Source organism: Crassostrea angulata, chromosome 10 (genome assembly GCF_025612915.1).
Source record: "Crassostrea angulata isolate pt1a10 chromosome 10, ASM2561291v2, whole genome shotgun sequence".
Taxonomy (NCBI): domain Eukaryota; kingdom Metazoa; phylum Mollusca; class Bivalvia; order Ostreida; family Ostreidae; genus Magallana; species Magallana angulata.
In genome coordinates this window covers 34,657,136-34,801,314 of record NC_069120.1, presented here as the reverse complement: position 1 = coordinate 34,801,314, position 144,179 = coordinate 34,657,136, and the positions used below count along the sequence as shown (strand labels likewise).

Below are 144,179 nucleotides of genomic sequence, written 5' to 3'. Positions count from 1 at the left end.
AGACTTTTTTGTGTGAAGTTTGCCGATTGTAACGTAGATTACTTAACAAAACAGAAAAACAATCTGTATGAATGTTACTGCATTTTAATTGACATAAAACGTTACATCACGTCTATTTGTCCATGTGTATACGAGGGTCAATCAAAAAATACGAAGACAATGTGGCTGTCTATCATATATTTTTCATAAAAGTCATACTTAATAGATTAATCTGTGCACCAACACTTATGTTATTGATATGCGAAGTTTTAGTCCATTTGATGAAACGGTATTTTTGTTATTCCTTTTTAAAAACAACATGTTTTGTCACCACGGCGCACGGTAACGTTCAAAACATGCCGTCAAGATTAAACACGTACAGTTTATTGATATACGCTATCTTTATATCAAGCTTGGTCTCTTGTGCCTTTCTTCTTACAATTTAAAATGGCACCGAACCACTTAACATCTTATTTGCACACATTTGTTTAAGAATCATAAGTTAGTTCTTCAAAGTTTTCATTTTTTAACCGTGTATCTCTTAGTTTACAGTAAGGATAACCCTGAACGTCGGTTGACGTTACTTATTTTTTGACCAAATATTTACAGATATTCTACTCTCTTTCGGACTGTTTTATATTCAAAATACAATTACCACCACCCCCACAAAATTTATTACAGTTAAACACAAGTTTCCAAATAATTGTTGACTAATTTTGTACACCATTAAGCATTTTCACAGCTTGTATCGGCTTTTTTCCTGAGTGAAATCCATTTTGTTTGTACTTCTCGTTGCGCCGTGACGTCCGGCGACGTCGATGTTTTTAGTCATTTCTAAGGAGGACTATCTTTAGTTACTAATATCTGTTCGACAAAACAATATATCCCGTCATTATTTGGAACATAGAATACCATGACTATACTTAATTTGAGGTTTCAGTATTACTTGGTTTTAAGCCCAATTTATAGAGATATTACTTTCAACATTATATGGTTTATTGTTGACGTAACACAAATTTTGACCGTGCGCCGTGGCCTCATTTTTGCAGGATTACATTCTTAATACTTCTTAGAAATAAAGAAATTTATTAACTTTTTTTCTTGCAAATTGTTTGAAAGTATTCCTAAATTATGTATACCAAATTAAGTAATGATATGACGTTAAGTAACATAACTATGACAAACGTCTTCGTATTTTTTGATTGACCCTCGTATATATTTCGTGACTGGTGTTTTTCTTAGTTGCATGTAAAAGTTTGAGACGTTTTTATTTTCGAAATGGAATGTGTAATGTACGTTATGAAATTCATTTGTCAAAACAAGAATGAAAAATTAACATTTTAAACAAAATAAATATGTTTATCTCAATACTTGATTGAAATATTCCGCTGTTATAGTAATTTGATAAAAAAATATTGTATTTTTTTACTTGTAATCTACGTTATCTTTAATGTAATCTACGTGGTAAAGATCATGTTTGCCGTTTTTATTTTAACACAAGCGTCTGTAGCCTGACGTTTTATGGGTGTTATTTAAAAGGGTTTGAATGAATATTTCATTGCTTTATTTTTCAATTTGGCTGCCATTTGAAATTTTGTTACAATTTTGAAGTTGAACAAAAAAGCAATTTTCATTATTAAAATATAACCTTGTACTTTGAGTCGTTTTTGTGTTTTTTCAGAATCACTTAAAACAAAAAAAAAATGTAAATTTTTTGGAAGAGAGCAATTAAGTTTTTCATATAAACAGGTAAAGCTTCATTTAAATAGATTCTAAAAAGGTTTGTTGTGGATATTATGTGAATGGAATTGTGACAACGTTAATTACACGTAGTTTTAAGGAGTGTTACTTGCATGGTCGTAACTTTTACGTGTGTTATCCCCGAGTGGTAAAAATTCTCTAACATAAAGACAAAATACCAGGGTACAAAATAAAACCAAAATCATGACAATAAATAGATAATATTATTTTTTCAACTTTCTATCTGAAAAAGTCCGTTTATTCTGAGAATAGGTGTTTAGATCAATACGAAATGTCGTAAATAGAACAAGAAATGAAAAGTCTACTCGTAAACTTCAACATTAAAGTAAAATACACTCGTTATTTTAATATTCATCTATTCTATCAAAAAAATATTTATGTGTTATACATATGCATCATTTTTAAATTAAGGATGTGAATTGCACAGAACAAAATTGCAGTCTTTCTTATGTCCCCTGAGTCACTCAGATGAACTATCATTGCAACTGGTGGTTCCGTCGTCGTGCGTCGTCCGCTAACTATTGTACATTTTTCTTGAAAACTACTAGGCCAATCAATTGTTACCATTTTTTGTGTAAAGCATTTCTAGGGTAAGAGCAATTTACATTTTATTGAATTATGGCCTTACAACCCCCGTGGCCTCATGTGCAGGGTCAAATATGCAACGAAAAACCCAATTTTCTACTCCCACATGTGGGGAAAACTAAATGCATAGTTAAGATGTCCATGATGTCCTCTGCCAAAATTTTGAAATTTATGGAGTTGGGTCATTATGGTCAGATAGTGAAAATGTATCAAATCTTAGAAAATATTCTCTTTTTCTCCCGTACGATTGAGAGTGCTTATGGCAATTAATGCAAATCTTGAGATTTTTACAAAATTCAATAAAACTCATCTGAAAGTTGTTAAATCTGAAATTTTATGGCTATAAATTAGTTCTACGTTGAGTTTTTTTTTTAGCTCACCTGAGCTGAAAGCTCAAGTGAGCTATTCTGATCACATTTTGTCCGTCGTGCGTCTGTCCTTCCGTCCGCCGTCTGTCTGTCCATCTGTAAACTTTTCACATTTTGAACTTCTTCTCTAAAACCACTAAACCAAATTCAACCAAATTTGGCTCAAAGCATTCTTATGGAAAGTTGAATATAAATTGCAGAAAGGAAAGAAAAATTTTAATTGAAAGCGGAGAAAACCTCAAAATAAAAAAAAAATAAAAAAGGGGTGCATTTTAAAAAATCTTCTTCTCAAGAATACTGAGGCAAATTCAACGTAATTTAGCATGAATAATCCTTATGGAGAGGAAAATATAAATTGCAAAAATTATGGGCCAATTCTGTTTCAAATCTGAGTTATTACGAAAATAATAAGAAAGAAAAGGCGTGTTTCAAGCAATTTATACATGTAGCATCCATGAGTCTTGGTAAAATACGTAGGCATGACCGGGCCAGGGCAAAACAAAAGATTGACAGTTATTAATCTGCCAATCTCATTAAAATTTCAAGATATTCACTGATCAGTATATTTGTATTCGCTGTAAATATTGCTGCAAAATAATGCGTAATTGGAATTGACGATTGCCGATCTGCCCCGGCTTTTATTTTGCCCCGGCCCGGGCCGGGTTTGCTTACCCATTTTACCAAGACTCGTATTCCATAATTCTTAAACGAGGTTCTTTGTTTAAAGCAGCCATGACACTATATGATAAACGGGTCGATCCGACAATGATGAATTTGTTTGTTGTGCAACAGTTCGTGTACGAAGGGAATCTTTGAAACATGCAAAATACATTGGTGCCGATTTTGTGAAGTAAATTGAGGATAAATATTTCAATGCGTTGACAGTTTCACATATGACGGTGGTGTTAGCTTGTTGTGATTTTCGTTTCGTTTTCATTTATGCTTTGCGTTAACCTGGGAACTGTCGCGTGTATTTCCTGATTTTTACGAATCAAAGCAAGCAGAGACTTCGGTAAATCAAACAGTTTACTGTTTACCTGCGCAAATTAAGCAACATCTGATGTATTAAGAAAGAACTAAAATGCAATTCATTTAGACTATCGGTATTTCGGTATTATATAAATAGTGCCTGTTTGGGAGGGTAACAGTTGAAATTGACACCCCGAGAAAACCATTGTCAACCTCCGCTTTGCGTTGGTTGACAATGGTTTTCTCTGGGTGTCAATTTCAACTGTTATCCTCACAAACAGGCACTATTTATTTTGTTATACTGAATGTCTTAATTTTTAAGAAAATTTTACTGCTTTTATATAGGAATAACGTGAATTCTACAGCGAACCGTACGCGCATAATTTTCGCGCATGTAACAATTTTAATGTTACCCGTTGCTAAGTGCGTTGCTTACGCTGAGGGTAATAGAAAGGATTATGAACTGCGTCTTAACCAATCAGATTTCAGTATTTAATTTAAAAGTATAACTACATCTTTTGCGTAATGGTAGAATAATGCAATATGTTTTGTTGAGATGTTCGGTATTTTCTCGAGTTTATTCAGTTGAAATAGAGTGTAATATCGCTGACGGAAATATGTAGGTATATACATGTATATGATTCATTTTGAAAAATAAATTATGTTCTTTATTTGTTTCTTGTGTTTAATTGTTTACAATTTCTATTTACTTACCATATTTGAGTGTTAAGCTTCGAATTATGAGCAAGATACAGAGATTTGCTCACAATTCTATGTTTGTAGGCCATTAATTTTTTTTCCATTTTAAATGCCGAATAGGAAATACCAAGTTAAACATCTTAAGCTGAATGTAATTAACTCATGTGAACAAAATATGACTCAAACCTAGCAAAATTTTGAGCTCATCTTGCTTATAATTCTACGATTGACGCTGAAATTTTGGTTGATCATTAGAAATTCTATATGAATAAGAGTATGTTAAATACTTGTACACAAAAAATTAAAGAATGATATGCTGTATATAACTACTCTCTGGGGCCCCCTCTTTATACAATGAATAATGTGAAATGTGAGTAAATAAAAACGACATCGTTAAAACAGTTTTCATAGTTCTAACACATTTCTGTTGTGGGGATAAAAGAATTATCGCTATTCCTAAGAAAATATTACAGCGGAAAATTATCCTGGTTTGTAGCCATTTGTTATTTTTGAATAAAAATGAAAATAATGGATGGGCCATAGTAAATTAGAGTGATGTGCCTGTCAATACGATAACATTGATTTTTATAGCTCTTTAACATGTCACGTGACAACATTTTTCATTTCAGTGTATTCATCAATCAAGTGTGAGTAAAGTTATAAAAGTCACGAGTTTACGCGAGGTAAACAACAGTCATTTAATTATAATGGAGAAGACAAATTAAATTGTTGAATATTTTTAATTTGAGAAATTGAGCGCATTGAGGTGCAATTTTCTTCTTCACATATATACATGTAGGATTTTTTTGATAAAATACAATAACTAGTAAGTAGTTGAGGAAGAAAATATACCTATATGCTCTCATATATTTTGATCGCTTTATTAAGTGGGGGAGGGGGGTAGAACGAAAATACAGGGAATTAGAAGTTATGTAACAATGTACCCCTACCTAATATTTAGTTTTATATCTTGCGTAGGATTTTCTTATTCTGTGTAAAAACAGTATTTCATGAAGGTACAATGTCAAAGATTACGTGTATGCAAAAATAAGTGTAAAATTCGAATACTGTACAATATTTATTTTTTTGTTATTCTACCGAGGGCCGTATGGCACAATATCTTTTGAACGCCCATTGTTGCTCAGGTGAGCGATGTGGCCCCATGGGTCTCTAGTTCTCCGTTATAAAAGAAAGTATATCAACAGGGAAAAAATGTAACTTCGTGTAATGCACATACAACGTCAAAACAACTTTAAAGTTAAAGTGACTTTGAATCCTAATAATGGAAACTTCAACACTCTGTAATTTGTTTGGGTATTGTTGTCTTTATAGGTCGGTATATAGTTATAAGGACAAGTGATATTAACTTATTATTGACAGCTTAATTGCGAGGTCAATATCACTTTCTAGTCTTTATAGCCACAAACTGATTGTACAATGATGTCCATATGTTGTATTAACTATATAGTTACCCGATTAGACAGTCATAATTAAAACAAGTAGTTAAAGTAGTATATCAGCTAAACTCAGACAACCTGACTTCCAAAGCTCTTTGTATCATCCAACTTGAAGGAAGACGGTCAAGGTCGGTTGACAATAAAGACTCATTGTCCAGAGACAGAATATGTCACGTGATTTTCATACAGCCAACGAGAATAACAAAAATAATTGTTTTTATTTAAGTTAATTACGCACTATTTTGTCTTAAAAGTACATGTATGTACAGTAAAGTGTCCTTGCAACTCATTCAATGCTTTAACAATAGCTGACTCATACAGTACTGTATACATAAATAAATATGATATAAAATTAATAATAATGAGGACGGATCTAATTTGTTTATTTTTTCAGATTTTTTACATGAATTTCTACTGATATAATTATTATTTTAAGATTTAAAAAATCGTTTGTTTAGGGGGTCAACTTAAAACTGTATCAATTTTTAACATTTTTGTAAACTACTACTGTAGGAATTTTTTGTTCATATATGGAAGTTTTTGCTAAAAGGCATCAAATGATCAAAATAAAATCCTTTTACATCTTTGTTTGTTCCTGTTTTTCGTGCCTCATTTCTCATATTTTTCAGATAATGCCTATTTTCTTATTTGACAAAGGCGGAAATGATAATCTTCATAGTTTACTTATAAGACATATTTAAGAAAAAACAATATTTATAACATAACATATTAAGGGTCATAAATATAAAATACGTGGTTACTACCTTGAAATACATGTATGATAAGCTATATTTAAGTGGGGGTAAAATCATGACAAGACGACCCGAGCCCAAATATAGCTTTAAACTTCAAGACATTTGTTTATTATACAATATAATATTAATTTTACGCTCAAAACGTGCTATTTTCGACGAATTTTGCTGAATATCTGCAGTTGAAACCATAACGCCATGGCGTTTACCAAGCAAAAGATGAAGTCACAATGCAAATGCTGGGCGAAAGTGTACGTACTCAAAATGTACTTGGCCTCATTAACAAAAACATAAAACTATTTTCACGTACAAATGTAAATAGGTAAGAAATGGTCCTCGAGTATTTTCAAATGGCACTAGAAAAAGAACAAAATCTCATTGATTATTATAATATTATAACTTGAACGAAAAAGGTGATATAAGGAGGCAAACATTTTAAAAACTGTGTCGAATTTGAAATAAATAATAAAATATACTGATCTAGTACCAGTGTCGGTAAGGTCTTGGTTACTGGTGTATTGTTCGTTGTTATCATGAAACATTGTGGTAGGTTTTGAGTGATCATACGTAATGATGATATTTTTGTTATAACATTTTCGTTTGGATCGTTGGCTAAATGCCTTAAATAGAAATCTGAGAATGGATTCTTATTTCTTGGAATTAAAGTACAATATAATACATTTACAATATTATATTTTCACAATGAAATCGTTGTTTGTATAATTGTCGTCATTCTTTTCCGGTTCGTCTTAATTGATATAATTATGTTAAATCTATACTACATTAAAATAATAGACTAGAATTTTGGCCTTTAATACCAACCATTCATTCTCAGCAGTTATCTCTCTTTGCCCATTCATTCTTATGCGTAGTTAGGAATCTACCCCACCACACCAGCTCCAAACCAGAAGACATAGAGAACCAAACTTAGCATCAAAATATGTATTTCTGCCTACTGAACTACCATACCAAATTTAAACTTGATTGGGCAACCATAAAAAAAGTTATTAGAAAAAAACAGGAAATTTGTGGACGGAAGAGTGACAGACGGACGGACAGAAGGACGGATGGACAGAGTGATTACTATAGGGCACCCGCAAATCCTTGCGGGGCCCTAATTAAGGAAAATTCCTTTAAAAATTAGGGAAATTATCTGGATTTTTTGGATTTTACAAACTTGCACATGCTCATTACATTCACGCTAAATCACGGGAGACTTTTAAGTTTATGTTTCCACAATATCATATATGGATAAACTCAGAAACGATAATACAAATACATGTAAATTTTCATTGAAAATTTGCTATCATAATATATTCTGTTCCGACATCAAAGAAAATACGAGAGATAAATCTAACTCAGTGCATTAAATATGAAAAATCCCGAAAGTTCCGAATGTCAAAATGGTGTGTAAATGAAGCGAGTCAAAGTGTTGAATTCATCATTCATATGAATTAAAGTTTTAGATGAAAGGTGTTTACAGCCTAAATCAAAGTATTGAAGCACTGTCAGGAGTTGATTTTATCGATTATTATTTATTCTAAAATCAACGATTATCATGTTATTTTGCATGGCAAGTACTGTAGACGTATTTTTTTCCACGGGGTCATAATTCCGCGGAATCACAATATCAATTTAATCCGCGGGTAAAGATTTACGCAGATTCTTTGAATGGAAAAAAAATCATTTGAATAATCATTATTAAATTTAGTTCTAAGCGATTTTCATTACCTAGAATTTGTCCAACTTTGGACTTAAATTGTAAGAACTGTTCACAGTGAACAGTAATTATCGGTTGTGCACTGGTCGGTAGTCATTAGTTAGCCGTCAAGATGTTACGACGCTTTATTCTTTCTTAACTGTCAATTTATGGTTTCACATGTCGTTTAAATTATGAGTTGATCAGTTTTATCAATAAAAAATTAGAGACAAAGGGATCTAGAAATTACAGTAAAACACGGGTCTTAGCGTGTAGTTAATTGGGTCATTGAAAGACAGAGCCGCTTGGGGCTATTTGTCGTCTGACACGTACCGTTATCTCAAGCTGGGAGAAGTTAAAATTTTATGCAAGTAAATTTACAGAAAATTCGAATCTTTAGGATATTAAATTATTTATTATGTGAATTCTCAAAACAAATTTGTTTGACAGTTTGCATAGATAAAAACCATATACATTGGGTACACGTATATGCAATTGTTACATAATGTAGTAATTTCCGATTATCCTTATTCATGTAATTCATTCCTAAATGCACTTTAAAGCTGAACACCGCTCGTAAATAGGCACCGTCACACAGATACCTGGTATATAAACCCTTCGATTTCGTTACACCCGATTGCACACCTGAACCTCGTGGCCGACATGTAGTATTCCTTTCGTGGTCTTTAGATTTTATGCATTTTTTTCTTATCTTATGTTCATTTTCTGTTCGTAAATAATGCATTGACCAATTTATTTGATGTTAGTATTCTCCTGGCTTCAAAAAGTGCGTAAAATTTGATAATTTCATCGCGACCGGGTAACACGGCGAGGCAAAATGTACGTCCACACAGGTGAGACCTCTACAGCGAAGTACTTTGAACTGTTTAGAGGTCTGTCCCTTATATAAGGGTTGTAGGGACAGCAGTGATTAAAGAGAAATATGGCGGACAGTGCCTATTTACGAGCGGTGTTCAGCTTTAAGTACACTGGGAAAAAATTCCGCGGAAAATTTGTGCCCGCGTTCATAGCGTAAATTAATACCACGCAGACAAAAGTACGTCTACAGTATTTGAATTACGCACATTTTTTTATAATATGAATTCCCCTACAGGAATTTCGTGAAAACCCAATATCAATCATGTGTAATATTCAAAGAATTATTCCATCAAACTACGTATCAGTAAATGAAATAGTTATGAGAAATTGTATAGATCCAAGCAAAATTGAACTCTTGTCTCGTTCAACCTGACTCTCAGCTGTATCCGTTCATCTCCGACAAGCAAGAGGGACTCTCCGCTTGTCGAAGATTCACGGAGACAGCCGAGCGTCTGGTTGGACTATATTGAACTCTGGCGTAGGAATACATCAAATGTACGACTTCAAAACATATCTAAATTGTTAGTACCATTTAAAATCTTACTATTTACAACGTATCTCTAAATGAGTTTCCTTAAAAAACAATGTTTATGAACTCATTACATCGAATTTATTGATTAGAACTAAACGTTGTCAGCGGTGTTGATTTGGGCTTAGGTCCAAACACTGTTTCACTTTCGATTTGCCTGAGTACATTGTAACTGCATAGGAGAGTTGATTAAAATCAACTCCCAAAAATGGTTTGTTCTGAACAATTTGACTGTCAATTTAAATGCAGCTTCATTAATTTTCTCCAAAATCGTCCCGAGACAGTTTACATTTTGGATGAAGTAAAAATCCAGTTATAGACCTAAATTGAATGTGTTAAACATTAGGATATGTTTATATATGTTCAAAATGAATAAGATAAAAAAAAAATCAGCTTGAAAAAGATATTTACAGGTATACTGAGCCTAATTAGTAAATCAAAACAGGGCACGCGTCTTGTTTACATGACAAAGTAAAGTGAGCTTTGTATCTTGCTTATAACTCAACGACTGACTCTCTAATTTCCTTTGATCATTAGAAATGCATTCTCAAAGCATTGTAAATAATAAAAACAAAAATATAGAATTTGACCAAATTCGTGACCACGCCTTTAAAATTCAAGTTATGACGACAAGATGAACATGTGTTATCCAGCAAACTGAATGATAACTGAAATGTCAGACAGTGTTAGAGGCGACTAAATAGCACAGCTTTGTTTGATTGTAAGCACAAATTGCCTGTCAACATCTATATAAAATATCAATTTTATTTATAAAATATAGCAGTGCGTGAAAATTAATCAAAATAAACGACAAAGAATGAAGGGTGATGATTTCAACGGAAGGAGTCGTTAAAATATTCATCTCAAAATCTTCGATCCGTGTTTTGATTAACCAATCAAAACCAATTTTAATTTACGTTTTCTTTAAATAATAAATTTCATAATGCACCGGCAAATCATTCCATGCAAATCAAAATGATGCAGGGAATTGCGATGATTTTTCCTGGTTTTTTTTTGTGTGAATGTTTTATACTATAAATATTTATAATGTATCATTCCGTGAAAAACTAGTTAGAATTGGCACAGGAGATTGCAGTTAGGAAGTCTCTGAATTTGAAGTAAAACACAAAATATTTTTCTTTATAAAATATTCATTTTATAATGTAACATTCTGTTTAAATCAATCAAAATAGATTCAGGGAAAAGCGATGAAAGAATTCTCTAAACTTTTAAGTAAAACGAAAAAAAATGTTTTCTTTATAAAATATTCATTTCAAATGTCCCAGTTCTTGTAAATCATCAAATAAACTGATGCAATGAATTTTAATTAAAAAACAATTTTTTCCCTGTATAATGAAAAACTGCAGGCTTCATAAATATAAAAAAGCTTTCCAGAAGTTGACAATTTTACATGTTTTCTATAGGGATTTGTGATTCCTTACATATTTATATCGAAAGCTTGATATAAAAGCAATTTAAAAAGAGTGTTGGCTGCTGCGTTTTTAAGGAAACTAGACACGGTTTGAGACCAAAAGTTTTTTTTTTAATTTTTATGCCTAAAAATGAGTTACTTGTGCAATTTACATGATTGTTAAAAATGTAAATGTCAAACGTGAAGTTGCAAGCGAAATACAGAGGTAAACTTAAGTCTTATATTTGTTTACAAAAATTTTAAAAAAATAATAATAAAAGACTTCCAATATTTCAAATCAAATTAATCAAGGAAAAGAAGACGACAAACGTCTTCATTTTTTCATAAATAATATTATCAACAAAAGAAAACAGCATTTGATTGAAACTTATACCAATAAAAAACAGGTGAACAATAACAAAACACAGCTTTGTTTACAAAACAAAGAATTCTAATATCTGTGTCTTACTTGTAACTCTATATTTGACTTTCAAATTTGACGCAGCACTCAAATACCAATAGTAACCATACTAGTAATTAAAAAAAAGATAATTTTGAAAATATTGACTTTATATCGTGTCTAAGTCACTATGTACAGCATCGACTTAAAACTTCGAACAAAGTCAAATTCAAGTTAATACGTACAAAATACAACTGGCAACTAATGAAAAAGTGTTTGCTAAGGTAGGTAAAATCTTGAAATCTACGAAAATTTAATTTGCCCAAACAAAATTATAGTGCAGTTACTGTGTAATTACGTATAATGATACTTTTTAGTCAATATATATTTTGGTGTGGTTCAAAACTTTAGGAACCTGCACTTTTTGGATTTTCTGACTACTGAACCTTTCTTTAATTTATAACAATAACAAAAAACTTCAATCTAATGAACAATTCAAACCTTCGGTTTTCTGGACCATCATGATGATAAACCTTCTGACTATAGTTACGTATTTTGGACCGTGCTCACTTCAATGACCATTAGTACGCAAACATATTGAAGCTCAGATTTATTACACTTTGTATACAATCTACCAAAATAAAAAGGTGATTGTTCTTCACTTTAGATGATAGCAAATTCTAAATATTATATAAATAGTGCCTGTTTGGGAGGGTAACAGTTGAAATTGACACCCCAAGGAAACCATTGTCAACCGACGCAAAGCGGAGGATGACAATGGTTTTCGAGGGGTGTCAATTTCAACTGTTATCCTCCCAAACAGGCACTATTTATTTTATTATACTGAATGTCTTAATTTTATAGATTTTTTTTTACTGCTTTTACATAGAAATGACGTGAATTCCACGGCGAACCGTACGCGCATAATTTACGTGCATGTAACAATTCGTTGTGTTACCCGTTCCTAAGTGTTTTGCTAACGCTGAGGGTAATAAAACGGATTATCAACTGCGTCTAAACCAATCAAATTTCAGTATTTAACATGAAAGTTTAATAATGTATTTTAACACATACGGCGTTTTTATCAATATTTAGGTTGTTTCCCAGATTCTCTTTTATTTTCACAAAGGGGAGTGAAGACTGTGTTCTTTTGAGCTCGTTCAACCAGATATTTTTTTTCATATTTCTTGTGTTTGTTTAGTTATCCATCAAATACTTATTGTAAAGTGTGAGTGTGAAACATACCTAACAGTGTAAGTTTATACATTGTATATTATTGAAAACCATAACATCAACAGTCCTTGCTTAGAATGAAAAAATTGTTAGGTCCCAAATTTTCCTTTCTTGAAATCAAGATCAAGCAATAACAAATAATCTGAATAATTTAGCACTTACTGCTCATGAATATCGATATGATGTTCAAGAGAGAAACACGTACACACGTATATATCAAAATTTATGATTAAAAATTTCCACAACATAGCTGATACTTGAACTATGATATTTTGACGAATCTAAAAAACAAATGTAAGAAAAATTAATATGAATGTGTCAAAATATCTCAGAGAGTTACATGTAATCCAAAATATAGAAAATAAACATGTTGAGAGTTAATAAATATCAGATAAAAATACTACACGTTATGAAATAAGATGCGCTTTATGCTTTCCACTTTCAGCAGGACGTTATGAAATAATGTCTTACGTTTGTGACGTTATTTCTCTGTTTTGTCAATTAGGTCATAAGACAATTTTCTCATAGGCGCCGTCATATGAAAAACTAAATGCATTGTTGTGATGTCCATAAAGCCCCTATCAAATATTGTGAAATTCTTGAACGTGGATCAGGGGTTCAGGTCCTAGGGCGGGGTCATTATAGCCATATGGTGGGCCATTATAGCTAAATGGTGGGTCATTATAGCCATATGGTGAACATGTATTTAATCTTAGTAAATCTTCTTCATTCTCATATATACATGTTTTTGAGAAAAACTATATATCCATAGGTTTTCTGCTGAAATTGTGAAATTTATGGCCCGTTTTAGGGGTTCAGGCCCTATCGTGGGGTCAGTATGGCCACATAGTGAAAGTGTACATGTATTAAATCTTAGAAAATATTCTTTGTCACTTCCATAGTAGTGGGAAATAAACTGAATGCATGGTTGTGATATTCATGAAGTCCTCCGCCTAAATTGTGAAATTCATGACCCTTGGGACAGGAATTTTGGGACCTAGGTACGGCCAATATGGATTTAAAAGTATTTTCTTCTGTACAATCACAGTCGTTAGAGAAAATTCAATAACACTGGTATTACATACATGTTCATAATGTTTTTTTCTTATTTTCTAATTTTTTTTTGGGGGGGGGGGGATTGGCCATACAGTGAACATGTATTTTCTTAGGGTAACCGTTTGTTTGTTGTCCATTTATAATTTAAACTTAATTTAAAAACTACATGGTACATTGTTGTTTGACAATATTAAATTAAATATGTTAAATCTACTATAATTTTCCTTGTATTGTATGCTTGTATAAATAAGCTGTATGCATAATTATTGTGTTCATTTTAAACGAAACTGTAAATATTGTAAAAGACTGACCATTAAAGGCCTGCAGGTGTCTTTTTACTAAAAGTTTACAATGTTTGGCCCCTGGAGCTAGGTTATAAGCTTCTTACTCTTGCTCCCTTTTTCCTTTCAATGAATTCATGTTTGCAATCATCAAATAGTAAAAGTGTTGGGGGGGGGGGGGGGTAACAGTCAGAAGAGGCTCAGATTAGAGTTAAGCGTAATTTGCAAACGTGGGACTCTCTGGCAGGTCTTTTGAAGGGCTATGATTATATAGGCCTGTAGGACAACTGTTTCTAGTTGAGGTTAATCAAAACGGTAATCTAAAAATTACTTAACAGTTATAATAAATATTGATTAAAACTAATTGAAATATTCTAAATATTTATATGATTTGTGTGAACTTTGTTAGAATAATTAAACATTGTAGGGGTTTCTTTTAATACTTCAAAGGAGACTCATCACCATCTTTATAAAATAATGCAAACGGTGCACGAAAAGATTTTTGTTTCTTCCTTAAAAGTTTGGTTGATTGTAAATGACATTGCAAATATTTTAAAATCTTGAATATTTGAGAGGAAAATAATGTAGAAACACTGAAGCATTTGATCTTTTTCTGTTTTCTGCATGTAAATATTAGCACAAAACTTTGTTTTATGTGCCTTATAATTCGTCAACGATTACGAAAATATTCGTCTATATCTGGTTACTTTTTGGCCCTTTTGCAAATTACATTAATTATCAATTACAATAATTCCTTACATGTTCCGCGCTTACGGATAGTTTAAAACTTTCTTGAAATTGGGACACTTTTCGTTGATTTTGCGTCGTGACCCATGATTTATGTACATATCACATAGCAACAGTTCAATTTTCAAATAGAAACAACTAACAGCGTATTTTACAGATAACAGTTGTTTAGGCGCTATATCGTCAAAATGTGTCTTTACGTATAAATCAATCGAAATAAATAAAGTCCGATGATGAATGCAGATGATGACAAAAAAATAATTCAAATAAGCTATGTTTTCTGCACACTTCCATTTTGCGATCTTGAATAAATAAATTATAGAGGTTGACTTGAGACATTTTTTTCATTTGTTTTGTGATTCCTTTTATAATCACAAAAGCTGAAAAGATCTCGAAAGTAGAGATGATTGCTGCAAATTTGATTAACAGAAACTTAATTTACAATTTGAACAAAGAACAATTTCACTCATTTTATACGTTATAAATACCACTGGCAGCTAATGAACACGTTTTTGCTGAGGAAAGCAATATGCAATTCAATATCAACAAAATGTACTTAATAACTGGTACTATGAATTACATGTAGCACAACATTTCAGTATTTCAACCATGCACAGTTAATAAATGTATTTTCGAAAGAAAAATCTCAAAAATATCCCATGTCGCGAGGGGTAACATAATATTCAATTGGCGCATTTTTAAATCCTCAATAAGGATTTTGGTAGCAAACTAATAAACGAGGAGAATTGCAAATTAATTCTTACCGACGATGCACATAAACAAAACCACGTTGATGAGCATGTTTTCCTGCTTTCTAAAAACGACTCCAAACACTTTTGATGGATGTCATGAATGAGAGACAGGAAAAAATAAGCGATCGAATTAAATATCAATTGCTTCTATGACATCACAGGTAATGGCGCAAATCGATTGCAGTTGTGTTCAAGATATTTCGAATTCAAATTCTGGGTATCTCATTCGGTCTTAATATTTTTATAATCATTTTTCCTGTAGCAAAATTTGGACACTCTTTAAAGTTTATCTCATTTTTTTAGTTTTAAAAGCAGTGGTTCACTAACGAAGCATAGTCACGATATTGGTAAAACAAATTTTTTCGATTTTAAAGATTACAATGCTTAAGTAAGGCATTTTTAATTGGCAACCAAAATTTGAGAATGTCATTCGTCGAGTTAAGTGACAAGCTTACAATTCTTTGCTATGTAAACAGACCATTCGTTTACATTTTGAATGTAGATGTAGAAATTCCAGTTTTAGACCTAAAATGAATACTGAGTATGTTAAACGTTAGGACACAGTTTATTTATGCTTAAATGAATAAAAAGATAGACAAATCAGCTTAAAAAAAGAATTTTAACTTGTATATTAAACCTATGTAAATAAACACAGGACACAGGCCTTGTTTACATGACAAAGAATTGTGAGCACTGTATCTTGCTTATACATGTAACTATTCAACGGACTCTCAAATTTCATTTGATCATTATAAATACATTCCTAGAGCATTATTAATTTTAAAAACAGAAAAATAGAATTTAACCAAATCGTGACCATGCCCCGTTAAATGCGAAGTGAAGACAGCCTTATGTTCGAGATAGTGTTGCTTTTGTTTAAAAATTGCGTGTACATGTAACTAAGAATTAAAAAATAAGGGCACCGCAAAGCGGAGCATCCCCTCGCGACATGACTCGTTGTAGGGGGAAATGCATTATTTAGGAAAATACAGGTACATTTTTTAGATCAAAATTTATCAGATCAAAAAAAAATATGACAGAAGAATTTCTAAAAACCACGTTGAATTCATAATTTCTATTTTATCTTAATCCCCAAGCTTTGTGGTGTGTAAATTAAAGGAGGAGGGGTACATGTACGGGGTTGCACAGTTTTCCTATTCCTAGCAGAAACTCAAAACATGTACACATATGCTTTAAAGTTAAATAATATATATTCATTAAGTGATGACATTCATTTTTATATGATTGCGCCCATGAGAAAAGGGTGCTTATGACATTTTTGACAAAACAGAGAAATAACGTCACAAACATGACTTACGTCATAAGGTCATCTGAAAAGCGTAAAATATATAACGTGTCATTTTCATCCCGTAAAGTTTTTATACATTTTCCTAAATTTAATTTTCACATTATTTTAAATAATCTCTTATTATACTCTATTTGCACACAAATTTGATTAACTACATGTATTTCTGTTTTTCTCGATATTAGCTTATTGCTCCAAATTGGCTATGATTTGATGAAGTTTTACAGAAATATTTTGCTAATAATTTTATATGTGTCTGCTTCACCTTTTTTTTTTCAAGCGCATTGATATTAACATATTTTCATCACAAATACAATAATAATCTTATCTTAAAGAAAGGGAATCATTATTCAGACCACATACTGTTGATTCCTTATTTTACGCGAGTACTTAATTCCGCGATTCAGCAGTTTTCCATCAAATTGCGAGAACATTAAATCGCGAATGCCGAATTTTTATCGTAGTTTAATGTAGGTTACATTTGTCCAAAAATAAAAGCGATATTTTAAAATTCGCGAGATGCTTTTCGCGATTTTACGCGGATATTAATTCCTCTCGTTTAAATACATGTAGGAATCTACGCTAATAGTACGTGGATTAAGAAAGCAAAAAAAAAAAATGAACCTAACAAATACATGTACTTGAATCGTCTTAATTCAGGAAGTACCGTTGCCGGTATTGTTTTAACTTTCAACTTATTTTCCTAAATCCTTTTCTGATAAATTACTAAAAATGCAGTTACTAGAAACATTTCTGGTTAAACAAGCTGAAAGAACATAATAAAAATCTATTTAAAGATAAGACAGATCAAAGTCTGCAGTTCTGCACACATCTCACCGATTCGGTAAATACTTGTATTGTTTAATTTCTCATAAGTTTAGATAACAAGTGCTTGTGTTTCCTCACACACTCTTAATATTAAGTGAAACGCTGTACAAAATGAATCTGATATGCCCTTAAAAAAGACAATTCCTTGTTTTTATTCTTAACGAGGCCGAGTCTAATTATTTCTACCCTATATATTTTGATGAAATATTTTGCATGAAGTTTTACTGTTATATCAATTGTTTTCAGATAAAAAAAAATATATTAGCGACCCCGATTTCCTATGTAGTTTTGAATGTTATCGAATTTTAAGAAGGCACTATGGGAATTTGTTGAAAATACGCTAAATGCTCACTCTTTCCGCATATCAGTATTTTTTAATCGCTGCCCATTATTAGATTTAATGTTTAGAACTGGATCGTGAGGGTTTCAGCTCTGTCAGTAACTACAGAGCTATGATTCACACCTGGGTTTTTTTTATGAATTGGGGGACAAAACTGGGTGTGTATAGTAAGCCCAAATCAAATAAATGCTTTCTCTGGTGATTTATGCACGATATGAAGGTGGCAACATTGTAAAAAAAATAAATAAATAAATAAATATAATCAACATAACATGCCCTAGCGGTTTATGTAATTTTTTCTGCGATGATCGCTACCGTCATAACCCGCATCAATCATCAATGAAAGTATTTTGTTGTTTCTATTTACATCCTCCTTTTAACAGATTAATGAATTGATCGTAAATATTAGGTAAAATTAATTAAAACATTATTAAAAATGTACATCAATACGTTAAATAAACGGAGAGGGTAAATCATTTTAAATGAGAGTTTGAGTCTGACATCTTCGTGATTAGTTCGTGCAGTCCAGATTTTTCCTAGCTAAGTCGATTAATGTTTTGACCAATTGATAAACGGAGCGTGTATATTTTAGTCCTGTCAGTTGCAACAGAGCTATGAATTCCAATTAATTTTCTTTAGAAATACTTGGTTGATGTGATTATAATCAAAGAAGTTAACCCAATGTACAACTTAATAAAAACACCATTTCATGTTCCTATCGGCTGTGTTTTTGTTAAAAAGAACGTTTTAAATACAAGTTTTCTTCTATTGTTATGTTAATATCTAAGTTTTGTTTTTAATTCTGTCCTTATGATGTCGATTGTGTTTTTAATACTGTTGTATGTGTTTTAAAGGTGTTAAAGAGTCAAAATCTTTAGTGGTCCGATTCAATGTAATGAACACGAGTGAATTTAAATATGCATAAATTCACTATCTGGATGTTGGTTCCTGAGAATGGTTCAGAAATGATGTAATCATACTCTTATACTTTTTTAAAAAATTAAAACTTCCTATTTCAAGTTATATATTTAAACAAAGAGCCAGAACAAAAATGGTCATGGAATAGTACCAAATAGATACTAGAACTTTTTTTGTCTTCAACAAAAAGTAAGGGCTTTTCGACATCCCCTTTCCCTTTTTTGATTGTAAATGTCAGGTAAAATCGTATCTATTTTTTATTTAAAAATTCTTCACCGCCTTGGTATAATCAGTTGCCTATTAGAAATATAACCTTATAAATAATGCAATGTCAAAAAAGATAACTTCAGCACTTTAAAAGTAAATATACTTTTAATTTCTAAAAGAATGTTTCCAAAAAATCATTAAAAAGTAAGCATTCCTTTCTCAAATAGAAAACGTGGTATGCCTAGAGTATTATTGTTCTACGTTCATTGAGCAAAGCGAGATAACTCTTTCTAAATCACTTTTTCAACTTTTAAAAAAGTTGCAATATTCACACCCTTATCACTCCTATAAGAAGTCAAAAAATGGCCCTACGGACCATAATTTTTAAATTGGACTCTACTCAAAACCTAAAACCGAAAAGATTTTAAAAATCTGATGAAAAATAAAAAAGATACAGCTAAAGGGTTGTTTTAGCTTTGACCCCTGTAGATCCCTTATCTTTCAAAATTTTTATCTCAAAATATTTTCAAGTCTGCAAATTAGGTCCCTCATTATAAATATTAAATATGGAAATATTTACTTGAAAACTGTTTGAGAAAAAGTGGCACGCATGAATTCGGTTTGACATTAAAACACCCATAGATGTTTTTTTATCAACTTATAAAACCGGAAGTTCTCAATGGTATCAAACGAAACTTTAAATATATGATTTTTATGACAGTTTTAACATTTTCCATTCCTCATTTTAAAAATTTGGTGGTTATTTCAATTTTCAGTTTTTTCATCCCCCCTTTTTTCATAGTTTGAAGTCTAATATCTCAAAAACAGCAAGAGATACAAAAAAGTTGTCGCTTACGATTTTGTATATCATACTATGAAGTATCTAAATCCAAAATTTCTTAGTTAATAATCAAAAAATAAAAAAGATACAAAGGTCCTTTTAATATTTTGTTTTTTGCATGTGTAAACCGGAAGTATATAGACTGGAAGTCTAAAAAGGGACATACGGGAGAACTAAGCAATTGCTAAAAGAATCAAACATTTAATTTTGATTTTTCTATTCCGTTTTCAAAAAATCCATGACGAAACTTTGTCGAGAAGAATAATAATAACTAGACCTATTTTTGTCTCCAACAAAAAGGAAGGGCTTTTCGACAGCCCTTAAAACCCTTTATTTAAATTTATCATATTTTCTCTCAGAATCTGTATAATCAAAATTAGGAAAATATCATGAGCATATACCCACACGTAAACATTTAAGAAATTAAATGCCCAAAGAAAGACAACTTCAGAATTTTTTATCCAACTGTATCGTTTGTTTCGTGAAATAAAAGTTCTAAAAATTCATATATCAGAAAGTACTCATTTAAGATTCAAGAGTTTTGGTATGCCAAAAGCTCTAATTCTAACCATTCATTGAGCAAAGCGAAATAACTCTTGAATTTTAATTTTTTTGAAATGTGATAAATTTATCATATTCAGGCCCTTAAAACCCATATAAAGAGTCAAAAAGTGGCCCTTTGAACCATAATTTTAAATTGAACTCTTTATTCTAAATTAATAACTGAAAAGAGTTTGAAAATTGGATAAGTAATAAAAAAGTTATAGCTAAAGGGCTGTTTTTAATACTGACCCCTTCAGGTCCCTTATTTTTCGGAATTTTTTTCCTCAGACCTTTTCCGGTCGGCGCATTTAGTCCCTCATTACAAGTACAAAATATAAAAATATTTGCTTGAAAACTCTTTGAGAAAACGTTACATGCGTGAATTCAATTTAACATAGAAACTCCCATAGACAATTTTCATCGGCTCAGAAAACCGGAAGTACTCAATACTATTCAATGAAACTTGGAATATATCTTAATTACATCTATTTGAACAATATATATCCGTCTTAGAACATTCCTAAGCTTTACTGAGTTTTTATTTTTTCATCCCCCCTTTTCTCAAGTTTGAGGCCTAAAATCTCAAAACTGATAAGAGATAGAAACTCGCCGCCGCTTTACTTTTTAAACAACTCGACATGGTTGATCTAACTCTAAAATTACAACGAATTTCCTTTAAAAATAAAAACAATATATTGATTCATTTAATTTCTACTATTTTGCTTGTGTAAACCGGAAGTACCGGAACCGGAAATCCAAAACCTTACATACTGGTGACATTTAAAAATGCTATAAGACTATTGTATACTTATTTCTGAAATCCTTTCCGTTTTCAAAAAATCGCTGACGGAAAATCTGTCGAGAAAAAGAATAATAATAACTAGAACTTTTTTTTGTCTGCAACAAAAAGTAAGGGCTTTTCGACAGCCCCATTATCCCCTTTTAATTAAATGTTAAAAAAAATATTCTCTAGTTTATTTCCAAGTGTTCTAAACGCCTTGGTATCCCAAGTTGCTTAGATAGCAACTTATGAGTAGTGCAATGTGAAAAGAAAGATAACTCCAGAACTTTACAGGTAGCTACACTTTAAATTTCCAGAAAAATATTTTCAAAAAATCATATTGAAGTAAGTATTCATTCCCTGGACACTAAATTTAGTATGCCTACAGTATTAATGCTCCTTATTCTTACAACCAAGCGAGACAACTCTTTCTAAAAAAAAATTTGAAATTTGAACAAGTTCTGATCTTTAGGTCCTTCAAACCCCTATAAGGAGTCAAAAAGTGGCCCCTCGGACCATAATTTTAAAATTGTACTCTTTATTCTTAACAATAAACTGAAAAGATTTTTAAAATCGGATGAAAGGTAAAAAAGTTACAGCTAAAAGGCTGTTTTGCACGTTGGCCCCTGCAGATCCCTAATTTTTTCGAGTTGTCTACCCAAAACTTTTTCAGGTCTGCGGATTGTGTGTGTCATTATAAAGATGAAATATTGTAGCAATTACTTGAAAGCCTTTTGAGAAAACGAACGACGCGTGATTTTAGTTTAACATTGAAACTCCCATAGACAATTTTTCATAGGCTCATAAAACCGGAAGTACTCAATATATTTTATTGAAACTTGAAATGTATCTTGAATACTTCTATCTAAACAATGTCTAGGCGTCTTATAAAATTTCTAAGGTTTTTTGAATTTTTTTTCTTTTTCATCCCCCCTTATCTCAAGTTTGAGCCCTAATATCTCAAAAACAGTAAGAGATAGAGAAATCGCTACGCTTATGATTTTGTACATCAAGACAAGATGCATCTAATTCTTAAATTTGAATGCTCTAACTATAAAAACAATAAAGATATTGTGCTTCAATGAAATTTTAGTATTTTCCTTGTCAAAACCGGAAGTGCCGGAACCGGAAGTCCAAAACCTTACATACGCGTGCCATTTAAAATTGCTATAAGTGTATTGCATTGTTGTTTTAATATGTCTTTCCGTTTTCAAAAAATCGCTGACGAAACTTTGTCGAGAATAATAAAAAATAATAAAACAGAACAAAAACAATAGGTCTTTTCGACCGAAAGTCGAAAAGCCCTAACTAGAACTTTTTTTGTCTTCAACAAAAAGTAAGGGCTTTTCGACAGCCCCATCATCCCTTTTCACTGAAATGTTCAAAAAAAATTATCCTCTAATTTATTTCCAAAAGTTCTAAACGCCTTGGTATCCCCAGTTGCTTAGATAGGAACTTACGAGTAGTGCAATGTGAAAAGATAGATAACTCCAGAATTTTACAGGTAGCTACACTTCTAATTTCCAAAGGAATATTTTCAAAAAATCATATCGAAGGAAGTATGCATTCCACGGACACAAAACTTGGTATGCCAATAGTATTTATGCTCTACATTCTTACAGCAAAGCGAGATAACTCTTACTTAAAAACATTTTGAAATTTAAACAGATGATGATCTTTGGGCCTTCCTTACCCCTATAAGGAGTCAAAAAGTGGCCCCTTGGACCATAATTTTAAGATTATACTCTTCATTTTGAACAATAAACTGAAAAGGTTTTTAAAATCGGAAAAGAAATAAAAAAGTTACAGCTAAAGGGCTGTTTTGTACGTTGGCCCTTGCAGATCCCTAATTTTTTTGAATTGTGTACCCAAAAACTTTTCCGGTCTGCGCATTGTGCGTATCATTATAAATCTGAAATATTGAAATGTTAACTTGTAAACTTTTTGAGAAAACGAACGACGCGTGATTTTAGTTTAACATTGAAACTCCAATAGACAATTTTTCAAAGGCTCTTAAAACCGGAAGTACTGAATATATTTTATTCAAACTTGGTATATATCTTGAATACTTCTATTTAAACAATGTCTCGGCATCTTATAAAATTTCTAAGGTTTTTTCAAAAAAAATTCTGTTTCATCCCCCATTATCTCAAGTTTGAGCCCTAATATCTCAAAAACGGTAAGAGATACAGAAATGGCTACGGTTATGATTTTGTACATCATGACAAGATACATCTAATTCTTAAACTTGAATGCTCTAACTATAAATATAATAAAGATATTGTGCATCAATGAATTTTTAGTACTTTCCTTGTCAAAACCGGAAGTGCCGGAACCGGAAGTCCAAAACCTTACATACGCGTGTCACTCAGAGATGCTTTAAGACTATTGTATAATTGTTTCAAAATTCTTTCCCGTTTTCAAAATATCGCTGACGGAAATTCTGTCGAGCATAAGAATAATAATAAGAAACAGAAGAATAACAATAGGTCTTTTCGACCGAAAGTCGAAAAGCCCTAATAACTAGTAGACTAATTGTTCTCGAACAATTAGAGGTCTTTCCACCTCAGTGTGTTTTATGTTTGAAATAAGATTGCTTCAACAGAATAAAGTATTTTTTCTTAGTTACTTCATAAAAAATTGTCAAACGATTAAGTTTGCAATTTGTTATTGCTTGACCTTGACCTTTGACCTTTATGTCATTTTGATCTGACAAGGAAGACGCTTCAATACCAAGTCGTCCGCTGTATCTATGATTATTAATTCAAAGGTTATTTGTGTTTTTTTTATTGAATGTTCGAAACGTTCCGGGGCAATAACTGCTGGAAAGGTACTTTCGACCCTTTCGGTATGAATAGACTGAAGATATATCTTAGTGTACTGAATACATTAGTAAAAGTTTTAAGTCTCTATCTCTAATGGTTAATGAGGAGTAGCGTTAACAAGCTTTTCGTAAATAGGGGCAGTAACTCTATAATTGTAACATGGTAAGGGTCAAAGGGTTATATTTTGAAATTTCATATGATATCTTACTACATCCTTGAAAAAGTTTTTTTCTACCACCCTAAACAAAAGAGATCTTAAAACTCATAAATTTATAGATTTCCCAATGACCTTGGCCTTTGACTTTATGTTATTTTGTTCGGCCAAGGGCGACGCTTCCATCCCAAGTGGTCCGAAGTCTCTATGTCAAATAATAAAAAAAGTTGGAAGTGATTCTATAGATATGTAAATACTTTCAGGGGCAAAAATTACTAGAAAGGGGCCTCAGATCCTTTTGGTATGAATAGGTTGAAGAACCCTCAAAGTGTTCTGAAGACATTGGTAAAAGTTCCAAGTTTCTATCTCTTATGGTTTCAGAGGAGTAGCGATAACAAGCTTTTCGTACAATAAGGGCAATAACTCTGTTATTATTGAAAAATAAGGAGCCAAGGGGTTATATTTCAAAATGTCTTAAGATGTCCTATTACATCCATAAAAAAAATTTTCTCTACCACCCTAAACAAAAGAGTTCTAAAAACTCATTAATTAACGGATTTGTAAATGACCTTGACCTTTGACCTTTATGTTTTTTGGTCGGCCAAGGTAGACGCTTCCATCCCAAGTGGTCCGAAGTCTCTATGATAAATAATTAAAAAGTTGAAAGTGATTTTATGGAAATTCAAATACTTTCAGGGGCAATAACTGATAGAACGGGGTCTCGGATCTTTTCGGTATTCGTAGATTGAAGAACCCTCTAAGTGTACTGAAGACATTGGTAAAAGTTTCAGGTCTCTGTCTCTTATGGTTTCAGAGGAGTAGCGATAACAAGCTTTTCGTAAACAAGGGCAATAACTTTGTAAGTTCTGGGGGTTATCAGGAACAGGGTCATTTGGTACCATAACTTTAAATGGTCAATTACATGAAGAAAATTTTTTTTCAATATGTCTTATAATAAAAAAGCTGTCCCTTGGAAAATAGAAAAGAAAAATAATAAGAATAATAAAAAACATAAAGAAAACAAAAGGTCTTTCACCTGAAAGGTGGAAAGACCTAATACTAATAATAAAACATCAGAATAACAATAGGTCTTTTCGACCGAAAGTCGAAAAGCCCTAACTAGAACTTTTTTTGTCTTCAACAAAAAGTAAGGGCTTTTCGACAGCCCCAGTTTCCCTTTTTTATTTAAAGTGTCAAAAAAAAAATATCTCTAATCTATTTCCAAATTGGTATAACCAGTTGCTTAGATAGGAATTTATTAGAACTGCAGTGTGAAAAGAAAGATAACTCCAGAATTTAACAAGTAGCTACACCTGTAATTTTCAGAATATTTTCAAAAAATCATTCCAAAGTAAATATTCATTCCTTGGACGCAAAACTTGGTATGCTAAGAGTATTTGTGCTATACATTTTTAGAGCAAAGCGAGATAACTCTTCCGAGAAATTAATTTGAAATTTAAACAAGTTGTGATCTTTAGGCCCTTCAAACCCTTATAAGGAGTCAAAAAGTGGCCCCTCGGACCATAAATTTTAAATTGTTCTCTTTATTCTGAACTATTAACCGAAAAGATTTTGAAAATTGGATGAATAGTAAAAAAGATACAGCTAAAGGGCTGTTTTGAATACTGACCCCTACATATCCCTTATTTTTCAGAAGTTCTTTTCCAGGACCTTTTCCGGTCTGCGCATTAGGTCCTTCATTGCATATATCAAATATGAAAATATTTGCTTGATAACTGTTTGAGAAAACGTTACACGCGTGAATTCAAGTTAACATAGAAACTCCCATAGACAATTTTCATCGGCTCATAAAACCGGAAGAACTCAATACTATTCAATGAAACTTTGAGTATATGTTAATTACTTCTATCATAATAATACTCAGGCGTCAAAAAGTTGTTTAAAGGTCATTTGAATTTTTTTGTTTTTTTATCCCCCCCATTTCTAAAGTTTAGGACTTAATATCTCAAAAACGGTAAGAGATAGAAAGTTGTCTACGCTTACAATTTTGTACAACTATTTATGATAAAGGTAATTCTAAAATTTGAATGCTCTACATTAAAAAATAAACAAAGAATTGAGTTTCAAACAATTTTTGCAAATTTCCTTGTAAAAACCGAAAGTACCGGTACCACAACTTCAAAACCTTACATTTCATAGTCTGATACATTTGCTGAAAGACCAATGTATACTTGTATCAATATTCCTACCAGTTTTCAAAAAATCGCTGACAGAAATTTGTCTTAAAATAATAATAATAAACTAGACACGATCTCGTTGCGAGCAACGAGGAGGTCTTCCGTTCGATTTTTAGAATGAAATATGACATCATCGACTTTGATTTTCGACAGCAAACATGTTATGGAAAAAGAGTAGAGTACTAATGCTTTATTGTATTGTTTTTGTATAAGTTCTCTTGCTTGTTTAACCTAATCTGGCTTTAATAACCTTTCACAAAATGGCTCTCATTATAGGGCTATAGATTTTAGAGCTCTTTGATCCCCTAATTTAAGGGGCAAGTCCTTTTTTCTTGGATTCAAATGAAAGGACATTTAATTCTGAACACATTTTGTCAGCAAGTGTTTAGAAAATTTTTGGCCCCTAAAAACCCTTAATTACGTAACACATGATAAAATCATTACATTGCTTGAATATATAACTATAAGATAAACACATTTGCTTCTATAATATTTCACAAAATATTTCTCAGTAAAGGGCTACAGATTAAAGACTTTAGAGCCCTTTGGTCCCCTTTTATTAGGGGCCAGCCCCTTTTTCTTGATATGGAATGAAATGTCATTAAATTCTAAACAAATTTTGTTCAACACATGTTTAGTAATTCGTTACCGTTTTGGAGATAGATGAGAAAGAAGGTTTTAGGGGCCGGTCCCTTATCTCCTTTTAGGGGCCGTTCAACGAAATTTTGACGGTTGCAATTTGTCGAGAACATCATTTTGAACAACTTTTCTTTTATACTGCATTACAAAATATTTTTCCTTTCTGAGATAAGGGTGATCAAAATTTTTGTCTTTTGGCCCCTAACAACCCTTAATTAGGTAACACATGATAAAATCATTACATTGCTTGAATACAGAATTATAAGATAAACACATTTGCCTCTATAATCTATCACAAAATATATCTCAGTAAAGGGCTACAGATTAAAGACTTTAGAGCCCTTTGGTCCCCTAATTTGAGGGGCCAGCCCCTTTTTCTTGATTTCAAATAAAAGGTCATTTAATTCTACACAAATTTTGTTCAACAAGTATTTAGAATTTCGTTACCGTTTTGGAGATATATGAGAAAGAAGGTTTTAGGGGCCGGTCCCTTATCTTCTTTTAGGGGCCGTTCAACGAAATTTTGACGGTTGCAATTTGTTGAGAACATCATTTTGAACAACTTTTCTTTTATACTGCATTACAAAATATTTTTCCTTTCTGAGATAAGGGTGATCAAAATTTTTGTCTTTTGGCCCCTAACAACCCTTAATTAGGTAACACATGATAAAATCATTACATTGCTTGAATACAGAATTATAAGATAAACACATTTGCCTCTATAATCTATCACAAAATATATCTCAGTAAAGGGCTACAGATTAAAGACTTTAGAGCCATTTGGTCCCCTAATTTGAGGGGCCAGCCCCTTTTTCTTGATTTCAAATAAAAGGTCATTTAATTCTACACAAATTTTGTTCAACAAGTGTTTAGAATTTCGTTACCGTTTTGGAGATATATGAGAAAGAAGGTTTTAGGGGCCGGTCCCTTATCTTCTTTTAGGGGCCGTTCAACGAAATTTTGACGGTTGCAATTTGTTGAGAACATCATTTTGAACAACTTTTCTTTTATACTGCATTACAAAATATTTTTCCTTTCTGAGATATGGGTGATCAAATTTTTTGACTTTTGGCCCCTAAAAACCCTTAATTAGGTAACACATGATTAAATCATTATATTGCTTGAATACAGAACTATAAAATAAACACATTTGCTTCTATAATATTTCACAAAATATCTCTCAGTAAAGGGCTACAGATTAAAGACTTTAGAGCCCTTTGGTCCCCTAATTTGAGGGGCCAGCCCCTATTTCTTGATTTCAAATAAAAGGTCATTTTATTCTACACAAATTTTGTTCAACAAGTGTTTAGAAATTCGATACCGTTTTGGAGATATATGAGAAAGAAGGTTTTAGGGGCCGGTCCCTTTTCTCCTTTTAGGGGCCGTTTAACGATATTTTGACTGTTGCATGTTGTAAAGTACATCATTTTGAACAACTTTTCTTATGTACTGCATTACAAAATATTTTTCCTTTGTGAGATATGGGTGATCGAAATTTTGGACTTTTGGCCCCTAAAAACCCTTAATTACGTAACACATCATAAAATCATTACATTGCTTGAATACATAACTGTGAGATAAACATATTTGCTTCTATAATCTATTACAAAATATCCCTTGGTGAAGAGCTATGGGTAAAAGACTTTAGAGCCTTCTAGGTCCCTAATTTTAGGGGCCAGCCCCTTTTTCCTGATATCAGCCGAAAGGTCTTGTAAATATGAGCCTTTTTTACATTACATGTTTTATTAAAATATTTTCCAGAAAAAAAATAAAGAGAGAAAAGCACAAAAATTTACGACGTTTTTTTAATGTCAATTTTCGAGCCCTAGCGAACTTTGGCGCCAGAAGTGCTAAACTTACAAAACAACAACCATGCAAAACTTCAATCTTTCCTTTACCAACCGTAGAAATTTGAGCTTAATATCTCTTATACTTTAGGAGAACGACAGAAGACAAAATACCCATATAAAAATTAGAAAAATCTCAATATCTCAAAAACGGATGTGACGTCATCAACACAAAAAAAATTTGATCAGGTTCAGACCAATATCTATCGTATCTGAAACTTTCATTGAGATCGGCCGAGCCGTTTCTGAGAAATCGCGTGCACAAAAATAGGAAGAAAAAAAATAATAATAATTAGACACGATCTCGTTGCGAGCAACGAGGAGGTCTTCCGTTCGATTTTTTGGATGAAATATGACATCATCGACTTTGATTTTCGACAGCAAACATGTTATGGAAAAGGAGTGAAGTTCTAATGCTTAATTGTATTGTTTTTGTATAAGTTCTCTTGCTTTTTTAACCTAATCTAGCTTTAGTAACCTTTCACAAAATGGCTCTCATTTTAGGGCTATAGATAAAATATTTTAGAGCTCTTTGAACCCCTAATTTAAGGGGCAAGTCCCTTTTTCTTGGATTCAAATGAAAGAACATTTAATTCTGAACACATTTTGTCAGCAAGTGTTTAGAAAATTTGTGGCCCCTAAAAACCCTTAATTACGTAACACATGATAAAATCATTACATTGCTTGAATATATAATTATAAGATAAACACATTTTCTTCTATAACGTTTCACAAAATATTTTTCAGTAAAGGGCTGAAGATTAAAGACTTTAGAGCCCTTTGGTCCCCTTTTATTAGGGGCCAGCCCCTTTTTCTTGATATGGAATGAAAGGTCATTAAATTCTAAACAAATTTCGTTCAACACATGTTTAGTAATTCGTTACCGTTTTGGAGATAGATGAGAAAGAAGGTTTTAGGGGCCGGTCCCTTATCTCCTTTTAGGGGCCGTTCAACGAAATTTTGACGGTTGCAATTTGTTGAGAACATCATTTTGAACAACTTTTCTTTTTAATACTGCATTACAAAATATTTTTCCTTTCTGAGATAAGGGTAATCAAATTTTTTGACTTTTGGTCCCTAAAAACCCTTAATTACGTAACACATGATAAAATCATTACATTGCCTGAATACAGAACTATAAGATAAACACATTTGCTTCTATAATATTTCACAAAATATCTCTCAGTAAAAGGCTACAGATTAAAGATTTTAGAGCCCTTTGGTCCCCTAATTTGAGGGGCCAGCCCCTTTTCCTTGATATCAAATAAAAGGTCTTCTAATTCTACACAAATTTTGTTCAACAAGTGTTTAGAAATTCGATACCGTTTTGGAGATATATGAGAAAGAAGGTTTTAGGGGCCGGTCCCTTATCTCCTTTTAGGGGCCGTTTAACGAAATTTTGACGGTTGCATTTTGTTGAGAACATCATTTTGAACAACTTTTCTTTGATACCGCATTACAAAATATTTTTCCTTTCTGAAGTATAGTTGATCGAAATTTTGGACTTTTGGCCCCTAAGAACCCTTAATTACGTAACACATGATAAAATCATTACATTGCTTGAATACACAACTATAAGATTAACACATTTGTTTCTATAATATTTCACAAAATATCTCTCAGTAAAGGGCTACAGATTAAAGATTTTAGAGCCCTTTGGTCCCCTAATTTGAGGGGCCAGCCCCTTTTCCTTGATATCAAATAAAAGGTCTTCTAATTCTACACAAATTTTGTTCAACAAGTGTTTAGAAATTCGATACCGTTTTGGAGATATATGAGAAAGAAGGTTTTAGGGGCCGGTCCCTTATCTCCTTTTAGGGGCCGTTTAACGAAATTTTGACTGTTGCATTTTGTTGAGAACATCATTTTGAACAACTTTTCTTTGATACCTCATTACAAAATATTTTTCCTTTCTGAGGTATAGTTGATCGAAATTTTGGACTTTTGGCCCCTAAAAACCCTTAATTACGTAACACATCATAAAATCATTACATTGCTTGAATACATAACTGTGAGATAAACATATTTGCTTCTATAATCTATTACAAAATATCCCTTGGTGAAGAGCTATGGGTAAAAGACTTTAGAGCCTTCTAGGTCCCTAATTTTAGGGGCCAGCCCCTTTTCCCTGATATCAGCCGAAAGGTCTTGTAAATATGAGCCTTTTTTACATTACATGTTTTATTAAAATATTTTCCAGAAAAAAAATAAAGAGAGAAAAGCACAAAAATTTACGACGTTTTTTTAATGTCAATTTTCGAGCCCTAGCGAACTTTGGCGCCAGAAGTGCTAAACTTACAAAACAACAACCATGCAAAACTTCAATCTTTCCTTTACCAACCGTAGAAATTTGAGCTTAATATCTCTTATACTTTAGGAGAACGACAGAAGACAAAATACCCATATAAAAATTAGAAAAATCTCAATATCTCAAAAACGGATGTGACGTCATCAACACAAAAAAAATTTGATCAGGTTCAGACCAATATCTATCGTATCTGAAACTTTCATTGAGATCGGCCGAGCCGTTTCTGAGAAATCGCGTGCACAAAAATAGGAAGAAAAAAAATAATAATAACTAGATACGATCTCGTTACGAGTAACGAGTAGGTCTTCCGTTCAATTTTTTAAACGATTCGATTAAAATATCAATGAAATTTCAAAATTCTCCCTCAACCACTTCCTTTTAGATAATGTATACGATTGTCAATATCCTTTAAAATGCTTAACAAAGAGTTTTGCTTTTTAACATACAGCACATTAAAGATTTAAGATTTTAGTCTCCTAAAATCTCTAAATACGTCATCAGTGGGTTTGGAAATGAGTTTTACAAACTGATATTGCTGTGATCAACAACTTTGTTTTTATAATGCATTACAAAATCTTGATCATTTTTAACGTATGAGTAATAGAGTTTAGGAGTCTATTGGCCCCTAATTTTAGGGGCCAGCCCCTTTTTCTTGATTTTATACGAAAGGTCTCATGAATACTAACATTTTTGGTTCTTACATCCATCTAAAATTGATGTTTACTTTTGAGATACAAATGATTGAATATTTTAGGGGCCAGCCCTCTAGATCCTTAATGGGGACAGAAATTCGTATTTTGATAAGTAGAATCAATTTAAATCATTTAATCAAACATTTTCTCTTCTTTGATGTCTAACAAAATATGTATACTTCTCTAGTTATTTTTCGTCAAAGTTTTAGTACTTTGGCCCCTAAAAATCCCTAATTACGTAATAAATGGCCGTGGCAAGGATTTTTTCGAATAGATATTGGTACGATCAACAATTTTGCTTCTATAATGCATTACAAAATCTTTATCGTTTTTAAGTTATATGTAATAGAGTTAACGAGTGCCTTGGCCCCTAAAAAAAGGGGCCAGCCCCTTTTTATTGATTTTTTTGAAAAGGTCTTAAGAATACAAACATTTTTTGTTCTTACACCCATGTAAAATTGTTGATCATTTTTGAGATACAAATGATTGAATATTTTAGGGGCCAGCCCTCTAGATCCTTAATGGGGACAGAAATTCGTGTTTTGATCAGTGGAATTAATTTAAATCATTTATTCAACCATTTTCTCTTCTATGATGTCTAACAAAATATTTATACTTCTCTAGTTATTTTTCGTCAAAGTTAAAGTACTTTGGCCCCTAAAATTCCCTAATTACGTAATAAATGGGCGTGGCAATAATTTTTTCTTATAGATATTGGTACGATCAACAACTTTGCTTCTATAATGGATTACAAAATCTTTACCGTTTTTAAGTTATATGTAATAGAGTTTACGAGTGCCTTGGCCCCTAAAAAAAGGGGCCAGCCCCTTTTTCTTGATTTCGTTGGAAAGAACTTATGATTATCTACCACTTTTGTTATATATATCTTAACAAAATATCAACTGATAAAAAGATACAGATCAAAACGTTTGAAATTTTTGAATGAAAATTCGTACTCAATTTTCGTGCCCAGGCGAGCTCCAAGAAATGGCGCCACTGGCGTAAAACAAAATAATAGTGCACAACTTCAGACTATAGACTACCTATCCTGAAAATTTCATAGTCATATCTCTGATAGTTTCTGAGATCAGCTCTGCACAAAATAGGTCGTAAAAAACTACAAACTGGTCGATAAATCGGTACCGGAAGTGACGACAACAAAAATTTCAAAAACTTATAAAATTCAGATGATGACTCATCATCTGTGAAAAAATGTTTAAAATCGGTCGAATAGTTTTCGAGAAATCGCGTGCACAAAATTTGGAAGAAAAAAAAAAATAATAATAACTAGATACGATCTCGTTACGAGTAACGAGTAGGTCTTCCTTGCGATTTCTGTTTTAAATCACACCATGAATAATCGATACAATTTCAGAAATACCCCCCCCCCCCCCCACACACACACACACTTTCAGATAATGTATACAAATCCCTAATTACCTAATAAATGGGTGCGGCAATGAGTTTTCCAGATAGATATTGCTACGATCAACAACTTTGCTTGTATAATGCATTACGAAATCTTAATCGTTTTTATGTTATTTGTAACAGACTTTACGAGTTTCTTGCCCCCCCCCCCCCCCACCCAAAAAGGGGCCAGCCCCTTTTTCTTGATTTCTTGGAAAAGGTCTTAAGAATACTAACATTTTTTGTTCTTAAACCCATCTAAAATTGTTGATCTTTTTTGAGATACAAATGATTGAATATTTTAGGGGCCAGCCCTCTAGATCCTTAATGGGGACAAAAATTCGTCTTTTGATGTGTGGAATCTATTTAAATCATAAATTCAAACATTTTCTCTTCTATGATGTCTAACAAAATATGTCTACTTCTCTAGTTATATTGCGTCAAAGTTTAAGTTCTTTGGCCCCTAAAAATCCCTAATTACGTAATAAATGGGCGTGGCAATATTTTTCTCTAATAGATATTGGTACGATCAACAACTTTGCTTCTATAAAGCATTACAAAATCTTTATCGTTTTTAAGTTATTTGTAATAGAGTTTAAGAGTGCCCTGGCCCCTAATTTAAGGGGCCATCCCCTTTTTCTTGATTTCTTGGAAAAGGTCTTAAGAATACTAACATTTTTTGTTCTTACATCTATCTAAAATTGTTGATCATTTTTGAGATACAAATCTTTGAATATTTTAGGGGCCAGCCCTCTAGATCCTTAATGGGGACAAAAATTTGTCTTTTGATAAGTGGAATCAATTTAAATCATAAATTCAAACATTTTCTCTTCTATGATGTCTATCAAAATATTTCTACTTCTCTAGTTATATTTCGTCAAAGTTTAAGTACTCTGACCCCTAAAAATCCCTAATTACGTAATAAATGGGCGTGGCAAAAATTTTTTCTAATAGATATTGGTACGATCAACAACTTTGCTTCTATAATGCTTTACAAAATCTTTATCGTTTTTAAGTTATTTGTAATAGAGTTTAAGAGTGCCCTGGCCCCTAATTTAAGGGGCCAGCCCCTTTTTCTTGATTTCTTTGAAAAGGTCTTAAAAATACTAACATTTTTTGTTCTTACATCTATTTAAAATTGTTGATCATTTTTGAGATACAAATCTTTGAATATTTTAGAGGCCAGCCCTCTAGATCCTTAATGGGGACAGAAATTCGTCTTTTGATAAGTGGAATCAATTTAAATCATTTATTCAAACATTTTCTCTTCAATGATGTCTAACAAAATATGTCTCCTTTTCTAGATATATTGCGTCAAAGTTTAAGTACTTTGGCCCCTAAAAATCCCTCATTACGTAATAAAGGGGCGTGGTAATAATTTTTTCTAATAGATATTGGTACGATCAACAACTTTGCTTCTATAATGCATTACAAAATCTTTATCGTTTTTAAGTTATTTGTAATAGAGTTTACGAGTGTTTTGGCCCCTAATTTAAGGGGCCAGCCCCTTTTTCTTGATTTTGTTGGAAAGAAATTTTAATTCTCTACCACTTTTGTTATATATGTTTTAACAAAATATCAACTGATAAAAAGATATATATCAAAACGTGTGAAAATTTTGAATGAAAATTCGTACCCAATTTTCGAGCCCAGGCGAGCTACAAGAAATGGCGCAACAAGCATTAAACAACTACATGCTGCACAACTCCGAACTCTCGTCTACCTATCCTGAAAATTTGATATTCACATCTCTTATGGTTTCCGAGTTTATAGCTGCACAAAATGGGTCGTCAAAAATTACAAAATGGCCGACAATTCGGTACCGGAAGTGACTACGAAAAAATTAAGAAAAATGTATGAAGTTTAGATCACGCCCTAACATCTGTGAAAAAATGGTTGAGATCGGTCGAATAGATTCCGAGAAATCGCGTGCACAAAATTTGGAAAATAATAATAATAATAATAAGAAACAGTACGAAAACAATAAGGTCTTCCGTTGGAAACGGAAGACCTTAATAAGAAACAGTACGAAAACTATAAGGTCTTCCGTTGGAAACGGAAGACCTTAATTAGACACGATCTCGTTGCGAGCAACGAGGAGGTCTTCCGTTCGATTTTTTGGATGAAATATGACATCATCGACTTTGATTTTCGACAGCAAACATGTTATGGAAAAGGAGTGAAGTTCTAATGCTTAATTGTATTGTTTTTGTATAAGTTCTCTTGCTTTTTTAACCTAATCTAGCTTTAGTAACCTTTCACAAAATGGCTCTCATTTTAGGGCTATAGATAAAATATTTTAGAGCTCTTTGAACCCCTAATTTAAGGGGCAAGTCCCTTTTTCTTGGATTCAAATGAAAGAACATTTAATTCTGAACACATTTTGTCAGCAAGTGTTTAGAAAATTTGTGGCCCCTAAAAACCCTTAATTACGTAACACATGATAAAATCATTACATTGCTTGAATATATAATTATAAGATAAACACATTTTCTTCTATAACGTTTCACAAAATATTTTTCAGTAAAGGGCTGAAGATTAAAGACTTTAGAGCCCTTTGGTCCCCTTTTATTAGGGGCCAGCCCCTTTTTCTTGATATGGAATGAAAGGTCATTAAATTCTAAACAAATTTCGTTCAACACATGTTTAGTAATTCGTTACCGTTTTGGAGATAGATGAGAAAGAAGGTTTTAGGGGCCGGTCCCTTATCTCCTTTTAGGGGCCGTTCAACGAAATTTTGACGGTTGCAATTTGTTGAGAACATCATTTTGAACAACTTTTCTTTTTAATACTGCATTACAAAATATTTTTCCTTTCTGAGATAAGGGTAATCAAATTTTTTGACTTTTGGTCCCTAAAAACCCTTAATTACGTAACACATGATAAAATCATTACATTGCCTGAATACAGAACTATAAGATAAACACATTTGTTTCTATAATATTTCACAAAATATCTCTCAGTAAAGGGCTACAGATTAAAGACTTTAGAGCCCTTTGGTCCCCTAATTTGAGGGGCCAGCCCCTTTTTCTTGATATCAAATAAAAGGTCATTTAATTCTACACAAATTTTGTTTAACAAGTGTTTAGAAATTCGTTACCGTTTTGGAGATATATGAGAAAGAAGGTTTTAGGGGCCGGTCCCTTATCTTCTTTTAGGGGCCGTTCAACGAAATTTTGACGGTTGCAATTTGTTGAGAACGTCATTTTGAACAACTTTTCTTTGATACCGCATTACAAAATATTTTTCCTTTCTGAGATATGGGTGATCAAATTTTTTGACTTTTGGCCCCTAAAAACCCTTAATTACGTAATACATGATAAAATCATTACATTGCTTGAATACAGAACTATAAGATAAACACATTTGCTTCTATAATATTTCACAAAATATCTCTCAGTAAAAGGCTACAGATTAAAGATTTTAGAGCCCTTTGGTCCCCTAATTTGAGGGGCCAGCCCCTTTTCCTTGATATCAAATAAAAGGTCTTTTAATTCTACACAAATTTTGTTCAACAAGTGTTTAGAAATTCGATACCGTTTTGGAGATATATGAGAAAGAAGGTTTTAGGGGCCGGTCCCTTATCTCCTTTTAGGGGCCGTTTAACGAAATTTTGACGGTTGCATTTTGTTGAGAACATCATTTTGAACAACTTTTCTTTGATACCGCATTACAAAATATTTTTCCTTTCTGAAGTATAGTTGATCGAAATTTTGGACTTTTGGCCCCTAAGAACCCTTAATTACGTAACACATGATAAAATCATTACATTGCTTGAATACACAACTATAAGATAAACACATTTGTTTCTATAATATTTCACAAAATATCTCTCAGTAAAGGGCTACAGATTAAAGACTTTAGAGCCCTTTGGTCCCCTTATTTGAGGGGCCAGCCCCTTTTTCTTGATTTCAAATAAAAGGTCATTTAATTCTACACAAATTTTGTTCAACAAGTGTTTAGAATTTCGTTACCGTTTTGGAGATATATGAGAAAGAAGGTTTTAGGGGCCGGTCCTTTATCTTCTTTTAGGGGCCGTTCAACGAAATTTTGACGGTTGCAATTTGTTGAGAACGTCATTTTGAACAACTTTTCTTTGATACCGCATTACAAAATATTTTTCCTTTCTGAGATATGGGTGATCAAATTTTTTTACTTTTGGCCCCTAAAATCCCTTAATTACGTAATACATTATAAAATCATTACATTGCTTGAATACATAACTATAAGATAAACACATTTGCTTCTATAATATTTCACAAAATATCTCTCAGTAAAGGGCTACAGATTAAAGACTTTAGAGCCCTTTGGTCCCCTAATTTGAGGGGCCAGCCCCTTTTCCTTGATATCAAATAAAAGGTCTTCTAATTCTACACAAATTTTGTTTAACAAGTGTTTTGAAATTCGATACCGTTTTGGAGATATATGAGAAAGAAGGTTTTAGGGGCCGGTCCCTTATCTCCTTTTAGGGGCCGTTTAACGAAATTTTGACTGTTGCATTTTGTTGAGAACATCATTTTGAACAACTTTTCTTTGATACCTCATTACAAAATATTTTTCCTTTCTGAGGTATAGTTGATCGAAATTTTGGACTTTTGGCCCCTAAAAACCCTTAATTACGTAACACATGATAAAATCATTACATTGCTTGAATACATAACTGTGAGATAAACACATTTGCTTCTATAATCTATTACAAAATATCCCTTGGTGAAGAGCTATAGGTAAAAGACTTTAGAGCCTTCTAAGTCCCTAATTTGAGGGGCCAGCCCCTTTTTTCTGATATCAGCTGAAAGGTCTTGTAAATATAAGCCTTTTTTACATTACATGTCTTAATAAAATATTTTCCAGAAAAAAGATAAAGAGAGAAAAGTGCAAAAATTTACGACGCTTTTTTAATGTCAATTTTCGAGCCCTAGCGAGCTTTGGCGCCAGTAGTGCTAAACAAAACAACAATCATGCAAAACTTCAATCTTTCCTTTACCAACCGTAGAAATTTGAGCTTAATATCTCTTATACTTTAGGAGAACGACAGAAGACAAAATACCCATATAAAAATTAGAAAAATCTCAATATCTTAAAAACGGATGTGACGTCATCAAAAGAAAAAAAAATTAATCAGGTTCAGACCAATATCTATCATATCTGAAAATCTGATTGAGATCGGACGAGCCGTTTCTGAGAAATCGCGTGCACAAAAATAGGAAGAAAAAAAAATAATAACTAGACACGATCTCGTTGCGAGCAACGAGGAGGTCTTCCGTCCGATTTTTAGAATACGGAATGACCTTGCTCTTGATCTTCGTCAACGAAACGTATCTGGAAATGGAAGCGGGGTCTAAGAGTAATGGGTGAAAGAATATCTACCCCTTTTGTGTACCTTTTTTGAGGGATTAGCTCCTTTTCATTCATTTTAGTTAAAAGGTATTTTTGTATACTGCTAATAAGTATTTAGAAATTGGTTATCGTTTTTGAGATATATGTGAAAAATCATTTTGATATTTGGTCCTAAACTCATTTTAAGGTCTAGATAACAAACAATTTATGGTTGTACATTGTAAAGCACATTATTTTGAGTATCTTTTGTTAAATACTGCTTTTCGGAATTGTCCTCCATTTTGAGATATAGAGGATCAGAGTTTTGGACTTCTGGCCCCTTAAAATCCCTAATTACGTAACGAAGGAGTAAATGATTGCCATGTATAGGTAAATAACGTTAGAATAAACATAATTGCCTCTATAACGGATCAAAAATATTTCACAGTAAATATTTATCATTAAAAGTCTTTAGAGCCCCCTCAGCCCCTAATTTGAAGGGCCAGCCCCCCTTTTTTATGATGTCATAAGAATGTGTTTGTCAATTTCAACACATTTTGTTCAACAAGTGTTTGAAATTCTGTACCGTTCTGGAGATACCTGGAGAGGGTCGTTTTAGGGGCCGACCCTGTAACTCCTTTCAGGGACCGCATACCAAAGAAATTATTGTTGCAGATTGATAAGCTTAATTTTTTAGCATCTTATGTTCAATATTGCTTATCAAAATGTTTCTCCATTTAGAGATATAGAGGATCAAAGTTTTGGACTTCTGGCTCCTTAAAATCCATAATTACGTAATATAGAAGTAAATAATTGTCATGTATAGGTGAATAACGTTAGAATAAACATAATTGTTCCTATAACGTATCACAAAATATTTTACAGTAAAAAGTTATCATCAAAAGACTTTAGAGCCCCCTCAGCCCCTAATTTGAAGGGCCAGCCCCTTTTTCTTTATCTCAAATGAAAGCTATTGTCAATTTAAACACATTTTGTTCAACAAGTGTTTAGAAATTATGTACCGTTCTGGAGATACCTGGAGAGGGTCGTTTTAGGGGCCGACCCTGTAACTCCTTTCAGGGACCGCATACCAAAGAAATTATTGTTGCAGATTGATAAGCTTAATATTTTGAGCATGTTTTGTTCAATATTGCTTATCAAAATGTTTCTCCATTTAGAGATATTGAGCATCAAAGTTTTGGACTTCTGGCCCCTTAAAATCCCTAATTATGTAATATAGAAGTAAATAATTGTCATGTATAGGTGAATAACGTTAGAATAAACATAATTGTTCCTATGACGTATCACAAAATATTTTACAGTAAAACGTTATCATCAAAAGACTTTATAGCCTTATCGGCCCCTAATTTGAAGGGCCAGCCCCTTTTTCTTGATCTTTAATGAAAGTTCGTGTCAATTCAAACACATTTTGTTCAACAAGTGTTTAGAAATTCTGTACCGTTCTGGAGATATCTTGAGAGGGTCGTTTTAGGGGCCGACCCTGTAACTCCTTTCAGGGACCGCATACCAAAGAAATTATGGTTGCAGATTGATAAGCCCAATATTTTAAGCATGTTTTGTTCAATATTGCTTATCAAAATGTTTCTCCATTTAGAGATATTGAGCATCAAAGTTTTGGACTTCTGGCCCCTCAAAATCCCTAATTACGTAATATAGGAGTAAATGATTGCCATGTATGGGTGAATAACGTAAGAATAAACATAATTGCTTCTATAACGTATCACAAAATATTTCACATTAAAAAGTTATCATCAAAAGACTTTATAGCCTTATCGGCCCCTAATTTGAAGGGCCAGCCCCTTTTTCTTGATCTCAAATGAAAGCTCTTGTAAAAATAAATTTTAATTGCTTTACATGTCTTAGCAAAATATTTTCGAGAAAAGAGATAATTAAAGAAAACCAAGAAAAATCACTACATTTTTTATATCTCAATTTTCGGGTCCAGGCGAGCTTCGGTGCCTTTTGCGCCAAACATAAATGGCTCACTTTAGACAAAACTACAATCATTCGTCTACAATTCCTGAAAATTTGAATTTGATATCTGTTATCGTTTAGGAGGAGTTCGACGGACAAGCTGACCCTCTAAAAATCGCTAAAACGTCAATATCTCTGAATCGAAAATGACGTCATCAAAATAAAAAATTTCCAATAAGGTTCAGATCAATATCTATCAGATCTGAAAGTTTCATGAAAATCGGCCGAGCCATTTCCGAGAACTCGCGTGCACAAAATTTGTAAGAAAAAAAAAAAAAATAATAATAGGGAAGAAGAAACCGAAGAAAAACAATAAGGTCTTCCGTTGGAAACGGAAGACCTTAAAAAAGACAAAAACAATAGGTCTTTTCGACCGAAAGTCGAAAAGCCCTAATAAAACAGAACGAAAACAATAGGTCTTTTCGACCGAAAGTCGAAAAGCCCTAAAAAGGAAAGATAGATTTCCATTACCTAGGCCTCTTAATAATACATTGATATGATTTCTAAATATACGTTACAAACAAAAACTACACGATAAACAAAATTGTACATTATGTTCATGCATGGTTTTTTAAATACAAGATTCTTTAAGTCGCACGCAGTATGCTTAAAAGAGTGAGAAACTGTTATCGTGCCAGTACCTACGGTGTCGCAAGAGTTCGGAATATTTTGCCAAACATGAGTAGTTAGTGAAAATGTATTACTAAAAATGTTTGACATCATAATTACAGCCTATATATAAAATTATATATATATTGACTCGCTATTTTCTGCTTTAATACTGATAAATCATGATCGAAAAAAACTGTTTATTATAATATTATAAACGTTGAACCCACCTCATGATTTTTATCGGAACTTATTTGTTTAATTCGATTAGTATTAATTAATCAATACTTTGTGATCGTCAAGACCAATCTCGATACTCGTTCATTTTCTTGTGACCATTACTGAAGAACTTTAGAATATCAGACGGTTTCACGATCCCGTCGGAACCAGAGGTTTTTTTTCACATTTATGTTAGTCGATGGAGCGGATTCATTAAATTATTTACGACTTTGATGAAGTGTGTAAAATTTACAAATGATTCTGGAATATGTACATGTAGGATACATAAAGACTAATTATACAGCTTGAATACAGCACACTGACGGTGTATTTATATGCATGTATAAGCTTTGGATTATGGGTAATGGACGATTGAGAGTTATCTTAAACCGATGGTGAAATATACATTCAGAACACGGAATCAATCTCTGCATACTGCATGTTTTCTCTATGATACTAAACCTACATATTTACTGTGGAATAGTCACACACAGATGATAAGTGTCTGGATGTTATTTTTCAGGTGTGGGCACGCCCGAAATAAGCAAAGGCGGGCGGGGGGGGGGGGGCTTAACAATTAGAGAAAACAATCACAGTAGTTCGAAAAAAAATGTGTCTAGAAGCGACCGAAAAGTAAAAATATCCCACATACACTTGACTAAAAAAAATACCTTTTTAAATTATGTGAAATTTATCAATATTGGAGGGGTGAATATCATCTGATACAGGGAAGGGGCGCTGTTTTCCATAAATTCTGCATAAAGTCGAATGGAAAAAATCTTTTGAACAGAAAGAGTGGTGTAAAGGGCATGTTCCCAGCAGTGGTAGAATTAACTACTTTTTTCTTATTGTGTTCATCTGTGAGTATACAGGTCAAAGTCTAGTTACCGATGAAAACTTCAAAAGAATAGTTCAGTGTTGCTACTATAATTGCATCAATAAGTTGAACAATGGATCATGATTAAACAAAATTGTATAATACGTTACTTCGGATATTGTTTTCAAAGTTCATTACTAAAATATGACATATTTAATAATGTCACGAAAATCGCATTTTTTATGTTGTTTAAGAAAAAAAGCTACTAATATATTTTAGCTATTGATTGTTTATATGGAGAATACAGTGTTTATATCAATGAAATATGTTCACATAGAATACGCCACTAACTAGTTTCTCGTTGATATCCAAAAATAATCTGAAACTATTCAACCGCCATTTTTTTTTGGAATAATCACTTTTCATTGGCAGACAACTGCGCTGACAGTAGAAATATTTATGATTTAAAAAAAAAAACAATAACAACAAACCTTTGTTTCTGAAATAAATGAATAGCATAGATGCAAGCATACAACTATATGCAGCAATGTGAAAAGATACTGATAACAAAGTGCTGTATTTTACGTTAACTTTATTAAACGACGAATTCACAGTAATGATTGTTTACGTTGCGTACATGTATGTGAAACACGACGTCATGATTTTCCTATTGAAAAAGCATCACTGTAAATGGGCAAAAAACTCTACTTAGAATTAGGGTATAGCCATAAAATTTTAGATTCGACAACTTTAAGATGTGTTTAATTCAATTATGTAAAAATCTCAAAATGTGCAAAAAATGTCATAAGCACCCTTTTCTCATGGGCGCAATCATATAAGCATACATAAACGATCCGTTTCTGCGGGATAGTTTTTTTTTAAATTTAGAATATATTATTAATATTATGCTTATTTTTATGAATTAAAAATAAAGGACTGTGTGCGGTTTTATGCATTTTTTGCCCCCAAAATCAAAGTTTTAGAAAGAGCTTTAAAAATAAGGTGAAAGATAGTTATAATTATATTGGGAATAAAGGTGTAAAGGGTTATCACCACAGTGACGTCATAATGTAGAAATGACGTCATGAAGATTGCATTTTTTTTTTGATGAATTGATGTTTTGTAGCAAAATATGGGTGTTTTCCGATGATTTTCGACTGGGAAACATCGAGCGCAGACTTGCTCAAGTACCATTTTTTAGCAAAATGTGTATAACTATCTGAAGAAAAAAAATATGTTAAAATCGCACTTGAGGAGACCTGCGCTCTATACTTCCGAATGCAAAATATAGAGCAAGAATGAGAATATTTTAATTTGTTTGCAAATTTGTAGGAAATAGGTCATTTAGGTGACGTCATAAATAAATAGTGAAAGAGCAATGATGACTAAAATCAAGATTAAAGTTAAAGGCATCCTCCATACAATGATTTGTGAAGATTTTATTTTTATACGATACTATTTAAAAATTGGTTAAAATCGGGGGCAGATATTTGACCATACTTCACATAGTCCTTTGCATGTAGAAATATGTTTTATTCCTTTAAAAAATATTACATATTTTTTGTTTTTACTCGTAAATGTAAAGTTGGTCTTAGACTGTCGTGTTCGGCGCGATTTTACCGAGACTATAATCTATTCGGAAAATTTCCGAGTTTTTCATTGTATCGGGATCGGTTTGTAGGGCATTCTAAATACCTGAAATACAAAAGAACTGAATGAAATAAAATTTTAATTAAATGATATATTTGAATGTCAAATAAGTTTGAAATACATTATCTCCAAGAGAATAATGATGAGTTGAACTTTGTATTAGAATAATGTACAAATCAATGTGTTCTCCATTACTTCATACTATGGCAATGGTCATACATTTACCGTTAGAAATGTTTACAGTAACGAACTCGATTCTTAATAATAATAGTAAAACGTGTTGCTGAAGAATATATTAAAATTTAACATAAAGATTATTAGTACAACCAACTCGTTATTATCTTCATTGTGGTGGTTTTTTTTTATATAAACAGCTAATGATGATATCGATTCATACAACAATTATATTTGTTTGCGGCCTTTTTGACGCTTGCGTCAATATTTTTTCTTATTATTGATATGAAACAATCTTCGCGTGATAAATGTGCGGTATTTGTCAAAGTATCCTCCGAATTTTGGACTAGTTTTATTGTAAGTAATACGGGAAAACTTGTCCGAAAATCGACTGCTTGTTTCGATGTCAATCAGATGACTTTAATTTCTTGCTCGCTTCAACTTTTACTTAAGGGCAATCTTCTAGCCCTCCAATACTATATATAATAATATTCTTATGGTTCAATTTTTGTATAGACACATTTTCAATACTCCAATGTCGATTCAAAGATTGGAAATCCAAAATATAAGTAGTGACCACAGACTGAAAATTAAAATTGATAAAAAAGTATGTTTCATTGTCTTTCTATTAGGAAGTAGTATATGAAAGACGCAGAGGAAAAAATTACACTTTTGTAGCGTCTGGTTGACGTATTTCCGAGAAAAAAAATTTATATTCCAATTTTTTTAATGTTTGAGTTTGTTATCGGGTTTGGTGTGTATTGAATAAACGAAGGAAAGTATGTAGTCAGTAATAATTTCGTGCATTACTTGGACCATTCCGGTTTTTTGTTTCTAAGAAACAAATAAGTTCTGTAAAATTGTGTTGTAAATTTAATCGACAGGGTTTTTTGTATTATTACAATCGGGTTCGTTATCGGGTTGGTCTGTTGAATTGAGATATAGAAGACGGTAAGAAATTCTGCATTACAGTGCATTGTTTTCACAAATTTCTACAAACCTGTAGGGGACGTGCATTGCTTATGCAATACTCTCAGAATGCTTGTTGACATGGTGAAAATGGCGGGCGGGACACCGCCAAACGAGTACCCTTGTTGTACGGATAACTCCTTCTTTAGTTTTCAAGATAGGACGTCATTTGCAAATCAATTGTACATATATCAGAGCTATGTATTTTACTCGATTTTTTTAATTTTTGATAAACGCAGTAAGGTAACACTTTTGGCAGCCGCTTGGCCGTCCACCCGCTATTTTTATCATGTTATTAACCATATTTTCCCTTTGGAAAACCCGGTAAACTAGGTCTGGTAAAATATGTATTTAGTTTTTCTGTCAATTGTTTTTCGTGATAAACAATTGAATTGTCCTTAAAAGATAACGGATGGCATGATTTTTTCACTCCATCTGTCTGATCAACTACGTTGACGTTGTCATACTGTATGTCTTTCAGTTCCAATCGGTTAATATGCCATAATTTAATCTCAGCAGAACAGAACTCTTTTGTTTAATCACACATCGACCGATGTTCTTCCGTCTGCTATTTCTTCAGACTTCTCTAAAACTAAAGGACTGATTTCAACCTAATTTTCAGAAATCTATATTTTATAGAATTTTGGTTTAGAAGCCGATTATAATGTCGTTGTTGCAGAATAATATTCTTAGGAACCATAGCTCTAGAAATGTCGACAAATATAAAAGCTTCCTATTATAGTGTAGAGTGATTTCCTAAAATAGTATTTCAAGATCTTTTTTAAACACCTGTATAATTTTGATCGGTTGAATTAGGGTTGACAAATGGAAAGTATTTATTTAATAATTTTAGCTTTTTAGTACCCATCTTAATATGAAATAACTATATTCTTACCAACGCTTTACAAGATTAGCATGTAGACCGAGAGTGATCAAACCTACCCATCTCTCGTCATATTTTAAAAACAACACGATTTATCCCTTTATAAGTTTTTTCGCACTTTTTTTTCTTTAAGGAACCTCGACTCCCTGTGACTTCTACGTTTTATGACAGTACATGGCGATTTGAACGCATTGTTAAATAGTTTATATCGCCAAACTTTGTTGTCAATCTCTGTGGCGCAATGGGTGTAGCTTCAATCTACCGATCTGCAGGTCCCGAGATCGAATACCGCAGGGACTTTTATTTTCAGAGGTAAACAGAGGTTAAATTTAAAAAAAACTGACCCCCCCCCCCCAATTGAATTTTTTTTGTCATTTTCAGGTCTAACACATACTAGAAATCCATAACTTTAAGTAATTTAGAAGTTGTGGTTTCTGTGTAGAACTTAACCTAGGTGTGTGGAGGACACCTTAAACCAAATTAAAATACTCAATCTCATGTGTTTTTCTTACGTCATGTGAACATTTAACTGAAGTTAACGAATCAAATTATATACCCCACAGCGCAAGAATTAAAAAAGAAAAATAAACCTGAAATTCAATAACTTCTAACTTAGACCACTTTTAATGATAAAAGCATTAAAAAACCAAATAAAATACAATCAATACAATACAAATCAAATCGAATCAATATTTTAAGAAGATCACCAACAATTCTGTATGTCTTCGTTTCTTTTGTCTCCCTTCTTGAATTTGGTTTTGCGTTTTAAATGGACAAGTGTAGGAATGTTTGTCGCCATTTATTTTTATCGCTTTTTTTCGTGTATCAGTTAGTGACCATCCGTGTATCCTGCGTACTCTGTAATCATCCATGTATCCTGTCAACACTGTAAACATTCGTTTATCATGCTTAAACTGTAATCATTCTTGTATCCTGCCTACACTGTAATCATTCGTTTATCATGCTGAAACTGTAATCATCAGTTTATCCGGTGTACTTTGTAATCATCCTCGTATCCTGCGTACATGTACAGTGTGATCAGTGTTTGTCCTGTATGGTTGTTCTTGAATCAAAATTGTGCGTAACAATTGTCAACAATAACGGCGAAGCCACTATATAAACGCATCAAACTCAAGTTTCATTCGAAAAAAAATATTCGCATTTCGTGGTATTTTGTTTAAAAATCCTTTGCAGTATGAATTTCTCCATTTAAAGGGATATTCAGTATACACACATGATGCGATCAACATCGCGTCCCAAACAAGGATTAATCCGATCAGAATGTCGTTTTACCTTTATTTCTTGCTTGCATGATTTTAAAACTTTTTAACAAAACTCAAACGTGCTCGTAGTTTCTGATTATGAAGCTCTACAAAAGCATTAGATCAATTCTCTAAACCATAACAAAAAAGTTAAACGTATAGAAAACAAATACATGTATGGGACAAACAAATGGAAGTTTCCAGTTGCACGTACATGGGCTGAAAATAATACACAGTTCTGTTCATAAAATTAGAAATAAATTTGAAAACTTTTACTTTAGTAAACAATGTCCAACGTTAACTTTTTTTAAATGCGCATGTTAGTTAACTATTAAATGATAATTAGTGAAAAGGGGAACTACAGATCAAACATTCATTTAATTTTTTTTTTCAAAAGTAAGTTATAACTTATTTTTTCATGATCAGCTTTCAGTCTGCACTTTGTGTCATTGAGAGTTATCCCGCTTTTACTGACATTAAAGCAATTCTTCAATTAATATAAATAAAAACACCGACCTCTTTACACTGCATACGTTGTACGGCGATGACAATTTATAATATATGTTACATTATAATTTAAAGTAATTGTCATTTCATTTAAATACAATAACTAAAATAGATATATTTCATAACAAACGTTAATCTTCTATACTCATTTGAATGTTTGTCCAATGGTGCGGTGTAACATATATTCTTTTGATGTTTCTTGCAAACAGTGGCGATATATTCGTTATTACATGTGATATTTGTGACATTACCATATTGGTCAACTCGAAAAAGATGAACCTTCATCCAATATACGGTAAAAAAACCAAAACAAAAAACACAACCCCCACATAATTACATGTATCGAAATGCTTTTCTAAATGCTAAAAATTAGCAGCCCTCCTGTCATTTATAAATATATACATTAGATTGGCATAACATCCGTTTAAACTTACAAAAACCAGATTATAAAATACATACCAAATACAAGAGTGTCATTTTTAACATGTACTCGTACGATTTCTTTTTAGCAAGCAGCCATTATCATATAAAGTAAATAATCTTCGCGACAATGGTAACACGATTGTGCGGTTAAAAACGATGAGGCTTTAAAATTTACGACCGTGTGTTCACATAAAGAATTGTGTTTGTGACTATGTATATTTTTTGTAACCTGCATCTACTGAATACATTCTGCATCATAGTCGAAAAAAATTCAATATATAAATTCGTAGGCTCAGTTGTTAATATAATGTCGCGTTTTTTTTATATCAAACATGCATCAACTGACGCATAATCAATGATATACATACTACACACATTGCAAAAGCGATATGGGAAAATTTGAGATACCATCTGACAATTCAAACGGCATGTGATGGTATTTTTTTAAATGTAACAGCAGCTAAATATTCATTTATAGTCTGTCCCAAGATATTTTTGCCGCATATTTCCTAAAATTATTCGATATTTATAAATACCTCTTGGTTCAGACGAGGTTCATTCAATAGTATGAAAAAATCCCAAGATTTCCCTTTTGAAACGCCCCCTCTAGCTTGTCGGGTATCAATACACGGCTAAAAATACAAAGCTCTACGGGGTTTTCCATTGCCAAGGAGATGAAGACGCCCGGATGATAACGTTGAAAAATTGCGCGAGGTGTCCCGAGGACTTCCGAATGGAGAAAAGATGTCAACATTCCTCATTATAAATCTCCGTAGGAAATCTGTTTTCGTTCCCGTGAATTTTAACGAGGGAAAAATGATAATGTGTGAATGAAGTTATCTTTGGAATTTTCCCTTTCATCGATTTTAATTGCACTTCTGTCACAGGTATGTGTATTTTTATTAAAAATCGTTCAAATGTGCGGCAAAAATATATATGGACAGACTATAACGCATTTCTTCAAATATTCTAAGCTTTCATCTCACAAACTCGTTCCAAAGCATAACGAATCAACGTAAAGATATCGGGAAGAAGGATCAGAGCCAAAAACGCCGATATAAGACCAAACCCAAGTACCATTCCTATGGCACGTGACGACATTCGCTCATCGTTTGCGCTTGTTTTGCTACGATGATGTTTTGACGTAGAGTTCATCGGTACAGTTAAGTTCTTTTTAATTGCGTTAATTCTTTTCTGAATTTCTTCTGTCTCGTTGACCAACAGATATTCATTAGGTGTAGAAGTCGTAGAACATATCTCACTGTAGACACATGTACCTGAAAACGTTAAAATATAAAAGAATATATAAGTCATTTGACATCTAATTTGCATATTTTGAATAGTTTAACCCCTACAATTGTACAATTTACCATAGCCAAGGCCGAAATTCAAACTTTCTGGAAAAAAGCCTTGGATTCATTTCAGCGATAACCGATTTCTAAAAATATATTTACGATTATAAACTAGACGTATTCCATTTAAGAAATCGTAAAATAACAGAATATAATCGATTTCGTATACCGGTATGTGAATCAACCCCTTCCAAGGTTTATAACATGAAGAAAGGTATGCCACATCGGCTTGTTGAGTCCCGTTTTGCGGGTGCACTGTAATAAACAGTCTGTCCGTCCGAGATTACTTGTTTGGAACATTTTCTTTCCCTTTTGCCCAATCTTGTTCAAAGATGTGGAGTGACATTGAACCAAGTTTATACGCCAAAGATTTAAGTCATAGCAGAATATTATGTGAAAAATCATTGTTCGAATCATACACGTATATTCTCTCTACTTTGTTCAATCTGGTTCGTACTTCTTTGTTCAGTGAGTGTGCAGACACCTTGAACAAACTTAAGTTTCTTGGTCAAGAGTCAAGTTATATCAGACCTCGTTAATATCCTTGCTTGGAATATGTATATTTTCTCCCTGTGCTTTTGGGAAGAGTATGCAATTTGTATGTCAATGGTTAGGGTTTATTTGAAATCCAGTTTTGAACCTAAATTTCTCTCCATTTAAAATAATTTTGCTTTTACTTTAACATACTACTGCTTGAAGGCAAGGAGTAAATAGATACTTTGAATCAAGTTTCAATGTGGAAAGGTTAGGGTCTTAACTGACTGTAAAATGCTTTTCCATAATCTGTTTTTTGGTCTTCTTTCCTAGTATCCACCTTACACCCAAATGTTATATGTTTATGATCTGTGCTATGGTCTAGAACTACATGTACATGTGCATTCAAAAGTCCGATGTTAACACTGTCGTGTATCCGCGCCTGTTGTGACGCTTTTGGATAAAGTGAAAATGGCGGCTCCGTTTATTTCTTGATAAGTTTTTGTGTTATTTAAGGCTTACATTGTTTACTTTTACATTAAAAAGATCGTCAAATCTATTTAAAAGCATATTAAATCTTCAAAGTTTACGAAGTTTTTGTTAAAATTATGTAAATAGGCAGTTTATATCGATTAATTTTGAACAACGGAACAGGTTTGGATGACCTTGTTTTTCAAAATAGGAACGGTTTGGATACGCATCTGATACGGTTTGGATGTGGTTAATATGTTGTTATCCCTAAAAAGAACAGAGGAGAGTGTCAGGCTCGGTACTTTTATTTATTAGCAGGCACACATATTATTCAGAATGCTCTGGATTTCATAATTCCGGGAAGTAGAGTTATCTCCCATAAAACATTAAAAAAAATATAATGGGGTACCTGCAAACGGCCTTACAGTACTACAATGTGAGTGCAAACAGTTCTTTTAGTTATCCCCTCGCAAAGGGGATATAGCATCGCTACTGTGCGATATACATGCCCTAACTGCAAATCATGCTTTCAATATTATGGAGATCGTCATGTGATAGACATATGAAGTCACATTGTTTAAAAAATAAACATACACAATTATAAATATTATTTCAGAATAAGTAAAAATACACATCATATAGTCGCTTGCCATAAAAGTAGTAGATAGTTGTCTATTAAGGTGTTTATATGATGTATTGCTTTTTAGGTTAAAAGTAAAAAACTTTTTTTACATTGTTTTATATAGTTTTATTGTGTTCCTCAAGTTTTAACACATATTTTCTTTATAATTTAAAATCAAAGAAAGTATTCTTTTGAGGTGTCAGTAAAAAAATTGATATAACTATATATACATTTTCAGGGTTTTTTTTCATGTGATAACACAAACGTATCAATTTTGTATACTATATTCAGTCCAATAAATTCAAATGACGTGTAATTGAGGTGCAAGTGGGGTTTGCTTATTTAATCGTACAATTGCTGTGAATTAGATTAATATAAGTAATATGGAATCATTCTTTGGATACTGTGAGTTGATAATTTCACTTCGGGCTTTATTAGATTTGACCACGCCCCGACCAAAATTATCAATTATATACTAAATATACCATTTTATCAGAAGAAAAAAAAACATGCTTGTCTACGGAAATGAACTTAGTCATCCAGTTTTAGTCCCCTTCGAACATGTGGAAGTATTTTATTTTCATGACGTTTGTGAAACTGTCGGACAGGAAAGAAAATTTCACCGTCTGTATATTAGGTTCTTTTGATCTTTTGCATGCTGTGTAATTGAATAGTCAACTATCTTTTAAAAATATGTATCTTCGGTTGCACACCGATTAAAATGCAAACTGCTCCATTTATGTCTAAAATATAAAAAAAATGCTGTATCTTTAAATTATTCAAACCGTACCATTTGCACAATTTATATTTTAGCATCCAAACCGGAATACTTTAATTATCCAAACTGTACTATAGTCTGTCCCAAGATATCTATCAGCACATTTGGACGATTTAAAAAAAAATACACATACCTGTGAAAGAAGTGCAATTGAAATAGTTGAAAGGGATAATTCCCAAGATAATTTCATTGACACATATTCAACTGTCACTCAGAAAAATTCACAGGAACGAAAACAGATTCCTTACAAAGATTTATCATGGGGAATGTTTACATATTTTTTCATTCGGAATACACTCGGAATACATCGCGCAATTTTTCAACGTTATCATCCGGGCTTGCTGCAATACAAAATCTCCGTAGACATCACATTTTTTAGCATTCTATTGAAACCTGATAAGCTAACAGGGGGGTTTCGACTGAGAAATCTTGGAAATTTGTTTACTTTTGAATGAACATCGTTTGAACCCTGAGGTATTTATAAATATCAAGCAATTAAGCAAAATGTGAATCCAAGATATCTTGTGACAGACTATTATAGTACTTCTTTGGCAGGTGCATGAAGTGATTGCTAATTTTATACATATTAATGTATGAAAAAGATATTGAAATGATTTCATTTTGTCGGTGTATAGTTATAAATTAATTTTGGCTGCTTCAGGTTTTTAGTAGATGTTATATTATCTACCTTATTTTGAAATAGATCTTGGTTTTTGCGTTTAAATGACACGTTAACGATTGATATTCCTATAAACAAGTCGTTATTATTTATGATGAACAAAAAGTAACGCACACTTTTTTCAACTGCAAAACCTTCAGAAAAATATGAATGATTATTACGATATCTTAATTAACATTTACCTCGTTGTCGATAGAAAAAAGGACACAATACTCATTGTTTTTTGAAGTGGATACGCAATTTCCACGTTATCCAAACATGTCACTACCGGCGCGGATACACGACAGTGGTTAAGGTCAAGAATCCCTCTTCTTGATGTCTTTTGTTAAGTGGGGCCCTGTAAGATGATCACTATCTCAATGATGCCTAGTTCTATTCTGAAGCGGTATAATAACGGAATACATTGAGAGAATAAAACTGTTTATGGATGATAATGTGCATCAGAGTTGAAGCACTCAAGAAAACATAGAAGAAAGCATATTACAGTAAATGTAAGTTTGCTACAGGATAACGCTCCTGTCCACTCAACTTAAGTTGCAATAGCTAAGGTAAAGCAGCTTACACCCCAGTCGTACCAAAACCAGCCTCTACTTTTAACGTAGGGGCTGGCTTTATTCAGATTGCCTTAACAGTGGTGGCTTTGGTTAGCCTCAATAAATATAAATTAAGTAAAAGGAGAAAGATTGACTATGAACTCATAATCATCTTTCTACTAAAACTTATTTATATCTGACTTCTCACTGTTTCATAAATTCGATTAAATCATAGGGTTGCCATTTTGGTACACGTAGTAAGTCAATCTGAATCGTTTGTTTTAACATCAAGATGGGCTATTGTAATATAATAATTTTGTCTTGTTTCTTCCATTCCGTCCAAGTAAGTGTGTGAACGTTTTCAATGACCCACTTATGTCGTAATCTAGTACTGGATGATTGTTTTTTTTAGAGAAATTACACTGAAATTATATTTTTCACTGAAATTGCACGTTGATGAAATGCAGATAATTTAAACTATATGATTATTGGCATATTTACCTCTTTCTGCAAATATTGCCATAAAATCAGCAGTCTCTGTAAAAAAAAAGGAAATGGTATACACTTTTATTGAACCCTGAACACACATTATTCTCTGTTTTTAAAATACCGAATGTTTTATTTGGACGCAACCGATTTGATTTATCTGCATTAATAACTGGTGTACAGTTTTCCAAAATCAAGTGCAAAAGTGTACACTTAAGGCACAGGGGCCAAGCCCGTTTATCATTAATTTCAATTTAACCATGAATAAAGAAATAGGTCGGACTCTCACCAAGATAAAAAAAAACTATCACCTCAAAAGCCTAAAAAATCAATTAATTTTTATAACATTTGCAATATGCATGTAAATTTAACAAAAGTGATGTCCGAGATACACCAATGCCGAATTTCAAGTGTCATTATTTCTCTCGAAGTCGCCAGTTTATTTTACCCGGACATTTACCGGTTCAGGGCTCACGATGGGTTTTTGCCTATGACAACAACAGTATCTCGACAAATGGAGAAACATACGCACTAATCTTTTAAAATCTCCCATCAAACGCTCGCTACTCAAATACCGATAAAATTCCTTAAATACTCTCCAAACTGAATTTTAATTCTGCAGCCACGGGCCGGCCATAATGATAGCTATTATTAAACTCAATTTAACTGGCTCATATTCCTGATGGTCCAATCCGAATCAGTCTTTCTCGAAGACGTCAAAATGGCTGGGCCTGTCAGAAGTCAATGTGGTTGCAGAATAAAAGTTCAGTATTTACCCTGTATTTGCAAAAACATTATAACTGATGTACATTCTACTATCTTGCATGTTTCTAATTGGATTCATGAGAGAGAGAGAGAGAGAGAGAGAGAGAGAGAGAGAGAGAGAGAGAGAGATGTACGTTTTCTGTACACGTGTACATGCTACTACATCATGTAGTACCTTTATGATATGCCATAAGAACTTGTCATCGACATGTCAAAGTATATACGCACTCAAGTGAGAGAGAGAGAGAGAGAGAGAGAGAGAGAGAGAGAGAGATACTTACGGAAACATTTCAACCACAGTATTTGTTTATATCGATATAAAAATATTGTTAACATGAATAGAACACAAGTGACAGTGATATACGTAGCCCTGCCTTTTACCCGTATAGACTCAATTGTCTACAAGGAGGCAGAAAATCTAGGTCAACTCCGGTCTTTCATAAAACGGGTTGCTTTTTTCTGCAATTTTATGCGGAAATTAATTCCTCGCGTTTAATTAGGAATATACAGTACATTGTATAGAGTTGAATTTTTGATTCTCTGATTTAAATGGGGAGCGCTTATACCGTTCATTGTACAGTTGTTGTAATATAACTATATACGTTTTGAAATTACAATCTGTCCCAAGTTATAATTGCTTCCGTCAATTTTCTTGATTTTTTAATTAAAATAAACATACTTGTCAATGAAGAGCAATTCAAATCGATAAAAAGAGGGAAAATTCATTTACACAGAAACATTATCTGTTTATACCCGAAGAATTTCACACGAAGAAAAACAAACATACGGAGATTCAATGGGAAATGCATCACGATTGTTTACATCCTTTCTCCATTCGGAAATACTCGGGACACATCTTTTTTTTTAGCGTAATCATCCGGGGTTTTTATAATCGTTTGCAATCTAACATCAACTTGTACTTTGTATTATCGGTTGTGTATTAAAACCTGAAGCGATAAAAGGGGACCGTTTCAGTACAGATAATCTGGAATTTTCTTCTTCTAGTGAATGGATATACTTAAAGCACAAAGGTATTTAAGATTATCGAGATATTACGAAACAAGTGTTCCTTTTAAAGGATTGATCGACAATAATGATATACTGATAGCTAGAAGCAATCAACCTGATCAGTTTGATGTAAAATTATTTAAAAAGTATTGTATTTTTACAAAATTTAGAATATTTTGAATCTGTACACTTTAATTTCATCATTATAAACCGTCAACAAATTTAATTTTGAAATAAATTTAGGGAAAGCCGTTCGTAAACTCCTTCTCTAGTTTTATATTTTTAACGTAATTATTAAATGTTAATATATCTTCTTTTTCTTCAGAATACTGAGTAGGGCTCTTCACAGAGCATTAACACGTACATGTATACAAAGAAAGAGTATTAAAATACCGGTAATTTGATGCGACTGAAAAACATTGAATGCCATCATAACTTGCTATTGAGGTCGCATTATAACGTAACCTTGTTTATAAATCAAGCCGTCTTTCTAGCTGCTGTTATGCAACATCAATAGATCGATGTCAGTTCATGGAGCATTCTCTTATGATTGAGGTCAGTTCATCGAGGTCAACTGCATTACTGAATGAATCTTTCGATCGAAATTCTTACGCGTGAGACAAATGTGCATTCTTGAATTAACAGGTCGAACTGTATTTTGTGTATGTTTGCATCTCTTAAGGTAAATGAATTGAAATAAAACTGAGTAAAATGTTATGTAAATACTAAACCAAACTTCAAGTTTTTATAAGAACTACTTATGCAAGCGGAATGTGTGCGCACGTGGAAGCATTTGCCGGATGCCTCATATGGACACAATAGTGATCGGCCGAAGCCGATCACAAAAACTGGTGGAAGCAGAAACTTGGGACAGGGATATAGTTCATTACAGTGAATATTGATAACGCTGCTAAAGATACTGAAACATTTTGTCATCTTTGCTTAATATATCTAAATAATCTATTCTGTATCATACACAGTCTCCCAAATAAAGTACTGTTTTGTCTCATTTGCATGCGAAACGACAATTAAAAGTATTTTGTATCTATCGTAGTTTCTGTACGGTAGATGTAAAAGAAACACATGCCGGGTAAGTTCATATGAAGAGTATAACCACTGTGTAACAGCCTTGTTCTTGAATTTTGCTTTTTGCTTATGAAGTTGAACTTTAAACACTGTTCTTACGTTAAAAAAAAACTAAAATTGAATTGCAACCTGAATATAAAATGAAAAAAAAATGTAGACAAATCTAACGCGAATATATAATAGCACGTTTTCAAGCGCAATCTTTATAATACGATTTTTTTTTAAAATTTGGAATTATGCGGGTTGCATGTAATGAGTTCTTAAAGTAAACAAGTATATCTTTTAAGGTCATATGAGTCACTTAGGTGACCTTTTGCGATTGGTCTTTGTCCTTCGTTCACAATTATAACTTCTTCTTGAAAGCTAAAAGGCCAATGGTAACCATTTTTGGTGTGAAGTATTTTTAATTTAAAAGGAATCTAAATTGTGATATTCATGGCTCTACCACCCCGGGTTGTCATAGGCGGGGCCAAATATGCAAAAAAAGGGGCGTAGCTAGAACTTTTTGATGCGAACGCCAAAGAAGACAGTGGGTCTTGGGCCGCCTTTAGATCCCAGTGGGTCAAGGACGAAGCCCTTGTGGGTGTCAAGGGGGCAAAAGCCCTGGAAGCTCGTGTGTTTCATCGTTCCCTGCGGACAAAAATCTACGCTCTGTTGAAGTGCATAAAATATAATTACAGGCTGAAATTAACGTTATGATTTAATGAAATAATTTGTGTTGTTTCTATTACATAAAGTACAAGTGCTATACAATTTAAACCAATTTTTTTTTTACGTTAGTAACTTAACGGATTTTTTTTCTATTATTCAGAATTGAGAAAAAACATACATTTACATATATCAAATACCACTATTGTGTTTTCATTTCACATATTAAATGTATTTTCAAAGTATGATGTTTCTGCCAAGTTAATAAAACTCTCCAAAATTCATCTTCCGAGATTTGTCAGCTCTCCATAGCTTTCTCGATATCAGTGTCAAAGCCCCTGTGGATATGACCTCTCTGCAGTTTGCATTTGCAACTGGCATCGTTAATAAGATACGACATACTAAGTATACTATCTATAGACGGAAAAAAGTAGGGATGACACAGCCCAATTCACTACAAAATGTATGGGGTCTCTGTTCTTTTGGTGTAATATCTCATCTCTTAACTAAGTTGCATGTCAACATATTTATCTTGCACATTAACATAAATAGGTTGCATGTCGACAAAAATAAGTTGTATGTCGACATAAATAAGTTGCATGTCAACATAAGTAAGTTGCACGTCGACATAAATGAGTAGCATCCAGCGTCTTGGATGTCGCAAGTTGGCGGTATTTTGAGATTTTTTAAAAAGATTTGTTATAATTCTCTTTTGATTGCAATTTCCTTGCATAATAACATATTTATGTTGCATGTTGACATATTTATCTTCCATGTCAACATATTTGCATACCAGAGATATGCCACCATAATAATTTTCCAGAATTATAAGAGTAATCCTTTTTTTAATATTTAATTTTTACATTTCTTATTGGGATTTTTTTTTCGGGGGGGGGGGGGGGGGGGGGCAACTTGCGCCTCTATAAATATTTTCTTGCTTAATGTACATGTGTTTCACACCGACCAAACTGAAATAAATATCATAAATAACAGACTCTGTTTTATTTTTTTACATCTGTGATAATGTTCATATCAATATCACTTATACGGTTTCTACAAACGTTTGTTTAAAGGATGTTTTCAACGAACCAGGATTAAAAAATATTTATAATTATTTTTCAATGCGATTGACCAGTTATCATGCATATTTGTAGCCTAGATGAATTTTTATTTTATGTAACTTACCCCCAGGCATCAAAGAATAGGAATACGTATTGACGTAATGAACAATGGTGCTATTTACTTCTTTATCCATTGAACACGGTCCTTGTCCGTCGATCACAACGACCCAACCCAAATCATTTCCACATCCATAATAGCCTTCGTTAATGAAGAAACGCCGACTGACTGGATTTTCATAATCAACACCAAAATTGCTGAAAAAGAGAGAAGTTTTAATAGAAGAGGAAACAGAATTTTGCTGTTTATTAGCTGTTGTCAGGTTTTCGTTTTCTGGATTTTTATTCTTATGTTTTAAGGAGGCAGGGTGGTCAACACATTACCCATCAGATCTACCTTAATTTTAATATGATTTGGTTGGCTATTTACTATTTTTTATAGAGGAAAAGTTCCATATATTTCACCTTTTAAATCTGAGTGTTTTACTTTTACTGATATAAAAAGCTCTTCTTATAAAGGAGAACAATGCAGTCTATAAATGACCATGACCAGCCCTCTTAATAGGACCAACAGTTGCAGTTTTCCAAACAAAGCTGTCATATACATGTATCAATACTTGTAAATTAAGAATTCTGCCAGTTAACTGGTGTCCGCACCAGAGTAAATGCTTACATTTTTAGTATATCAGCACATCTGACATTATGTCCTTAAGCTATATTTCAATTTTACCCGATAAGCAATTATTCTAAAATTAATTAAAAACCTCCTCTCATTTTCGATTAACCAACCCGAAATAGCAAAAATGAGAGTAAGATGGCGGACACTTTGGCGAATCCAAGTCAGTTGTAGTTGGCACCAAGATAAGTGCTTGCAATTATTGAATGCAATAATATTGATTATGTTAAGAGTGAATATATTTACTGGGAACGTACTTAGAGTACACATAGAAGATAAGATTTGACAAACGTTAAATAATCAAAATAAGACAATTCGTATCGTGAATGCACAATTTCAGTTTTGATGAATAGGATGCATGCTTTCGAGAATTGGGTAACCAAGAACGCTGGTTGACTGATTTTCGTCTTGGCAAAGTGTAAGACGAGTTCATCATGCATCGCGGGCAGAGATGTATACTCCGGGTCAGACTCCTTTGTTTAATACTAATACAAACATAGGCAATCACAGATGACAAAGCTCACCGAGACGAGGCATCACATTTATGAGGCATCACCTTTATGAGACCACCTATATCATAATATAAAGAAAATCATACTTTATGATCTTGAATATTGATGGATACTGTTTTGACACAATATCATATGATACAATATCATGTGATATAGTAAAATATTATATAAAATAATATCATATTATACATATTGTATCATGATACAATATTACATATTACAATATCATGTACAATTTCATGTCATATAATAATATATTATACAAGAGGCCAATAGGCCTTAACAGTCATCTGAGTTAGCATATAACCTATACACAAACTTGTCGAGGAGTCTCATATATTCATTTGATTGAATTTCATTCTGGAGTAGAAAAATTTTAAATTTGTAATGACGACCACCTCCCTGCATGAAATCTTTCAAGTATGAAACCTATTTGGCGAAAAACTTAAAAGTGTGTGGGAGTAAAGATTGATACATTAAATCTTTATGGAAAAATCCGTAAATTATTTTTAAACATTACATGCATTAACATCTATACATCCATTTTGGCCCTGCCCTAGTCATAACACATACTCCAGGGGACATGGAATTTAAAATTTTAGTAGATGACTTTCTGGTTAACATAATTATGAAGTCAGTTTTTCGTACAGATGTGCGAGTATAGAGAAAAAGATTTTTAAAACATTATCTGCATTAACACTATATTGCCATATTGCTCCCTTCCCCCATGTTCTGAACCCCTGACCCAGGGGCAATGAATATCACAATTTAGGTAGAGGAGTTAGTGGACATCATAACCATATATTCAGTTGTTTGCCCACATGTTTGGGAGTGGAGAAGGTGATTTTTAAAGATTAAATCCTTTTTCCTATATGGCCAAATTGGCCCCACCCTTGAGCCTGACCCAGGGATCATGAATTTCACAATTTTGGTAGAGGGATTCATGGACATCATAATCATGCATCTAGTTTTATATATATATATATATATATATATATATATATATATATATATATATATATATATGAGTATAGAAGATTTTCTAAGATTATATACATTTTTACTATATGGCCATATTGGTCCCACCCTGTAGCGAGAACCCCTGACCAAGAGGTCATGAATTTCATAGTTTTGGTAAAGGGTTTCATTGACATCATTATAATGCATTTAGTTTTTAACAAATATATATATGGGAGTAGAGAAGAAGATTTTCTGAGATTTAATACTTTTTTACTGTTTGGCCATATTGACCCTACCCTTAAGCCTGAATCCCTGACCCAGGGGTCATGGATTTTACAAATTTAGTAGAGGGCTTCATGGACATCATAATCATGCATTTAGTTGTTAACTAATATATATGGAAGTAGAGAAGATTTTCATAGATTTAATACATTTTTACTATATGTGGCCATATTGGCCCCATCGTAGAGCCAGAACCCCTAACCCAGCGGCCGTAAATTTCACAATTTTGGTAGAGGACTTCATGGACATAATAATTTTTCCTCACGTGCGTGGTATAAGAGAAGAAGATTTTTAAAAATTTGGCTTTTTTTGCATATTTGGCCCCACTTGTGGTGCCCCAGGAGTGGTAGATCCACGAATTTCACAATTAAGATTTCTTACCATAGAGATGCCTCACCAAAAATTGTAAAATTAGCCTTGTAGTTTTTAAGAAGTTAACAATGTAAAATTGCATGTTAACGCACGACGCACGTCGCACGACGGACAAAAACGGACAGCAATAGGTCACCTATATCATATTATACAATATCGTAAGAAACGATCATACCTTAATGCAATATTATATATTGAAATATCATATGTGATAAAATAATATATTAATGATACAATATCATATTTTACAACATTGTATCATAATATACAATACTATACATAACAATTTCATGAAACAATATCATATAAATTATCAAACAAATTTATACAATATCATACTGTATCATATAACTTTTTACAATAAAACATATGATATAATATTTATCATATTAATCTATAGTGTATCATATCATACAATACTATATCATTGGATCATGTTATATCATTTAACGACAAACACGTCTATCAAGCAGGTTTGAGTGAGGAAGGACATTTTTTTAGCATCCTTGAAAATGGAGATCAGGCTCTGCATTTGAAGCTACCTCTACGAATCATTTATGTTATAGTTAAATCAACTATGCAAGCTATTATCTATAAAACATGTGACCTGTTAAAAAAACCTGAACCTTATCCAGCATCCGAAACCTATGACTTAGATTCAGCATGCAAGCCTGCATCAGTATTATAAGACGCATCATCCATGCAAGTTGAGTGAATTTAGGACCAGTACTAAGTAAAAACCTTAATAATGGTGATAACCGTATTTCTATTTGTGTTTGTTTTATATGTTTTTCATTAAACATAGCATTAATTTATCGTAAAGATATTGCACTTATCAATATAATCCACAAACATTGTGTTGTCTATTTATGTATGCGAATACGATAAAGGTAACACTGTTAGACCAAATTGCGATTAACCGATTGGCGATTGCAATTTGCAGTGATTATCATGCCTTATTTAAAACTGTTCGTGTTTTTTTTTTCTTTTGGGTTCTTCCATCAGAAACTGATTTACTTGATTCAATTATTTTTTTAATTAAAAAAACCCCCATAGGAATAGATGTTTACTTTGATAACTACGAAGCGAATAAGTTTACCCCTTTCGAATAAAAAATGATTTTTATACGTTCATAAATTTCGCACAACCAAGAGAAGTACATGACTATTTCACAAGTTTAAACGTACTTCTTGGTAACAATATTACACCTATATTATTAAAGTTTAGTGCTTTTTTTTGTTTTTAAACATCAAACCATTTCTGCATTGCCGGAAAACATTAAAGTTATATGATAGAAATCTGATAAATATATCTTGATAGGTATAAAAGAATATTCAGATATGTTTGAAATAAAACGGCATTCCTCCAGAATATATGAGACCCGGTAGAGAGCACGTATTGCTAAAGTAATGCTCTTAAAATGTTTTTTTATGTAAAATTTTCAATATGTTTTTCTTTAATTCAAGACCTACTGATCATATAAGAAAACGTTATTTTTAAGATGCGTTGAAATTTAAAATGAAGATAATACCCTTCGATGCTGAAAAATTCTCCTCCCGTTTTATTTTTTACATCAGCCAATGCCGTTATATTTTTATAACTTGTCTCTATTAATCTTTCTCGGCTGAACCACCCAGTTTTGGTGGCTCCTACTGCGTCGAAAACAAAGTATTGAGCTTCAACGCCCCCAGAGTAGTAGGATACTCTTATCTGAAATATATTTAAAAGAATGATGATAAAACGGATGTTATAAATATATATTCTTCAAGATTTTAAAACGCCTTTAATAATAATGTATAAGCTTTGACGAAAAAAGAGAAAACTGAATTACCTTAGTGACGCCATTTGAATGTATATCGTTCATGACATCAGATTTGTAATGATCCTTAACTTCGTTCGTCAGTTGCTGGACTGTCAAGTTCTGTGTATTGCGAGTGCCATTTTTTACAAATAAATCATAGGCCCCAAATGGTCCACCGGTCACAACTTTGAAAACTAACTCCCACCATGAATGAACATTTCCTAAAAAAAAAAACCACCAAAAACCCGATCAATGTCAAAAGATTATGTGTATCTGTCTCCCATAAGTTCTACTCCATAGAAGTTGTAGAACTGGTGTAAAGGTAAAATATTTATTGTTGTCCATCCTAATAAATTTATTAGTAACAAGCGGGGTAAAGGGTATTTTCTACAACAGGGGACGTTGTTACAGAGAATGTAAAATAAATGTGATTTTTTTTATAACCACTTGCTGCACGTATTTGACTTTGATTGATCGTTACTTTTTACGTTATCTAGTCAACCCCGACCCATTTCTATTTTTCATTTAATTTAGTCAAGACTATTTGATGTATTTTTTGTTGCTATTTAATGGAACATTATTATTTTTCTTTAAAATTTGTCTTTATATATATATATAGTTTTTACTTTTTACCAAGTCATGATGATATTATTATACCCCCCCGCAAACAAAGTTTGGGGGGGGGGGGGTATATAGGAATCACCTTGTCCGTCCGTCCGTCTGTCTGTCTGTCTGTCCGTGCAATCGTGTCCGGTCCATATCTTTCTTATGGGGAAATATTGGAAGTTCTTACTTCACACAAAAATTGCTTATGACCTAAGGGTGTGTCATGACCTTGACCCAAGGTCATTCGGGCAAGGTCAAGGTCACTGGCAGAAAAAGTGCAAAATTCGTGTCCGGTCCATATCTTTCTTATGGGGAAACATTGGAAGTTCTTACTTCACACAAAGATTGCTTATGACCTAAGGGTGTGTCATGACCTTGACCCAAGGTCATTCGGGCAAGGTCAAGGTCACTGGCAGAAAAAGTGCAAAATTCGTGTCCGGTCCATATCTTTCTTATGGGGAAACATTGGAAGTTCTTACTTCACACAAAGATTGCTTATGACCTAAGGGTGTGTCATGACCTTGACCCAAGGTCATTCGGGCAAGGTCAAGGTCACTGGCAGAAAAAGTGCAAAATTCGTGTCCGGTCCATATCTTTCTTATGGGGAAACATTGCAAGTTCTTACTTCACACAAAGATTGCTTATGACCTAAGGGTGTGTCATGACCTTGACCCAAGGTCATTTGGGCAAGGTCAAGGTCACTGGCAGAAAAAATGCAAAATTCGTGTCCGGTCCATATCTTTCTCATGGAGAAACATTGGAAGTTCTTACTTCACACAAAGATTGCTTATGATTAAAGGGTGTGTAGTGACCTTGACCCAAGGTCAATTGAGGAAGTTCAAGGTCATTGTTTCAAAAAAGCTATATTCTGTCTGTGTCATGTTTTGTATTAATGGAAATATTAGAAGCTAAAAATTAACAGTTTTCAAAAATAAAGCAGTTGTTATTTATAGAAAATGGACAGTGAAATAGATTCATCCAATATTTTCTATAATAGCAAAAATACACGCGTTATGATTTTTTTCTTAGCGGGGGGGTATCAATTGTGAGCTTGCTCACAGTACCTCTAGTTGTTTTAATGTTTAGATATATATTGAGAAAATAAACAATAAGATTGCATCTCTGTGGTTAGAAATATCTTAGTTCAACATTATAATCATTGAAAATTACGAAATGTATGACGGAATGGTTTCGACATCTTAAAAAAAACCCACAAATACGTGTATAGAACCAATCACTTAGATAACTATGAAAACATTATAAACATTTTAACAAGAGCTTGGACTTTTGGGGAGTTATATCAAACAACAATGTGAAGTTAGCATGTCTATTTCATTGTTGGTCACTCAGCCATGGCTCTTTGAAATCAACACGATTTGTTTGGCTTTCGAGCTAAGACTGTGCGATTGGTGCATATTTAGTTTGAATTAAGAGTCATTTTAATATGTTTTGACACATGATATAGAAAGCTAGGTCCTACCGAAAGTCCAAGGTCTTGTTAAAATGGTTCTATCAATAAATCGATGAATGGAATGAACATTTTCTCATAGGGATAAAGATAAATTTTTATCACTGAAAACAAATTACGCAAATCGAATGGGTTCATACCAGTCCAATACTAATTCCATTCACCATGAACAATGTCATCAAAATTGTGTTGAATTATTCTAAGAGAAGTTTACTTGGGCAATAGTTAATTGCTGAGGATTATGTCTTGTTCATTTTTTCCCCCACTTAATATGAGTGATCTTTGTTTTATATGATTTAGTTGATAGGTAATCTTAACTTTCAAGTGTCCATTGATAAGGATCCTCGACACTCCGTGACTTCTACTTTTTATGACTACGTCACAACATGGCGGCGATTTTAACCTATTATGAAACTGTTTTAATTAAATCGCCTAATCTTGTTCTCTATCTTTGCAGTGCAACGGTTGTAGCTTTGATGTAATGACCCGCAGGCACGAGTTAAAATACAACAGGAAATTTTGGTTAAGCGATAGAAATCTTTAAAATTAGTTTTTTCTCCTGCAGAACTTTTCCCAGGAGTGTGGAGGACCCTTATAAATTGAAAAAATCTTAACAACAGTACAAATATGTATGTTGAAATCAATACATGTTGGTATTTACACAATATATCTCTGTAAGTGATGTTTAAATTATTCAGTTTTCAGTGGGATCGATGGCAATTTTGTTTTCTAGTCTTTTAAGTGATTTTTACAAACCTGTCTTAACTGTAAGGATTATATTTATTATCTAAATCACGGACAAACTTACGTCCAAGTACAAGGGCATGAAATGCTGTAGATACGTGTCCCAACTTTCTTCGAGTACCGATATTATACCACCAACAGTTTAAAGTTAAAGCCAACCATAAAGATTTGTATTAAGTAACTATGCCACATTTAACGTTCATTTTGCTATGAAACCAGACCAAACATTTGTTAGTATGATGAGCTGTATTAAGGAACACATTGTAAAAAATGTGACAAATTATGTATAGCCAATTAAATGGCTAAGTGAAAATCACCTGAGTCATTCAAAAGACCTATAATTGCAACTGGTCTTTCCATCGTCGTGCGTCGCCCGCTAACTATTGTAAATTTTTCTTGAAGACTACCTGGCCAATTATTACCATTTTTTGTGTAAAGCATTTCTAGGATAAGAGCAATTTACATTTTATTTAATTATGGCCTTACAACCCCCGGGGCCTCACGTGCGGGGTCAAATATGCAACAAACACCCAAATTCTCTACTCACACACGTGAGGAAAACTAAATGCATAGTTAATATGCCAAAATTTTGAAATTTTTGAAGTTGGGTCATTGTGGCCATATAGTGAAAATGTATCAAATCTTAGAAATCTTTTTCTACCGTACGAATACGTCCATGAGAAAAGAAAAGAGTGCTTATGGCAATTAATGCAAACTTTGAGATTTTTAAAAAATCACTAAAACTCATCTCAAACTTGTTAAATCTGAAATTCTATGGCTATATATTGGTTCGTAGTTGATTTTTAATCTGTTATAAGTGATGGAACAGGGAAAAAATGTAACTTCGTGTTATGCACATACAACGTCAAAACAATTTTAAAGTAAAAGTGACCGTGACTTTGAACCCTTCTAATGGAAACTACAGCACTCTGCTAATTGTTCAAGTCTGGTTTTCTTTGTATGTCGGTATGTAGTTATAAGGAAAAGTGATATTAACCTAAGCGATATTGACAGCTTGCGACGTGGATATCACTTTCTGTATCTTTGGTCGATATCACTTGACATGGGTTTTTATAGCCACATATTTATTTTACAATGATGCCATTATGTTTTATTATATATATAATTACCCGATTAGACAGTTATATTTAAAACAAGAAGTAAAGCTGACATGAATTCATAAATACGCATTATTTCCCTTTTATTTCCGACTACCGCCAAATTAGTTGTCGATTTCTATTGTCCTGCTCATCGCTACACACTCCCCTTATGAGGCCCAGAGCACAATTCATGCTTCACCGCATTCAAGAATTTCTTACATCAAAACACGTTACCTTGGACGAAAAGACGTGTAAAAACGCGTTTTGAACAAAAAAATATGACAACCACTTCACTGGCAAGATGTATCCAATAAACGACGAAATAAGACAGGCGCAGATACTGAAAACATAGGTAATCAAAGATTACAAAGCTCACCGAGACGAGGCATCACCCTTATGAGACATCAACTTTATGAGACCACCTTTATCATATTATATGATAATCATACTTTATGATCTTGAATATTCATGGATTCTGTTTTGACACAAAATCATATATCATCTGTTAAAGTAGATCCAGTGTTCTGTGACATCACACTTTTTTGTAAAACTTTGAATTCTTTAAAAATTGTGCAAGATAGTTTTATTTATTTTATGTGAATATAATCACATGGATGTAATTAGAAAATTATTGGTAGGTTAAAGATATTATCGCACTTAATTTTATACTAAATTTCCAAATTTTTATATATTTTATCTATGCAAAGGGGAAATAACTCTTTTTCTGACTTTTCTCTCAGTTGTATGTCTAAATGCTATAGTTTTTCGTATTCCAACGATTAATTTTTAAATATTTTTGTAATTTTAGTTTTCTGATAAAGTTGACATTAAAATTAAACAAGAAAAACAAATTTCTGCCTACAAGATTTTACTTTTAACAGAAAAAAAACCACATTTTTCTAATGCTAAAATATGCTTTAGTTTATGTTTATCTGGCATCTCAAAAAGTGTGATGACATGTATATTTTTTCTAACAATTGATGATATTAAAGTCTATTAAGTCGAAATCAGCTCGGTTTTTCAACTTTCCTCAGAGAATTTTACGAGTATGAAGCTACCTTAAAAAATTGTATGATAATCATATGTTGATATGTAAATCAATAAAATAATATAAAATTAAATATTGCATTCTATCATACTTACAATATATATCATATAATACAAAAAAATACTTTAATAAACAAAGATGATATTGCAAATATGAAATGACATTGTATTGTGTTAAACCTTATTGTATTTGATCACAAAATACAACATCATTATAAATAATACAATATTGTATTATATGATACAATATCAAATTACATAATACATCATAACATTGAAACATATGATATTATATTGTATAATATTGTATAATATTTGAAACATAATATGATATTGTATCATATGATACAACATTGTATCAAATTAAATGATAAAAATATCATGTGATAAAGTATAATATTATATATTACAATATTATATTATACATATTGTAACATATGATACAATAATATTTCATATAAATCAATATCATATTATATAATATTGTATGATACAATAGTATATAATATAGCAATATCATATAAAACAATTTCATGTGATATAATTGTATATTACAGAAACCAATATCATATTATACCATATCGTATGATACAAAATTATAGATACAATATAATATTATATAATATTGCATCATAAAATACAATACTATACAGAACAATATCATTATACAATATCATATCATAAAATATAAAAAAAAATTGATACAATATCATATCGTATCATTTAACTTTTTACAATATAACATATTATATTATATTGTATCATATTAAACAATAGTGTTTCATATTATACAATACTTTATCATAGGAATCATGTTTTATCATTTAACAACAACCACATCTTTCTATCAAGCAGGTTTAAGTGTGGTAGGAGATTTCTTTAGTATTCTTGATAATGGAGATCAGGCTCTGTATTTGAAGCAACCGCTGCGTTTCATTAATAATATAGATAAATCAACTATGCAAGCTATCATCTATAAAACATGTGACCTGTTCCAAAAAACTAAACCTCATCCAGCATCCGAAACCTATGGCTCAAATTCAGCATTCAAGCCTGTCAGGTGCATCAGTATCATAAGACGCATCACCCATGCAAGTTTGGTGAAGTTAGGACTAGTAATAACTAAGATATCATCATCAGAGGGCACCAGCAATTAAAACCTTAACCTCCTCCATCATCCGCAACCTATGGCTCAGATTCAGCATCCATGCCTATCATGTGCATCTGTATCATAAGACACACCATCCATTCAAGTTTGGTGAAGTTAGGACCTGTAATATCTAAGATATATTTTTAGCATCCTTGATAATGGAGATCAAGCTCTGCATCTGAAGCTTCCTCTGCGATTCATTCATATTACAGTTTAATCAACTATGCAAGTTTGAAATAGTACTATTATCTATGTAACATGTGACCTGTTAAAAAAAACTTAACCTTATCCAGCATCCGAAACCTATGGCTCAGACTCAGCATTCAAGCCTGTCAGGTGCATCGGTTTCATAAAACGCACCATCGATGGAAGTCTGGTGAAGTTAGGACAAGTAATAACTAAGATATCATCATCAGAGGGCACCTGTTTCAAAAACTTTAACCAGCTCTTAAAACCTTAACCTCCTCCAGCATCCGAAACCTATGGCTCAGATTCAGCATTCAAGCCGTTCAGGTGCATCAGTATAATAAGACGCACCATCCACACAAGTTTGATGAAGTTTGGACTAGGATTAGGTAAGATATAATCATTAGAGGGCACCTGCTCAAAAAACTATAACCAGCTCCAAAACCCTTAACCACCTCCAGCATCCGAAACATATAGCTCAGATTCAGCATTCAAGCCTGTCTGGTGCATCAGTATCATAAGACACACCATCCATGAAAGTTTGATGAAGTACGGACCAGCAGTAACTTAGATATTGCTATCAAAGGGCACCTGCAACAATAACTTTAACCTGCTCCAAAAACCTTAACCTCCTCCAGCATCCGAAACCTATAGCTCAGATTCAGCACTCAAGCCTGTCTGGTGGATCAGTATCATAAGACACACCATCCATGCAAGTTTGGTGAAGTTAGGAACAGGAGTAACTTAGATATTGCTATCAAAGGGCTTGCTATCAAAGGGCACCTGCAACAAAAACTTTAACCTGCTCCAAAAACCTTAACCTCCTTCAGCATCTGAAATTTAGGACCCAGATTCAGCATTCAAGTATTTCAAGTCCACAAGTAGGTCCAGATGCATCATCCATGCAAGTTTGGTGAAGATGGGACAAGTAATATCTTAGATACAGAACCTGCAACAAAAACTTTAACCAGGTCCGGACACCGACGCCGGGGGTATAGCATAAGCTCTCCTTGAATTTCGTCTCGGTGAGCTAAAAATTCCTCGATAATTTGAGACTGTTTTCCTGTGTATGTTATAACATCGCACATGCGCAAACAACACACTGTGGCAGATCGAGCAATGTCAATTATCGCATGGATTTTAGAAACAGAGCGTTTTTGTAGGAACGGATGGAAACGTTGTCACTTTCTTGGATTTACTATCTTTTAGCTACTGTGTTGGATGTAGTGCGACCGGGGTTTTCAAGATGCAGACGTTATGCACTCTGTATCAACGACACCCGTGTTCGATGTGCATGCGAAGTAAGGCAGCACGGTCTGTGCACAATAATACGGGTACGGGTATTCTTTTCAAAGAATATATAAATATATATAAATATATTTTGTATTTCATTGATTGTTGTTTTCTTTATTACTACATTTTACTACAATGTGTAGTTCATGCATTTAGAAGTCCGTGCAACCTGAATGCCTCGAATGGAAAGCAACCGACCGTAACTTTCTCAGCCGGTATATATACCCCAGTGGCGGTAGAGGAGCGATCGAAACTAATATGGCGACCAGATACCAGGTCACGTGATAGCTTGATGATGCGACCTCTAAATATAGACTGACTCTCTGCTTGTCGGAGATGTAAAGCTGACATGAATTCATAAATTCGCATTATTTCCCTTTTATCTCCGATTACCGCCATATTAGTTGTCGATTTCTATTGTTCTGCTCATCGCTACCCATCCCCCTATATAAGGCCGAGATCACAATTCATGCTTTACCGCATTCAGGTATTTCATACATCTGAACACGTTACCTTGGACGAAAAGACGTAGAAACGCGGTTTGAACAAAAATAATATGACAACCACTGCACTGACAATGAATATATCCAATGAACAACGAAACAAGACAGACTGAAATCCAGGCACACAAACTTCAAAAATACTTGATAATTTTAGACCCCTTTCCTGTTTATGTTATAACATTGCACATGCGCAACCACACACTGTGGGTTATAGAGCAACGTCGAAATGGAGCGTTTTTATTGAACCGATGGAAAAGAGTCGCTGTTACGTTGTTATTGTCTTGGATATACTATCATTTAGCTATCGTGTTGGATGTAGTGCCGCCGGGGTTTTCAAAAAGATGCAGACGTTATGCACTCTGTATCAACAACACACGTGTTCGATGTGCATGTGAAGTAAGGCAGCACTATCTGTGCAAGATAATATGGATACTATCGTACCTTTGAAATTCGTTCAGAGAATAAATATATTTTTTATTTTATTGATTGTTATTACAAACATATTACTGCAATGTGTAATTTATGCATGTAGAAGTCCGTGCAACCTGAATGCCTCGATTGGAAAGCAACCGAGTGTAACTTTCTCAACCGGTATATATACCCCAGTGGCAGTAGGGGAGCGATCGAAACTAATATGGCGACCAAATGCTTTTATGAATTCGTGTCAGCTTTATTGTAGTACATCAGCTAAACCCAGACAACCAGACTTCCAAAGCCCTTTTATTATTGAACTTGAAGGCAGACAGTCAAGGTCGGTTGACAATAAAGACTAATTGTCCAGCGACAGAATACCGTATAACGGGTATTTTCTGCGGTAAAACCGTTGATTATTTTCTGCAGTATTTTGCGGATAAGAATTCAAAACGCAAAATATTCTTTTAAAAAAATCACTAATTTTGACACTATTTAAAATACAAGCTATAATTTTCAAACGTGATCAGTCCGTTATTAGGGGGCTCTGCGTCGTATTTCACACCTAATTATTAGGGTTTATCATCTCTGGATAAACCAGGTTATTTTAAGCATAGGTGTTATGTTAATGTTTCAAGATCCATAACTCTTGTTAACTGTCATTGTTGCAAGATTCATAACTCTTGTTTAATACAATTATATAACTGGGCATGCGCGGTTGCTACTTCCTTTTCCTGCTCAATCCAAAGTTGATAGGTGGCACAAATTCATCTTAGAAAAAATATCCAGTGCATCCATAGTTGAAGAGGTAAATTATGAATTTAATTTGAATAAATTGCTTTTAAAACATAAAAATATTAATTTTGCCGTGAATTTAAGCAAATTCTAAACGTGTGCATCATTACAGATAAACATAAGTAAACAAGGATATTGAAAAATTGTAGTATAACTAGAAATTTAATTTAGCCTAATAATATTTCTTCAAACTTCTTATTTCACGAGATGTTGAGAGCAAGCAAAGTTAGGACGTCGAAGTCCAAGAGCCCTTATGCCAGACCTCCGACAAGGGGAGCGGTTGTAGCCTCCCGGGCGTCTACACGGATGCCAAATGTGACCTCGTCCTCCAGCGGTCCTTCCACAGTTGCAGTTTCCGAGTCTACAGGTAGAATATATGATAGAAGCCAAAGTTCGCCAGTCCCTGTAGTACAACCAACTGTACAACCTGTTCTAGACCGGGCAAGGGCCCCATCGGATCAGACGGCCGAGCCTTCAGTAGCAGGATCTAGCACCAATACAGGTACAGATTGTTTGTTCGACATTGAAAACCCCACACCTTTTCATAGTGTAGTATCGTCACTTGGGGCTCATGTACCCATTGCATTAAAAGAAAAGATTTGGAATAACGATTATATTGCACTTAACAAGTTGTTAATGAAAGAACCTGCATCAGATATTCAGCATCATATTGTATATCATGATTGGGCGATTCAGGTCAAACCAAAATACAAAGATGAAACAATAGTGCCCATTTCACAATGGACAGATGCTTTTCTAATTTTTGCTTCGATTTATTGTGCCAAGCATTCTTCGCAAGCTGTTCATTTATTTCGATACATGGCTACAATTAGAAAAGGTGCAGAGCGTTCACCAAATTCTTGTAACTGGAGGGAATACGATGTTCAATTTAGGTTGAAAAAATCAATTGATTCCAGTCTCAGCTGGGGTTCAGTTGATGCAGAATTATGGCTGTTTTACATGCAGCCGGTAGTCCAAAATAACATTTCAACCCCTACAAAGCAGTTTAAATGCTATTCTTACAATTTTCAGGGAGTATGTGAAAAACAAAACTGTAGGTTCTTGCATATTTGTGTCAAGTGTAATGGTTCACACCCTTCTTTGAATTGTAGATATTCCCAGAATAACAGTATGGGTAAACAATACCTCCCAGTTAAGCCCGCATCACAGCAATTCCGCCCTAGATTCCCACAGAGATCATTCCGCCCAATTACACAATAAATTATGGCAATTGGGATCTACTCCAATTAAAGTTAATAATATTCACAAGTTAGTTCGAAGTTATCCAGACAGAAAAGTTGCACAGTTGTTAGCACAGGGTTTTGAGGGAGGATTTTTATTAAACTATCATGGCCCTAGAATTAAGGTTGAGTTTAGGAATATGAAGTCTGCGATTCAACACTCTAATGAATTGGCAGATAAGATTAAGAAGGAAATAGATCTTGGTAGAGTTTTAGGTCCTTTTTCAGCCCCACCAATATCAAATTTAAGATGTAACCCAGTTGGTTTATTACCAAAAAAGCAAGGTGGATGGCGTATGATTACAAACTTGTCCCATCCATTTGGAGAGAGTGTTAATGATTACATTGATCAGCAATTTTGTTCCGTCAAGTACTCTTCATTTGATGATGCAATTAACATAATTCAAACAAAGGGACAAGGGGCCCTCATGGCAAAAATGGATATTTCTAGTGCTTTTAGGTTTTTACCAATAAGTCCAAGAGAATTTTGTCTGCTTGGTTTCAAGTTTGATAAATCATATTACATAGACAAGTGTTTACCAATGGGATGTTCTGTGTCTTGTTCATTGTTTGAAAATTTTTCCTCTTTTTTACATTGGGAATTGGAGAAGAGGTCACAAAAGGATGGGATTGTACATTACTTAGATGATTTTTTATTTGTGGGATCAGCTGACTCTAGTGATTGCACAGAAATGATGTATCAATTTCTAGAACTGTGTGGATATTTGGGAGTTCCAATTGCACCAGAAAAAACTCAAGGTCCATCTAACTGCTTAGAATTTTTAGGACTGGGAATTGATTCTGTGCAAGGTACAATTTTTGTTCCAAAAGAAAAAGTGGATGAGTTGTTGGGCAAGATTTTGTATGTCCTTGGCAGTAAAAAAGTAACAAAAAAAGAATTGGAATCATTAGTGGGTTCATTGGCATTTGTAGTAAAAGCGTTGCCTGCGGGTAGAGCATTTTGTAGGAGAATTTATGGGGCACTGCAAGGTATTGCTAGACCTTTCCATTTTATTAGGGTATCAAATGAAATAAAGTTAGATCTTCAAATGTGGGTTGTATTTCTAGAAAATTTTAATGGATTTACAAAATTTTCAACTGTAGACTGTTTTATGGATGATACATTTGAATTTTATACAGACAGTTCAGGAGCTTATGGGTGTGTTGTTGTATTTGGTGATGAATGGAGTTGGTTAGCTTGGCCAGCAGATTGGTCACATGACATAAAGAAAGATATTACTTTTCTGGAACTTGTCCCAATAGTGTTAGGAATTTTTATCTGGGCAGACAAACTAGCTTGTAATAAATTACTATTGCATGTTGATAATTTAGCACTTGTTCATATAATTATCAACAAAACATCACAAAATAAGTGAGTCATGATTTTGTTGAGAGCCTTAGCTCTCAAAACTTTGCAGAAAAGCATACAAATTAAATGTCAGCATATTCCAGGTGTTAAGAACAATAAAGCAGATGTTATTTCTCGTTTTCAGTTTTGGAAGTTTCATCAGCTGGCTCCTGGGGCACAGCATTATCCTTGTCCAGTTCCTACACAATTTTTGCAAATTATTCATCGATTGTAGAGGAACTAGTAGAAGCTAGTATTTCGGAGAATACAAACAAAGTTTATAAGCAAGGCATTCAAGCATTTTTCAAATATAGGGTAGATAAGTCTTTACAACAATTGTGGCCGCCTCCTATCGACCATGTTATCAATTTTATTGCATACATAATTGTGCCTTTTCAACTGTTAATTGTTATCTGTCAGGTTTGAGTTATTCATAAATATTCATGGTTGGACAAATCAAGTGGAATCGTTTTTGATTAAGAAATTGCTCAGTGGATACAAAAGGTCTACATTAACTAGCGATATTAGAAGGCCTATAACATTACAAATGCTCCTCAGTATCATAGACACTTTGCCTCAAGTAACATATTCAACATATGAGGCAATGCTATTTCAATGTGCATATTTGTTGGCATTTTTTGCTTTGCTTAGAGTTAGTGAGGTGGTGTCCCTTCAGTCAGACTGTGTACAGCTGTTACAGGACCAGGTTATTATCCTTATCAAAAACTCCAAGACTGATCAATTGTATCAAGGCTCGTCGGTGAAAGTTCTAAAGCATGCCCAGTCACAAATTTTGTTTTCATTATTGCAGAAATTTCTTGTTGTGAGGCATACTGTAAGATCAAATAAATTTTTCGTGCATTACAACTCCAAACCTTTAACTCAATATCAGTTTTCAAGCATGCTAAACAGGTGTTTATCATTTTTGAACATACCTACATCTAGTGGTGTTTATAAATCCCATTCCTTCAGAATTGGCGGGGCCACCCATTTATATTTAAGTGGCGTGAATGAATCTGAAATTAAAATCATGGGTAGATGGAATTCCTCCGCTTACAAATCATACATCAGACCAATTCTTTAAGTGTAAATTATAATATGTACTGATTACAAATTAATTCAGATGGCATATGGGTTGTCGGATCATCGATAATTCATTGGGCTCAGAAATATGCACAACAAAATATTGATGACAACTTGGGACTAACATCACAAAGAATAATTTGGCAGGGAATTAGGGGCATGGTTTGGTCTCGGTTGTACCAGACTTTTAAAGAAATGCTAAAGCAGGGTAATAGACATCCAACACTTTTAGTTATACATTGTGGTGGCAACGATATTGGCAACCCTCATAATACACTAAAGGGCTTACAAAAGTACATGAAGTTGACCGTGTCTAAAATAACAAGGTTATTGCCAAAGACAATAATTGTGTGGTCACATATCTTGCCACGTAGAAATTGGTCATTATGCCTTTCGAACAAAGATGGGGAAAATTGGAGAACTAGAATAAATTCAGCTCTTGCTACATTTGTTGTTAAGAATGTATGTGGGGCCTCCATAAAATATCCTGATATTTGAAGTACACAGGGTACCCTATTTCGAAAAGATGGCATACATTTGTCTGACTTGGGAAATGAAATATTTGTAACTTCTTTGAAAAATGCATTGTGGCAATTCATGTCATCCACTGACAGATTTTATCCACTTATTAAACAGTAAGCTTTGTCATGGCCAGCTGATAATTTGAAGTTGTTAGTTGAGTATTGATGCAATTACTTTTTGTTAACTTGTGGTTGTATGTAAAACTGATTATCATTGCAACTTGAGTACTTCTGTATTTGTATTGTTTGCAAAATTGACCGCCTAGATTTGTTGGCGGATGTACCACTGTTCGTGGTTCATTTGGCAGAATTTTGCAAAGAATGCCACCTCCGTGGGGCACTGTTATTTCCAGGTCCCTTGGGTCAAGGTGGTATTTCTTGTGCTTGGACTAGTTTTTCGTGTATGCTGCCATATCGATTGGATTTGTATTTTGATGATTGTGAATAAATGGCCATGACAAAGCACTTCCAACAATTAGTTATAGTTATTGTTTAAGATTCCGAGGTCAAGGTTAGAAAAAGGTCATTTGAATAATGCTGCCAGAATTAGCTACTGTTTACTATGTTAATAAATAATTTTATTAGTGTCTTAAAATAATAGGGTTTATCATCTCTGGATAAACCAGGTTATTTTAAGCATAGGTGTTATGTTAATGTTTCAAGATCCATAACTCTTGTTAACTGTCATTGTTGCAAGATCCATAACTCTTGTTTAATACAACTACAGACCCTGAAACGTGCTACTACACCTCTAAAACGAACCGTACCGTTCCGTGCAAGAAACGAACCGTACCGTTCACAAAACGAAACGTACCGTTCACAAAGCGTACCGTACCGTTCACAAAACGAACCGTACCGTTCACAAAGCGAACCGTACCGTTCACAAAGCGTGCAAGATAATTTATGCAAGACCCGCCTCCAGACGGACAAAAAAGCGTACCGTACCGTGCAATAAGCGTGCAACTTCCATATATGGCTTATTGACCTAATGTCTTTCGATGAATACGGACGGAGAATATCGCTGACCAGATAAGTTCAATATTTTGCTAGATTTTTTATACGGGATTAGATCACACATACTAAGATTTAAAACTGTTATTCTTATTAAAACAGTCACAAACATATTTCCTTTCTTAGACCGTAACCATTTCTTTGTTTTTCGACAAAACTTGCATCGCTGATTTCTTAAACATTGTAAACTATTAACGTTCACACAATCCGTGGTTATACTATTTTGATTATTTTTATGAAATGTTTGAAACATTGGGTACATACTGGATTTTACATAGCTTTAAGTGATTCTCGGGAGAGAGAGAGAGAGAGAGAGAGAGAGAGAGAGAGAGATCTCGTTACCCGAAACGTTAGAAAAGTAGCGTTTGTTTAGAAATATGTATATACACTATGGCTAAACAAGGTTGAAATATATCTAAATATAATTTGATATCCTTTTTAAATTAAAAAAAATGTCGACTTAAGTTACGCAGACCCAGAAAATGTAAATGACAACCACATATTACCGGTGACTCGAGTGATTTGTTCTTGAGCTATTTATGTACCAATAAATAAACAAAAAAATCACTCACACATGTATGATGAATTGTAAATAAATACATGTACAAAATCTTAATGCATTAAATGCAAGCATTGAATGGAAAAAAAAGTACACGCATTCCATAAAATAACTTTCAACTTTATTTCCCGCATAGCTGGTAATGGCGTCGTGATTTCACATGAACAAAAATCACTCGTGCGAAACACGTGTACAGAAGCTGATCTTTGGTTCTATACACAACAGGTGTTATTGTCTTTCTTTGGTTTTTAGCAGTTATTGTACTTTACAACTAACTCTGTATATTTGGACGCTTAAATAGGTGTACACGAGATGCCGGTATTCACACCTTTCCACGGGCACCTGTTAGGTTACTCATCACAATCTGTCGTGTGTATAGTCTGAATATATCTTACTTCTACTTTGTTAGTTTCATGGCTTTTCTTAATCTCTAAAGAACAAAAGAACCGTCTGTAGAAATGGACACAAACAACTACACGAAAGACTATCGGCGCGTGGATCCGTGGAACAATTCAGCGACTCTATACATGCGGGATTTTCACATATTAACTTGCGATAAAAATATCATTTACCGGGTACATTAATGTACCAAAAAATGATTAATTAAATCATAAATAGTTGAATGAGATAACAAGTACATGTAAGCACAAACACAGCTCTTTTAAAAATTATTTTCAATCTTATATGTGTGATGTGAAATAGCGTCGAAATTTTAACCGTCGAGATCAATCTATATGTACATCGTCCGCTGTACAAACTTTTAGTCATTGTGTTGAAATCGTTGTGAAAACCATGAGTCTTAAATAAATGAATTCAATTCATACAAATAAAAATCTAATAATTCCAAATGGTTTGCACACAATCACATACACCCTCAGAGAGAGAGAGAGAGAGAGAGAGAGAGAGAGAGAGAGAGAGAGAGAGAACTTGTGTGTTGATTATAATACTTAAATTAAAATTTTATCACTGAACTTTATTATTTAAAATTTCGCTTTAGGTTTCTATAATTGGTCATTTGAGCGGGATTTTCTCTCAGGACTCCACGTGCTTCGCCTGTCAATCAGTTTAAGTATAACAGTACAGATCACGCCACGCGCCGCGTGCTACTTGGCTCCTCCTATATGGCTAGAAGAAAATTATCGAATGAAACGTTTTTGTTTTATGTTTTCTTATATCCCTATTGAAAAGAGTGTTTCTATTTTAAATTATTCAACAATAATTTCTCTCCGATTTCATGATTATAATTCATGTACTGGCGATCAGAGTCGTTTTCCCTCGCTGTCGTATTATTTTTGTTACTAGATAAATTCTTATATATTAATAACTTTTAACATTCATTTGTTGATTACCGGGTAATTTTTCGTGTCCTGTTTACAACAAGTATGTGTGTAAAAAGGTAAATAAAATATAAACAGGTTAGTCAGCATTTGTAAAACGTCAGCTAAATCGCATGCATACAGTGAAGAGCGGACACTTGTTCAACAGAATGATAAATATCGCTATTATATAAATAAAAGTTATTGACTTGTTGTGTATATCCAGTTGTGTACATATCGTATGAAATATGTAACATGAACATGTATATAGTTTAACGGAAAAACAAAAACTAATAGTCATATTTTGACTATACACGCGATCTTAGTTCAGATAAGAGAAGCGATGACGGGTTAGATGTAGGTATGATCTATGTATACAAACAAGTGCAGAAAATCATAGAATTAATATTTAAATGAATAAAAATTCGTGTCAAAAAACTATATAACACTTGATTTCAAGATTTCTTATCTATCCATTAATTTTACATCGTCTATTCACTAAGGCAATCGGCGATCGGCAATAGTACTACAGTAGTGCGCAATAAAGAATGATCATACGAATTATGAATAATAAAAACTAGCCGAAAATCAAGACAACGATAAAGGAATCTAAACTAACAAAATATCGGAATAAAGTCGGGGCAATTTGTTATAGCAATTTTAAATGGATTAGAAGTATTTAATGACTTCGACTCAAGTACATGTATAGAAATAAAAACTCAAGATGCTTTGTAAAATTATCGAAGGCTCGCTAAATTAACAAATATATTGGATTAAAGTCAAACAGTTCTTTTAATCTATCTGAATGATTACATTAATCTAAATTAAATACTAATAATAACAGACTGATCAAAATTAAAATTACCCCCGCTTCCCAGTTGTCACTGAGTACACGGTTCACGCAACGTATCAAAAACGGGGGAACGGATGGACGCTCTGATTTTAAATAGATCGATTGAAATTCTTTTGTAATATATAAAAAAAGAAAAATTCTTGTCATAATTACCACCCTGCTGAAGTAGATCGGGCAAAAACTAAACAAAATTATATGGAGAAAAATCAAAGCGTTCAGGCCACGCCTACCTCATTAATAAAGCGCGCAAACCGTTCACAAAGCGTGCAGCTATTTTTAGCAAAGCGTACCGTGCAAGAAGCGAACCGTTCCGTTCACAAAGCGTACCGTACCGTTCACAAAGCGAACCGTACCGTTCACAAAACGAACCGTACCGTTCACAAAGCGAACCGTACCGTTCATAAAGCGTAACGAACCGAACCGTGCAACTGGTGTAGTAGCACGTTTCAGGGTCTGTATATAACTGGGCATGCGCGGTTGCTACTTCCTTTTCCTGCTCAATCCAAAGTTGATAGGTGGCACAAATTCATCTTAGAAAAACCCTCCAACCCACCTCCTGCCAATATTGGTTATTTAATGATGTATTATTAGGTGTGAAGAACAGCTTGGCATTTATATATAATTTTCTTTACAATTTAAAAGGTTTTCCTTTTGTCAATTATTGTAAGTCTGACAATTTCGTATGACATGTATGTGTATGTGTAGAACAAAGTTTTTGGCTTTTGTTTTTATTTCTACTTTCAGCGTCATGGTCTCAATGTTTCAGCAACACCAGTTAAGACAGAAGATTATGCGCGTGTCTTTTACAATACAAATAATGGCAGAATTTTGCAAAGAATGCCACCTCCATGGGGCACTGTTATTTCCAGGTCCCTTGGGTTAAGGTGGTATTTCTTGTGCTTGGACTAGTTTTTCGTGTATGCTGCCATATCGATTTGATGATCGGCGCATAATTTGTATTTTGATGACTCTGAATAAATGGCCATGACAAGCACTTCCAACAATTAGTTATAGTTATTGATTAAGATTCCGAGGTCAAGGTTAGAAAAAGGTCATTTGAATAATGCTGCCAGAATTAGCTACTGTTTACTATGTTAATAAATAATTTTATTAGTGTCTTAAAATAACTCATGTTACATGTGTGATATCAATTATAGCTGAACAGGATATAAGGACTGTTTGTTTAGTCGAGTATGAAATAAAAATGATCTGAGAAAAGTTCACAAGCAGTATTTAGTAGACTTGTAAAACATTTGAGAGTTAGCTCTCATTCACCGTGAACACGGTAAGAATGTCGATTTTAAGATCTGTAAAGCGCGGAAGTATTCTTCCAAATCCTAACGGACCGTTATCGGCAAGTTTATCCCCTAAATCGATCCAAGAGTGTAACACAAGGGTGTCTGAAGTTATGGATAAATCTACAACCCCAAATTTGAGCAAAAAACGTGGTTCATATTCGACCTATTCACCCAGGGACCGAGCCATAATCGGGAACTACGCCGCTGAACATGGACCTGCCGCAGCTATGAGAAAATTCAAAGCCGATTATCCAGAATTAAAAGAGTCCATGACAAGATATTTTAGAGACTCATATAAATGCGAGCTTACAAACAGAAAAAGAAAAGACTTTGATTGTTCTGAAGAGTGCCAAATCACAGAAATTCAAACTAAAAAACGCGGCTTTAAAACTCTATTGTCAGACGATATGGATCATCAAGTTCAGATTTATATTACTAACTTGCGAAAATCTGGGGGGTAGTGAACACGGCAATAGTGCGTGCATTATGGCATTGTAAAGGGCATTGTAATGTCTGAGGACAAGCAACTTCTCTCGGAAAATGGGGGCCCAATTACACTTACAAAGACTTGGGCCTATTTTTTATTATAACGAATGAACTTTGTTAAACGCCGCGGAAGTTGTACTGCTAAAACACACATTCCTGATGAAAAGTTTGACGCAATAAAAACAGAGATTTTAAACAAAATTAAAACTGCCGTCACAGAAAATGACATTCCACCTGATCTTATCTATAACTTGGACCACACCGGCCTACACTACGTCCCTGTGTCAAACTGGACCATGAAAGTTCAGGGTTCTCAGAAGATCCCGATTGTTGGGTTAGACGACAAGCGCCAGATAACGGCAGTTTTTGCTGGTTTGTTTTGTTTTATCGGTTAATAATACCATGTAAGTGCTGTTCTTACAGCTCCACTGCCATATCAATGCACTCAAAGATTAGCTACGTAATTAATGACTGTATGATATAAAAATAATAAAAATAAAAGATAATTATAATTGCCCCATTATTTTGCAGGCACAGTGACAGGGGGATTTGTTCCTGCCCAGGTAATTTACAAGGGGACAACTTCAGCTTGCCACCCAGCGTATGATTTCCCCCTGGCTTGGCATATTACCCAAGTCCAAACCACTGGGCCAACAATACTACGCAAACGGAATATACCTCAAAAATCCTCATGCCTCACATTCGGCGTACAAAAATGCGTCTAGGACTTCCTGACTCACAGCCGATGGATTTGACCGTGCTAAAAATCATCAAAGACAAATTAAAAGAACGCTTTCAAAAATGGTATGCCAATCAAATATCAAAACAGCTAGAGAACGGTAACACTGACCAAACTTTGACACCCGTTGATCTGAGACTTTTATTTCTAAAGCCATCGTCGGCAGAGTGGCTTGTCCAAGTTCATGCTGATATCAAATCCAACAAAAAAGCGGGATCGCTGAGGCCGTCGGCTACTAGTTTCTATCATGTGAACAGTGATCTACATGTATAGTGTCCGTTGATTATAGTTACATTGTGCATAAAACTGATCTCCTTTTAAGTGGAGTTATCAACTGAAGTATTTGTATCTTGTCATTTTAATAGTTATAAAAGAAATTTGCATGCTTGTATGAATACTTATATTTTACAATAGTATTTTGTATTGATACGGAAATAAAAACGCTACAATAGTGTAAGTTTGGTTCTCTAGTTTACCATCCCTAAGGCAAATCGGGTAAACATATGTATTTTTTCGCGGTCTAATGTAACTGCAGAAATTGAAAACGCAGAATATAATTTGATACTTTTTAGGGGTTAAACCGCAAAAATTTCAAGCCGCAGAAAATACCCGTTATACGGTATGTCACGTGATTTTCATACAGCCAATGAGAATGACAAAAAATAATTCTTTTTATTAAATTATTTACGCACTATTTTGTCTTAAAAGTACATGTATGTACAGTAAGGTGTCATAGTAACTCGTTCAATGCTATAACAATAGCTGACTTATAAATGTAAATACTATATAGAATTAATATTAATGAGGCCGGATCTTATTAATTTTTTCAGATTTTTTACATGAATTTCTACTGATATAATTATTATTTTAAAATTTAAAGGGGCATGGTCACGATTTTGGTCAAAAATTATTTTTTCGATTTGAATGTTTATAATGCTTCAGTAAGGCATTTTTAATAGGCAACCAAATTTTGAGTGGCATTTGTTGAGTTATAAGCGAGTTACAGAGCTTACAATTCCTCGCTATGTAAACAAATCTTTTGTTTACATTTTGAATGTTGAAGTGAAAATTCCAGTTTTATACCTTAAATGAATGTGTTAATCGTTAGGAACTGTTCATTTAGGCTTTAAATGAATAAGGATATAGACAAATCATCTTGAAAAAGATTTTTACTGGTATATTGAACCTATGTAAACAAAAACAGGGCAAGAGCCTTGTTTACATGACGAAGAATTGTAAGCCCTGTATCTTGCTTAAAACTCATCGACGGGCGCCCAAATTTCATTCCATCATTAGAAATGCATTCATAAAGCATTGTACATAATAATAACAGAAAAATAAAATTTGACCAAAATCGTGACCATGCCCCTTTAAAATATCGTTTGTATAGGGGGTCAACTTAAAACTTTATCAATTTTGAACATTTTTAGCTTACCTGAACCGAAGGTTCAAGTAAACTTTTCTGATCACCTGTTGTCCGTCGTCCGTCCGTCCGTCCGTCTGTCTGTAAACTTTTCACATTTTTGACTTCTTCTCTAGAACCACTGAGCCATATTTAACCAAACCTGGTACAAAGCATCCTTATGGAAAGGGAATTCTAAATTGTTAAAATAAAGGCCACAACCCTTTTTAAAAGGGAGATAATTGCGAAAATTGGATGGGTGTCTTAAAAATCTTCTTCTTAAGAACCACTGCACCAGATATGCCAATATTTACACCAAAGCTTGTATATATAGTGAAGAGTCTAAATTGTAAAAATTGCGATACCTGGGTTAATACTGGGGTCCCAAGAGGGGTGCAAAGTTGATTTAAAAAAGACAAATTTCACATAGAAGTATATTGGGGGAAATGTTTTTAAAAATGTATGCCCAAGGACTACAGTGCTAAAATTAGTGAGATTACTATACAAGTACCCTAGGATAGTGTAGATTCTAAATTGTGAAAACCGTGATCCCCAGACTAATACTACGTACGGCTCCAAAATATGTTCAAAGTTTAACATACACTTTTATAATGGGAAAATGTTTTTAAACTCTTCTTTTTAAGAATTACAATGCTACAGTTTGTGAGATTACTATGCAACCATTCTAAGAATATGCAGATTCTAAATTGTTTAAATCATTTTTTATTAAAAGAAGTATTCAAAAAAAAAATGTAATTATGTTAAATCTATACTACTATATTAAAATAATAGACTCGAATTTTGGGATTTGATACCGAGAAGTCGGAAGAGTACTGTCTTTTGTTTTCTATATTTTAAACAACATAGTACTTGAAGATTACCTATTTCTTTTTTGTTTTTTCTCAATCAAGCTTCGCTAAATAATAATTAACGAAAATTCCTTTAAAAAATCGGGAAATTATCTGGATTTAACAATCTTGCGCATGTGAATTACATTCAAGCTAAATCACGGGAGACTCTTTAGTTTACGTCTCCACAATATCATATTGCATTGATAAACTCAGAAACGATGATACAAATACTGGTAAATTTTCATTGAAAATTTGCTATATATTCTGTTCTTCAAAGAAAATACGAGAGGTAACTCTAAAATCCCGAGAGTTCCGAATGTCAACATGGTGTGTAAATTCGAAGCGAGTAAAAGTGTTGAATTCTTCATTAATATGAATTAAAGTTTTAGATGAAAGGTGTTTACAGCCTCAAAATGGTTTGTTCTGAACAGTTTGACTGTCATTTTCAATGCAGCTTCAGTAATTTTCTCCAAAATCGTTTCGGAGCAATTCTTTAATTCTTTACTACATTACGGGTATATGAGAGGCATTTTAACTGTGGTGAAGGCCTGTCCCGAGAAAATTCACATTTTGAACGTTGAAAAATTCCAGTTATAGACCTAAATTGAATGTGTTAAACATTAGGATATGTTTATATATGCTCAAAATGAATATAATAGAAAAATCATCTTGAAAAAGTTATATAACTCTACGAAAGACTCTCTAATTTCATTTAATCATTAGAAATGCATTCTTAAAGCATTGTAAATAATAAAAAGAACTTCATGGACATCATGATCATGCAACCAGTTGTTTGCCCACATGTTTGGGAGTAAAGAAGATTTTTTTAAGAATTAATACATTTTTATTATATGGCCATATTGTTCCAACCCTAGAGCCTAAACCCCCGACACAGGGGTCATAAATTTCACAATTGTGGTAGAGGGCTTCATGGACATCATAATAATGCATTTAATTTTTAACAAATATATATGGAAGTAGAGAAGAAGATTTTCTAAGATTTATTATATTTTTACTATATGGCCATATTAGCCCCACCCTAGAGCCTGAACCCTGACCCAGGGGCCATGAATTTCACAATTTTGTTAGAGGGCTTTATGGACATCATAATTATGCAACCAGTTTTTTCTTTACATGTGTGGGAGTAGAGAAGATTTTTGAAAATGTTGCTTCTTTTTTTGCATATTTGACCCCATTTGTGCCCCGGGGATGGTAGAGCCACGAATTTTACAATTTAGATTTCTCTTACCATAGAGATGCCTCACATCAAAAATGGTAACAATTAGCCTTGTAGTTTTTAAGAAGAAGTTAAAATTGTTAACGGACGACGCACGTAGACTGGTGAAAACGGATAGCAATAGGTCCTCTGAGTTAACTGAGGTGACCTAAAAAGATTTCCAGAAGCTGACCATTTTGCATGTTTTCTATAAAGATTTGTGATTCCTCCATATTTATATTGAAAGCTTTATATAAAAGCAATTTAAAAGTAGTGTTGGCTGCGGCGTTTTTAAGGAACCTAGACACGGTTTGAGATTAAAAGTTTTTTTTTTATTTTTACGCCTAAAAATGAGTTACTTGTGCAATTTATATGATTGGAAAAATGTTAAACGTGGAGTTGCAAGCGAAATACAGGGGTAAGCTGAAGTTTTATATTTGTTTACAAAAATGTAAAAAAAAAAAAAAAAGAAGACTTCCAATACCTCTGACCAAATTAATCTAGAAAAACAAGACAAACTTTTCTTTTTTTCATAAATAATAGTATCAACAAAAGAAAACAGCATTTACTTGAAACTTATACCAATAAAACACAGGTGAACAATAAAAAAACACAAGCTTTGTTTACAAAACAAAGAATTTTAATATCTGTATCTTACCTGTAACTCTATATTTGACTTTCAAATTTTGATGCAGCACTAAAAATACACATATTATCTATTCTAGACATTAAACATAAAAAGTTAATTTTGAAAATGTTGAGTTTATACCGTGTCTAAGTCCCTTTTATATATGTACAGCATCAACTTAAAACTTTGAACAAAGTCAAATTGAAGTTTATACGTACAAAATACAACTGACAACTAATGAATAAGTGTTTGCAAAGGAAAGAAAAATCATGATATAGTTTAACCGTTAACGATACATTTTCATATAATTGAAATATTTAAATTACGGACATTTTTATATCTAGTATTTCTTAAACGTCTTCTTCTTTACCAAATGAATTTGTACATGACATAATGAAGCATACCATAATCATAGAAGACTTTTCAACTTCCAGCTCATTGCTAGGACTAGAAGTTAACACTTAATATGAGCAATATGGTCAGAGTTTCCACTGAAGGGGCTAAAGAGACTTGGACACGATTTGGTTGAAAATTTTCAAATTTTATTTGTCCATTTTCAATGTTTTTACTGATAAAAATAGAAGTTTATAATGCCTTGACAAAATTTGAAAGTCAAATATCAAGTTATAAGTCTTTGTTTTGTAAACAAGCATGAATATTGTCCTTTTTTACACATGTGTTGTATTGGTGTTAGTTTTAATCAAATGTATCTTTCTTTTGTTGATAATAGTATTGATGAAGATATTGAATTAATTTAAATTGTTTTTCACATGTCATTTTGTCTAAGAAATGGTAATTCTGTACATTACATTTTTGTATATAGCTATAAGACTCGAGCTTTGTTCACATAACAATCAATTCTTACCTCTGTATCTCGCTTGTAACTCGACTTTAACATCCAATATTTTAGTCAATCATTTAAAATGCACCAGTTAACTATTTTATACATAAAAATTAAAATAAAAGTTTTGATCTCAAATCGTGTCCAAGTCTCTTTAAAATAAAGCTTATCTACGAAAATTTGCCCAAACAAAATTATATTGCAGTAACTGTGTAATTACGTATAATGATACTTTCTAGTCAATATGTTTTGGGTGGTTAAAAACTTCAGGAACTTACACTTTTTGGATTTCCTGACTACTGAACCTTTCTTTACTTTATAACATTAACAAAAAACTTCAAACAAATAAACCTTTTAAACCTTCGGATTACTGGACCATCATGATGATAAACCTTCTGACTAAAGTTACGTATTTTGGACCGTGATCACTTTTTGACCACAAGTACGCAAACATATTGAAGCTCAGATTTATTACACTGTAAATACACTCTACCTTAGTAAACAAGAGGCCCAGGGGCCACATCGCTCACCTGAGCAACAATTGCTTTAATTCTGATCAAATTAGCTTTACAGTATCAAAATATCTTGACAACTGAGTACAGTAGATCTTGCTAAAAAAAATTGAAAATCTGCCAATTTTTATCCACCTCTTATTTTTGGGTAAATACAAAGCCCCTTTTGTTGTTGTACCTGTAAGAAGATTTTTCTCTATTCCTACATGTTCTGTCCCGGCTTCCGTAGTTTGAGGAACTCTTCTGTTTCCGGTTTATATCTGTCAACCGCATGGTTGCGGTCTGCAACGTTTTGATTTTGTTTACCATTATTGTTAGATACCCGCTGCTGACCACAGTGTAAGTTCATTGTTTGTGTTATTTTTGTGTAATTGTATAACAGAAGCATCTCATCTATTTCTTGATAGCTGTTTACAGTCGAAATGATAAATTATCGTGTCAAAGTTTTAGTCATGATTATTCGTAAGGTCTACACTATCGTTGATATATTTCAACCTGAGTTAATTTAAAACATCTTTATTGTATATCTGAGTTCTAAAGAAAGTATTTGATTGCTATTTCATTTACAATTTGTACTATATCTATATTACTATATGTAAGTAAATTCTCGCGCTAAAATTTATTCTATGGAAACACGTTACTGTCACTAACGATTATCATTCGGCTATGTACATGTAAACAACACTGTTAATTCAGTTACTTATTTTGTTTATTTCATTTGTTACAGCTTTTTACCATCATATCAATAATAAAGAATGGAAACTTTATATTGTTTGGTTAACTGGCTGCAACCTGAGGCAGCACAGTAAAAAGACTTATCCAGCAAAGTCAGGCACCTGCACCGTCACGTCACTAGGACACAGACATCGCTACAGCCTTCTACATTAACTACAACAATATGGCAACTGAGGACATGGACACGGAAACAGAACATGAACGAGAAACTGAAGAACCCAGAAACAGACAGTTGACCGAAAGGGCCTCCGATGTATACAGGGACAGGGTCAAGCATTGTACAGTTGAATTGTCAATTCTTTGGGATCGTGTGGATCATGTTATCCAGTGTATAGACAAAAACAAAGATGATCTCGACACTCTCCGAGAAGTGGAAAAGAAGCTAACCCATAATATTGAGAACTTCGACAAATACACAGACAGTTTTAGGGAATACCTCACAAGAACCAGAACCCAAGACAGCCTTAGCGAATTACAAAGGCTTGATTTTCTTAAAAAAGGGTATGATTTACTCATAGAAAATGCTAAACGAAGACTAAAGACATACATAGGAAAGCAGAGCAGAAAAGAGGAAAAATCAGAATCTTCCTACCGTTCAGGAACCACCTCGACTAGTCAATCATCTATCATTGCTAGAAAGTCCGCTTAAGCTGAAGCAGCAAAAGTCAGTTTACAATTTGCTAAGGAGGCAGCAGAGTTGAAGAAAAAACAGGCCTTGATTGAGCAGCAATATGCATTAGAGACCGCCTCAGCTAAAGCACGTGCAGAACGACAGAAGATTGAGACTCAGGCCAATCTGGAATTACTGAGAAAAGAGCAAGAAGCAGAAGAGGCCGAAGCAGAAGTCAACATGCTGAGATCGTTTGATGGAGATGAACAGAGATCATTGCCATCCTTACCGGAAAGTGACTCTCATACAAGGACTAAGAATTACGTAAGAAATCTGATTGATGTCCCTCAGCAGGACCCTATTCCACCCTCAATCCCGCCAGCTAGCATTCATCCCGAAGTCAGACAACGAGAAGAACTTCCAGCCAATGTCATGTCATCTCTGGATCCAAATGCTCCACCCTACAGACCAGCCAACACTCACAGTCTCTCATCAGATTTTACAAAGTTTCTCCTTAAGAAGGATCTTCTTCTTACTCGTCTAACAAGTTTTAATGACAGACCCGAGACCTACGCATCTTGGAAAAACAGTTTTAAGAACATAATGGAGGAGCTAGGTGTTACACCAGTGGAGGAGATTGACCTACTTGTGAAGTGGCTTGTGAAGGACTCACAGAAGTGTGCACAATCCTTGAAAACTTCTACATCAAGTGATCCTAAAAGAGGACTTCACCGCATCTGGTGCATACTCGATGAGAGGTACGGAGCTTCTGAAATGGTTGAGGCAGCCTTAAAGTGCAAAATCGACAATTTTGCAAAAATCACATCCAAGAACTTTAAGACTTTGTATGACTTGTCAGATGTATTGAGTGAAATAGAGGCAGTGAAAGAAGAAACTAAGTACAGCTCTCTTCTAGGGTATTATGATTCCTCATCCGGTGTAACCCCTATTGTTCGAAAACTTCCATTCAACCTCCAGGAAAAGTGGACAAATGTGGCCGTGAAGTACATTGAGGAGCATAGCGTACCATACCCACCATTTTCCATATTTGTTGATTTCATCAGGAAACTTAGCAGGACAAAGAACAATCCTAGTTTTATCTATGAACCACAAACCAGTGAGCATCTCCGTAGGAATTTTTCCTCTAACAGACAACATGAGAAAACTGGAATCTCGGCATTATTAAAGACACAGTTCGTTGGGACGTCACTTGAGAAACCATCATCGGACCCCACAACCAAATGTCCTCTACACAACTCAAATCATGCTCTCAACAAGTGCAAGGCCTTCCGTTTCAAGTCTCTTGAAGCACGGAAAAGATTCTTGAAAGAAAACAAAATTTGCTTTCGCTGTTGCGCATCTACATCACACATCAGCCGTGCTTGTAAAGTGCCCATTAAGTGTGAGGAGTGTGGAAACGACAGGCATCGTCCTTCACCTAGAGAGAGATACCTTAGTTAAAAACTCTAGTCCTATGACTCCGTCATCTTCGCATGGTGGGGAGGAAAGTCTAATGACAGAATCCCATATACCAGCCGCAAAGACACTATGTACTCAAATCCAAAAAGAAACCTTTAATGGAAAATCATGTTCAAAGACACTACTAGCTCATGTATATAGGAAAGAAAACCCAGAGGACCGACTGACATTGTATGCTATCATTGACGATCAAAGCAACAAATCATTAGTTAGCCCAGCATTCTTCCAGCACTTTTCTGATGTTAATGGGTACACTGCATACACCCTATCTTCTTGCATGGGTCGTATAGACACCTATGGCAGGAGAGCAACCGGTTTTGTCATAAGAGTCGTTTGATGGAACTTGCACCCTGGACCTTCCCACATTGATTGAATGTGACCAAGTACCTGATTCTAAAGATGAGATACCAACATCTGATGTTGCCTATCATTACCCACATCTGACCGAAATTGCTCATCATTTCCCTCCAATCGATGATAGAGCTCAAGTGTCCTTACTGATAGGAAGAGACTTACCTGAAGCACACCATGTGCAAGCCCAGATCACAGGACAAAAAGGAACTCCATTCGCACAAAAGCTTGCACTAGGCTAGACTCTCATAGGCGAAACATGTATTGGCAAATTCCACAAACCTGACGCTCATACATACAAGACTTCGATTCTAGGAAACGGCCGAGCTACAATGTTAAAACCTTGTGATAGCGATTTTGAAGTGAAAGAGAAGTATGACCATTTTATCACCACTCCAGACACCTTTCAAGATTTTGACAATCTAGGATGCACTGTATTCCAAAAATCTCCGGATGATGAAAAACCAGGACTGTCTTGTGAAGACCGGGAATTTCTAAGATTAATGGATAGAGAAGTCACGAAGGATTGTGAAGGGTATTGGACAGCACCCTTACCTTTCCGTTCTGACAGACCAAAACTCCCAGACAACAAAGTACAGGCTTTGAAGAGGGCCAAAAGCTTGCATATTAGCATGCAGAAGGATCCTTTGAAGAAGGAACACATGTTCACCTTCATGCAAGGTATTCTAGAGAATGGACATGCAGAGGTCGCTCCCCCTATTCATGGAGTTCAAGAACGATGGTACCTCCCGATATTTGGGGTCTACCACCCCAAGAAACCGAACCAGATAAGAGGAGTATTTGACTCATCCGCTAAACACTGTGGCGTATTATCCCTTAATGATGTCTTACTCTCTGGTCCGGATTTGCTCAACAGCCAACTCGGTGTGTTGATGCGCTTTAGGCGTGAACCAATAGCCATTATGACTGATGTACGGCAGATGTTTTACTGTTTCCGAGTGAAGGATGAACACAAAGACTACTTACATTTTCTCTGGTACCACAGGAATGACCCTAACGGAGAGCTTGTCGATTATAGAACGCGTGTTCACGTTTTTGGGAACAGTCCCTCTCCGGCTGTGGCCTCATATGGACTGAAGAAGATAGCATATCTCAGTGAACAGACCTTTGGAGAGGACGTTGCAAATTTCCTACAGCGAGATTTCTATGTAGACGATGGTTTAACCTCTGTACCCTCCGAGGCTCAAGCTATTGACCTCTTCAAGAGAACACGCTCAGCTCTACATGAGGAAGGGAGGCTCCACCTTCACAAGATTGCTTCTAATTCCCGCGAAGTGATGAAGGCCTTTGGCACCGAAGACTTGGCCAAAGAACTCAAGGAACTGGATATTGGTGAGGGTACCCTACCAGTTCAAAGAAGTTTAGGAATCAGCTGGAACCTTGACACCGACTCATTCTTGTTCTACCCATCACCTGAGTTGAAACCAGCCACCAGACGAGGAGTACTTTCCACCGTTAATAGCGTCTTCGATCCTCTCGGATTTGTAGCACCAATTACTGTTCAGGGTAAGCTGTTCCTTAGATCACTCATCCATAGCTCCATTGACTGGGACGCACCACTGACAGATAAACAAAACACCTGGTGGAATGAATGGAGGCAGTCACTGGGCTTGCTTACTGAGCTGAAGATACCTAGGGTCCATACAAGCATGTCATTCGGAAGCTGCAACTCAAAAGGGGTCCATGTATATTGCGATGCATCTGAACATGCTATAGCAGCTGTGGGCTACCTATTGGCTAAAAGAAAAGACCAGGAAGAGCTCGGATTCATACTCGGAAAAGCTAAAGTTGCTCCCTCGCACGGCCACACAATTCCCCCCTCGAACTCTGTGCAGTCGTCCTGTCAATAGAAATTGCACAATACATATCTGAACAGTTAGATATCGACCTGAGCAAGTTTTGGTTCTATTCAGACAGCAGGGTAGTCCTGGGCTACATTTCTAACCAATCACGAAGGTTCTACACATATGTGAGCAACAGAGTTGCACGTATACGACATATCACCTCGCCGGACCAGTGGAAGTATGTATCTACGAACAATAACCCTGCAGATGTGGCTACACGTGCGATTCATGTGTCAGACTTGGCAGATAACATGTGGCTAAAGGGACCCCCCTACATCCCGACCTGTGGTGATTCATCAGAGGAGAACCTTTATGAATTGCAAGATCCTGACTCTGACAAGGAGATAAGACCACTTGTTACATGTCTGAAGACCAGCCATGTACCGTCAAATGTATCACTGGGCTCACAAAGATTTTCAGAGTTCCTGGATTGGAAGAAACTCATTGAGTCTATTGCGAGACTAAGGCATGTGGCACAGAGTTTCAACGGGCAAGGACCTTGTAAAGGATGGCATTCCTGTAAACTCACAAAATCAGTTTCATCTTAAAAAGAGGCAGAGAAAATTGTCATCAAAGTTGTACAAAGAGAATCTTATCAAGAAGAAATCAACAGTATACAAGAGGAAAACATTGTTTCCATGAACAGCTCACTGAGAAAATTAGACCCCTATATGGACTTTGAAGGCATACTTAGAGTTGGTGGTAGGTTAAATAGAGGAGACCTACATCAATATGATAAGAACCCTATTATCATCCCCTCACGACACCACGTAGCCAAACTCATTGTTGAATATCAGAGGAAGTCAAGACACCAAGGCAGACACATTACTGGTGGTGCAGTGCGCTCCGCAGGATTCTGGATTGTTGGTAGCAAGCGACTCATCTCTTCAATTCTGTACAATTGCGTTACGTGCCGAAAACTACGAAGAGATGTGGAGCAACAGAAAATGGCTGATCTGCCCATAGACCGCACTCAACCAGGTCCCCCATTCACATGTGTGGGCCTTGATGCCTTTGGACCTTGGAACATAGTGACCAGACGCACTCGTGGAGGAGTTACGAATTGCAAGAGATGGGCCATCCTGTTTACCTGTTTGACTACTAGAGGTGTGCACATAGAGGTTGCTGAAGAGATGAGTGCCTCTTCTTTCATCAATGCCTACAGAAGGTTTGTCGCACTTCGAGGTCCTGTGAAGTAGATAAGGTCAGATCGGGGCACAAACTTTGTTGGTTCAACAAATGACCTCAACATCAATACTATCAACGTTGAAGTTGGACTGGTGAAATCTGTTTTGTACGAGAATGGCACTACCTGGATTTTCAACCCCCCTCACTCCTCGCACATGGGTGGGGTTTGGGAGCGGTTGATAGGTGTCGCCCGACGTATCCTTGATTCTATGTTGTTGGAGAATTCTATGATCAAGGGACATTTAACTCATGAAGTACTGGTGACATTTCTTGCTGAGGTTACGGCAATCATTAACTCGCGCCCACTAGCAACATTGTCAACGGATCCTGACGACCCATACCCACTTAGTCCGTCGCTCTTAATCACTCAGAAACCTGACGTCTTAGTGTCACAACTTGATATCGTCTTTGACCCTAAAGACATGTACCGTTCGCAATGGCGAAGAGTGAGACACCTTGCGGATGTCTTTTGGAGCAAGTGGAAAGCGCAGTACCTTCAGTCTCTTCAAGAACGTAGGAAGTGGCAAAAGGACACAAGGAATATTTCCGTTGATGACATTGTGTTAATGGTTGACAAACAGGCACCGCGCATTCAGTGGCCTATGGGTAAAGTTGTGAAAACCTTTTCGAGTGTGGACGGCAAAGTGCGAAAAGCAGAGATTCGCATTTCCAGGGATGGCAAGATATCTTCGTTTATTCGTCCAGTTTCAGATTTTTGGTATTGTTAATTGAAAACAGCGAAGTGTGATATCTGATGATATCAGGTGGGGAGTGTTCTGTCCCGGCTTCCGTAGTTTGAGGAACTCTTCTGTTTCCGGTTTAACATGGTGTGTAAATTCGAAGCGAGTAAAAGTGTTGAATTCTTCATTAATATGAATTAAAGTTTTAGATGAAAGGTGTTTACAGCCTCAAAATGGTTTGTTCTGAACAGTTTGACTGTCATTTTCAATGCAGCTGCAGTAATTTTCTCCAAAATCGTTTCGGAGCAATTCTTTAATTCTTTACTACATTACGGGTATATGAGAGGCATTTTAACTGTGGTGAAGGCCTGTCCCGAGAAAATTCACATTTTGAACGTTGAAAAATTCCAGTTATAGACCTAAATTGAATGTGTTAAACATTAGGATATGTTTATATATGCTCAAAATGAATATGATAGAAAAATCATCTTGAAAAAGTTATATAACTCTACGAAAGACTCTCTAATTTCATTTAATCATCAGAAATGCATTCTTAAAGCATTGTAAATAATAAAAAGAACTTCATGGACATCATGATCATGCAACCAGTTGTTTGCCCACATGTTTGGGAGTAAAGAAGATTTTTTTAAGAATTAATACATTTTTATTATATGGCCATATTGTTCCAACCCTAGAGCCTAAACCCCCGACACAGGGGTCATAAATTTCACAATTGTGGTAGAGGGCTTCATGGACATCATAATAATGCATTTAATTTTTAACAAATATATATGGAAGTAGAGAAGAAGATTTTCTAAGATTTATTATATTTTTACTATATGGCCATATTAGCCCCACCCTAGAGCCTGAACCCTGACCCAGGGGCCATGAATTTCACAATTTTGTTAGAGGGCTTTATGGACATCATAATTATGCAACCAGTGTTTTCCTTACATGTGTGGGAGTAGAGAAGATTTTTGAAAATGTTGCTTCTTTTTTTGCATATTTGACCCCATTTGTGCCCCGGGGATGGTAGAGCCACGAATTAGATTCCTCTTACCATAGAGATGCCTCACATCAAAAATGGTAACAATTAGCCTTGTAGTTTTTAAAAAGAAGTTAAAATTGTTAACGGACGACGCACGTAGACTGGTGAAAACGGATAGCAATAGGTCCTCTGAGTTAACTGAGGTGACCTAAAAAGATTTCCAGAAGCTGACCATTTTGCATGTTTTCTATAAAGATTTGTGATTCCTCCATATTTATATTGAAAGCTTGATATAAAAGCAATTTAAAAGTAGTGTTGGCTGCGGCGTTTTTAAGGAACCTAGACACGGTTTGAGATTAAAAGTTTTTTTTTTTTATTTTTACGCCTAAAAATGAGTTACTTGTGCAATTTATATGATTGGAAAAATGTTAAACGTGGAGTTGCAAGCGAAATACAGGGGTAAGCTGAAGTTTTATATTTGTTTACAAAAATGTAAAAAAAAAAAAAGAAGACTTAAATTAATCTAGAAAAACAAGACAAACTTTTCTTTTTTTCATAAATAATAGTATCAACAAAAGAAAACAGCATTTACTTGAAACTTATACCAATAAAACACAGGTGAACAATAAAAAAACACAAGCTTTGTTTACAAAACAAAGAATTTTAATATTTGTATCTTACTTGTAACTCTATATTTGACTTTCAAATTTTGATGCAGCACTAAAAATACACATATTAACTATTCTAGACATTAAACATAAAAAGTTAATTTTGAAAATGTTGAGTTTATACCGTGTCTAAGTCCCTTTTATATATGTACAGCATCAACTTAAAACTTTGAACAAAGTCAAATTCAAGTTTATACGTACAAAATACAACTGGCAACTAATGAATAAGTGTTTGCAAAGGAAAGAAAAATCTTGATATAGTTTAACCGTTAACGATACATTTTCATATAATTGAAATATTTAAATTACGGACATTTTTATATCTAGTATTTCTTAAACGTCTTCTTCTTTACCAAATGAATTTGTACATGACATAATGAAGCATACCATAATCATAGAAGACTTTTCAACTTCCAGCTCATTGCTAGGACTAGAAGTTAACACTTAATATGAGCAATATGGTCAGAGTTTCCACTGAAGGGGCTAAAGAGACTTGGACACGATTTGGTTGAAAATTTTCAAATTTTATTTGTCCATTTTCAATGTTTTTACTGATAAAAATAGAAGTTTATAATGCCTTGACAAAATTTGAAAGTCAAATATCAAGTTATAAGTCTTTGTTTTGTAAACAAGCTCGAATATTGTCCTTTTTTACACATGTGTTGTATTGGTGTTAGTTTTAATCAAATGTATCTTTCTTTTGTTGATAATAGTATTGATGAAGATATTGAATTAGTTTAAATTGTTTTTCACATGTCATTTTGTCTAAGAAATGGTAATTCTGTACATTACATTTTTGTATATAGCTATAAGACTCGAGCTTTGTTCACATAACAATCAATTCTTACCTCTGTATCTCGCTTGTAACTCGACTTTAACATCCAATATTTTAGTCAATCATTTAAAATGCACCAGTTAACCATTTTATACATAAAAATTAAAATAAAAGTTTTGATCTCAAATCGTGTCCAAGTCTCTTTAAAATAAAGCTTATCTACGAAAATTTGCCCAAACAAAATTATATTGCAGTAACTGTGTAATTACGTATAATGATACTTTCTAGTCAATATGTTTTGGGTGGTTAAAAACTTCAGGAACTTACACTTTTTGGATTTCCTGACTACTGAACCTTTCTTTACTTTATAACATTAACAAAAAACTTCAAACAAATAAACCTTTTAAACCTTCGGATTACTGGACCATCATGATGATAAACCTTCTGACTAAAGTTACGTATTTTGGACCGTGATCACTTTTTGACCACAAGTACGCAAACATATTGAAGCTCAGATTTATTACACTGTAAATACACTCTACCTTAGTAAACAAGAGGCCCAGGGGCCACATCGCTCACCTGAGCAACAATTGCTTTAATTCTGATCAAATTAGCTTTACAGTATCAAAATATCTTGACAACTGAGTACAGTAGATCTTGCTAAAAAAAATTGAACATCTGCCAATTTTTATCCACCTCTTATTTTTGGGTAAATACAAAGCCCCTTTTGTTGTTGTACCTGTAAGAAGATTTTTCTCTATTCCTACATGTTCTGTCCCGGCTTCCGTAGTTTGAGGAACTCTTCTGTTTCCGGTTTATATCTGTCAACCGCATGGTTGCGGTCTGCAACGTTTTGATTTTGTTTACCATTATTGTTAGATACCCGCTGCTGACCACAGTGTAAGTTCATTGTTTGTGTTATTTTTGTGTAATTGTATAACAGAAGCATCTCATCTATTTCTTGATAGCTGTTTACAGTCGAAATGATAAATTATCGTGTCAAAGTTTTAGTCATGATTATTCGTAAGGTCTACACTATCGTTGATATATTTCAACCTGAGTTAATTTAAAACATCTTTATTGTATATCTGAGTTCTAAAGAAAGTATTTGATTGCTATTTCATTTACAATTTGTACTATATCTATATTGCTATATGTAAGTAAATTCTCGCGCTAAAATTTATTCTATGGAAACCCGTTACTGTCACTAATGATTATCATTCGGCTATGTAATGTAAACAACACTGTTAATTCAGTTACTTATTTTGTTTATTTCATTTGTTACAGCTTTTTACCATCATATCAATAATAAAGAATGGAAACTTTATATTGTTTGGTTAACTGGTTGCAACCTGAGGCAGCACACTACATACCCCCCCCCCCCCCCATTTCGTGGCCCCACTTTTCTCTAGGGAATCATGTTTTCATCAAACTTAAATCGGCATAATCTGTGCTTTCACACAAAGTACTGAGTTCTGGACCGAAAACTTTCCCAGAATATTTTTAAAGATTTTCTCTTTATATTCCTATGTAAAAATTCAAACCGCCATCACGGTCCCGCCCTACTTTGCAAACTTGAATTTACACTATCCGAGGATGCCTCTACACAAGTTTAAGCTTTTCTGGCCAAATAGTCTTTAAAAAGAAGATTTTTAAAGATTTTCTCTATATATTCCTAAGTAAAAATTCATTCCCTATTGTGGCCCCACCCTACTCCTGGACTATTATTTAAACAAACTTGAATCTATATGATCTGGGGATGCTTCCAGTCAAATTTGAGCTTTCCTTGCCTAATAGTTTTGAGAAGAAGACTTTTAAAGATTTTCTCTATATATAAAAATTCATCCCCCATTGTGGCCCCGCCCTACCCCCAGGGACCATGATTTGAACAAACTTGAAAAAACACTTCCTGAGGATGGTTACACGCCAATTTGAGCTTTCTTGGCCAAATAGTTTTTAAAAGAATTTTTTAAAAAGATTTTCTCTATATATTCCTATATAAAAATGTATCCCCCAATTGTGGCCCTACCCTACCCCCGGGGACCACGATTTGAATTAACTTGAATCTACACTACCTGAGGATGCTTCTATTTTAATTTGAGCTTTTCTGTTCTAATAGTTTTTGAGAAGAAGATTTTTAAAATTTTCTATATATATTCCTATGTAAAACTTGATCCCCCAATTGTGGCCCCACCCTACCCCCGGGGACCATGATTGGAACAAACTTGAATCTACACTATCTGAGGATGCTTCCACTCAAATTTGAGCTTTTCTCGCCTAATAGTTTTTGAGAAGAAGATTTTTAAAGATTTTCTCTATATATTCCTATATAAAACATGATCCCTCTTTTGTGGCCCCACCTTACCCCCGGGGACCATGATTTTAACAAACTTGAATCTACACTCTCTGAGGATGCTTCCACTCAAATTTGAGCTTTTCTCGCCTTATAGTTTTTGAGTAGAAGATTTTTAAAGATTTTCTCTATATATTCCTATATAAAACACGATCCCTCTTTTGTGGCTCCACCTTACCCCCGGGGACCATGATTTGAACAAATTTGAATCTACACTACCTGAGGATGCTTCCACTCAAATTTGAGCTTTCCTGGCCTAATGGTTTTTGAGAAGGAGATTTTTAAAGATTTTCTCTATATATTCCCATGTAAAACTTGATCCCCCAATTGTGGCCCCACCCTACCCCGGGGAACTATGATTTGAACAAACTTAAATCTACACTACCTGAGGATGTTTCCATTTTAATTTGAGCTTTCCTGGCCTAATACTTTTTAAGAAGAAGATTTTTGAAAAATATCAACAAATTTTCAATAATTCTCAATTATCTCCCCTTTAAAGAGGGCGTGGCCCTTCATTTGAAGAAACTTGAATCCCCTTCACCTAGTGGTGCTTTGTGACAAATTTGGTTGAAATCTGCCCAGTGGTTCTTGAGAAGAAGATGATGAAAATGTGAAAGGTTTACAACAACGACGACGACAACGACAGACAACGGACAAATTGTGATCAGAAAAGCTCACTTGAGCCTTTGGCTCAGGTGAGCTAAAAATGGTTGTTCTTAACTTTAGATGATAGCAAATTTTAAACATTTAATTTTAACACATACTGTGTTTTTATCAACATTTAAGTTGTTTCCCAGATTCTCTTTTATATTCACAAAGGGGACACATGAGTGATGACTGTGTTCTTTTGAGCTCGTTCAACCAGATATTTTTTTTCAAAATATTCTTTTACTCGACATTGTATTTTTTCAGTTTTTCATCAAATACTAAATTTGAAACATATCGTGTGTGTGAAACATACCTTTAAGTTTATAAATTGTAAATTATTGAAAACCCTTACATCTACAGTCATTGCCTAAAATTGAAAAATTTGTTGGGTCACGAATTTCTTTTCTTGAAATCAAGATCAATCAATAACAACTAATCTCAATAATTTATCCCTTACTGGTCATGAATATCGATAGGATGTAAGACAGGAACACATTTACACGTATACTAAAATTTATAATAAAATATTTCCACAACATAGCCATACTTGAACTAGCATATTTTGACTAGTCTAAAATAAAATGAAAGAAAAATCAATATGAACATGTCAATATATCTGAAAGATAGAAAATAAACGTGTTGAGAGTTAATAAAAATCAGCGTTGAAATAACGTCTTACGTTTGTGACGTTATTCATCTGATTTGTGAATAAATTCATTTGACCATTTTCTCAAGGGGGGCCGTAATATGAAAATCTTAATGCATATATACATGTATTTGAGAAAAACTGCATACCCATAGGTTTTCTACTGAAATTGTGAAGTTCATGGCCCCTTTATGTAAGGGGTTCAGGCCATATAGTGAACATGTATTTTCTTAGGGTAACCGTTTGTTTGTTGTCCATTGATAATTTTAACTTCATCTTGAAAACTACATGGTAAATTAACACTTAACTATTTTGAATTAAATATGTGAAATCTACAATTATTTCCATTGTATAGTATGCTTGTATAAATAAGCTATATGCAAATTGTGTGCATTTTAAACGAAACTGTGAATTTTGTAAATGACTGACCATTAAAGGACTGCAGGTATCTTTTTACTAAAGACAATCTAATTAGAATTAGACGTTAGATCTGCTCGCTTACTTGCTACACAAGTGTGTAGCGAGTAAGCGAGCGGATCGAACATCTAATTTTAATTAGATTGTACTAAAGGTTTACAATGTTTTTGCCCCTGAAGCTAGGGTATAAGCTTTTTACTCTTGACCCTTTTCCCCTTAAATGAATTCATCTTTGCAATCATCAAATAGTAAAAGTTGGGGGGGGGGGGGGGTGACAGTCAGAAGAGTCTCAGATTAGGGGGTAACAGTCAGAAGAGACTCAGATTGAGGTTTAAATTTCACAATAAAGCGTAAATTGCAAACGTGGGACTCTCTGACAGGTCTTTTTAAGGGCTATGATTATATAGGATGACCCTCAAGGCCTGTAGGCCAATTGTTTCTACCTGAGGTTAATCAAAACTGTAATCTAAAAAAAACAATGAACAGTTATAATAAATATTGATTAAAACTAATAAAAACATTGTAGACGTTTCTGTTAATACTTCAAAGAAGACTCATCACCATAATGATAAAATAATGCAAACGGTGCATGAAAAGATTTTTGTTTTTTTCCATAGAAGTTTGGTTGATTGTAAATGACATTGCAAATATTTTCAAATTTTAAATATTTGAGAGGAAAAAAAAATGTAAGAACACTAAAGCATTTGTTTCTGAATGTAAATATTAGCACAAAACTTTGTTTTATGTGCATAATAATTCGTCAATGATTAAAAAAATTCTTCTATATCTGGTTACTTTTTGTCCGTTTTGCAAAATACATTTATTATTATTTACAGACGCGGACACAGCAAAACGATAACGGGGGGAGGGGGGGGGGGGTCCAGACAGATGATATAGAAAGTGATTTAGATAAATTCCTATCAATTCCTGACAAAACAATAACTCTAAAATTCTTTGTTATTCATCAATAAACAAAAACTTTTTAAAAACATTTTTCGGGGATAAAATTCGACAAACATTTTCAAAATCTCGTCAATATCAATTTCAATATATAAGTGCACATTCATTAATGCAAGTCCTGCCAATCTTTCTTCCACCATTGTTGACCGGAGGTAAGTTTTGGTTCGCCGCAATGCCGAAAAAGATCGCACCGCCTCGCAACTTGTATTAGGAAGAACACATCCTATGCTTAATATCAAGTGGATGTGAGGACAAATGTCCTTATCAACTCTTGCCAGACAGTCTATGATGTTGGTCAGTTTGTCTTGTGTCTCTGTAGAAGAGTCTATCCACTTTTTTTTCCATGTAAGGAGTTCTCTCCTGAGGCATGAAGATGCCGGCATATCGGGTTCCCAAAACTGAAGTTTTTCGGTTAGGTCGTCAATATCAGTTGTAATGATATGCTTTGGCAGCAACGACAACAGTGAAAGGCCTACTCTGTCTTCTTTCGTGAATCTAAGTGACATTCATTGCTGAGGTGATCACAGAATGGAATTGCTATGTTGAGTTTGTAATATTCCCAAGGGTCTGTACCTGCAAAATGTCCTCTATTATTTTGACGACCTACAGTACGTGGTATTAGAAGCTGTGTTCCAAGGGTCTTTGCAAGAGCGTCTGCTTCTCTGTACCAACACCTAAATTCATTGTCTCTATTCTTTCTAAGATCTTTTACACTTGAAATACACGTGTCGATAAGCATTATAGCAGAGAGTATGTCAAGATCACGCTTTTGCAGTTTAACTGCTAATATAATGGTTTGACTAAGTCTAACACATTTTTTGCTATGAAAAATGCCATGATAAATGCGGATGACCGCAGTGTACATAAGAGATCCTGGGCTTTGATTCTTGATTCCCTGTCCCATTTGGAATTTCAAAGTCAACGCTTGTCGGATCGGTGATCCCAGTAAAAACAACTGGTTGATAGAGTTCTAAAAATGTTTCCAAACACGTAGGCCTCTCAACCCAGCGAGTTTTAAAAAGTCCCTTCAGTTTCTGCACCCTTGAATCTGGCAACTGATTTTCAATTATTCTTTCCAGGAGAAGCTGGCGCTTTGGAGAATGTCGGAAAAATAGGAATGTTTCGTTTATACTGTCGATCATATTTGGGGCAGCTTACTTGAAGAAGCAATGCTCAAATTTAGAACGTGACTGTTACAATGCACATAAATGGCTCTTGGTGACAGGTCTCTTCCTCGCTTCTCCACCCCAACTCTCTCTGATGACATTGCATCCGTCGTAGCATTGCCCTCTACACCTACTAACGTCAATGCCATTGTTTTGGAGTGACTTTATAAGGGTTTCTGCGATTTTCTCCCAAAAATCAAAAAAGATCTCCTTAATCACTGGGATTGGTTCAAACGACACAAATCTTAAGCAAAAGGAGAGGATCTGTTTGTTTGAAGAATCTGTAACTTCATCGGCAATTACACTATAAAACGAATTTTCCGCTCCTGATTTTAAAGTTTTTGTAAGGCGGTTACTGATAAACATACGAATGATAGATATTAATTGGTTCTGAATTGTTTTTGAAGTGTATTGTGCATTTATACGACCCTCCAAGATATGTTGCCTGAGAACATCATCATTATCAGATATCAATGACAAAAAAGCATGGAAATTGGCCTTTCTACCAGAAGTAGAAGTACTGTCGTCCCTGTGCCTTCTCAATGCGATGTTTTGTTTTCCACATAACAACTTTGATGATGCTTTACAGAATGTGTTCATTTTTTTGTATATCAATTCGTTTGCCTCTTAAAGTTTATATCTAACACTTTCTTTTGGATTTTGAATAACTGCAGCGAAAGAAGATCCCATGACAAGCGACTGTTTATGATAATCGCAGTTTGCGTGATTTTCAAGAACGTCATCTTTGCCGACAGCTTTAGTCAAGTTTACTAATGGTCTTGAAACGAGAACTGCGTTTTTGACAAGACCTGTCTGAGGTGGGAACGAAATGCAATATTTGCAAAGTCCGCCGCCCAAAATGGGACGGTAAACCAACCAAGGGTATTTTATCAACCATGAATATTGGAAAGTAAGCATGTACTTTTTTTAAGTGTCCCCTTTATAACGGTTTGCAGGCAAAACTGTGAACAGTTTTCATCAGGACGAATATGGTGTTAAATAAATTTATACCTCTCTTGATCAGTTAAATGAAATGAACTAGAGTTTAGTAATCTCCCGGTGTCATTTAAACAATAAAATGCTTTCTTTGGTGATTCATTTGGGATATGAAGGCAGATAAAGATACAAAAACCGCGTTAGCGGGTTATGTAAAATTTTTCTGCAATGATCGCTACCTTCATTACCCGAATGAATCACCAAAGGAAGCATTTTATTGTTTATATTAACATCTTTCTTTTGGCCCATTGATAAATTGATTATGAAAAGTAAGTAAAATTCACTAAATTACTGTTAACGTACGTAAGTACACATCTGTCAAACTCTCAGGGACAGAGTAAGAAATATCTTTACATTTGGGAATAGATTGAGATACATCTTTACAACACCCGGGGACAGAGTTAGAAACAACTTCACTACAATCATCAGTAAAGTCATCGTTTGAAATTAAAAGGGCAAAGTTGTTAGGCTCATATGCAAATCCAGTCCTTGTATCTAGATAACCATCTCTTGACCAAATAATGCCATACTTTGCATCCACAACTCTAGGTGAATCGAAAGGGGAAATGCATTGATGAAAAAGAGGACGAAGTCCTTCATTTGCGTTTGGATACACAGACTCTATATTTAATTGAAGTAGATTTGAAAGGGCCAGAATATGTATCATTGACGACCATTTTTTATCGGTACACGTAAGCAGAGCCTCGTGGCGGATAGCAGCCTCTCTGTCTCTTGCTCTGTCAAACAGATCACTGGCTTCGTCTGTAAGTAAAAGGGAAAAAAGCGTATCCACGTGATCTGTAAATATCTTTGTATGTGACACCGTGTTTTCTAGCACAAGATGGTTTGCATATTTTTAAGATTTAATAAGCAATTCTGCAGCGACAAGAACACGCAACTGTGTTGAAAGGGAAAGGAGACGGAAACGCAATTGAACAAACAGTTTCCATCACCGGGAATTTGAAGTGATCTCCTGAATTGGTGCTCTATATCATCTGGCACTAAAGCAGATGCGAGAGCATCTTCAACGATGTTTCGAACTGTTGTGTTTTGATTCACATCCTGAAAAACCTTTTCACGGATTTCTTGTGTCAAAAACTTCGATTCTTGAAAACGTGTATTTAATGTTTTTATCCAATATTGCTTTACGTATTTTTTCAATTCTCTACATGTTTACTTAGTTAAATGAAAACCGGATGCTGAGGGAGCGTACTATATTTTACTAAACTATACTGTATCCGTATGATTTAATTATTCCGAAACATCTTACTATAAACACATTTACATATTATATCTGTTTGTACATAATTCTTTTAAATACGATATTTTTCGAAGTATTTGTGTTGTATATTTGTAAAACATTAAATAATAAATATTAAAAATAGTCGCCAATAATAAAGCTTGTTATAGTAAAAAAAACAATCACCTGTCCAAGAGAAAGGGGGAGGGGGGGGGGGGTGGGTGGGTTCCAACCCCCGGAACCCCCTCTCTAGATCCGCCAATGAATTACAATAATTTCTTCCGCGCTCACAGATAGTTTAAAACTTTCTTGAAATTGGGACACTTTTCGTTGATTTTGCGTCGTGACCCTTGATTTATGTATCACTTAGCAACAGTTCAATTTTCAAATAGAAACATCGAACAGCGTATTTTATAGATAGCAGTCGTTTAGGTGCTATACCGTCAAAATTTGTCTTTACGTTTAAGGGGGCATGGTCACGATTTTGGTAAAAAATTACTTCTCCAATTTTAATGTTTACAATGCTTCAGTAAGGCATTTTTAATATGCAACCAAAATTTGAATGTCATTTGTTGAGTTATAAGCGAGTTACTTTGCTATGTAAACAAAGCCTTTGTTTACATTTTGAATGTTGAAGTGAAAATTACATATTTAGACCAATAATAATGTGTAAAACGTTTGAAACTGTTTATTCATGCTTAAAATGAGTAAGAATATAGACAAATCAATTTGAAAAAAGATTTTTCCTGGTATTATACATAAACAAAAACAGGACACGAGCCTTGTTTACATGACAAACAGTTGTGAGCCCTGTATCTTGGTTATAACTCTACGATTGACTCTCAAAACGCATTTAATCATTAGAAATGCATTCCTAAAGCATTGTAAATAATAAAAACAGAAAAATAAAATTTGACCCAAATCGTGACCATCGAAATAAATCAATCCCAATAATGGATGCAGATGATGACAATGAAAATAATCCAAAACAGGTATGTTTTCTGCATACTTCATTTTGCGATCTTGAATAATTAAATTATAGAGGTTGACATTTTTTCAGTTTTGTGATTTCTTTTATAATCACAAAAGTTGAAAGGCATTTCGAAAGTAGAGATGATTGCTGCAAATTTGATTAATAGAAACTTTACAATTTGAACAAAGGAACACTTTCACTTATTTTATACGTTATAAATACCTCTAGCAGCTAATGAACACGTTTTTGCTGAGGAATGCAATTAAATATCTACAAAATGTACTTCATAACTAAAACTATGACTTAGCACAACATTTCAACCATACACAGATAATAAATGTATTTTAAAAAATCAGAAAATATTCCATGTCGCGATAGGCTAATTTTTAAATCCTTAATAAGGATTTTGTTAGAAAACTAATAAACGAGAAGAATGGCATGTTAATACTTACCGACGATGCACATTAACAAAACCACGTTGATGAACATGTTTTCCTGCTTTCTAATAACGACTCCAAACACTTTTGATGGATGTAATGAATGAGAGACAGAAAAAAAATGAGCAATCGAATAAAATATCAATTGCTTCTATGACATCACAGGCAATGACGCGAATCGATTGCAGTTGTGTTCAAGATATTTCGATTTCAAATTCTGCGTATCTCAATGTATATTTTTATTTTTTATTTATATTTGTCTGAAGAGCCAGGGATGGCGAAAACGTTTGCAGTCTAATTTGCAGTCTAATTGAATTCTGATTCTGGTTATTGTTTTTAAAATTATTTTAAAACTATATATATATATATATATATATATATATATATATATATATATATATATATATATATATATATATATATCGTAAACTTATAGAAGTATACCCTTTTCCGCCTTGTGCGATATAAACAAGTATTCTGAGAGTATTGCATAAGCAAAAAAAGTCCCCTACCGTTTTGTGGAAATTGTGAAAACAATGCACTGTTATGCAAAATATCGAACCCGAACATTAAAAAATTGGAATATAAAAAATTAATTTTCTCGAAAATGTGTCAACGAGACGCTACAAAAGTGTAAACTTGATCTGTAGTTTGACATTTTGAAGCTGTCCAGCAAATTTCATATTATTCTTCAAACGCATAAAGAAAAAAAGTGTGGAAAACTGAAGTGGGACAGACAGACATACAGACGGACTGACGTTCGCAGAGGAAAGCTATAGTCCTCTCCGGTGAAAACCGGTAGTAGACTAATAAGAATATTGCCTAGGGGTGTGATATAAACCCTAAATCTTATATCACATCCCTCTCTGGCAATCTTCGGATGTTATATCACACCCCTTTCCGTTAAATATCGGCTATTATAAAATAGAGTTCGGTATGTGCCGTTCAAATCCGATCTCCGAGTATGACGTCAAATAGTACATCGACGTCAACTTGGTATACAAACAGCTGGCGCAAAAATTCCAGGGAAGTGTATCAAAGATGGAATACATGTATATAGACTCGGAGCGATTTGTAAACAATAATCATTCATCACTTAATGTTTTTCAAATTTGTTATATATATATATAGGGTTTTAAAATTTAAAAGTATTTTTAAAATATCTGTTTTTAGCAAAAAATCGTTAAAACCTTTAAAAAAAAACCTATAAAATTTTACCGATTTAAGTTATATCTCAATAAGTCTATTGGTAACGATGTTAGATTAGATTGTAACGGAGTCCGAATTTTTTGATTGGGTTCGAATCTGCAACGTTTTGAATTTTTTAATACAAATTTCTTTTAATAGCATGGAAAGGTAATAGATACTAGGTTTTCAGATATGAAAATTTACTCTCATTCACCAAAATAAATATTTTGACATATAAAGTGTAATTGTAAACTTGTTTATAAGGATAAATCAAGCTGTTACTTTTTATGATTTTAAAGTAATTTTTTGCAATTTTCTCATGTCTGTTTAGTCTACGTCTGCTTTTGGTTGGTTTCTACTGTAGGCTTAGAACAATTTTAACATCTCTTTTAAATTTCTTCCAATTACATGTTTAGAATTTAGATCAAAGTTGATGGGGTCAATTGAAATCAAATTATATTATGTTTAACGTTGTTTGTAGTTCAAGTAACTAATAAGGAGGCATAACACGCAATAAAGCACTGGGTATAAAGAAGAAGACTTCTATTTTCTGTTAATTTGAAACTATGTTTATTCCTTCAATTTTAAAGAGCTCTCTCAACTATTTACATTCGGAACTGACAAATTTATTTTTTGCAAAATTCGCAACACGCAAAAAATAATATGGAAGCCTTTCCTTTAATCCATAAAATATCCATTTAGAGCAAGTACAAATTTACTTCACTCTGTCATGAATTACTAATTGATTAATAATTGATGTTGAAAAAAATGACACTATTTAATTGGAAAAATGCTTCGAAAGCCATATGTTACTGACGTCCATGACAATTAATTATTCATGGGTTTTTTTTTTTCGAACTTAATACATTTGCATCAATTTCAAAACTAAACATATCTGATTTGCAATAAAATTATCAAAATGAAACTTAGAGAGATGATCATATCTGATTTCGTTGTAATAGATTTGTATTTTATGTTTATCAAATAAAATAACATTTAAAATTACGAAATGGTCCAGCAGTTTGACCAAGAATTTTGATCTGTATGAATATGTACCTTTCCATGCCGAAGCGTTTCAATTACAGAGTATTAGTGACTCTGTTGTAGTCTTCCATTAAGAGAGCATTTTTTAAAATTCATTTATAAAAAAAATCATGTTCTACCACGTCCCCTGATGATCTTCTGTTAATGTACGATTTTGACTTCGAGATTGCCAGGGCCCGGGGCCATAAATCTTAGACGAGCTCACTTTTGAACTCAGTCTCACTTTTCCACTATAGGTTCCTTTTGTTAAAGTGAGACTTAGATCAAAAGTAAGCTCGTCTAAGTTTTATGGCCCCGAGGCCTGATCTGTCTAAGACATGAATGGCGTTATATAAATATGACATCATAAAGTAAGTCATCATGCGTTGGAAAACGGGTACATGTACCCAAATTGTGCTAAAACAGTATCATTACAAATACATGTATATAGAAGCACAAAAATATCAGGGTTGTACATACAGGGTGTTTCAATAAACATGCCCCAATTTTGGATGTCTGTATATTGCACAAACATGACATACTAGTATTATCTTTACAATAACTGCATCTGAAAGCGTTTGCTCACCGGCAAAATGTATTACAGTGTGAAAACAATATACTAACATGTATGATGTGATTGTCATAACTTTAATGACATCAACATAAGTCAAGTATTCAGGTATTTGAAAATGGATGATGAAATGTAACTATATTGACTAGATGATACCCCGCACAAGCGCGGGATTTTACACTTTACACATTATTATAATATAATGCTTAATATGTTGAACCATATTTTTGTTCCTTTTTAGTATTATCTTTGTCCCATTTTTCTTTAAAATTGAAATAAAAAAACAAACTGCATTGCAGATTTAGAAGAACGGACGGGGATAAAAAAATCAGAATTTCAGATAATAGACTGGGTTTTTTTAAAAACAATCTGGGGGGGGGGGGCATCCCCATTAAACATATATGTAGAATACAATAATCTTTTTAACAAATTTATGTCTTAGGTTTACAACCAAGGTTTACATCTGTCGTGATATAAAAAGGTATGAAATTAAAGCACGTTAGGTCATACATTATTATCCATTTGCATACATATTTTTAACCAAACTTGTTAGTTTCAAAGTATCTGGCCGACATGTTAACTCGCCCTATATATAGGGCCATGATGTCAATTAGTCAACCCGTTTCTGGGCACTTGTTCTGAAAAGTTCTTTCCATTAATACTAAAATCGCATTAATAGTTCCATTTTATTTATTAACTTTTGTATTAATAGAAGTCCGATCCAAGGTATCTGCCCGCAATGCATGATGAACTCGTCCTACACTTTTTGTCAATCAGTCAATTCGCGTTCTTTGTTACCCCGTCCTGGAAAGTTATCAAGCGAATGGGTATGAAAACTAAAATCGCCCACTAAAGAAACGAATTGAATCATTTTATTTATTCACGCTTGTCAAATCTTAACTTCAATGTATTCTCTAAATAGGCTCATAGTAAATATATTCAATCTTTACGTAATCATTCAATAATATTTCATTGCAATTATATATTTTGATGCAAACTTGATGGATCCACCAAAGCGTGCCCACCACCTTACTCTCATTTTCGCAATTTCGGGTTTGTTTATCGAAAATGAAAGTAGGTTTTTTGATTAATTTCACAATATATACCTTACGGACAGCATCACGTATGTGTTGAAATACCAAATGTGTAAGCAAGTACTCTGGTGCAGGCGTTTTATAGTTTATTTGCAAAATGCCTTAATTTATAAGTATAGATATTGTAACCCTATACTTTGAGAATGGAAAACCACCGGCCCTAGTAAAAAAGATTTTGAAAAAGAAGTACCCAAATGTGAAACATTTTTCAAGGAAAACAGATTTTTTGGATTGCTGCTAAATTTGAGCAGTGACATGAGAAAGAAGGGGACTGGGCGATCGTACGAAAATACTGAAAAGGTGAAGACAATTATCCAGGAGACTCCAATGAAATCAGTAAAGAATGAATTTAAAGATGTTGATTTTATTATGCCCCCTCCGAAGAAGGGAGGGCATATTGCTTTGCTGCCGTCTGTCGGTCGGTCGGTCCACCAACAGTTTCCGTTCATTTTCTTAGCAGAGGAATAACATATTGAAATGAAATTTAATATACAGGTTTATTATGATAATATCTAGGTCAAGTTCGATATTGGGTACGATCGAGCCAATTTCAACAGAGTTATGGCCCTTGGACGTAGAAAAAATCCAGTTATTTGCAGTTTCCGCTCATTTTCTTCTTAGAGGATGAACGTATTGAAATTAAATTTGGTAGACAGGCTTATCATGATGATAGCTAGGTGAACTTTGATATTGGGTACGATCGAGCCATTTTTGACAGAGTTATGGCCTTTGGACTTAGAACAATTCCAGTTATTTGCGGTTTCCGCTCATTTCTTCGCAGAGCATGAACATATTAAAATGAAATTTGGTATACAGGTTTATCATGATAATATGTAGGTCAAGATCGATATTGGGTACGATCGAGCCATTTTCGACAGAGTTATGGCCCTTGAAGTTAGAAATATTCCATTTATTTGCAGTTTCCGCTCATTTTCTTTGCAGAGGATGAACATATTTAAATGAAATTTGGTATACATGTTTATCATGATAATATCTAGATCAAGTTCGATATTGGGTATGATCGAGTTGTTTCGACATAGTTATGCCCCTTTGACTTAGAAAAATTCCAAATATTTGCAGTTTACGCTCATTTTCTTTGCAGAGGATGTATCCCAGGAAGGGGGCATAAGTGTTTCACAAACATCTCTTGTTAGTTTTTCATTTGTATAGCGAATTTTGAAATACAATTTAAAAATTCACACCAATGAAATTTTGATTATACATCATCTAAAAGATACAGACATTTCAATCCGTTGAAGTTTTGCACAATGGATGTTGAGAAACATTGGTTTAACTGACATCATTTGTTTTTATGATGAAGGGCTAACTGTATTCGGCGCGTCCGCGCGCTCGCGCAATAGATTTTGTTTGTAAATTAGATTATCGATTATACGATTTTATTTTCATCGGGCACGATGTTTCACGCCGGAATGAGTAGTGGACACAGACCACAATTATTTTTCCCTCTTATTCCTTTATACAAAAATAAATCATATAAAAAATCCCACCGGCTCAAATGAGTTCCAATACAGCATACCTATAGAATGACACTAGTCTAACAACATATCCAAACTACAGGAAAATCAATTGAGAGGAGTCTGAGATATGGCCCCTAAAATAACCCCTACCATGAAAAATTTACTTTCACTTTGGAATTTGTGAAAACATTAGCCTCTTTACACCCTTTCTATTGCGCCTGTAAAGATAATTTTTCTAAATTTTTTCCTGCCTGTATTTTTGTTCAAACCTTCTTCTTTCCATCAGTGCCATAAAAGGAACCAAATTCGACCATTTAGTACCCCTAGGAATTTTTGAAATAATACATACATTTTTAGAATGGAACTACTTGCGTGGTCAATGAGCACGGGGTAAAAATAGTGGTATGTGACCTAATAATTACACAATTCTTCTTTGATTTTGATGAAACTTGGTAGGTAAGACACTTATACCCATAATACACCTCCCTGTGAAATTTGACGGGAATTGTATATTCTGCATCAGAGTTATAGGCCTTTGAAATCTGGTCCAGGAAGGCTGAAATAACATGCCAAATCTAGCACGTTACACACAATATTCGAATTTCAAGAGCTACATTTAACATTAATTACTTGTCAAAAGTTTCATTAATCTATTACAGTCATTAACCTAACATGTCTACATGATGATGCTAATGATGATTTAATTCTTTTCAACTCGAACTATTTTTTAGTAATTTTTGAAAAAAATACCCCAAATATGGCTAAATTTTTCAGAAAATGACAAAAATGAAACATTTAATCACATGCTATGAGCTTGAAAAAATATTTTAAAAATTCTGCATTAAGTTTGCTATAGAAATCAGGTATTTTGATAAATATACAGTGGCTAATCCGTTTACATTAAGCAGATAATCACATAGAACCATTCACACATTTTCAGGAAATGGCACTTGCTAACCAAAGTAGATTAACTCAGAGTACACAGGGCTGATATGGATTGGCATAAAATGCCTTTTGAAACAAAACTAACAATTTAGAAGAATTTTGAATGAATTCTATTTGTCCATTCATTACATATACACTGAATTAATTACTTAAATGTACCCTAATTCATAAGGAGCCTTGGTTCATGAAAACTGTACTCTTAAAACAAAGGGAGATAACTCTACACATTAAAATCCAAAGTAGGGATTTTTTACAAACATTAACGAGAAACTATTTTAGAAATTACAAGTCCATCACCTTTCAGCATTATCTGGTGTGATTAATTTTGAGGAGATCATACCTTTTGTAGCGAGGATTCACCATTCAAAGTCATGGGTTTCTACATACATTGTGCATTTAGAGGTGAAAATGTCTGGTATGTTACCATGAACAATGATGACCAAGACTCAAATTAATGATGAGAGTGCCAAAAAGATATTACTACAGTATTACAAATAGTAAAGCTTCTGGCAGACCTCATATATCTTGGGCAATCACTGTTCAATGCCAGCAACCAAACTTATACATATGCCACATTTGTTGGTAGTTACATTTCTAGGACACAGAGAGGGGAAAAACTGACATAATAAGACTTTAAAGCTGTAATTTAAATAAAAGTTTGCAAGGCATTGATAATTTAGGTGCTAAAATGACTATTTCTAACCAGTAAAATGTATATGTCTCATATCAAATATCTATACATGAAGGTTTACATATTCTAAAGTACTGAGGAAAATGTTGTGATGCCTACTCACCATCAGATTTCAAGTGTTAAATTGTAAGAAAAATATGAATAAATGAATATCAACTTACCATTTGTTGTTTTCTTCATTATATCTCTGTCAAAATGGTGTTAACTGGGAGGGGGGGGCAGCAGGTGCCTCTTTACCAGATTGTATGTCCTGTCATGCAATCTGCTAGGCAGTGAAATATCTCATCATTCATAGGAATCATAAAGTAACATAGGCCCTACTTTCCTCCTTATATTTAATCAAAATAATATTAAAGGAAATATATACTGTGGAATCATTAATTTTCGTGGGGGCCAATTTTCGTGGATTGCTTAAAATTTAAAGCTTCGTGGGGACGTAATTTCGTGGATTCTCTCAAACCCACAGAGGAAATATGACTTTATTACCCTAATTTATTAATTCGTGGAGGATGTTAATTCGTTGATAAGAGGTACCCACGAATTCCATGAAAATTGAGCCACCACGAAATCTAATGATTCCACAGTATATTTTTTTACATGTAATATGATTAATATGAGAGAGAGAGAGAGGGGGGGGGGGTATATTTAAGGCTTTATAACTAAATGACAAATCGACCAATTCTTTTATAATTTGGGTGACAAGTAAAGTTAACATTAGAAATTGTTTTTAGACATTTTGCAAGTACTAACGTCCCCTGTTTGACTCATTATGACACCATGCTGTTCACACCCCGGTCAAATCCATTTCGTACACTTTTTACCGTTATTTTTTCATATTATCAGCCAAAATTGAGAAAGAACCCTACAAAATGTCATCATTCATCCTAATTGTTTGAAAAATAACGAAATATTACACTTAAGTTGATAAAAGTGGATTTTGACCTTTGACCTGACAGGACACAGACCACAATTATTTTTCCCTCTTATTCCTTTATACAAAAATAAATCATATAAAAAATTCCACCGGCTCAAATGAGTTCCAATACAGCATACCTATAGAATGACACTAGTCTAACAACATATCCAAACTACAGGAAATCAATCGAGAGGGGACTGAGATAGGGCCCCTAAAATAACCCCTACCATGAAAAATTCACTTTCACTTTGGAATTTGTGAAAACATTGGCCTATTTACACCCTTTCTATTGCGCCTGTAAAGATAATTTTTCTAAATTTTTTCCTGCCTGTATTTTTTTTCCAAACCTTCTTTCCATCCATGCCATAAAAGGAACCAAATTCGACCATTTAGTACCCCTAGGAATTTTTGAAATGATACATACATTTTTAGAATGGAAATACTTGCGTGGTCAATGAGCACGGGGTAAAAATAGTGGTATGTGACCTTGTGAACAACGATGGTAATTGATGCACAGTGATAAACAATCCTGATATCAATGACTTTTATCTAAATGAGGCACTTTGTGTCTTTTTCAATAGAAATCTATTGGAAACATTCAGTATATGAGAATGTAGAGATGATAAATGAATGAGAGAAAAATCTAAAAATGTTTTAATACTGTGAATTCTGATCGTTATAACAATATTTTACGTTTTTTGTCATCAAAGTTCATGTTATTTTCATATAATTGCTACATACCACTAGAAATCAGCTTTATTTTTTCTCGAAAGCATTGGGGATAGGGAAGCACAAGCAGCTTGATGATGTTAAAACTTTTTCTTGTGATAATGAGATAATTCTGTGTTCTATAATAATTATTATTGTTGTACAGAAAATTATCATATTTCTAAAATAAATATTACAACGTCAGACATCCACGCGGTGAAATCGTACCCTGATCATGTACAATAAGGTATTGGTTCAAAGTGAGATAGAAACATACTATTATTTTGTTATCCTGTGCACATATGTATAGTAGTACATGTACCTTGTACCATAATTTGAATTGGAAAGAAGTTCTCACTTGATCAATAACAATATATCGGGAATATGTGAGGGAGAAAATTTGAAGTTATAGAAATGTCTGTACAAGCCATGGGCCTTCTTGTCATTAACCTTACGATATTATTGCTCAGACGACGATTAGCCGTGTGTAAACATATATTTGATAATACTCACACTAAAGACAGTTTGGACAGATCTTGCGATTAAATCACTTACTATAAATGTAGATTTACATACTGGACGGCCCTCTACCCCGGTTTATAATGTTTAGGCCAGTTTGGCTTTGACTCAACTAGTCCAATTTCTAGACGATTATATATTCTATGTTGGTATTCAATAAATACGGACAGTATGTGTTTGTAAAACACGGTCACCGATAACCTGTTTGGCATCGGAGACATAAAAACATTTGTGTTTATGTTATTATGTCTCTGTCGGCATTTAATGCCAAGATTTGTCTTACAAAAGTAGACTGGACTTCAGGATCAAGGTCATATTAAAGATTAAAAAAATGTTAGGTGATGTCCAAAGAAAATAAAAGTAAAAGCTCTAACCGCTTAAAGTTATAGCAAAATAGACAATATCCATTGTCAAATCATGAATTAAAAATGAAATGCAAAGAACATTGGTTTGTGTCTCTAAAGAAAAAATCTGCGATCTATAAAAGCTCTACCGCCTACCGTTATACAATTGAATCAAAACTATTTGTCAACGTAATTAAATATATAATCGACGTCATTTGAGTGTTTTAATACGGGGAGATTTTACTTGGAATAAAAGTGATGAGATGGACGCGCGGGCGCACCGACGCGCTGAATACAATTAGCCGTACTAGCAATGGGAGCTATGTGGCAACGCACTTTGAAACAATTACGCAGATTGAAAAAGTTGTTCAAAGTGCGTTGAATTTGGGACCAAGTTAACCCACTTTGAAAATGATTTCTAAAGTGCGCTATGGAGGTACATCACTTTGAAGAAAAAAAAAAGAAGATTCACCATGCACGTGTGAAATCCTGATTTAAAAATAGATAGTGATGTTTGAGGGGTGGGAATAGGGTGGGGGTGTCATCGCAACAAGCTGTTGTCTATCACTGTAGAATGTAAGTAATCATTGACGTTATTAACGAGAATCACCAGTTTAGATTAAAATCAATGTATATTTATTATTAAGCTCAAAGATTTACTGGGGGAATTACTTCGGCGAATTCAAAGACGGACATGCATTGATCTTAAAAAGGGAGTAATTTGCGTGTCTTACTAAGTTTACATAAAAAAAAAATACGTATGTTTATTTGTTTAATTGACTCCTTCTAAAACATACGAAATAAAAAATATTTCGTTGTTACGAAACAAATGTCAAAAAAATTCCCTCCCCATGGATCAGTTGATGCAATGGATGAGTTCATTCAAAGCATTGAAGATCTTATTCTTTTGGTGAAAGGTAAAGCACGCGCAGGATTCACATTCATAATTTTTACGCATTGATTACTGGACGAGTTCAAATTGGGACTATGAGAATACTCCAGAGCACATACAGCTTGTGTACACATGCAGCTTTATTTGAAAACAAAAACCTTTCCAATTACCTTCCTATGGTTGGAAATGACAAAAAGATCTTTGATATTTTGCATTTTCATGTAACAAATATAATTTTAAAGAGGGTGTTGCAGTTCCCATACTTATTTTCCTTAAAGTATTTGCAGATAAAATGGAAAAGTTAAAGCTACAGAATTTGATGTAAATCTTTTCTTTTGTACATTGTACGTAAAGCAGTGAAGAATTGTATCTGTAAAATTTGTACTAACTTCCATAAGACCATGAAAAAAAATTGAAAATGCGTAAACAAACATTTGTGGCAGATTTCACACTTAATAAATGGGGAATCCTTATTCTTGTGCAAACTGCTTCCTTAAAACAAAATTAACTTAATCCTAACGTTTAAAGTAGGACAACTTTTTTGTTAAAACTGCCATTTCTGGTGTTTGTTTTCAAAGAGACACTTTTTAAAAAAATCAAAGAATTTTGGAAAAAATAAACAATACCTTTGAAAAATACCTGTAAATTTTTAGGGATTTAAGTTATATCTAAATTAGTCGAGTGGTAACAATGTTAGAATAAATTGTAACAGAGTCCGAATTTTTTTATTGGGTTCGAATCCGCAACGGTTTGAATTTTTTAATACAGTTTTCTTTTAATCGCATGGAAAGGTAATAGATACTAGGTTTTCAGATGTAAAAATCTACTCTCAAATTGCATCAGTCTGGGTATACAGAAGACTTCTATTTTCTATTCATTTGGAACTCTATTTATTCCCACAGTTTTTAAGAGCTCTCTCAACTATAAACATTCGTTCACATTTATAAAACTGACCAATTTATTTCTTACAAAGTTTGCAACACGCAAAAAATAATATGAAAGCCTTTCCTTATATCCATAATATTTTGTTTCGTTTTAATAAAGAGCAAATGCATTTTACTGCCCTTTGTCAATTCTTATTTGCATGGCATCCGTTACGATGGATGAATAATTGATGTTGAAAACAAATTATTGGCAAAATAATTCGATAGCTATTTTCCTGGTGTTCATAACAATTAATAAATCATCGGTTTATTTTATATAGCTCTATGAATGCATTTAAACAGTTTATCTTGTTTGTCATAAGTCGTTTTATTAAAAAAAAATGATTTTTGTTTTTTTAACATACAATTTTCACTGTAGATTCGTTTTCTGTTATACATTGAAAAATGGTAATAGTTACTAGGTTTTTAGATGTTAAAAAGTTACACTCTTTCACAAAGACATTTATATCGGCAGATCAAATGTAATTATAAACATGTTTATAATGATAAAGGAAGCTATTACTATTTATGATTTTAAAGTAAGTCATTGCAATTTTCTCATTTATGTTGTGTCTACAATTGCTTTCATCACGTGTGTGCTTGATATCTACAATAGCCTTAGAACAAGTTTTGCATCTATTTTAAATTTCTTCCAATTTCATGTTCAAACTTATGATCAAAGTTTATTGTGTCAATTAAAATCAAACTATATGATGTTTAACTGTAACAGTGTGGGTGAAGTAACTCATAAGACGGCATAAGTCACACAATAAGTTAGTGTAACATTAACGATCCAGTATATTTTTCAAAATAATTCGCTGCCCTTAAGTTGTAAATTGAAAGCAGCTGACAATGGGTCTAACTTTAGCACACGCAATAAATATATTAAAACGAAACTTAGATTGCTTTGAAACAAGTGTAACAAATTTTTGGACAAACTCGTTCCAAACTCCGTTCGAGCTTTCACAATCAATGTGTGCGACAATAAGTAATTTGTACATTGAAATCGCGCTCTGAGTTTCTAAAAAAGCACTGGGTACACAGGACCTGACTGTTATTTTCTGTTCATGAGAACTCTGTTTATTCCTACGTTTTTAAAGAGCTATCTCAACTATAAACATACGTTTAAATTTATATAAAACTGACAAATTTATTTTTTGAAAAGTTTGCAACACGCAAAAAAATAATATGAAAGTCAATCATTGTATCAATAAAATATTGTTTCGTTTTTCAAAATGCACAATGCATTTTGTGCTTTGTCAATTGTTATTTGTATACTTCCGTAACGATGGATGAATAATTGATGTTGAAACAAATGACGGTGTTTTATTGGCAAAATAATATTCAAGCTGTAAAGTTACTGATGGTTGTAACACTGAATAAATCATGTTTTTTAAAAAGGAATTGAATACATATGCATCTCTTTCAAAACTGAAAAATATGACCCAATCAATTTGAAACATAGGGAGATGATTATATTTCATTTCGTTTCCGTATTGTGATAGATTTTTTTGCCTTTTTTTGTTAATCAAAATAAACTAAAATTCTGTATATAATAGGGGTCCAGCAGTTTGACAAAGAATTTTGATTCGCATGGAAATGTATCTCTATACCGAAGCGTTTCAATCGCAGGGAATTAGAGACAATACACTAGGCAAGGAATATTAATTACATAGATAAGACTTTTCTTCTTTCAGCAGTCTGACTTATTTCCGATGGACTCCGTCTTAAATACATACCACCTACAGTTTAATAAAATCAAATTAACAATTGTCCTATTGACTCCTTCAATAGATAAATCTTCTTCACCAGATTCGTTTCGTCGCAAAGACGGATCCAGGAGTTTAAGATAGAGTGGGGGGTGGGGTGGGGTGGGGTGGGATTTTAGAGATTTCGAACGATAATAATGAATTATTTTTAGTAGAAATTCTTTTTATTTTATCTCATGATTTCCTAAAAAATAATACCGTACATTGTGTTCATTATGCCAAAAACGATGTGAGTAGCATCTTACTAAATTGTGTTCCTCTGCTAAAGGATTGAGGAGAAGCATTCTTCTTGATTGCTTTCTGGTATACATTTAATCCAACGATTCAACGTTAATGTTAATGTCCTGATACCCATAAAGAGGAAGGAAGACATTCAATCATTCTTTACTTAGTGTACTTCTGGATGCTCGTTTTATATATTTTATAGCCGAATTTTTGCGTTCTACCCTTCTAGATGAAACTGCTGTGAGCTGTAATAAATGCAATACTTTTGTAATATATTTGGGAACAGAGTGGAACATGATCTGTTGTCTGAAAGCGTAGGACTGGTATCTTGAACGTCTTCCTGGCTAAACCACATTCTCTTCCTAAGCTCTACTTCTTGAGGAAAAGTTGACGGGCGATGGTAGATTTGAGTCGTAAAAATCAATAAGAGAAGATGTTATTTCTTAAGTGATTTTGTTGACATTATTAGGAAATATTACATGTCCATTTTCTTTGTCTGTGAAAACACTACGAATTTTGTGCTATATAGTCCAATAAATTCATAAGACGTACATATGTATTGTTGCGGCGCATGCGGGGTTTACATACTAATTTTAATCGTACAACTTCTGACAATTATATACATGTAGGTAGTAGTAAAAATGAGAATATTCTTTAAATATTATGAGGTGATAATTTGAAGGGGGCGTGATGAAATGAAATCTATCTTATAGTTTTTCGGGACTTTTTCTTTTTGATCACACCCAGACCAAAATTATCATCTAATAATACTTAAAGAATGATTCCTTATATAATTCCTTAGGTATATCCCACGTAGAGCTGCTTTAGAAATCGTGTTAAATCTCATGCTCATTTACTGGATCGTACTGTCTGAAAACGGTATGAAACTGTTTGCCTATTATAATAATACTCTTTGCAATAATCTTCTTGGATATTACTCCTTTGTGTTTCTACCACATTTCCTTGGAATTTCAATGGTAATGTCTGCTAAATTTGCCATTTTTTCTGCCTTCGTGAATATTATATCATAATCCTTTTCATTCGAACTTGCAGATTTTACAGCTTCTTTCTCCAGTTCTACAATGTTATTAGCTTGGGGATCTTATTAATTAGATCCCTAGCTAGGGGATTTTATTAGTTCTGAATGACAGGGAAGTTTTACAACAGATTTACAAGATGAATGTTTTTAACAAAAAGATTAAACTTTTAATGGTAAGTACATGTTCCCTACAGCTAATACAATTTATGTAAATTTTAGATCCAAACATAAAACAGGTAGAGAAAATCTATTCGCTATTTTTAACACTAGATCAAAAGTTTTCGTTTTATTCACACTCATAGAGTCTAGCCTTTGCGCAAGCACTGATATAACCCTAAGGCTTATATAACCCTAGAGTTACTCGAGTCAGTTCAATCAAACGCATCCCATGGCATCTAAACATATGAGTAGAGCTTCGTACATGTCCTCAAAATCTTGCAATTTTGTTATTGTCTCTACCCATCGGGTTTCACAGAAATTGTTGATATTGTAATGATGTGTTCCTTGGGCTTTCCTTCGTTCACGGTGGCCACAGCTTGCTCGAGACGCCTGGAGAGTAACGAAAAAGTTGCTTCATTGAATCTAACATAAAATATAATTCTCGCACCTAGCAACTCTTGCAGAGGACCAGATTTAATTGCCTTTGGAGACTTTTCTTGGGAATTCGTAGTGAAACCATTGTATTTTCCGGTCCTATCTGTGGTTTGCGAATGGCAGCAACGTACAGCAATTAATCGTCGCAGAATAAAGTGACTAAATGACATTGTCACATTTTACCGCTCCACTTGTGCCTACACATTGTTAAAATTAAAATAACCGTTGTTCCGTGTATAGCGCATGACGTGCATCTTTTGATTAATTCAAGATTCCTTAAAGATGCAAAGAAACGACGACTTTGGGTGAAACCACTGAATTGGGAAGATTTTGTTCCCACTGACCACTCTTGTGTGTGTTTTTTGGTTGGCACAGTGATGATCCAGCGGATGAGTATTATATTCCCAACACAAGGAGAAACCAGTAAATGCTGAAAGGGAGAACAGAGCAGCCAAAAGAAATATTCAAAAGGTACATGAATTAGAATTCTACCACTATTTAATTCAGTTTTTAAAATTAAGGTTAGGCAATAGACAAAATAAAACATCATGAAAATTTATTAGAATATTATGGTATCATACGTAATGAAAAATTCATAGGTATTTTAATTGAAGATGTAACATTGTTTTTTAAGAATTGTAGAACTTCAGAGTAGCAAAGTATAAGCAGAAGGAGCAAGAGAAGAGACAGTTGAGTTTTTCTACCTTTATTCACTTATCCTACACCAAGAGCAGAGACGAGGAACCCAGCAGTGATACAGATGGATTGAAGATTGAACCAGATGATGTTGACATTGGGGTCAGACATACAAGAGATGCAGGTATTTTGAAACTAAAAGGCAATGGACATTTAATGGATCAATATAAACCTAAAGATCTGCATTTGCATAATATGCCTGTAAACATGATGCAATTCATTGTAGGTGTACAGTGTGATCCAGACCCACTCTTTCTGGAAAGCATGGCTTTAAAATCCGAGATAAGAAGGTTTTAAAATCTGCAATAATATGTTGACAACATAAAGGATGATGACACCAAGACAAAATTCTAACTTCTCCACTAATTATTATTATTATCACTATAATTAAACTAAAGATTTGATACCTTACAGTTCTCTGCCGACAAAATGAGACCCTTCATGGTAGTCTCCATCGGATCTTCCAGTGTTCTAACTTCCTCTTCCCTTACAACATCAGGAGTGTCATCGGGGATGGTCCACAAGTGACTCATGCCTAGAATTGATATTGTTTTTTATTTCATAAACTTATACATGTACAATTTTGTGAAACAAATGATATAATTCATTAAAAAATGATTTGGTTTTGTGTATCCCACCAGTTTTGGGAAATAGGCTTTTACGGTTTGTAGTTGCTCGAGTGCATTCAGTAGTTGAATGCCCTCTTCGGGATGCCGGGGATCAAAGTTGATCTGTTTTCTCTCCCGATACTGGAGTTCCCCTTCAGCTGATTTTTTTTGGTCTGCCCAAGTTCCACTCTTTAAAAGGCTTATGGTCCATTTCCATCGGACAAGAAACATTCCACTGGCAGATTTTTGATGTTGCACTCTCCAACTTTAGGACCTCTGTTAGACGAAGGTGGTGCAGATGAAAAAGCAGCCCCCTATTTGACTGTATGTCTGGGCCAGACTATTAGATATTATAAAATAATTTAGTACAATTTTCTCCCATTCCAAATTATATTTTCTCAAAATATGATGACTTTTACTTTTTCAAATAAATTTACAAGTCCATGCATAAATCAATAATACAATTATTACCTCTCCAAATATTTTAAGAAGCTATTTTTGGTTAAATATTGTAAAATTTGAAAATTCTAAACCCGGAAAGTATTTCAATTATAATGAACTTAAATCCACATTTATATTGACAGATGTCCCATACCACCTTAAATTGGTAACATTGTGCCTACCCGACAGGACATTCACAATAGGCAATATGGACCTTTGTCTTTTCCTCGATACACAGGAAAACTTTGTATTTCATTTTTTATAGATGCCAAACAGAAAGCTCTGACATAGTCAACTGAGTCATCAATCTGCAATGTTAAAGTTTAAAATGAGTGTTTTGAAGGAAGAGTTTTACAATAGTGTAGACACTGAACAAAATTATGTTCTTGTAAATGCTTATCAGCTATATTATATTTCAAAGATGAGATGTCATAATTTGTTAAATATCTCCAGCCTCAAAATGCTTAACAGCCCTGTCCAGTCCTTTAAAGTTCTTAACTTCTTTCCCTTCTTCCGTATGTTGCAATACCATCATTTGATAAATTCTTTGGCAGGGAGGTGGGTGTGACGAGAGAATACGCGACTGACTGCACTTGGGGAGGTTTCCTTGACCAGCTGGTACCTCTGGTATAATACCAACTGATGATGCTGCCTGGTATTTGATAGGTATGTCCGTCAATGGCCCTCTCCTTTTTCTACTATTTCAATCCTCAAGATTACGATCAGCCATCTTTGCACGTAAGCAATCGTTTTGCACTAATTTTCAGGCACGTAGCATATTTTTTGAAAGTGTGTGTGGGGGGGGGGGGGGGGGGGCAGACTCATCCAAAAAATTTTGACAAGCAAAAAATAAAAAGGATATTCGGAAATTTCCAAACTCTCCAAAATCCTAATCCGGGGGAGGGGGGGGGGTTGGCGTAGTATATCTATAACTTCAATTTTACTCCTAATTTCCTTATTTAATATAATTCTTTTAACACACTCCCAAAACAGGAGCGGGGTGGGGGGGGGGGGAGGGCAACTTGAAGATTACCAATTTGTTTTTATTTTTTTAAAATCAAACTTCGCTGATTAATAATCAGCGAAACTTCCTTTAAAAAATCCGGAAATCATATGGATTTTTTTTGGATTTTACAATCTTGCGCATGCGCATTACATTCACGCTAAATCACGGAAGGCTCTTTAGTTTTTGTATCCAGAATATCACATTTGCATGAATAAACGATATTACAAATATGTGTAAATTTTCATTGAAAATTTGTCATATATATATTCTATTCATCAAAGGTACATGTTATACGGGAGATAACTCTAACTCAATGCATTTAATATGAAAAATCCCGATAGTTTCGAATGTCAACTCGAAGCGAGTGAAAAACGTTGCAGGAGAATGTGTTGAATTCTTCATTAAAATGAATTAAATTTTTAGATGGAAGGTATCTGCAGCCTCAAAATTATGAATAATTTGACTGTTATTTTCAATGCAGCTTCATTAATTTTTCCAAAATCGTTTCGGAGCGATTCTGCAATTTTTTGCTACATTACGGGTATATGGGAGGCAATTTAATTGTGGTATAGGCCTGTCCCGAGACACAGTTCGATTATTCTGTGTGGATGTATCTATTTCATAAATATCCGATACAATGTCAACCCATGCACGGATCAAAGTCTAGTAACATAAAAAAAGCAAACACACTTTCATTTCAGAATCATTTATTTCCAGCAAACGAAACGAGTACTATGTATCCAATGTACACAAACCTCTTCATTAGAGTCGAAGGATTCTACCAATTTTGCGGTAAAATACCTTAAGTTTGATTTGTATTGAGTTTGCACACTTAACTCTGTTAACCACCGTAAGACTTAACCGCGCGGGAAAAACATGGCGTTACCGACTGTCCTTTGTGAAAAATGATGTATTGATGTCGTACCATCACGTCTTGTTGCTTATGACAAGACGTGATGTTGTGTTGACGTGGAATTTAAGACTATTCCTAACAAAGGAAGGGTCACTTTCATAAGGTTTAAGGTAATAACACGTAAACCTTCCAAATAATGTACAATAGTTGTCTTGTCTTCGAAAACTATGAAATGTCGATGACAATTCTTATACTCCAAAGCATTAAAGGCTTGTCGAGAAAAGGTTTTCTGCAGTCTGTTTAAGTTGCAATGAGACATCAAATCAGTGAGCTGTTTACTCTGATACATAGAGTAAAAGCTTAAATGGTTTGTACACACATAAACGCAATACGGGTTGCGTTAAAGTTAAGAGTTACGAGCGATGAGTAATTGGTCATTTTTGAAAGTTTTTATCTGCAGCTGAAAATCTCAGGGGAATTCTTGAAACGAGTTTTATTTTATTCTTATTGCTAGCGCTCTCGAGCGCTAGCAACTACGTTAGTCTATACCTCTGAAATACGCATGCTCGAGTTTACGGTGGGGCATTCTGGGAAAACTACTATAGATAGACTGTACGATGACAATTTCGTTTTTCATTAAAAAAGAAGAAGATATCATCCGAATTTAATTCATTGTCTAACCTACACATAAAAGTACAAGAATCCTGGTCATGGATACAAGGATTGTAGACATCACCCGGTAAAACATATATATATATAAAACTTCCTCCGAAATGTTTTTGGAAAACCCGGTGAAACATAGCTATATACCAACTTCCTACGAAAAGTTTAGAAAAAAAAAGTTTAGCATGTTGGAAAGTCAAGAATAAAGCGATTGATACAATGCAGTACCACACTGATATAATTTCTTATTATTTTTTTTATTTTTTTTTCCTTTGTTGACGGAAAAGCCCGATTGTTATAAACAAAGAAACGACATTTAAGCGGGAAAATTTTACGTCGAAGCCAAAAAAGATAATTTCTCATTGGTCAATTACCATACGAAAAAATCCGAGCAGGGAGACGACATTTACGCGCGAAAAATTTACACCGAAACACAAGCGATAGCTAATAATATGGCGGGGACGGACCAAACAGACTCTGGTATGTAATATTTTTCTCTTGATGATACTCAGTCATATATATATATATATATATATTATAGGTCTAACGTTATATCTGCAAAGATAATTGATATAAACATGTAATATTTTTTTTCTTTATACATAGGTTCATAACTATTTTATCTGCAAAGAAAATTGATATAAATATCAATATGGGTCGAATTTTGAGGGGTAGAATTCATCAAGGATATCCCTATTTCTCCGGGGAATTTGCCGGTAGACAGTGTACTGCCATTGCTTTTCTGGCCCTTTGTTTGGCGACGATCAAATTGGGTAGTCTTTGGACTACTGATGATATTGATAATATAATATATAGAGGGAACGATGAATATGTAAACACTATTCGTAATCGCCTATGTCTAGCACATCCAAGAAACTTGCAGCATAACGAACTTCCACAATCTATATCAAATTCTCTGAATTCTAATATAGACTATATAATTGCACCACATCAAAACTTTTATGGTGTTGTGGGTAGACAGAGTAATCCATATGCAGGTAGTCATAATTTGCAAACGGCTTTGTTAATGGGATTTTCTGGATCTAAGTATCTGTTAGCAACATTTGCTGATTATACAACTGCTTTATTTTATGATGAAGTGTCAAATTCTTATTATTTATTTGATTCACATGCTTGTAATGAAAGTGGACAAACAGATGCTAATGGCTATGCAATTCTCTTGGAATTCTCTACTGTTCTGCAAATCTTGCAACATTTACAAGAAAGACATTTAAATCAAGTGTTTGAAGTAACAGCATTCAGTTTTACACAAACAGTTATAGCTGATTCATCACAATTATCAGATTTGACAGACTGTTTACAAGATGTGCCTTGCCCATTGCCAAGTAATGGGGATTCTAACACACCAACATCTATGAATACTTCTAACTTAAATATTGAAGATCATTTTTGTAACAATTAAAATTTTCAGCAAACTTCTGACACATTCTACAACCTGAATCACACTTACTCAACCTCAACACAAAAGATGCACGATTCCAACACACAGTCATGTGTGAATGCATCCAACTTCAACTCTACTTTTGAAGACCATTCATGTAATCATTATGATTTTCAGAGATATTCAAACAAGCATTGTAACCTTAACCACACTTACTCATCACAAATGCCTGCAAAAAAAAAAAACAACATATTTCAACGTCTCCTATATCTCATGATCACTGTTACAACAACTCGTTGTCTTTAAATTACTTTGAGTTTAATACATCAAACATATGTCCTATTGTTCAATTGCCTCACCAACCTCTTTTAGATATGTGTGAGACTATATCACCTACAGTAAATATTCAAACACAGAATGAATACATGTGTAACAGTCATGAAGTTTCAACAAGTATATTGTCAAAAGCATATAGAGACTACATTAACATGGAACCAGAATTTTCCTGTAAAGTGTGTAATAGGTTCTTGTTTAAAAATCAAGTGTATAAAAGTTCAGATCAATATCCAAACTATAATGTGAGTCAAGGGGACACATTGTGTAGCTGGTGCAAATCTTCACTGAGAAAAAATGCCTTTCCACCATTGGATTTTATTTTAAATAATCTGAATGCTGGAGATATCCCACAAGTATTGCAGGACCTCAGTTTGGCAGAAAAACGATGCATTTCAAAAATTAATACTTTCTTCACTTTGTTAATTTTGTCAGCTTTCCCTGTGGGCCAGTTAGGAATGAAGGGCCTTGTAGTACATTTATCATTGCCAGTTTTTGAGGTGGCTCATAATTTACCACGATACTGTGCATCTTCTAATGTAGCTATTATTGTTCCATCATCTTTGAGCAAACCATCTGTAATTAATCCAACAAAAGTTTTCAAAGCTTTGAGGTGGTTGTGTGCTAATAATCCTTTAAATTCTGATATTTCTTTAGATTGGTATGATTCATCACAAAACTCTTGTTATAATTCTATAAATATGGACCAGTTTCAGTTTCAGGACTTTGGAACAGTTAATTTAAATACTACAATGCCAGATATAAGTATAAGTAATTTTTTATCCCAACAACCATATATGTTACCTCTAGCACAGAACTTTACAAATTTAACAAAGATTGCCAATGGTGAAGAATTAGCTTTTCCTACTTTGTTTCCATATGGAAAATCTGGCTTTACATACCCCCGCCACAAAAAATTAACACTTCTTCAGTACTACAAAGCCAGATTATGTAATATTGATAAACGATGGCGTTCTGATATTTCTTATCTTCTTTCTTCAGTTGGTTCTTTTGAAAGAAACAGATTATTTGAACTTATATCTGTGTACATGAGAATTCGAAAAACTGAAAGACCTATTCATCTTCATGATATTCATCACATTTCTACAAATCCAGATATACTTCAGAATTCTTACATGTTTATGAAAACAATGCGTGGAACTGCAGCATACTGGAAAGATGTATTGTTCAATTTAATTGCTATGCTAAAAAATTTGGGTTGTCGAACACTTTTCATGACTCTCTCTGCTAATGATTACCATTGGAAAGAGCTCGCAAAAACCTTGAAAGTTCCTCTAGAAAATTTACCAAAAGCTGTTCAACAAAACCCCCTGATTACAGCTATTCATTTTGAAAGAAGGTGGAAGGCATTATTGAATCACGTGTTGCTTTCAGGTGAACAACCATTAGGAGAAATTGTTGATTATTTTGCACGTGTTGAATTTCAGTCACGAGGAAGTCCACACTTGCACATATTCTTTTGGGTGAAAAATGCTCCTTCCTTGCAAACTTCTTCTCCTTCAGAATTAATTGCTTATATAAACAGAACCATACATACCACAATACCTAAAAATAATACATCCTTGTATCCTTCAGTTAAATCATTACAAATACACAAGCATTGCAACACATGCAAAAGAAGAAACAAATGTAGATTTTCATTTCCATATACCACTTGCGAGAATACTAGAATTATTCCTGCACTAAATGTTTCTGGTTCTAGACGATTTTATGAAACTAGACGTACTGAGCAAGATTGCATGGTAAATGCATATAATCCTTGTATTCTATTACAATGGCAAGCAAATATGGATATTCAAATGGTTGATGGCCCATTAGGCATTGCATACTATATATGCAGTTATGTTTGCAAAGCCGAGCCCAATATTTTAAAAAAATGCTTTAGCACAAACCCTCTCTAACATGAATACTGCTAATGCTGAACCATCTATGCGTAGTCGTCTCTCTAAAATAGGATTTTGCATATTAAAACATAGAACTCTCAGTGCCCAAGAGGCAGCATACCGTATTGGAAATTTACAACTTGTTTGGTACTCCAGAGAGATTGTGCGTGTTATTGCATGCAAACCAGAAAAAAGATTCAAGCGTTTGAAGTCAAAACAGCAGTTGCAATTTTTATCAGACAACACAACTGATGTATTTGACTATAATATTTTTGATTATTATTATGCTCGCCAGAATCTCTTGAAAATCTGTCTATTTTCAGGTTCATTCGCTTATACAAAGTTTCAAGGCAAATCCCCAAAACAAAGCAGGTTCTTAGATTATCTTTACCTGAAAACATTTTCATTACTGAACGTGCCAAATTTGCAACAGTTAGGGTTACAAAACCTCCCTATGGAACAGACGATTATTATTATGCACTTTTACAACTGTACTTGCCTCATAGAAATGATGAAAATTTAATATACCCTTTTACAAACAGTAAGGAAGCTTTTCTAAATAAATATATGAATTTTGACAGACAAGCCTTGTGTGTTGGGATGCAATTGAATGAATTAGAAAATATTATTCAAGCTGTTCAGTTGTCTAACATAGAAAATTCTCTTTTTGAACAAAGTGAACCTGAAAACGTTCACCCACAAGTAATAGATGAATCAGCATTTAATGACTCTGATAGCCAAAATAGTGTTCTAAATAACTTGGTAAGTGATAACTTTCCAAGAACCATAGAACTTTTCTCAGCAGAGCGTCAATGGCATGAAATGGTAACCTCAGTTTCTGACCAAACATTTCGCCTTACTTTACAACAAATGACTAAAGACCAAACAAAAGTTTTTAGATATGTAATTCAAAAATTTCATCAAAAGTCTGTATTCCATATATTTATAACTGGTGGGGCTGGTGTTGGGAAAAGCTTTTTAATAAACCTGTTGACTAAGTACATAACTCTGTGTCAATCAACATTAAGTGGCCATTGTCCAGTTTGTACTGTTGCACCAACAGGAGTTGCTGCATTCAATATTCATGATAAAACCATACATTCTGCTTTTAGATTGCCAGTGCAGCATTATCAACACACTGATGACTATCCATTATCATCTGCATCTCTTTCATCTTTAAGAAGTCTCTTTACTTCTGTCAACACTTTAATTATAGACGAAATTAGTATGGTTAGTTCTAGGATGTTGGAGCAAATTCATTTAAGATTGCAAGCTATCAAAAGTAATGAACTTCCATTTGGAGGACTAAATGTTATTATTGTTGGAGATTTTTTCCAGTTGCGACCAATTCGTGCAAAATTTGCTTTCACTCACACCACATTGTGGCCTTTATTTACACCCTTCTTTCTCAATGAAAACATGCGTCAATCGTCAGATCATTTGTTTGCACAATTATTAAATAGAGTTCGTATAGCCTCTTTGAATCCAGATGACATCAAATTACTAAAAAGTAGTTTAATTTCTGAAAATACACATTTGGACCTTTTACACATATTTCCTTTGTGTCAGCAAGTACAGTTGCATAATTACAAAATGCAGCAATTGCTGCCAGATGAACAATTCCTTGCTAAAGCTTACCATTACTTCTCTGATAATGATGCAACTCCACATAACCCAGTACTAGATAATTCTTTGATACCTCAGGATGATCGCAATGCTGGTGGACTTCCTATTCAACTTAATGTCTCAAGAGGTACAAGAGTAATGTTGTTAAGAAATTTAAATGTACAATATGGTCTAGTTAATGGTGCAAGAGGTACTGTTGTTCGTGTTCATTCCAATGACAATAATGTAAACACCATTGATGTTGCTTTTGACCATTCTGTAGATATGCCTCAAGCGCTCTGTTCAAATAATGGTACTTACTGTGTTAACAGAGTAAGACAAGAATTTATCTTTAGAAATAGATATATAATCAGAGAAATGTTTCCTCTGTTACCATGTTGGGCAGCTACTGTTCATAAGATTCAAGGCCTATCATTAGATAGTGCCGTTATATGCATAGACAACTCTATATTTGAACATGGCCAAGCTTATGTCGCCCTCAGCCGTGTAAGAACATTAGAGTCTTTATACCTCTCATCTTTTGATGTCAGTAAAATTACTGCCAATGCAACTGTTGTACAGGAGTATTTAAGATTATACAGATCTCTATCAGATAACACAGATTAAACCTAAATTACATTACCTTTGGCTAATTGTATTCAGCGTGTTGGCACTCCCACGTGTCCATCTCAACTCTCAGGCACGTAGCATCAGGGGGGGCCTGGCCCCCCCACTTTTTCTCGCAGCAACAAAATTTACATATAAAAAAATGATTTATCATGGAGTTGGCCCCCACACTTTTTTGGAAGGTAGTAAAAAATAGGTATGAGAATTAGGAAATGAGTAGTCAAATTGAAGCTACCTCCCCCCCCCCCCCCCCCCCCCCCCCCCCCCCACGGATTAGGAATTTCAGGATTTGGAGGGGAAAAAAATTTGGTAGGGAAGAATTTTTTTTTGGAAGTATAGTTGAGTCTACCCCCCCCCCCCCCCCCCCCCCCCACGGATTAGGATTTTGAAGATTTTTGGAAAACTTTAAATTTCCCTTTTTTTGCTTGTCGAGATTTTTTGGATGGGTTTGGCCCCCCCACTTTCAAAAACGATGCTACGTGCCTGAACTCTTTTATTCCAAGTATAATCTTCCCATAGTAAAACACTCAAATGACTTCGATTTTTTCTATTTTTAAAGCATTATCTCTTTTCTGTCAAGTAATATTGATCCCAATAGAAAATATCTAGTCAAACATGCAGTTTTGATTCAATTGAAACAAAAGCTTAAATAGTAGGCAGTAGAACTTACATATATCACAGATTATTTCTAGTGGTATTTAGCATTATATGAAAATTACATGAAGTTCAATGACTAAAACGTAAAACTGTATCATACACATCAAACAAGCAAAATTCATAGTATTAAAAGATAAGATTTTTCTCTCATTCATTTATCATCTCTACATTCTCATACTTTCAATGCTTCTAATAGTTTTCTATTGAAAAACATTTAATTCCAACTCATTGATATCAGGATAATTTATTACTTTGTGCATCAACAACGTAAAATATCATTGTTCACTACTCATTCTGGCAGAGTTCAACATAGTGCCAAATGATAATAAAATTGCATGTATAATCATGTAATTCACAAACAAAATCTGTTGTGCAAGTGTGTCAACGTGCCAAATACAATTACCCATTTATTTTGTGTCAAAATGTATTTTTCCTTTAATGAATTTCTTTTTTCAAAATAATTTACAAATTAGATATTATTACCAGGTAAGTGCTGATAATCAGGTAATTAAAAAATTATCCAAACAGGAAAGAAATTAAATGTTTCTTGTGATGATTCTTATTAAGTATAATCCTTAATTTTTTTGTATGTTATATCATTTCATACTTTTTTTTCAGGAAATGTCAACACTTTATCCTCCCTAAATGCTATGGAAGGTGAATTTCACATGCGGAACTTCATCACAGCCAAAATATTGAAAGTCGAAAGCCCAATCAAATACAAAAACAAAAAAAGTGAGGAGGGAACTATGTTGAAAGCACTCATTGCAGACGAAACAGCATCAGCTAAATGTTTAGCTTATGACCCAAAGATGTTCCCTTTATTCCAAAAGGATGAATGCATTGTATTACATGATATTATTAAAAAAACAGATGGGTAAGCATTTCGTAAAACATATAAACTTCATTAATTTATTTATTACATTTTTGTGCATGTAGTACATGTATCTTTAATACTTTTTATACCCCTGCTATGAAGGAGAGGATGTATACTGTTTTACACTTGTGAGTTTGTAACAAATTTCTATCTCATTTTTCTATAAGGAACTATTCATTGCACATGCTTACAATTTAAAAGCACTCTTTGGTTAGATGTCATATGACGTAATTCATATATACCTACCAATCGGACGTCAACTTCTTGTTTATTGAAGTCTTTGTGTATATTTTTGTGGGCTCAGTATACAAAAAATTAAAAACATTTTAATGGCTGCCTAAACATGTGGATCACCGTTTGATTCCAGTCAAGTTTGTTATCATAAGGATACTTTTCATTGTCTTCATGCTTTCACAGAAAAGTAAAAAAAAAATGGAATTTAAAAATTACAATTGGGTTGTGTACTCGTATTAACAAGCATTCTGGAGAGTATTGCATCTATAAGCAATACATGTCCCCTACTGGTTTGTGGAAATTGTGAAAACAATAATGCACTGTTATGCAGAATATCGAACCCGAACTTCAAAAAAATTTGAATATAAAAAATTAATTTTCTTGAAAATATGTCAACCAGACGCTACAAAAGTGTAAACTTGACCTGTAGTTTGACATTTTGAAGCTGTACAGCAAATTTCATATTATTCCTCAAACACATAAAGAAAAAAAGTGTCGAAAACTGACGTGGGACAGACAGACTTAGGGACACAGGGGAAAGCTATAGTCCCCTCTGGTGAAAACCGGTAGGAGACTAATAAGCATCAACAATTTGAAAGAATAGAGCAGTTGTTATTTCTAGAACATAAATGATAAAAAGTGTTTTAAAAAAATAAAAATGATAAATAACAATCTGCCCACCCGCCCCATATTTTTTGCAAATCAGGATAAGAATCTAAATATTAATTTTATGTGGTCTTAAGTCTAAATTTTTGTGCCACATGCTGGGATTCACTTTTTAACAAATTCAATGATATTGTTAAAAGTCGACTTTGCTCATTCTGTATATTCACATTAGAACGGGGGTGCTCATTCTGTATATTCACATTAGAACGGGGGTATCACAAGTGACCATTGCCTTACAGATATCTTGTTTGTTTTTTCCTCAGGGTTTTAATCATTACGCATGGGTCTGCAGTTTTTGCAACAGCCAAAGACACTGTCACTGTTCCAGCTACAATACTTAGTGCAGTTCAAGAAGCTTCAGAATCCAAGGATGTCAGTATTCTTATAGCAGCAACATCACCAGTCAAACAAGAATTTAGTGTGAAAGGAAAAGTAGTCAGTGTAAGTTTACAAGCATTGGTCCAAACCACTATTTGGAGCATTAATGCTTCCTCAAATATGGCTAATTTATGCTATGTCTGCTTATTTCTTATAAAGTGATAACTATTTCATACTTCATTGTTACCAACATTTACTCAGAATAGTGAGCAATAGTCAATTCTTTGAATCTAATAAGTTCGCTGGACAAAAAAGCAAAATAAAAACCTATTCTGTTAAAGCCAACATAAATTCATAAGTACACATTATTTCCTTTTCATCTCTGACTACCACCATATTAGTTGTCAGTTTCAATTCTTAGGCTCATAGCTACATATACCCTATATAAGGCCATGAGCAATATTCATGCTTCACTGCAGTCAAGTATTTCATTAACCTGAACATGTTATATTTGACAAAAAAATTGTAGAAACCCATTTTGAACAAAAATATGGCAACCACTTCACCAGAAAGGAATATCCAATGAAAGACAAACTTAACAGACTAAAATCTAGGCACACTTTCAAAATTCCTTGATCATTGTAGAACATTTTTCTGGGTCCAACTGTTATAACATAGCAGGTGCCCAAACCACCATGCAGTAATGGTATTGACTTTAGGAAACAAACTGTTTTGTGGAAACTTATGAAAACAATGTTAGGTTGTTACTTTTATGGATATACTATCACTTATCTACTGTGTTGAATGTAGTGTTGCCAGGGTCTACAATAAAATGCAGACATCATGTACTTTGTATGAACAACACAGCTGTTCGATGTGCACACGAAGTAAGGTAGTACTATCTGAGCAAGATAATGCGGATGCATTGAAAAATATTTAAAAGAATTAACCAATTTTTTAAGTTTTATTGATTGTAGTTTCCTTTAATCTTTTTTACAAACATATAAATACAATGTGTAGTTCTATCATTTAGAAGTCTGTGCAACCCGATTGTCTTGATAAAAAAAAAAACAACCAACACTAAATTTCTCAGCCGGTATATATATACCCCAGTGGCAGTTGAGAAGTGATCAAAACTAATTTGGCGACCAAATGATTCATGTCAGCTTTAATAACACATAAACAGTTTTTACTAGAATGATGGACCCATTGATGATCACTTGACACTATCTGAAGTACCCTAGAAACAGTTCATATGAATGACAGACACAAACACAGAAAAAAATGAATGTGAAACGCTGGTTTCCCAACATTTAAAAAATTAAAATTCAGCATGTTTCTGCACATTCCTCAATTTTCTCTTTATCCATCATTGACCTTCATTTTTAGATTATTGTGTTGTATCTTCTGCAAGTGATATGCATTCTGTTTAAGAACTCTTTTATTTAAAATGATATATATTTCATAAACCATTATTACAGGTTGGACAATTGACAACAAAGAGAAAGAGGTCAAGCAATGAAGAAATTCCTTTCAAGCAGTTAAAGTTGAAAGACAAATCCAGCTCTATTAAAGTAGCACTTTGGAGGGATTTAGCCACCACACCCATAGAAAAGGGAAATTATGTCCATCTCAAAAATTTTTATAAAACTTCTACATTTGACTCCAAGAAAGAAGACCAAGTTCCAGTTTTGTCAAATTCAACAAACAAATCAGCTGTACTGGAAGGAATTTTCAAGAATATCCTCAAGTAGTGCAACCTTCAAAAGAAGCACAACATAATTATTAAACTTTAGTATTAGCAAAACTTTTCATTGCTAAAAAGTATATAGTCGCACTGAATACAGCTGTAACTACTTAATATACGAATTAAACTTGATTTTAGTTCCTCCAGCCTCACTCAGACATTTCTTCTTCCGAAGAAGACATTCCAGAAGAAGACAACAACCATGTCGGTCAGATATACGGCATACAGAACATTTACACCTACAGGTAAATGAAAATAAAATTTATAAGAATATTGCAGACTTGTACATGCAAAAAATAATTAACATTACCGAATTTAATGTATGCCAATTTCTCTTTCATTTCCAACTCACCACTCAAAACATACATATATATGTGCTGAATAATTTCTTTCCAACTAGATGCTGCATTAATGAAAATGTACAAAGAAAAAGATCAACGAAATGATGACCTGCACAAATTGCCATATCAAATACAGTGACACTAGTGCCGGACATGCTGTTGTTGTTAAACTTCTAATGAAGAACAGCAGAAATAATATGCAGATTTTCACAGCCTTTACAGATGCCATTGAACAACTATTCACATCAATGGGGAAAACTGCAAACTTTTCTGATGCCGTAATACTCCTCCAAACCTTTAAAGAACTCTTACCAGTTCCTGTGAAATACACCCCAAAGGGTGACAAAATTTCCTCATTGCAAGCTGTTTAGACAGTAAACTTTCCATTCATTCTTCTGTCAAGCATTTAAAAACTTTCAATCCCACATGTAAGTTTTGTAGTACACTGTACATTATTGTATTGATATGTAAAACCTATTTTAAAAATGACACTAATTGTACATGCTGAAGATCAAAAGGATTTCTGTTTTTCCATTTGAAAGTAGAAAACATTTCTTTGATTTCTTTTTTTTAAATTCATTGCTGTCATCATGATCATATTGACTAGTTATTCCATATATCTTGATGTTCTCTTCATTGGGCTGTCAACTTTTCAAACCATCACCATTTAAAATAAATTCAATTATGTGGAAAAAGCTTGAACAGTTTCAATCTCGCAGGGAAGTTTTATACATAATACATTATTGTATTGATATGTAACCTATTTGAAAATTGCCACTAATTGTACATGCTGTAGATCAAAAGGATTTCTTTTTTTTCAATTTGAAACCAAAATAGGTTTCTTTGCTTTCTTTTTTTTTCATTGTTGTCATCATTGTTATATTGCCTAGTTATTCCATTTAACTTGACTTTCTTTTATTGGACAGTATCGCATGTGCCATTATTGACAGCTATTTTTGATGAGACTTGTACATTTAAGCAAGCTACTCCAGACTAAGGAGCATTGATCCTGTAAAATGTGTAAGCTACTATAAAGGTACAGTGTATTGGTCAAATACATGTACATTATTCATGTTTTTAAGACTATAATTTTATTGTGTATATCCTCCTCTGCATTGCTTATGTCGAGAATGGAAAACAATTGCAAAAAATGTTGCAGTTAAATATATATGTTGTATTTTCAATCTTCTTTTTTTATTCTTTCAAATGTTTAAAACAATATACTTGAAACTTGATAGCATATTACATAGGCTTCAAGCTCTACTTGTGTGTTACCAGTTCTAGCAGGACTGGTCACACGCCAGTAGGGTGAAAACAATTCAAGGAGGGTATTTACCTATTCTCTTCTTACCATGTTAACGAAGTTTTACAGTTCACCTTATTTCTAGCGGACATTATAAAAGTTAAGAGTTTATTTAGTTTCTTACATTAACTTACATTAACAATGACGATAAGTTTAACAAAATTTAAGCAAGCGTTCTGTAATCTGCTCTTTGAGAAACATCTGTAGACTCTAGTTAGCATGTCGCACATGTATTTCAATCTAAGTCGTTTAACCAGCAGAATTAATATTTAACGAATGTTGCATGTTGACAATATTCGTCGAAGGACCTGTTCTACTCTTTCTAAGTAATTACTTAGGAAATATAACACCAATATTCGGCTCGAACGGCTGCTTGGTCTGATAAAACCAATTTTTCTCACTTTGGAAAACCCATAAGGCCTACCATAAAAAGTTGGTTTCTTGAAAATGATTACCATACTTTCACTTTCATACCGGAAATGCCTATTGTCAAGTCGTACATAAAATTTCTTCCTACGATCTTGTTATTTAAACGATATGTTAATAATTTTGTAACAAATTAAACAAAATATACTTGAATATTATTGGGTTTGTTCTTTTAACATTCTAAAGAAGTTTACGAACTGCGATGAACATTACTTCAGTTGTACGAGTGTTTTTCGCCTTCATATAAGAGATTTGCACCAGTCATGCTACAATTAAGTTGCGCGAGATGACAAAGAATGATTACTATATAAATCTTAACTTAAACGTATACAAACAACTCATACGTGTATGTTATTACAAATAAAACTACACCTTCATCCTACCTAAGCAAGCAATCGACACTACTCGGGCTTTTCTGCTCCACAAAAAATACTGTATACTTTTTAATCGTTAAAACGATCAGCAAAATAACCCAGTTAATCACGAATCTTGCTTTGTGTATATAAAAATAGCTACAGCGCTAGCTCACCTATCTTTTTTAAAAGATAAACTTGTAGAGATAATATAATACAAGTACGTTACTTTTATTTCAATTTTATTGGTTCGTAAAAAAGACATCATGAACAGTCAACTGTATTTGCTAAAAAGGATAACTACGCTCATAATGTAAAAAATAAAACGGCTGGTGCGCAGAAGGATGAATCCAATACTAGTCTAGTACTTCTAGTACTAATCATTGCAAACTTTTTAAAGATTTGTCTAATTTCAATGACTTATTGGCGTCGTATCCTTGTACCATACATGTATATGCCACGATTTTTTAAAGACATTGAAATGAAAGTTACCAAAGTGAACGCACTTGTCAATGAAACTGAATTTCCAAGAGATTTTCGTGATTTTGTCGTAATGAAGGACCGAGGTTAATACATCATTATGCCAGCGAGATTATCGTGCAAGAAATGGCTTACCCTAATGTCCAAGATAAACTTGTTTGTTCTCTAAAATGATTTGCATTGTCGATACTACAATTACATATATATTTATGATATATATCACATTAGCTTCAAACCAAGTATAGATTGGCAAAGACACGTTTGCAAGTTACAATCAAAAAGTACTGAAATAAGCCTTCTTTTTTGGGATGTTTTGTGTGCTTTTCGATAAAATCTGGTACCTAGGTTTTTCTTTTGTTGTTTTCTTTTTCGGTGTTTAAAAAAATGTTTTTGATGCTATGTTCAAAAATTTATTCATTTCAAAAATTTATTTAATATTCTAAGTGAATGTAAAAATGATGAATTGGACATCATTAGATTGATGAAGAATCGTGTACATTGGAAGTTAAAATCAGTCTTTGCATTAAGATAAATAGGCGTGGATCAAAATAAAAATCATTTCTGAGGGAGTTAACAGGGATGCATATCAATATGTTCTTGATAATCGTGTTCCACTGTTTGTCAATGGAGAATTGTTAGAATTTATTCTTTTGGTTCAGTTTTTGTAAAAACACATTTTTAATACTCCAATGTCGATTGAAAGATTGGAAATCCAAAATATAACTAGTTACCACTGACTGACAATTAAAATTGATACAAAAAGTATGCTTCATTCTCTTTCTATTAGGAAATGGTATATGAAAGACCTGTTATTGTCTGTGTTTATTACAAAAACAGGAGAAAAGCTGTCAATGGTACAGCAAACAGGGTTTTCGTTTGTGTGAACAGTATCCATAATCCATTTGTCAACCCTACCCTATATAAATTACAAAAAATCAAACTCTAAGTAACATGCATATTTATGATATATGTACAACTGATCTGCAAAACAACAACTTCCTATCTTAAGAACTGTGGGAGTTATCCGTACAATACGGTACCCCTATATGCAATATTCTGCGTGAAAATGATTAAGTTCAACCGTTGGTATTTTTTTCATAAATTATCATTAACCAGGGTTTCCAAAGGAAAAATCCGGTTATTAGTCCCCTACCAGTTTTTTTTTTTTACCGGAGGGGACTATAGCTTTCCTCTGCGTCCGTCCGTCTGTCTGTCCCACTTCAGTTTTCCACACTTTTTTTCTTTATACGTTTGAGGAAAAATATGAAATTTGCTGAACAGCTTCAAAATGTCAAACTACAGATCAAGTTTACACTTTTGTAGCGTCTGGTTGACGTAATTTCGAAAAAATATTTTTTTATATTCTAATTTTTTAATGTTCGGGTTCGTTATCGGGTTTGGTGTGTATTGAATAAACGAAGGAAAGTATGTAGTCAGTAATAATTTCGTGCATTACTTGGACCATTCCGTTTTTTGTTTCTAACAAACAAATAAGTTCTTTAAAATAGTGTCATCCATTGTGTTGTAAATTTAATCGACAGTTTTTTTTGTATAATTACAATCGGGTTCGTTATCGGGTTGGTCTGTTGATTCGGGGTACAGAAGACGGTAAGAATTTTCACAAATTTCTACAAACCGGTAGGGGACATGTATTGCTTATGCAATACTCTCAGAATGCTGATTGACATGGTGAAAATGGCGGGCGGGAGGCCGCCAAAGGGGTACCCTTGTTGTATGGATAACCCCTCCTTTAGTTTTCAAGATAGGAAATCATTTGTAGATCAATTGTACATATATGAGAGGTATGTATTTTACTTGATTTTTTCATTTTTGATAAACGCAGTAAGGTTACACTTTTTGCAGCTGCTTTGCCGCCCACCCGCCATTTTCACCATGTCATTAACCGTATTTTCCCTTTGGAAAACCCGGTTAACTAGGTTTGGTCAAATATGTATTTAGTTTTTCTGTCAACTGTTTTTCTTGGTAAAAAATTGAATTGTCCTTAAAAGATAACGGATGGAATGTTTTTTCACTTCTGTCTGATCAACAACATTGTTGTTGTCATACTGTATGTCTGTCAGTTCCACTCGGTTAATATGCCATAATTTAATCTCACTAGAACAGAACTCTTTTGTTTAATCACACATCGACCGATGTTCTTCCGACTGTTATTTCTTCAGACTTCTCTAGAACTATAGGACTGATTTCAACCTAATTTTCAGAAATCTATATTGTATTGAATTTTGGTTTAGAGGCTGATTATAATGTCGTTGTCGCACAATAATATTCTTAAGAACCATAGCTCTAGAAATGGCGACAAATATAAAAGCTTTCTAAACTTGTGTAGAGTGAATTCCTGAAATAGTATTAAAGATCCTTTTTTAAATACCTGTATAATTTTGATCGGTTGAATTGGGGTTGACAAATGGAAAGTATTTATTTAATCATTTTAGCATTTTAGTACCCATCTTAATATGAAATAACTGTATTCTTACCAACGTTTTACAAGATTAGCATGTAGACCGAAAGTGATCAAACCTACCCATCTCTTGTCATATTTTAAACTAAACGAATTTCCTTTTTTAAGTTTTTTCGCTCTTTTTTTCTTTAAGGATCCTCGACATCCTGTGACTTCTACGTTTTATGACAGTACATGGCGATTTGAATGCATTGTTAAACAGTTCATATCGCCAAACTTTGTTGTCGATCTCTGTGGCGCAATGGGTGTAGCTTCAATCTACCCATCTGCAGGTCCCGAGTTCGAATACCGCAGGGACTTTTATTTTCGTGAACAGAGGTAAAATTTTAAAAAATCCCCCCCCCCCCCCCCAATTTAATTTGTTTTTCATTTTCAGGTCTAACACATACCACATACTAGAAATCCATAACTTTAAGTAATTTAGAAGTTGTGGTTTGTGTGTAGAACTTTTCCCAGGTGTGTGGAGGACCCCTTTAACCAAAATAAAATACTCAATCTCATGTATTTTTCTTACGTCATGTGAACATTAATTGAAGTTAACGATTCAAATTACATACCCAACAGCGCAAGAATTAAAAAAGAAAAATAAACCCGAAATTCAATCTAATTTATACCACTTTTAAAAGCATTAAAAAAAACCAAAATACAAGCAATACAATACATATCAAATCGAAACAATATTTTAAGAGGATCATCAACGATACTGTATTTTTCTTTTATCTCCCCTCTTGAATTTGGTTTTGCGTTTTAAATGGACAAGTGTAGGAATGATTGTCGCCATTTATTTTTATCGCTTTTTTCGTGTATCATAAAAGTTCAGTTCGTGACCATCCGTGTATCCTGCGTACTCTGTAATCATCCTAGTATCCTGCCTTCACTGTAATCATTCGTTTATCATGCTTAAACTGTAATCGTCCTCGTATCCTGCCTACACTGTAATCATTCGTTTATTATGCTTAAACTGTAATCGTCCGTGTATCCTGCCTACACTGTAATCATTCGTTTATTATGCTTAAACTGTAATCATCCTCGTATCCTGCGTACATGTACAGTGTGATCAGCGTGTATCCTGTATGGTTGTTCTTGAATCAGAATTGTGCGTAATGATTGTCAACAATAACGGCGAAGCAACTATATAAACGCATCAAACTCAAGTTTCATTTTTAAAAATTATTTGCATTCCATGGTATTTTGTTTAAAAATCCTTTGCAGTATGGATTTCTCCATTTAAAGGGATATTCAGTATACACAAATGATGCGATCAACATCGCGTCCCAAACAAGGATTAATCCGATCAAAATGTCGTTTAACCTTTATTTCTTGCTTGCATGATTTGAAAACTTTTAACAAAACTCAAACGTGATCATAGATTCTGATTATGAAGCTATACAAAAGCATTAGATCAATTCTCTAAACCATAACAAAAAGTAAAACGTATAGAAAACAAATATGGGACAAACAAATGGAACTACACAACGATTGTTCCCAGTTTCACGTACATTGACTAAAAATAATACACACTCTGTTCACAAAATTAGAAATTAATTTGAAAACTTTAACTTTAGTAAACAATGTCCAACGTTAACTTTTTTTAAATGCGCATATTAGCTAACTAAGGATAATTGGTGAAAAGGGAAAATACAGATCAAACAGATTCATTTAATATTTTTTCAAAAGTAAGTTATGATTTATTTTTTTTATGATCAGCTTTCATCATTTAGCACTTTGTGTCATTGGGAGTTGTCCCGCTTTTACTGACATCAAAGCAATTCTTTAATGAATATAAAATAATAATACCAACCTCCTAATACGTTGTGCGTGAAAATGTGCAATATTTATGTTACAATGTAGTTTAAAAGTAATTGTCATTTCATTTAAATACAATAACTAAACAAGATATGTTTCATAACAAACAAAGTGCAATCATGAAAAAGTAAATCTACTAAAATGAATGTTTGTACATGTACAACGGTTCAGAGTAACATGTATTGTTTTGATGTTTCTTGATTGATATTTCGCA

General features: G+C 33.7%; 2 protein-coding genes, 1 long non-coding RNA gene and 1 pseudogene across 4 annotated transcripts; 1 reads left to right on the top strand and 3 right to left on the bottom strand.

Annotated features, from left to right (window-relative positions):
• Positions 1 to 46,645: 46,645 nt before the first annotated feature.
• Positions 46,646 to 59,446, bottom strand: LOC128165944 (uncharacterized; the record flags this gene model as incomplete). Its single annotated transcript, XM_052830877.1, has 4 exons — positions 46,646 to 49,492; positions 53,626 to 53,661; positions 58,303 to 58,493; positions 59,436 to 59,446. Coding segments are annotated over 4 exons (546 nt in total), but the record flags the coding sequence as incomplete, so codon positions are not given.
• Positions 59,447 to 61,575: 2,129 nt separating this feature from the next.
• Positions 61,576 to 107,325, bottom strand: LOC128165943 (uncharacterized). Its single transcript, XM_052830876.1, has 4 exons — positions 107,237 to 107,325; positions 62,869 to 63,059; positions 62,610 to 62,747; positions 61,576 to 61,581 (listed from the first exon to the last, which is right to left on the bottom strand). Exons 1-4 carry the CDS (start codon positions 107,271 to 107,273, stop codon positions 61,576 to 61,578), a joined length of 372 nt encoding a protein of 123 aa, XP_052686836.1. The 5' UTR covers positions 107,274 to 107,325.
• Positions 107,326 to 121,335: 14,010 nt separating this feature from the next.
• Positions 121,336 to 123,387, top strand: LOC128168125 (uncharacterized). Of its 2 annotated transcripts, none has more exons than XR_008241297.1 (3): positions 121,336 to 122,960; positions 123,063 to 123,126; positions 123,251 to 123,387. It is a non-coding gene; the product is annotated as an uncharacterized LOC128168125 (long non-coding RNA). The 2 variants fall into 2 exon arrangements; XR_008241296.1 differs by lacking the exon at positions 123,251 to 123,387 and having other exon boundaries at positions 121,336 to 122,611; positions 122,775 to 122,960; positions 123,063 to 123,185.
• Positions 123,229 to 124,615, bottom strand: LOC128168124 (uncharacterized; annotated as a pseudogene).
• Between the last annotated feature and the right edge of the window lie 19,564 nt (positions 124,616 to 144,179).

What these genes read in the sequence shown, in the direction of transcription:
- LOC128165943 (XM_052830876.1), bottom strand. Translation starts at nt 107,273, where the DNA reads ATGTTCATCAACGTGGTTTTGTTAATGTGCATCGTCG. An exon ending in TTTGTTAATGTGCATCGTCG is followed by an intron (nt 63,060 to 107,236) that starts GTAAGTATTAAC and finishes TTTTTTTTTTAG; the next exon opens with GAAATGTTCATTCATGGTGG. An exon ending in ATTCAAATGGCGTCACTAAG is followed by an intron (nt 62,748 to 62,868) that starts GTAATTCAGTTT and finishes AATATATTTCAG; the next exon opens with ATAAGAGTATCCTACTACTC.